General features: G+C 46.5%; 3 protein-coding genes across 6 annotated transcripts; 2 read left to right on the forward strand and 1 right to left on the reverse strand.

Moving 5' to 3' along the window:
- The first annotated feature begins 8,905 nt into the window (after positions 1-8,905).
- On the forward strand, positions 8,906-56,586 carry LOC309343526 (sterol O-acyltransferase 1-like). 3 transcript variants are annotated; one of them, XR_014157322.1, is made up of 17 exons: positions 8,906-9,206; positions 12,527-12,664; positions 21,925-21,983; positions 24,679-24,824; positions 24,900-24,959; positions 36,619-36,726; positions 37,306-37,588; positions 38,152-38,230; positions 38,788-38,869; positions 40,040-40,085; positions 41,212-41,341; positions 44,205-44,302; positions 51,610-51,708; positions 52,287-52,422; positions 53,422-53,567; positions 54,463-54,769; positions 56,052-56,586. XR_014157322.1 is itself a non-coding variant. In XM_081865162.1 (16 exons), exons 2-16 carry the CDS (start codon positions 12,544-12,546, stop codon positions 54,517-54,519), a joined length of 1,650 nt encoding a protein of 549 aa, XP_081721288.1. In that variant the 5' UTR covers positions 8,906-9,206; positions 12,527-12,543; the 3' UTR covers positions 54,520-55,436. The 3 variants fall into 3 exon arrangements, 2 of the variants coding, with proteins under 2 accessions (XP_081721288.1, XP_081721289.1); XM_081865162.1 differs by lacking the exon at positions 56,052-56,586 and having other exon boundaries at positions 54,463-55,436; XM_081865163.1 differs by lacking the exons at positions 8,906-9,206; positions 56,052-56,586 and adding an exon at positions 9,369-9,392 and having other exon boundaries at positions 54,463-55,436.
- A 10,161-nt stretch (positions 56,587-66,747) lies between these two features.
- Positions 66,748-93,223, forward strand: LOC309344260 (axonemal dynein light chain domain-containing protein 1-like; the record flags this gene model as incomplete). The annotated part of the gene is made up of 13 exons (XM_081866510.1): positions 66,748-66,869; positions 67,962-68,102; positions 68,195-68,299; positions 68,390-68,510; positions 71,883-72,049; positions 73,172-73,250; positions 74,224-74,458; positions 75,447-75,635; positions 78,410-78,471; positions 89,197-89,307; positions 89,419-89,568; positions 92,467-92,606; positions 93,220-93,223. 13 exons carry the CDS (start codon positions 66,748-66,750, stop codon positions 93,221-93,223), a joined length of 1,626 nt encoding a protein of 541 aa, XP_081722636.1.
- LOC309345355 (podocin-like) lies at positions 93,199-102,833 on the reverse strand. 2 transcript variants are annotated; one of them, XM_081868366.1, is made up of 6 exons: positions 102,210-102,833; positions 100,017-100,467; positions 98,000-98,203; positions 97,048-97,103; positions 94,992-95,070; positions 93,199-93,632 (listed from the first exon to the last, which is right to left on the reverse strand). In XM_081868366.1, the coding sequence occupies exons 3-6, from the start codon at positions 98,186-98,188 to the stop codon at positions 93,360-93,362; spliced, it is 597 nt and encodes a 198-aa protein (XP_081724492.1). In that variant the 5' UTR covers positions 98,189-98,203; positions 100,017-100,467; positions 102,210-102,833; the 3' UTR covers positions 93,199-93,359. The 2 variants fall into 2 exon arrangements, with proteins under 2 accessions (XP_081724492.1, XP_081724491.1); XM_081868365.1 differs by lacking the exon at positions 102,210-102,833 and having other exon boundaries at positions 100,017-100,486.
- Positions 102,834-143,059: the final 40,226 nt, after the last annotated feature.

Here is a 143,059-nt window from a genome sequence, read left to right on the forward strand (position 1 = left end):
AAGGGCCATCGAGTCCAACCCCCTGCCAAGCAGGAAACACCATCAGAGCACTCCTGATATATGGTTGTCAAGCCTCTGCTTAAAGACCTCCAAAGAAGGAGACTCCACCACACTCCTTGGCAGCAAATTCCACTGTCAAACAGCTCTTACTGTCAGGAAGTTCTTCCTAATGTTTAGGCGGAATCTTTTTTCTTGTAGTTTGGAACCATTGCTCCGTGTCCGCTTCTCTGGAGCAGCAGAAAACAACCTTTCTCCCTCCTCTATGTGACATCCTTTTATATATTTGAACATGGCTATCGTATCACCCCTTAACCTCCTCTTCTCCAGGCTAAACATGCCCAGCTCCCTTAGCTGTTCCTCATAAGGCATCGTTTCCAGGCCTTTGACCATTTTGGTTGCCCTCCTCTGGACACGTTCCAGTTTGTCAGTGTCCTTCTTGAATTGTGGTGCCCAGAACTGGACACAGTACTCCAGGTGAGGTCTGACCAGAGCAGAATACAGTGGCACTATTACTTCCCTTGATCTAGATGCTATACTCCTATTGATGCAGCCCAGAATTGCATTGGCTTTTTTAGCTTCCACGTCACACTGTTGGCTTGAGTGGGGGTACATCCCATTTCGCCCCGTGGGATACTCACCACCCCTTAGCCACCTGCCTTTGGCGCTGCAGCAGTGATGGCTTTGGTCCCTGAAAAAAACCATGCAAGATCTCTCCCAAATCTCAATACATATTGTGCTCTCCTAGACATCTTGCAAGACTTCAATGAGATCTCACAAGATCTTGCAGGAAATCTCCAATCTGTTTACCTGCAAGCACGCACCTTTAATTTTTTTTTTCTTATTTAATACAAATTTCTCAATCTAACAGATTTGCACATAGGATTCTGTATCACATGAAATGGCACATCTTGTTTTGTTCTATTGTTACATTACTTGTGGCCTTCTAACTCTTTAGGAGAAGGCTTCTCTCCCTTTTCCCTTTAAAAAGAAGGGGCTATGCTTTGCAGAGACATCACCTTGCCAACAAAGGTCTGTATAGTTAAAGCTATGGTTTTCCCATTAGTGATGTATGGAATTGAGAGCTGGACCATAAAGAAGGCTGATCGCCAAAGAGTGGATGCTTTTGAATTATGGTGCTGGAGGAGACTCTTGAGAGTCCCATGGACTGCAAGAAGATCAAGCCTATCCATTCTCAAGCCCTAAATGCTGGAAGGACAGATCCTGAAGCTGAGGCTCCAATACTTTGGCCACCTCATGAGAAGAGAAGACTCCCTGGAAAAGACCCTGATGTTGGGAAAGATGGAGGGCACAAGGAGAAGGGGACAACAGAAGACGAGATGGTGGGACAGTGTTCTCGAAGCTACCAGCATGAGTTTGACCAAACTGCGGTAGGCAGTGGAAGACAGGAGTGCCTGGCGTGCTCTGGTCCATGGGGTCATGAAGACTTGGACACGACTAAATGACTAAACAACAACAACATGCTTTGCACTCAGCAGGAAGTTCCATTTAAAAGGAAACATGTAGTTGTTTTGCTGCTGCCTTTTTGTGTTCTCAGGTGTCCAAGTTAGCCTCCTGGCCCTCCTCCTCCAGTATACCACAGCAACATCCCGCACTAGGAAACCCTGCTTGGGCTTCCATTGGCCATAAGCAATATCCCATCGAGCCAGGTGGAGAGAAATGCCCCATCTTGCCCGTCTTTGGGGTTTCAAGGGGTATAGCCTCTGTGCATGTACAGAGTTCATGATTCAGCAAATCTATTAGACCATTGAAAGGGTTGCATCCTCTGATTAAATTATGAAAGGAAGAAGGCTTTTCTCACTAGGGACACAAGGAAGGGGAAGGTGTACGTTTAAGAAATCAAATTCCCCAAGGGCTGAATCTTTGTCCAGCCAATTAAAAACCCAAATTCTCTCAGTAGAGTGCTTCGTATCTGGCAGGCAGGGCTTGTGTGCTTTGCTCATGATCCAGATGTCTTGAGGCCTTTGTGCAGCAGCCGTAAGTATTGGGGCTCTGGGAGTGAGACATTGTCCTCAGAAGGCAAAGAGTAGTCTTCTGGGTCAGCGCGAATGGCTAATGGCGGATTCCCTCCGAGCTCCGGAGGGAATCGGCTCCGCTGAAGACGGGTCTTGCCGTGCCGGCAACACGGGGACCCTCAGAAACCGCAGGCACGGAAGCCTGCGGACTTGGTGACTCGGTGGGCACCTTAAGCGCCCTCCCCGACCCACGGAGAGCCTTTTAAAAGGCTACGGAGAGGGTACGGAGAGTGGCGTGGTGCTGAGAGTAGACCGCTACTTCAGTGGAGCGAAGCCACGAGCCATGGCCGGAGAGCGCTGACTTTCTTCCCAAAATTCGGACTGGATAACAAATAACCCGTGAGTAGTGGAATCTGGACTTTAAAAAATTTTACCTTTTGAATTCGACACGATCGGGGGATGTGCTAAAGGGAAGTCCGCACCCCCTCTACTTACAGACGATTTAAAGCAAGGAACAGAGAATTAAGGCGGAAAGATTACTATTTTTATGACTTAAAAGTTTTCATAAATTTGATAGAAGAAGTTTTTGTGCTGGAGAGAAAGGGAGGAACTTTGGAACTTTGTGTGTAATCCCCCCAAAAAAACCCGGGAGTGTCCTGTTTGTGTGCCGGAGGAAAAAGTGAAAGGAGTTTGACAGCTGTCAAAGGAGCTGTCAAACGGGTGGACAAAGTTAAGAATCTTGTTATTTAATAACTCTCTGAATTAAAGGTGATACATTTGAACTGAGGTGGTTGGAAATAAAGCAGTGATAACAACAAAGTAACAGATTGTTGGAAAAGGACTACCAAGTAACTGAAAGCCCCCTAGGGGGAATTAGTGACATTACAATGGCTGCAGAGGGAAAATTACTGGCGGAGATAGAAAAAATGTTCTTTCTCGTGGGAATCCTGCAAGAGCAGAGTATGGCTATGAACAAAGCACTTACGACCTTGAATTCTAAAACAAACAACTCTGCTGAATGTATAAAGGATATGACTGATAAAAAACCTGCAGCTGAGCAGGAAGAGATGCTCTTGGAATTGACAGAGAGGAAAGAAGGAGTGCAGACACTACAAGTGGAAAACACCAATCAGGAGTCCACACTGCTAGAGTATGAGCAAGAAGACCTTTGGATTACAAATCTGCGAAAGATGAGAAAGAAGAAGAGGGAAGTCCCTGGAGTACTTGGAACATTAAAACCAAAAAGAATAAAGCAACACGATTGGGACTTCCCTCTTGAGTATGGAAAAGTAGCCGACCTTTCGCAGCAACCACTTTCAAACATTCTGGATGGAAGATTTTTTGATGTGACTCTGACTGAACTCCTTCGGGGTCCCAGGATCAACAAAAAGGACTACCAATATAATTGGCAGAGAGGGACTAACAGAGAATTAAAGGCCTCGGACGTGAGGAATCCGGACTAAGAACTATTTTTTGTTTGTTTTTTGGACATTTGTTTGGGAAGGGACAGAAACCGGGGCAGGGAGGGGGGAGAGAATAGAATTCTAAAATGTTACGATTTGCTTATTTGGTTAATGTGACCTATAATCAATATAATAAAGGGAAAAATTTGTGGAAGGGAAGTTAGATCGACCTTAAAAAAAAAAAAGAAATTAATGATTATAAGAGAATTGGATAAGTTGAATATAGACAAACAAAAAGAATTAAGTTTTCAAAGTAATATTAATATGTTTAAGAGGTTAGGTAAGAACTTGCTGAATTAATTATTGGAATTGGGATGTAAGAAGAGGGGGTGGGGGGAAGTCAATGAAAGAGGGTAAAGAAAATTAGGGTATGAAATTGTATTTGTTGGTTTTTGTCTTTTTATGTGTGTTTGTTGTTATAAAATGTAAAAACCTAATAAAAATTATTTAAAAAAAAAAAACAGAAGGCAAAGAGTAACTGAGGTTCCCTTTTCTCTCCCTTGGAGACCCTGAACAAGGATCTGGCCAGTTCAGGGCCTCCATGGGAGAGAAAAGGGGGGCCAGCACTTGTGCTAAAATGAGCTTTCATATGCGGTCAACCTGCCCCACACTCACATTCCAAAATATCTGCATGCTCACCTATCCAAGAGGTGGTTGGTGTTGGGCTGGGGGGGGGGCGGGTCCCAGAAGGCAGAATAAGTTGAGAAGCAAAGCCCAAGAAGTTTGAGGCATCCACTTCGCATCCACCCAAACCCAATCTGAACAGCTTTGCTCCAGAACCAGCTCCCCCCTTCAGTTCTGTTCAGTTAAGAATGTCAGTTAAGAGGGACCAACTGTATTTTCTTGATTCTTGCCTGATGTTATAATGAGCATGCACACTGGTATCTGTTTACCTGTAAGCACACATCTTTACTTTATCTTTTTTAAAGTAAAAATTAAATACAAGCCATTTTGTGATCCATGGCAATGAAAACCCCACGTTTTATGCCCCCCCCCAAAAAAAATGAGGCTTCAGTGCACTAACAATTTCTCCAAAGGTCCAGTGTCATCTGATTCACTCCAAAGCAGCAACAAACACCCAGAGAATGCCCCCTGCAACATTGGGGGGGGTGAAAACACTACATTTCCGAGCACCCCACAAAATGAGCCCTCAGGGTTCTAACATGCTGGGTTAAGATATCGCCAATAAATTCAAGGTCAGCCAAATCATTACAAAGGTGCTAAGCTGCGGGGGAAAGCCTCTGCAACGTTTGTCGAGAAAACACTATGTTATTATGTTATTATTGGGGGGGGGGGTAAAACACATGCCTAAAACTTTAAATCTCCTGCCAACCTAGCAGTTCGAAAGCACGTCCAAGTGCAAGTAGATAAATAGTAGATTCTCATTGCGAGAATCAAAGCTACAGGGAACCAGGCAGAGGGCCTTCTCGGTAGTGGCGCCCACCCTGTGGAACGCCCTCCCATCAGATAAACAACTACCTGACATTCAGGGAAGTTTTTTTACTTCCGGGTTGGCACCATCGCCGAATGGCGGACTCCCTCCGAGCTCCGGAGGGAGCCTGCTCGGCAGGGGTTGGGTTCTACCGCGCCGGCGACGCGGGGACCCTCAAAAACCATGGGCGCTGAAACCCATGGGCATGGTGACTCGGCGGGCACCGTTTGCGCCCCCCGACCACGCGAAGGAGCCTTTTTAAAGGCTACGGAGCGGGTGACAGGGGGGGGTGCTGTGAGTCCTCCGCTTCCCCTGCCGAGCGAAGCCGCATGCCATTTGGCGGAGAGCGCTGACTTCTTCCATTGAAAATTTGGACTTAAAAGAATAACCCGTGAGTAATTGGAACTTGGATTAAAAAGGGGGGGAAAACTTTTTTTAAATTCGGAGCGAGCGGGGGAGGTGCAAAAAGGAAGTCAGCCTCCCCCCTGTTGTAGAGGAGCTAAAGCAAAGGATTTGACAACTAAGATCGAGTGCAACCTTTTTTTTTTTTTTTGGATAAAGTTATTAATTTCGCGATGGAAAATTATAAGCTGGGCTGGAGGAGAAAAGTGGAATTTGAATTAAAATGCAACCCCCCCCCCCCCGGAAACCCCGGGAGCGATCCGTGAGAGCGCCGGGAGAGGAGAAATAGAGGTTTTGACAGCTGTCAAAGGAGCTGTCAAAGCGGAAGAACAAAAAGAGAACTTTGTTACGAGGACTTTGCTGGTTACATTTGTTATAAATTGGATATAAACTGTTTAAAACAAGGAATAATAAGTTACTTTGACTGTTGGGTGTGATCGGGAAGGAAACTGTGTTACTATAAATCCCTCTAGAGGAGCTGTGTGACACTACAAGTACTGCTGGCATGGAATTTGAATAGGATTTTTTATCTCCTGGGAAACTGCAGAAATGGAACACTATTTTGTCTACAGAGGTCTATACACTAAAGGAGACAATAGATTTATCTATTGAAGAATGGAAGGGACTTGACGTAATGTTTTGTTCCTGAATAACAAAGCCTCTGCAGAGGAATTAGAAGCTTTTTGGAATTAGAACATTTGTGCAGGAGAGCAGGGGGAAAAAAAGAGGAGGAGAGAGAACAACAAGAACAACAAGAATAACAAGAACTGGACAAAGTTGGAAGATAGACTCCTTCCAAGATTGGACATTCGAAACCAAAGATGATCAAAAGACGGCAAAGGCTATTAAAAAGACGGCAAAGCGGACTGGTGAAGGACTATGGCTTAGATGTGGGAGCTCCAGGATGACAGTAGACATTGACGGACATTGGGAACGCAACCGGGAAAGGGGGGAGGGAAATTTGGAATCCAAAGGGTGTTAAATTACATTTTATTCTTTTTTCTATTTTTTTTTTATGTTAATCTGTATTGCATACTAAAGAGGGGAACTCGTGGAAGGGAACAGGTCGATTTTAGGGGATGGGAAAATATTTTTTAAATTGGGTTAATGATAATAATTTTAAAACTTGGGGTAAGAATTTGCTGAATCTATTTGAAAGAATTGGAATACAAGAGGGGGAGGGGAGGGGAAGTCCTGGAAAGATGCCAATGAAAATAAGGTTTTAAATTTGGATGTTTTTCTTTTTCTGTTGTATTTGAAAATCTTTAATAAATATTATTTTTAAAAAAAAGACATTCAGGGAAGTTTTTAATGTGTGACACCTTAGTGTATTTTTGGTCTTCGTGGAAGCCGCCCAGAGTGGGCGGGGTACAAATAAATAATTATTATTATTATTATTATTATTATTATTATTATTATTATTGAGTGAGGTGAGTGCCACAACCCCAGAGTCCTTGGCGACTGGACCTAATGGTCAGGGGTACCTTTACCTTTACCTAATCCACCTGCACTTATGTTTCAGTCAAATACTGCCACCTAATGGCACCTTGCAGAAAACTTTATGTATACTTGAGAGATAATGATACATGTGGCCAATGAGCAACCAGTGCAGATGTTTTAACAGAGGTGTCCTAGGCTGTTGGCTACCTAGCTGCAGGCTTTGTTGCTCTAAATGTAGTGGTAGTAGGTTCAGTTTTTGCTCAAATAGTGGAAAAGAATGCAAAAGCAGTGCAAGGAGATTGGGGCAAGAATGCCCTAGTTCAGATGTTTTCATCTATGGCAACAGATGGCAAGCCAATATATCAGGGTTTCCCCGCACTAAACCCCCTTTGTTTCTGCCGCTCTGTGTAGAGGCCAAATGCTTTGGGAAGGCAAATTAGTAGTGGCAGTCTGAGATCATTTGGCCTAGGGTGGAGGCAAGCTTTGCGAAAGAGCTACACTGCCCCCTTCTTGAGATATGTAGGGTTGCCATCTCCTTGTTCTTTTCTTTCCCTTTTTTACTGCAATGATTCCTCTTGCTACCAACCAATCATGCAATTGCAGAGCAATGTGGAAAGCTTCTTATGCTTAATTCCTACATGCCATGTTCCAGTTAAAGGAATAGGAACCAAAACAGGGGGGGGGTGTCAACCTGTGGGTCTACCAAAGACTCTGTGATGGCAAGGTACAAAACAAGCCTGGAAAATTGTGTTTTGCTTTAAGGAGACACAATATGTGCAGGCATACACTGTATATGCAAAATGTCTTGTGCTTGGCCTGTCATGATGGGCACAAATCTGGACTTATTCTGTGGTTTATTTCTGTAGACTGGCATCATTAGAGTTGGCATAAGTTTCAATATAAGGCATAAGGCTTTAAATTTCAGCTCTCTTCTACTGAGTATTATGCAAGATTTTCCTCATCCTGATGCCACCCATTTTTGGCTGAAGCAGGGTTCACTCTGCAGCTTGCTTCCTATATGTGGGTTGTATATGCGGGATGCGGGTGGCGCTGTGGGTTAAACCACAGAGCCTAGGACTTGCTGATCAGAAGGTCAGCGGATCAAATCCCCGCGACGGGGTGAGCTCCCGTTGCTCGGTCCCTGCTCCTGCCAACCTAGCAGTTCGAAAGCACGTCAAAGTGGAAGTAGATAAATAGGTACCGCTCCGGCAGGAAGGTAAACGGCGTTTCCGTGCGCTGCTCTAGTTTGCCAGAAGTGACTTAGTCATGCTGGCCACATGACCCGGAAGCTGTACACCGGCTCCCTCGGCCAATAAAGCGAGATGAGTGTCGCAACCCCAGAGTCGGTCACAACTGGACCTAATGGTCAGGGGTCCCTTTACCTTTATACTTCCTGAAGGAAGGCAATGTGGAGTTTCATGGTGTTTACAAAGTTAGCATAACTTGATATGTAATGTATTCCCCAATGAACTCTCTTGACCCTGGTGCTAGTCTTTATCTTAAATGTGACCTGGAAGGCATGCATGACATTCCTGACTTCTTAAGACCTAAAGCACAGGGCTTTTGTGTTACCAGCAAACTTTAATTATCACCTCCTGTAAAAAGAATGGCTTCCATGTATGCAATAGCATATTCCACGGAAGGCAGGATTCAGGAGACATACAAGATAACCAGTTAAGTCATTTCCCACATATGGTGTGTGTGGAGCCTGTATTTACTATTTAAAACACTTCATCCAGTAGATTCCAGGGTGGTTTACAATAAGCATATTTCTTAATCAAAAATAGAAAGAAAAACAGCTTGCACAAATTAATGCCCTTGTGCCCATGTTACAGACTAGCAATGGGTCTGCTGTTTTCTACCATTAAAACTGCCCTCTTTGGCTGCCCCGTGTGACAAGGTGCGTGCCATATCCTGGTTCCAAAATGGGGTTGCCATATTCTAATTCCACAAAAAATCTCATGAGGCTGGCTGCCATACTACGAACACTTCCCTTGGCACAAGCTGTATTAAACGCCGTGGGAGAGTTTCCTGCGTCAGCTTGCCTTGAATCATTACCGTTATCTCCCAACTGTATAGTTTTCTGCAAGGTGCCTTTAGGTGGCACTGTTCGACTGAAACATAAGCACTGCTGGATTAGCTAACTAGCCCAGGTGTGCTGAACCATTGTCCCTCCAGATGTTGCTGAACAACCTCCCATCCTCAAAGCTCCCAACCTCCCATCAGCTCTAGCAAGCATAGCCAATGTCCAAGGATGCTGGGAGTTGTCCTTTGGCAACATCTGGAGGACCAAAGGTCCCTCCTGCGTGATTTAGTCCACCATTCTGTTTCCAAAGGGGGCAGCGACGTATCTTGTTCCCATCTCCTCCTCCGACTTCGCCTCCTCTTTCGCCTACATGCCCTGACGAAGGCAGAGGAGGAGCCAAGCCATATAGTGCTCCGCTCCGCTTGCGGAGCTGCAAAAGACGCAAGGGGGAGAGAGACACGGAGACTCAGGTGGGCGCTCCGGGGACGGTGGTGATGGGACTCGGACTGGGGCGAGGGGCGGCGAAGGGCCGGGAGAGGGGGCGCAGGTACCCCTCCTGAATCTCCCCGGTCGCCGTCGAGAGGGAGCGATGGTGTGTGGGGAGAGGAGATGGAGCGAAGGAAGCCTGTCCGTCCCCTCTTCCTCCTCTCCTTTCCGTGCGTAAAGGCTGAGCCCACCGGGTTCCAAGCTGGGAAGTGGGAAGCATAGTTTTCTAACTTGGATGAAATGGAAAACTTTGGTTATTTGTACGATTTCTGGTTTAATTAGAGCTTGGGGAAAGGGCTGTGTAGTTGGGCAAAAGGTTTGTTAAGGATCACCAGAACTGGCGGCAAAAAAGTGCTGTGTATGTGTGATTTATCCCACCAAACTGAGATGTCACCTTAAACACAAGGGCTGCAAATGGCGAAATCTTATCCTTATGGAAGATTTTAAAGGAACAAAGATAACATTTCCTGCCATTTTAACTTCCATTAATAACACTGGGCAACAATTTTTTACTTTTTGAATGTTGTCTAGATTTCTACAACTGATTTAAGGTATTTTTGCACTGCTGAATCAGGAAATGGCATCCGTTTCTCTCCATCAGGTCAGGTTTTCTGTAAACTGAATGGTGGGCATTGATAAAGGTAAATTGCATGTTGCTTCACCATTTTTCAAACTTCGGGGCTTGAACTTCTGTTTCTTGGAACTCCTGGAATGCTCAGCAGCACGGAGGTCTCTCTTCAGAGTCCAACAGTAGTCAGTCATCATGACTGGATCCTAGCGACCCTGATACCTGGTCTCCATCTCTTTCATGTCCTGATGGAATCTCTCCCCCTGCTTGTCACTCATTGAACCCAGGTTCTCAGGAAACTGGTCCATATGTGAAAATAGGCAGTGCATCTTTTTTTTTAAAAAAAAAGATGTTTATTAAATTTTCCAACAAGAAAAAAATTACAAAAATAGTAAAAAAAAAACTACAGAAAGTACAAGATAAAAATAGCAAAGAAAAGTAAAAGTAGTTAAAACTAAATCCCTCTTTCTATTATCTTACCACTCATTTACTTATTTTCATGACTTCCTCACACCTCCCTTTTTTGTATTCCATTTAATAATTAGTTCAGCAAATCCATACCCTCTTAATTTACCCTTAATTTCCTATCTTCACATATTATAACTTTGAATTTTCATCTAATATCAATCCATTTTTACATATTCCTTTGCCTTATTGCTAAAACCTCTTCATTTCATTTCAACACCATTAACATTCAATAATTTTATAGTGTTTCTGTAAATAGTCTTTAAATTTCTTCCAGTCTTCTTCCACCAACTCCTCTCCCTGGTCTCGGATTCTGCCAGAAAAATAGGTAGTGCATCTTGATGCTCATGTTGCAGCCCAGGTTTCTGAAAGCAGTCAGCATGTTGTTGACAAGTTCTACGTAGTTTCTGGCCTTATTGTTGCCAAGAAAGTTCTTCACTACCAGAACAAATGCCTTCCACGCTTCCAGTTCCACTTCGATCATTGAGTTTCCGAACTCTGGATCTCTGATGAGCTGGCAGATCTGAGGACCGTCAAAGATGCCAGCTTTCAACTTCTCCATGGTCAATCCTGGAAAAGCCTGGCACAAGTAAGTGAAGCAGTCACTATCCTTGTCCAGAGCCTTGGTGAACTGCTTGATTAAGCCGAGCTTGATGTGCAGTGGTGGAAAGAGTATTCTGTCTCTGTCCACCAGAGGGTCATTGATGATGTTCCTTTCTTTGCAAGGCACCAATTCCTCCTGCACAGGCCAGTCCTTCTTCGTGTAATGCTGAGCACAGTCCCTACTATCCCACATGCACAGAAAACATGGGTACTTGGTGAAGCCAGACTGTTGTCCCAACAAAAAGTTCACCATCTTCAGGTCAACACAAATAAACCACTTATGCTGATCATAACCAATTTTCTCCAGCACATACTTCACCGCTTCATAGTTCTCCTTCAGTGTACTCGAGTGAACCAGGGGTATAGAGGCAAACTGGTTGACGTTGTGTAGCAGAACACATTTCAGTGATCGCTTGCTGCTGTCAATGAACAGTCTCCAATCTTTGGGTTCGTACTGTGGCACTCCAAGCTTGAGCAGAAGCTGCACAATATCTGCACAGTACACCAAGTCCTTCTCTTCCGAGAAAAAACGGAGGTACTCTTGATGCCTGTTGCACAAGAAGCTGATGTGAGCACTGTCAGAGAGGAGGTTTTTTTCCTTCAATCTGGATGCCAACAGTTCGGCAGAGTCCTTTGACAAGCTGAGGTCGCGAACTAGATCATTCAACTCCTTTTGGGAAAATGGATGTGGAGCATCATCTTCAAGAACCACTTCTTCTTCTTCATGTCCTTCAACACTGGAGGCATCTTCGTCACTAATGTCAGGAAGTTCTCTGAAGATAGGCACTGGAATTTCATCACAATGAGCTACAGGACAACGTGCTGATTGAAGATCAGGATACTTCGTGGGGCGGCTGCCCCATTAACTTAGTTTTGATCCCCCAACTTTATGCTTTGCTGGACCAATTTATGGAAGATTTCGAGGTTTTATGACTTCGAACTGATCCCTTTTCGACATAATCACCCAGAACTATCAGACCTGAATACTTCTTGTCATTAAAATAATCATTTCCAATCAAAACAATTATTTGACAAGGCATTTTACCCCCACCAACTTCTTCTAAAATGCTCCACACAAGTGTACATGTGAACAAAAACGTAAAAAAGACATGTGGCCATAGCTCAAAAACTTGACCTGATTGAGCAGAACCAATGTGATTTTTGGATTCAGCGCATCAGATTCATCCCAAATCAGCTGAAAAAATGCAGACAACAAATTTGTTGTTGACCAGTGTAATCAACCAAAACAAATCTTTTGAAAGATACAAGTTTAAGGCAGCTTTTTAACCATACATCCTGAGATGTATACAAGTCCCATCATTCCTAGCTAGGAAGACCTGTGGTCAAAGATGATGGGAATTGTAGTTCAACAACATCTGGGGACCCAACCAAGATTGAAAGAGGCTGATTCAGAGAGTGAAGGGAATAGTTTGTGGTTTTGAACAAACCCTATACTCTACTTTCACAACTTTCATCAGTCTGAAGTGGTGTATTTAGAAATGTTTTCTGGCAGCCAGGATGCCTAGGGACTTGTTTTGTAAAAGAAAGATTGAGAGAGCACTGAAGTTCTTAGAATGATTGTAATTATACATCATATAATAAAGAATGATAAATGCATGGTCATAAAAAGCTGAGGTACTTCATAAGAGTAAGTTTTCTCCTCTACAGTGTGTTAGCCTGACACCATGGTGGGTGAAGAAAATATCTCCGTAAGGAATCGCCGATCAACTTATGAGACTGCAGAAGAGAAAGAAGACTTGTCAAAGAGGCATGAAGCAGACTGGTCTTTCCCACAATCAAGCAATGGTGAGATTTCTTCATCAGTAACCACAGAGATCTTACCTGATTTAGCAGATGAAATGATAAGCAGTGAAATGATTTTAAATCTGCATGTGAACAAAAGATCTGAAGTAAATATGAATCCAATTGTTTCCAGTGTTCACCATGTTCAGTGGGTTTATTCTGAATAAAACCTTGTTGACTACAACCCAGTGCATGTATTTTTGGTGGTGTAGTTCAACGTGGTACTCAGCCAGTTCTGAGCGTGTTTGCCTTGTGCTAATAACTTGACCTTAGCACTGTATTTGTTCCCTGACTAATTTTCTTTTAGCTGTGTGCCAAATTTGTGAAGCCAGCGGAGGGGATTCTTCTAGAGAACTAGTATGACCTGACTAGGAAAAGTATCTATACCTAAATTATCCGTGTTGTAGTTTTTGTTTCAACAGCTACCAGATATTTGCCTAAAAATATGAATACTGGCATTCATTGCTAAGCTTGTTTACTCAAATTCAAGCTGGGTGTGAAACTGCCTTCTACTGAGTTGGACCAGCAGTTCATCTGACCCAGTACGGCTTACTCTGACAGACACTTGCTCTTCAGGCCACGTTATTGTGGTCGGGTGGGATTCCACCAAGTCTTTGTGTGCGCAGAATGAGGTGCACTTGCCCAACCAGCCTTTCCCTGCCCGCGGGCCTTAGGTTGCCAATCCCTGGTGTAGATGCATTTATGAGATTTCTTTATCAGTAACTGCAGAAATCTTATCTGAATAAATATAAGAATCTTTTTGGACCTGTTGGCACATCTGTAAAGTGGATTAATTGTTGTGTTGCTACACACACCCTACGACAAAGCACATCTTGTAAACTATCGTGCACTTAGGGTTGTCATATCGATGACCACTGGATTCTAACCATAGCTTAGAACTCAAATGACAAATTGAGTTATGATGAATTTGCATAGCTGGCAAATTGTGTTTTCAAGCTGCTCCTGTTTTCTATCCTCACAGCACTCAACATTGTAAGTTCAGTCCTGTTTGAAAGCTCAGACCCTGTCTCCAGGGAACAGGACCTTTGGGAGGCTGAGCAATGACCCTAATTGTGGTCTGTCAATTTGAAAATAAAACACATTTAAAAGGGGTATAGGATGTTGATTCTCATCCCAGGCTTCCCCAGCTGACTCCTCTGCATCTCCATACTTCATTTTCTGGACTGCTTTTGCTCCTACAAATTTCTGTGCTGCATGTGAAGCCTGCGCAGGGTCCTACTTCTGGTGGGCTATGTGTACAGATGTGCATTGTTGCACTATGACAGCCTTCACTAACCTTGTGCCTTCCAGGTGCTTGGATGGGGGGTTGTGGTCCAAAACTTGTCATGACACCAGGTTGGCAAAGGCTGTAGCATCAGAAGGAAATGTTGCCAGCGATGGGATGCTGAAACCACAGGAGGAAGAAACATGTGCCTACTCCACAATTTAACCAGTGTCCTATATACATCTCACACAGTTCATTCCCATCTTCAATCACAGATATGATTTCTTACATCTTTTATCATCTCCCCAGCATCATGTTCCACCAACTTTGTGTCAGAGACTGGTCAGAGGAGGATGTTGGAGACCGCCTCCCTAGCTTGACCCTTCCAGGGAGGAGGAAGAGGAAGACAGTATAGATTTACAACAGGGGTTTGGTCACAGCTCAGAGGCAGATGAGGGGGAAAGCTGGGAAATAATGGGAGAGACAGAACAACACCCAGCTGACAGGTTGTTATTAGAAAGCATCCCAGACCTTCCATCTCCCAGAACCTGGTGAGCCTTAAAAGTAGGAGAGCAAAGAGCTCAAAGACAGAGGGCACATAGCAGCACCTGTGGGAGAGACGATGAGAATGGCGAATGAGGAAGTGGGAGAGACGGGGGGGAGGGGGGAGATTCACTCGGGACAATGCCATTATCCAAGAGGCCGGGTTCTATAGCCTCTCTCTGTAAATACTGAATAAAAAGCGGACAGTAAGAAACATTCCCTTGTCTTTATACATTCCTGGGCAAGCAGCCGAAAGTCGCTGGTAGCCGCTTGACACCTTGCTCAGAAAATTGATATCATTCCTCATAGACTTTTCTCTTAAGTCCTCCTTTCTTTCCAGCACTTGCCAGTTACAGCTCTGACTTCACTCATTGGCTAAAATCACTAAAATGTAGGAGCAGGCTCAAATCTCCCAAAACTGTTTCTTTGAATGGTGTCTGTGTGCTTTGCTTTAAAGCTTTCATTCTACAAGGGCTAAAGGGCTTGCAGAGTGTGTTTGTGTGTGTGTGCTGATGTCTCTGCATGATACCTTCCAACTGGGCAATTAGCTGTTGGAGAGGGGAAGCCCTTGCTGGCAATGCCTGCCCAAAGGTTCTTGCCAAGGTATGTGACTTTTTAGATCCTTCTGTCACAGAAGGATGACGTGTAGTTCCTCCCATCTTGTTTGTATGGATTAAAATCACTGCAGAGGGCTCCGAGGGTGAGAGGCATAGCTGGCAGGGATGCAGAACCACTTGTCCTCATATTGCTGGACTCCCAACTCCCAGGATGGCTAGTGGTCAGGGAGCTATAGTCCAGCAACAACTGGAGGTCCACACGATCTCCATCCCTGATACTGGATCTGCATTGGAGTCTCAGTCATACACTGGAACATGGTTGATAGGTCTGTATAGTTAAAGCTATGGTTTTCCCAGTAGTAGTAATAATAATAATAATAATAATAATAATAATAATAAATAATAATTTTATTTATATCCCGCCCTCCCCAGCCGAAGCCGGGCTCAGGGCAGCTAACAACAATCAAACAATCAAACAATCAGATATTCACACATTCTAAAAATATTTCATTATAAAAATCAATTAAAATCAAATTAATGGCAACTAATTAAGCAAGATTCTGTGCAGGTTGCCAGAGGAGGGAGTCAGGCTGCGCCCTGACCAAAGGCCTGGTGGAACAACTCTGTCTTGCAGGCCCTGCGGAAGGATGTCAGGTCCCGCAGGGCCCTAGTCTCTTGTGACAGAGCATTCCACCAGATTGGAGCCGCAGCCGAGAAGGCCCTGGCTCTAGTTGAGGCCAGCCTAACCTCTCTGAGGTCTGGGACCTTGAGGATGTTATTATTTGCAGACCGTAGGTTTCTCTGTGGGGCATACCAGGAGAGGCGGTCCCGTAGGTACGAGGGTCCTAGGCCGTATAGGGCTTTAAAGGTTAAAACCAGCACCTTAAACCTGATCCTGTACTCCACCGGGAGCCAGTGCAGCTGGTATAGTACCGGCTGAATGTGATCTCGCAGCGAAGCCCCATAAGGAGTCTCGCCGCGGCATTCTGCACCCGCTGGAGTTTCTGGGTCAGTCTCAAGGGCAGCCCCACGTAGAGCGAGTTACAATAATCCAGTCTGGAGGTGACCGTCGCATGGATCACAGTGGCTAGGTCAGGGCGAGAGAGATAAGGGACCAACTGCTTAGCTTGGCGGAGATGAAAAAATGCCGCCTTTGTTATAGCTGTAATCTGCGCCTCCATAGAGAGGGAGGTATCGAAGATTACACCCAAACTCTTAACGGACGGTGCTGGCACTAATTGCACCCCCGCAAGAGATGGGAGTTGCCCCCTCAATCCCATATCGTCCGGCCCCAGCCAGAGGACCTCTGTCTTTGAAGGATTTAACTTCAACCGGCTCCCACGTAACCATCCAGCCACAGTAGTGATGTATGGAAGTGAGAACTGGATGCTGATCGCCGAAGAATTGATGCTTTTGAATTCTGGTGCTGGAGGAGACTCTTGAGAGTCCCGTGGACTGCAAGAAGATCAAACCTCTCCATTCTGAAGGAAATCAGCCCTGAGTGCTCACTGGAAGGACAGATCGTGAAGCTGAGGCTCCAGTGCTTTGGCCACCTCATGAGAAGAGAAGACTCCCTGGAAAAGACCCGGATGTTGGGAAAGATTAAGGGCACAAGGAGAAGGGGACGACAGAGGACGAGATGATTGGACAGTGTTCTCGAAGCTACCAGCATGAGTTTGACCAAACTGCAGGAGGCAGTGGAAGACAGGAGTGCCTGGCGTGCTCTGGTCCAGGGGGTCACAAAGAGTCGGACACGACTAAATGACTAAACAACAACAACAAGGGGTAGGATCACTCGCTGGATCATCACCTTGTTGGTGGGCTTGCATGTTCCTATGAAACCTTGAGAGTGAAGCTGTCAGGAGTCTTGTACTCCCAGCAAGGACACCCAAGGCAGTAAGATCAAAGGGGAGGAACTAGACAAAGAATGATTCAAGAAATCCTCAATGGCAGAGCAGATGGAAGCTAACAAGTGGCATGTTACAACAGCTGTGTAGGTGGATGAAAGCTGCAGCAGATAAGAATCTACTGGTTGTTGGTATAGTGGGTGAAGAGATACCAAAGGGAGATCAAAAACTGTTTATGTATGCAACAACTGCAGCAAGAATCCTTTTAGCCCCAAAATGGAAAGAACAAGAAATACTAACGAAAGAAGAGTGGCAGGTGAAGATGATGGAGCTTGTGGAATTGGCGAAGCTGACCGGAAAAATCCGAAACCAACGTGATCAAGCTTTCCAAAAAGACTGGAGTAAATTTATACAATACTTGAAGGACCGTTGTAAACAACTAACAACACTAGCAGGGTTGTAAGAAGACTTGTAACAATAATTGTCACTACCCTTTTATAGTTATTTAAAAATTGTGATATTCTGAATGAGTGAAAGGAAAAATGTATAAATGCTATGATATACAAATAATTTTTGAAAACTATGAGTCGGGAGGGAGGGAAGTCGACAGGCTCATATGAGCAAAAGAGGTAAAGTGGATAATGAAGATGTGTTTAAATATTATAAAACGGAATATTAATAAAAAATATTATACAAAAAGAATCTACCGGTTGTCATTATACTCATGCCATCGGAATAGAGCCTTGCTGTGAAGTCTGTGCGTTGGTCAGGGTGCACTGGTCTACACACATAAAACAAATTCAAGCACAGGCGTCTTCCAAAAACCCACCCCAATCCCAAACCCAAAAAGTCCCATAGTGATTGGCAAATGGCAACAGGGGCAGGACCGTGAAATCTGGAAGCCCCTAGTCATGATGGTGGATACAGATTCACTTGTTTCGACTCAAGGAATGAGGCAGTTGAGCAGCTCGGCAGCTGTATCCATGACTGAGCAGCCCTGTTTAGGATCCACTCTGCTCACTCTGAAAAGGGGAAGGGGCTAGAAAAGGTACCCTAAACATAGTCTGCCTCCCCTTTTCCCTGCCTGGATTACCATGCCCAGTGGGGTCACCACCCAGCGGCTGTAAAATAGAATTGAACTTTGGAACATGGAATATACGGACTTTGTGGGATAACACAGATAATGAGCATCCCGAATGCAGAACTGTCATCATTGCAAGAGAGTTGCAACGTTTCAGCATTGAAATTGTAGGGGTTCAAGTAACTCAAAGAGCAGGAGAGGAACAACTGAAGGAAGAAAAAGGAGGCTACACATTCTTTTGGAAAGGTCTACCTGAACAAGAACGTCAAATACCTGGAGTAGGCTTTGCTATCAAAAACGATCTTGTGAAGCTTTTGTCAGAAGTACCTACTGGCATTAATGAGCAACTTTCAACACTTCGAATAAAACTCGCCAAAAACTAACTGGCTACTATTCTAAGCCCTCATCCACCAACACTGGATGCTGATGAAGAATTAAAAGAATTTTTTTACTCTCAGTTGGATACCATCTTAACAGAGATGCCTAAGAAAGATAAAATCATCCTCCTGGGTGATTTTAATGCAAGAGTTGGGTGAGATTTTGATCTGTGGTCTGGAAATATTGGGAAAGAAGGAATTGGCAACAGCAACCAGAACGGAATCCTATTTTTAACACTTAAGACCGTATTCATGGAAGACGCCTCTCAAAAGTAAGTGATGATACAAAAAGATATCTAGGTACAGTGGTACCTCTGGTTACGAACTTAATTTGTTCTGGAGGTCCGTTCTGAACTTGAAACCGTTCTTAACCTGAGGTACCACTTTTACTAATGGGGCCTCCTGCTGCTGCTGCTGCACTGCTGCCGTGCGATTTCTGTTCTCATCCTGGGGCAAAGTTCTTAACCCGAGGTACTACTTCCAGGTTAGCAGAGTCTGTAACCCGAAGTGTTTGTAACCTGTATTCCATGCCTACAGCAAGGAGAAATTGCACTTGCATCATTGTTCCAGGTGAGTGTCCCTGATGCAGCCCTCTTGAGCTTGGAGATAAAGAGGGATATGTAGAAATGAGCTTTCATAGGCGTATGGTGCTTGGAGTGTGTATGCACAGTGCAACATAAATAAGCAGCCTCTTTCCTTCTGCCTCTTGGAACTATGCCTATCAGAAACTACTGAAGAGGGAGGCATCATGTGCGCACATTTCTGGCACATCTTCCCTGTTACAAGTGTGTTAACAGTGGCTACCCATCCTGTTTGCACATGTCTGCAGAGCTTGTTGCAACAATTAATTAATATTTGTTGCAGTAATTAAGACCTACCTTTGGCAATGTATGTGATGTAGCAATAAATGATGTTCAAAGATGTTTGTCACAGTGCCAATGATACAGTACGTTTTGTGGAGTCTCAAAGTGGCTAACATTCTCCTTTCCCTTCCTCCCCCACAACAAACACTCTGTGAGGTGAGTGGGGCTGAGAGACTTCAGAGAAGTGTGACTGGCCCAAAGTCACCCAGCAGCTGCGTGTGGAGGAGCGGGGAAGCGAACCTGGTTCACCAGATTACGAGACTACCGCTCTTAACCACTAAAGAGGAACATGAGGAAAGAACAGCAAAGAAAACTAAAATTGAGATTTACACTCTTATATAAAACCGCACAAAAAACAAGTGCTAAACTTGGTGCTATTTTACCTATCACTCTGTATAAAGAAAAGTATAATTCAAATGCTTTTTACCAACTAAAGTTTTTAATTTTAGGTGGGGAAAAACACCTTTTGCCTTACAGGGTATGTGGGGGTGGTGAACCTCCAGCCTGTGGAATAACAATAGCATGTGTGTGTGTGTGTGTGTGTGTGTATAGAATTTCAGTATAACAATTTATCAAAGACATATCATCCTAATTTCCCCCCTAATTTCCCTTCCCCCCTCCCCAGGAAAAACCCACCCTCCCACCCACCCCTGCCCGGACTTTCCTCAGCTCCTCTCTCTGGTTTTTCAGCACATGTTATTCTCTGGATATTATAAAATTGTAAAGATCTTTAACTTATCTGTCTATAAGTTACCAATAATAAATTTGTGTTTGTTTATTCAAAACCTGCCAAGGAGTCCAGTTCATTTTGTTGTTTCTTTAAGTACTTTGTAAAAGGTTCCCATTCTTCTTTAAAGTCACAGTTGTCCTTATCATGCAGTTTGTGCGGCAATTCCGCCAGTTCCACATAGTCTATCAATTTCCCTTGCCACAGTTCTTTTGTCAGGATTTCTTCATTCTTCCGTCCTTGTGTTATTAAGACTCTTGCTGCCACTGTCGCATACATGAATATGTTCTTCAATTTCCTTGGCAGGTCTTTTCCTACAGTCCCTAACAAAAATGCTTCAGGCTTTTTTACAAATGTTAATTGGAACATTCTCTTCAGTTCATTGTATATCATTTCCCAATTTTTTTAAAAAAATCGCTACAATTCTACCACATATGATAAAAAGTCCCTTCTTTTTTCTTACATTTCCAACATATATTTGAGCCAGTTTTGTACATTCTTGCTATCTGTACCGGTGTTATATACCATCTATACATCATTTTCATATACAGTGGTATCTCGGGTTAAGTACTTAATTCGTTCCGGAGGACTGTTCTTAACTTGAAACTGTTCTTAACCTGAAGCACCACTTTAGCTAATGGGGCCTCCTGCTGCTGCCGCGCCGTCGGAGCACAATTTCTGTTCTCATCCTGAAGCAAAGTTCTTAACCTGAGGTACTATTTCTGGGTTAGCGGAGTCTGCAACCTGAAGCGTATGTAACCTGAAGTGTATGTAATCCGAGGTACCACTGTAGCTTTCTTTCAGTAAAGAACAGTCTGTAAATTTTAAATCAAATTTCCACAATCTTTCCCAATCTTCAAACATTATGTTATGGCCTATATCTTGTGCCCATTAATCATGACTGATTTCACCTCCTCATCTCTTGTTTCCCATTCTAGCAGAATCCTATATGTGCCTTTCAGCAACTTTACTTTCCCTTCCACAACTTCCTTCTGAAATCTAGATGTCGTATAACTGAATCCTTTCTTGTTATCTTCTCTGTATATCTCGTGTACTTGCCAATAATGTAACCAACTCTGAAAATGATCTCTTAATTTCCATTTTCCTTCTTGACCCTTTAACAAGTCAGCATACGTAAGCCACTTTCCTTTCTTTCCAAGTGGTTTAAGCTGCAAAGCTCGATGTGGTGAAAGCCACCAAGGAGTCTTCTGTTCTAATAAATCTTTATATCTCTCCCATACTCTCATTAGTGATTTCCTAATTATTTGCTTATAAAAACTTTTATGTACTTTCCCTTTCCCATACCAAAGATATGCATGCCAACCAAATCTATTGTCATGTCCTTCCAGTTCTAATGCTTCTTCCTTTTCCAACTTCATCCAGTCCCTAATCCATACCAAACATGCAGCTTCATAATATAATTTAAAGTCTGGGAGGGCAAAGCCGCCTCTATCTTTTCAGCCTGTAGAATAAGATTTGCCCATTAGGAGTCCAATGTGGCTTGCAAGGCCATTTCTGGATTCAGGAAAGGCTTTGCATGAAAACTCCCTGCTTTGTTTTAGCAAGGGATTCCAATGCAAACCCCTTCCTGATTTAGGAGATGGTTGGCATTGGATGGTTGGCATTGGAACCTTACTGAAAGGAAGGGCATTCAAACAACTCAGTGCTACCCTTTGAACCTCCAAAATCTGGAAGTTTTTGAAAGAAATGAAACAGTTTTCAAACAGTTTTCAATTAACTATGGTTTTAATGCACTCTAGGAAGTGAAGCCTTGGATATTGGAATAGGTTGTTTTTCCTTTTGGTCAGTAGTGGACAACTAATACAGGTACCTCTGGGTAGGGGAATAAGTGAAATTTTGAGGGCTAGTAACATTTGTGGACTTATTTGCAGCACTGATATTAAAATACTTTAAATTTCCAGTTTGCATGCTTTTCCTGTTTTGCCTTTCATACTTGCGGACAACTTATATTTATTTATTTATTTATTTATTTATTGTATTTATCATTGAAAATACAGCAACAGTTTGTTTTTTCCCTCTTAGGTCATGTTGACGTTGACCATTTGGTCACTCGAAAGATGCAGCTTTTGGTGGAGGCTGAGGTAAACTTACCTGAATTGTAGTTAATATGAGTTGACAAGGAGGAATCCCTAGACAGCAAAAGAAACCTCCCATTTGTGACAGATCTATGCATAGAATGGGCCTGTTAGAAATCCTAAATCCTGTAAATTGGGAGTCACTGAAACTGGGGCTGCTGAAAGATTTCCTCAAATGCAAAAATTATAAACAATGCTGTGAGCTCTTATAAACTGGAGAACTATCTAATCATGCTTCCTCAGAAAATCAAAACTAGGGCTTCTGACATTTTATTTTATTTGAACCATTGCAGTCCTTTGTACTTTTATTATCCCCAACCCTTCAAATGTTCATGCTTTTCTTTGATGCCGTAGAAACCTTCAGCTGCTGTTGTAGGGCACAGGTGGTGGCTAGGCTGTTTTCCTCCTCTAGTCTGTTACCAAGTGGGATGCTTAAGGAATTCATTCTTTGTGAATTCCAGTATGAATAACCTGATTTGGTTTGATCCCCGGAGGCACACTCCATTGTCTCTTGAGACAGATGGATGCCAACAATAACAACCTGATCTGCACCTCCTGGCCAGATTGAAACTTAAACCATTCACCCACTTCCACCTTTCTCAAATATTCCAGCTCTTCGCTAAGAAAGCATATCAAAATGCATTTAGAAATCTTGTGAAATGTGTGTTTAAATGCATTAAAAGAAAAAGCAGGACAAAAGAGAATTGTGAGTGCATGAGAAAGCAGATAAGTTCTCAGATATTTGCTGTTGTATGTGAAAAATAAAAGTCTTTTATTTTAAGAAGAAGAAAGTCTCACAGACTGGCTATCCATCACTAGCCAAAGCATTGCTGCTCATATTTAGTGCAGCTAGAGCCACAAGAGCTGCATATCCATGTTTTGGTCAACTGGGACTGGAAGACTGTGGGGTTAGGCTGTTCCGGCATGCTACTGCTTTGGACTGTAGGGAGAATTCACATGTGGCTCTGGAACTATTGCTGGGTACCCTTTTGAGTCTTTGAACTTAGCAGGAATTAAATAGTGGGAAGATGGTGGAGAAGCTTCCCTGGGAATTGGCTTATCCACCTACCGACTTTTTCCTGGTAGTGAGCAGATAGAGGAGAGCAGGATACATCTTCCTAGTTTCGGGTGGGGCAGCAGTGAAGCCCAACAGGTCTTGCCAGCATGTCAACTGCCTCAGGGAAAAGGAGCCGCAAAGTGCACACAGTCCTTTCTTTTTGGGGCTGTGTCTGCAATATGTGAATGGATAACAGCAGGTGACCTCATTCCCCAGGCAAATTCCCAGGGCTACATGGAAAGCAAGAACTCTGTGCTGTTTGCCCTGTGCAGCAGAAACCCTGTAGCTTGCTTTCCCTTCTCTTGGTTCTTTCTCTTTGTTTATTTTTCACTCTCTCTTGGCATCATTCTTTGTTGACTGTGTGGAGCTTGGCAATGGCAGATCAATCAGCCCTTTAATTTGTAAACAAACAAACAAAACACCCTCTGCTTTGTGAATACCCTGCGCTAAGCAAAGCAGCCCGAAAACTTCCTATCACACTTGTTTGCTCCTCTTGCTTAATGTCAGCCATCACAGCTTCTGTTTTTTTAATAACTCTGGAAGTACAAGAGTATTCCTCTCTGCTGTTGCTGCCCTTGCCCCTGCCGCCCAAATAAAATACCACATCAAAGCAATCTTAGTGCCAAACTTCTAAAAATGCGTGGGAAATCCTAAGTGAAATGTGTTTCCCTGTTTAATTTCTTTAGACATTCTTCCCTCCAATGGGAATAGTTGCGGGAGACCTTTTTCTTGGGTTCTGCTGGCCAGGGCGCCACCTCGGAAGCAACTTCATTAAACTGTTAGCTGTTCCTTTTAAAAGAATATTTGTGTGTATGGTGGGGAGTTAACCAGAACTGAGCATTTTGTGGGTGATCATGGTGGCTTCTTATATCCTGTTCTTGGACTTCTCAGCTTTCCTTAAATTTAATAGACTAATAGAATGTGTTTTGCATATGGTTGGTATTTGACTAGTATAACAAAAACAAAACAAAAAGCCCCTGCAGAACAAGTCAGTTTTCTGGTCAGATTTCTGTCAGATATGTTGAGTGTAAGCCAGATGGGAGGCAGCTGGGCTAACTATGATTTTCTTAGAAAGGCCCTGCAGTTGGCTACTTTACTTCCTCATTCATGGGGAGCTGCTGATAGGTGGCTTAAACCAGGAATGGGGAACCAGATGTTGCTGGACTGGGAAGTCCTATCAGCGCTGACCATTGTCCCCACTGGCCGTGACTTTGACTGGGGTCCAAGAATATATCGTCAGTTGTCAGGAAATGAGACATGTTCATGATTTGTTGTTAGCATGGTGTTAGGAAGTCAGCCTTGCATTTGAAGGTAAAGAGTAACATGCCATTTTAGCAGGCAAATTCCAGGCAATACTTATCAATTACAGTGGTACCTCAGGTTAAGTACTTAATTCATTCCGGAGGTCTGTTCTTAACCTGAAACTGTTCTTAACCCGAGGCACCACTTTAGCTAATGGGGCCTCCTGCTGCTGCTGTGCCGCTGGAGCCCGATTTCTGTTCTTATCCTGAAGCAAAGTTCTTAGCCTGAAGCACTATTTCTGGGTTAGCGGAGTGTGTAACCTGAAGCGTATGTAACCCGAGGTACCACTGTATACTTAAGGTGTTCTCTTTTTTATTCCTTCCTCCCTCCAAATTTTATCAGCAAATGAAGCCAGCTTTCATGCAGCGGATCGACAGCCACTTTACAGAATTCGTGAATGGCTTGATTGCAAAGTCTGTGCAGCTTGAGACTTCGCCCCCTGCCTTCTCAGCCGTGTGCTCAGAGAAAGACGGTGGCTTCAAAAGCAAGTATGTTGGTTCTTGGCTGAGCCTGAAGCAGAGTTGATATGTTGATTTGTTGCTGAATATTTGTTCTTTTCACAGGGAATTAAGAGCACCTCCAGAAGACGGAAAAGTTTTTGTTGCTAGAAAGTCTGTCTTGGAGTGAGTATATTAATTAGATTTTAAATTTTACTAGAGCCCTTGCTAAAGTTAAAGTTGCCTTGATCCGGTGGGTGGCTTATCTGCACATCTCGCTTCTCCCACCCAGTAGATCCCATTCATTTTTATACTGTGTAGACTGAAAGTAGGTATTCCTAACCTTTATAAGTATGCTTCCTCAACCTCAGCCCTTCAGGTGTTTTTGGCCTACAACTCCCATGATCCCTAGCTAGCAGGACCAGTGGTCAGGGATGATGGGAATTGTAGTCTCAAAAACATCAGGAGGACCGAGGTTGAGGAAGCCTGTTCTAGCCAATTGGCTATTGCACATCCCAAATTCAAACTTGGATGTGGCTGGATTCTGGATTCACAGAGGCTGTTCTGTTCTGTAGAAACTGGTCAACAGAATAGAATAGGCATCCCCAAACTCAGCTCTCCAACTGTTTGGGGACTACAACTCCCATCATCCCTTAGCTAACAGGACCAGTGGTCAGGGATGATGGGAATTGTAGTCCCAAAACATCTGGAGGGCCGAGTTTGGGGATGCCTGGAATAGAATGTCTATTGCTGGGTAATCCAAACTCCTCATGGGTGGTCTGGTTCTCCAATAAAGTTTGTCCCTAACTTCTTTTATATACTGCCTAGGAGAACCCATAACGGAATGGTACCTTGGCCCATGTAGGTTCAGACTTGGATATGATACAGTCCTGTGTTCTCCAGGGCTCCTTTGGAGGCCAGGTGGGATTATCAATTTAATAATAAATGAATAATAAGCACTCTAAGCCTGTGAGACCCAAATATTTACATAGCATGGAGTGGGGATTACAAAAGGCTTCAGCTGGTGCAAAATGGGAGCGTGTCCAAGTGAAATGTGGTCTAAGGCAGCTCTGTGGAGTTTCTGGCCTGTTCTGGCATCCTAATTTGACCCGTGTTATGTACTGAGTCAAATAGGATTCAGAATGCAGCAGTCTGATTGGTCCTAGAACAATGCAGCAGTATGATTGATTGGCAGGAACCACCCAATCATGCTCCAGATAGAAGTGAATCCACAACCTGATTGGCTTACAGTAGAATTCCGGAATTAGCCAATCATGTGCAGCCCATTGTGTAAATAATGTATATAAAGCAGATACTTTGACGGGACTTTCATTCATTCCTCCTCACCACTATGAGCTGAATAAAGAGCATGAAATCACTTTGCGACTCTGAGTATATTTCAACCCGCAAGGCCACCTTCCTCAAACTGGGTACACCTGTGGGACAGGTGAAGATGCAGTTCCCTACTGAAAGCAGGTTTGCTGGCACCACCAGTCAGCTGATTGGCACTGCCTACGAAGCCCTGTGCCTTTGCTTACGTGGTTTGATTACAAACCATGCAGGCACAGGAAACTGGGTTTGCTGGCACAGTTGCCCATTGGTGCCTGCAAAGTCTTGTTCCAGTTTTGATTTCAAACTTCATGGGCAAAGGACTTGCCCTGATGTCATTATTACAGCAATAAGGGTTGCTCAGGCTAGCATGAAAATTAGGAATCAGGGGTCTGGGTTAAGTTGAGGCACGTCACTAAGGGAAGCAGATTTCCCTCTCTAGCTTAAAAGGCTAGTGCTGTAAATTAGCTTCTTAGTGATGAGGAGATTGTTATTTTAGATCATGCTTCGAAGTATTTGAGGGGTGTTGATTCTACTACAATAGGTAGAAAGATGTGGTTTGATCTGCAAATTTCTGAACATTGGCCATAAAATAGGCCCGGGTGAGATGTAATTAAGGTTGTTTTGATTTAATTGACCTGGGACTGCATCTGTTTTAATGCCGAGTGCTAGAATTGCCCATGAGTGCAGGGTATCTTCTGCTGAGATTAAAACTCAGATGGGGGATTCTCTTGGGACTACAACTCGATGATCAACTTCTAGTAGGCGGAAATTTCCGGGATGTAGGTCGCATATTGGGACTATGTAGGAGTCAAACAGCAGATTTTCATAGTCTGTATAGTCGTAGCTTCAGTATCACTGGTGGCCAATAGCTTTAATAGTTAAAAGAGGGTTGTTAATTTCATCTATTAAATAAAGGATTTGGAGGGAGGGGAGTGCAATTAGGATTAAAATGATTGCGGGGAGGATAATTCAGATTATTTCCACTTCTTGGGCATCTATAGTATTAGTGTGAGTTTTGTTGATAATATAAGACTAATAATACTATATAGTATATAGTACTAAGGCACTGATTAAAAAAATGCATGGTCATGGAAGTGAAGAAGTTCTTATATAATGGGGGAGGCTGCATTTTGGAAGCTTAGTTGTGCTGGGTGTGCCACATAGGCTTGATTGACCTATAATTTAGCGCTGACAGAGCTATGTAATTTATTTACTAGGATCTCATAAGGAGAGAAACTTAAGAGGCCGTGTGACTGGCTTGAAAGTGGTTAGAGGTGGTTCAAGTCCCCCCTCCCTTGAGGTTTGTACATAGGTTGATTCTTTGTAGGTATGATATGGGGGCGGGCAGCCGAGAAGTCATTCCAAGTTTGTGTTTGTTAATTCGAGGGTAAGTACTTAATGTTTAGCTCCCAGAGCTTCTCAGATAATAAATATTATTATAATTACTGCTGTCAGTGAAATTAAGGAGCCAACTGATGAAGTAATATCACAGAAGGTGTATGCCTCTGGATAGTCGGAGTAACGTTGGGGCATGCCCTCTAATCCGAGGAAATGTTGTGGAAAGAATGTTATGTTGACTTCGGTAAATATTACGCCAAATTGAATTTTTGTTCATGAGGAAGGCAAAGTATAACTTGTAAAGAGCAGAAATGAGTGGACAAATCCACCTATAATTGCAAATGCAGCTCCTATTGATAGGACATAATGGAAATGGGCAACTACATAGTAGGCATCATGAAGAATAACATCTAATGAGGAGTTGGCTAAAATAATACCTGTAAGGCCGCCTACCATAAATAAAAAAAAATGAATGCCAGGGCCCAAAATATAGCAGCATCCCATTTAATTGTTCCGCCATGAAGGGTTACGAGTCAACTAAAAACTTTTACTCCAGTGGGAATGGCAATAATTATTGTGGCTGAGGTAAAATAGGCTCGGGTGTCAATGTCCATACCTACGGTAAATATGTGGTGGGCCCATACAATGAAGCCTAGAAAGCCAATTGATATTGTCAGGGAACTGACATCAGAGCGAGAGGCGGAGGCAGGGCTCCAGAGTGATGCCGGAGAGGGGACCAGCAGGGGGGAAGGAATTCAGCGTAACACCAGTAGAGAAGGTTACAGATAGGTAGCCGTGTTGGTCTGCCATAGTCAAAACAAAACAAATTCCTTCCAGTAGCACCTTAAAGACCAACTAAGTCAGTTCTTGGTATGAGCTTTCGTGTGCATGCACACTTCTTCTCCCGGTAGAGAAGGGAGGGAGATGGAGGATTCGGAGAGAGGTCTCCAAGACCCTTCACCCGAGACTAGTGGGGAGAGCGTGGACACGCCTCTGCCTTCCCCTTACTTGCGCAGACGAGTTCCGCGCAGGGAAAGTAGGAGACTTGGTGTCAAACAGCTCTTATGCTGGAAGAGGTTCAAGAAACGCCCACTGACGGATTCTGCGAGTGACTGACCGGCCACGGAGTGTGAGCTGTCAGCCAAAGCATGGTTGGCCGGGCAATCTAACTAAAACTGAAGGCAACTTATGCACAAGTAACCCCCTTACAACCATTACAGATATTATGGCTCACACTATACCTATGTAGCCGAATGGTTCTTTTTTTCCTGCATAGTAAGTGGCGATATGGGAAATTATCCCAAAGCCAGGGAGAATGAGGATGTATACAAAATGATGGATGACCAAAAAATCAAAATAGGTGTTGGTAGAGAATTGGGTATCCTCCTCCTGCTGGGTCAAAAAATGATGTGTTTAGGTTTCGATCTGTTAGTAGCATTGTAATTCCTGCGGCCAAGATGGGAAGCTTAATATAAGTTAAGCGCATGTAAAATATCAGGCTTAGTAAAGTGGTTAAGGCGAGGGCAGTTGCTAGTGGGATGAGGTGGTTGGTAGTTAATTCTTCAAGAATTAATCATTTAGGTAAGAAGCCAGTTAATGGGGGGAGTCCCCCTAATGCTATAAGGGTAATTATTGTGATGGTGGAGAGTGCTGGAGAGATTACTCATATTGTTCCTAAATCTTTGGCAGTTTTTGCAGTTGAAGTGATGAAAATTAGGAACATGGAGGTAGTTATTAATGGATAAATTATTAAGGTTAGAAGAAGAAGTTTCTGGCAGATAGGGGAAATGGCAGCTATTCATTTTTTTTTTTATAAATATTTATTAAAGTTTTTAGATATAAATGCACAAATAATAAACAATCTTACTTCTATCACAGACATAATTTCATCACTTCTTTGGACTCCCTCGCGTCTCCCGCTCCCATTTACATCGTTAAAAGTTTTTTCAAAACAAATTATCAACTTGTTTACAATCTCATGTCCACTCATTCAAATATAATCTAGCACTTCTTCCAAAAAATTTTATATTTTCTTTAGTCTCACTTATCATCAAATTTAAATCTAATTTAGTGGTGGCCAATTTTTTATAATCTAGCATCCTTCTTAACATTCAACCAAATTACAATGTTTTTGTAGATACATCTTGAATTTCTCCCAGTCTTCCTCCATCTTCTCTTCTCCCAGATCACGGATTCTGCCAGTCATCTCGGCCAGTTGCATATAGTCCATCAGCTGCATCTGCCACTCTTCCAGTGTGGGTAGATCTTGAGTTTTCCAGTTTTTTGCGATGAGTATCCTTGCTGCCGTTGTTGCATACATAAGAAATGGCAGCTATTCAGCCTAGGTGTCCAGTTGACGAAAATGCTATGATTTTTCGTAGTTGGGTTTGATTTAGTGCACATCATCCTCCAGTTAAGGTAGAGAAAATAGCTAGTAGTAATAAAATTGTTGTTGTGAGTTGATTAGAAGTTATATATAGTAGAGATATTGGTGCTAATTTTTGTCATGTTGCAATAATTAGAGCAGTTATTATGCCTTGTATGAGTTCTGGGAGTCAGAAGTGTATGGGAACCAGTCCCAATTTTATGGCTATGGCAATTGTTAGTATACTGGGGGTTGGTTGCATGGTGAGTTGAGTAATGTCTCAAATTCCAGTGTGTTGCATTAAGAATGCTTGAAAATAAAATGATGGATGCGGCCATTGCTTGAATGATAAAATATTTTGTTGCAACTTCAGTGGCTCGTGGATGATGTTGTTTGGCCAGGATTGGGATAATGGCTAGGGTGTTTAATTCTAGTCCAATTCAGGCTAGAAATCAATGGTAGCTCCAAGAGCCAAGCTGGAAATTAAAATGGATAAGATGTAGGGGCTCATTAGTAAAGGAAGGGTTTAACCAACATTTTTGGGGTATGGGCCCAAAAGCTTTATTAGCTGACTTTACTAGAAGGTAGTATAGTGGGAGCAGAGGGTTTTGGAGTCTCAGGTGTGGGTTTGAATCCCATTCTTCTAGACGAGGTGAGGGATTATAAATCCCTGTGATTTACTCTATCAAAGTAATCCTTGATTTCTCAGGCACACATCTTGGTAATAGTTATTAATTTAGTGACGGGAACCCTGATAGTGAGATTGGATGTGAGATATACCACAAGTACAGTGCTAGTGTGGCAGGGAGAAATTGTTTTCATAGGAGGTGTATTAATTGATCATAACGAAATTGTGGGTAAGAGGCTCGAGCCCATAAGAATCCAGTGGTAGTTTTCGCTGTTAGGTTAATTGTAAATAATTCTGTTTGTGTGGTTATGGTAGGGCTAAAGAATAAAATACATGAGAGTGTGTTTATCATCAAAATGTTTATGTATTCGGCTAGGAAGAACAGTGCCAACGGTCCTGCTGCATATTTGACATTAAACTCTGAGACAAGTTCAGATTCCCCCTCAGTTAAATCAAATGGTGCACGATTGGTTTCTGCTAGGGTTGATACGAATCATATTATTGTGAGGGGTCATGTGGGTAGGATTAGTCAAATGTGTTCTTGTGTAATGATAAGGGTGTGTAGTGTGAAGGTGCCAGTCAGTCTAGTAATTGAAAGTGGAATAATGCCCAGGGTAACTTCATATGAGATTGTTTGTGCAATGGCTCGTTGGGCCCCTATTGGGGCGTATTTTGAGTTAGATGCTCATCTGGACCATAAGATTGTGTAGACTATTATGCTTAAGAGGGCAAGAAGAAATAGAAGGCCTAAGTTTATGTCTGCTAGGGGGTGTGGTATTGGTATTGGAGTTCATGTTATGAGGGCTAGTAAAAGGGCTAAAGTTGGTGCCAGGATAAATAATATAGGGGATGTGTATGTTGGGCGAATGGGCTCTTTAATAAATAGTTTTACTCCATCAGCAATTGGTTGTAAAATGCGAAAGGCCTACTATGTTTGGACCTTTTCAGAGTTGTATATAGCCTAAAATTTTGCATTCAAGTAGCATTAGAAATGCTACGGCAATGAGAATGGGAATGATGTATGTAACAGGATTAATAATATAGGATATAAATTTATGCATTATTAAGAAGGGAATTTGCTTCCCTGTAGAAAGATTTTAGGTCTTTTGCATTACTTGACTCTGCCACCTTTGTTGTTGTTTAGTCGTTTAGTCGTGTCCGACTCTTCATGACCCCATGGACCAGAGCACGCCAGGCACTCCTGTCTTCCACTGCCTCCCGCCAGTGGCGTAGCGTGGGGGGTGCCAGGGGTGCCGGCCGCACCGGGCGCAACTTGGGCAGGGGCGCACTCGCACTAGCAGCTCTCTGCCCCTACTAAAATCCACTGGTTAGGGAGCCCGCGCTCGCTCGGCTTGGCGAGGAGGTCGCAGAAGGGGGAGAGCAAAGCCTTCTGCCGCTGGCAAAAAAAGGAGAGGAAGCCGGGCGGGCGGGCGGGCTGGCTGGCTCGCGGGGGTCTGGCTGCGCCTGCTGCTGCCGTTGCCGCTGCTGCCGGGCTTTGACAGCTTGGCGAAGCGGAGGGAGAGGTAATTGCGTCTCTCTTTCCACTGGCCGCCTGGGTAGTGAGCCGAGCGGAGCAGGGAGTCTGGCGAGGGGGCGGGAAGAGACTTTCCCCCCTTTTTCCCACCTCGCCTGGTCAAAAAGGAGAGCGGAGTCTCCTCAGGGTGCCCTCAGGCAGGGCAGGGCAAGGCAAGCAGAGCGAGGAGGAGAGAGAGGGGAAGGGGGGGGAGCAGCCAGGAAACGACGCGGTGTGGAGGGGGAATCAATTAAGGAGAGAAGCCTCGCTGCTGCTGCTGCTTGGGAGAGTAAATTACTGTACTTGCCTTGCCCCAGGTTAGGGGGCGCAAATTATTTGCCTTGCCCCGGGTTGGGGGGCGCAAATTACTTGCCTTGCCCCGGGTGCTGATAACCCACGCTACGCCGCTGCCTCCCGCAGTTTGGTCAAACTCATGCTGGTAGCTTTGACAACACTGTCCAACCATCTCGTCCTCTGTAGTCCCCTTCTCCTTGTGCCCTCCATCTTTCCCAACATCAGGGTCTTTTCTAGGGAGTCTTCTCTTCTCATGAGGTGGCCAAAGTATTTGAGCCTCAGCTTCACGATCTGTCCTTCAGGGCTGATTTCCTTCAGAATGGATACGTTTGATCTTCTTGCAGTCCATGGGACTCTCAAGAGTCTCCTCCAGCATCTGCCACCTTAATAAACCCTAATTATGGGGTGCAGTGGTGGCATGTATATTACTTAAGCGGTGGTCAGTAGTTTTAATTGGGACGTCCTTTTGGTATAGGTCCTACTATCTCGGTCCTTTTGTACTGAGGACAGTGCCGCATAGACAGAAACCGATTTCTCCAGTCTGAACTCAGATCATGTATGACTTTAATCGTTGAACAAACAAACCTTTTATGGCGGCTGCACTATTGGGGTGTCCTGATCCAACATCGAGGTCGTAAACCCCCTTGTCGATATGGACTCTAGAAGGGGATGGCGCTGTTATCCCTGGGGTAACTTGGTTCATTGATCAGACAATAGGCGGGTTATTGCTGGATCTTATGGTTATTTTTGGTGTGTTAATCTTGATGAAATGGGTTTCATATTTTGGAGGTTTTTTAATGCTCCGAAGTCGCTCCAACTAAAAACCTAAGGAAGCATGATTTAATGGTCTTGGTTTTGAAGCTCCACAGGGTCTTCTCCTCTTATGGGTTTATTCCAGCTTTTGTATTGGAGGATCAATTTCTTTGGCTAGCCTGTAAGAGACTGATTAGTCTTCATTTAGCCATTCATTCCAGTCCATTTTAAGGGACAAGTGATTATGCTACCTTTGCATGGTTCGGATACCTTGGCCGTTTAAAGAGTCACTGGGCAGGCAGGACTGGAATGAATGGCCCTATAGGATAATGTATATTTAATTTTTCATGGGGTAAATCAGTTAATGCACTATATACATAATAGTAAATAGATAATCACATGTAGTAAGTACAAGTAAAGCGGCAGGTGTAGAAGGAGGCAAAAAGGCTGCATAAAGCAGCATGATGGCGGATAATTTTATAGAGGTTAGCATAGTAGTTGGAGTTGGTTTTGTTGGTAAAATAGTGGCTATGAGGATTAGGCCTGTTAGAAGGCTTCCAATGGCAAGACGAATAAGGGGGTTAGTAAGGGTCGGGGGTATTTCATTTATAATGGATGTTGTTGTTCGTGGTGTATTTAATTGGATGTAAAAAGTTATTCGTAAGGTGTAGGTTGTGGTTAGTATTGTTGCAAAAAGTGAAAGTATAAGGGCTCAGGCGTTTAGGTGGGAGTTATTTATGGTTTCAATAATCGTATCTTTTGAATAGAAGCCCAAGAAAAAGGGAGTTCCTGTAAGGGCAAGATTTCCGATGGTTAAACAGGTAGCTGTCATTGGTAATATTTTTTGTACGCCCCCCTATTTTTCAGATGTCTTTAAGTTGTGAATAATTGTGCTGGAGCATAAGAATAGTACAGCCTTGAAGAAGGCATGGGTTGAGATGTGAAGGAAGGTGCGTTGAGGTTGGTTTAGGCCAATAGTTACCATTATCAGGCCTAGTTGGCTAGAGGTTGAAAAAGCAATAATTTTTTGTTGTTGTTTTGTGTTAGGGCACATAGGGCTGTGAATAGTATGGTGAGTGCTCCTAGGCAGAGGCAAATAGTTAAGGCTGTCTTGTTGTTTTGTAAGATTGGGTGAAGTCGGATTAAAAGGAACACGGCAGCTACAACCATAGTAAAGGTAAAGGGACCCCTGATCATTAGGTCCAGTCGTGACCGACTCTGGAGTTGCAGGGCTCATCTCGCTTTATTGGCCGAGGGCGCCAGAGTACAGCTTCCGGGTCATGTGGCCAGCATGACTAAGCCGCTTCTGGCGAACCAGAGCAGCGCACGGAAACACCGTTTACCTCCCCACCGGAGCGGTACCTACTTATCTGCTTGCACTTTGATGTGCTTTCAACCTGCTAGGTTGGCGGGAACAACCATAGTGCTGGAGTGCAATAGAGCTGAAATGGGTGTTGGGCCTTCCATTGCTGCTGGGAGTCATGGGTGTAGTCCGAATTGGGCAGATTTGCCAGCGGAGGCGAGAATTAGGCCAAAGAGGGGTAGGAGAGGCGGGTTTTTTGTTTGAATGGTTATTTCTTGCATATTTCAAGTTGCTAGGTGTGTTGCAAGTCAGGCAAGGGCTAATATAAGTCCAATATCTCCTACGTGGTTGAAGATAATAGCCTAAAGAGCTGCTGTATTAGCATCAGGGCGGGCAAATCATAATTCCCACACTTTCTCAACCAACAAATAGTTGAAATATATTATTGGCTGTGACAAGCGTTGATATGGCTAGTAAAAATACTAAGAGGTATTTGAAGAATCGGGATATGTGGGGGTCTGGTGATATATATCAGCGAATTCAAGGATAGATCATGTAACAAATAAACTAATTGGGATAAATGTGAGGGAGTACATGTCTAAGACAAGGTTAATATTAATATCTCTATCGGCAATGTTAGTTCATGTAAAATTGGTCGTTGAGGCTTCTGTGCCATAGTTTATGAAAATAGCTAGGAGGATTAGGCTGACTTTGAATGCCAATTGCGTAAAGCATGCCTCATCCTATTATGAAAGGAACTGGGTTTATAGTTGTGAGAACAAAGTGTGTTAGTATGAATAGAACTGTTAGCATGGTTGAGTGTAGAAGGAGGTCGTGCATTTTTACTTGGAGTTGCACCAAGATTTTTGGTACCTAAAACCAATGGATTACTACTTTCCTATAGAAGTAAGAGGTCTAAGGATTTCATCCTTAGTTATATGAGTTAGCAGTTCTAATTGTTTATACAGCTCTTGGTAAACAAGAAGGTAGAACCTTCTATCTCAGTCACAGTCTAGTGTTTTTGGTAAGCTATATTTACAAGTGAATAATCCTGAAATTAGGGTGGGTTTTAGAATTAGAATTCCCAGGGGTAGCAAATGTAGGATAAGGATAAGATGTTCTTGAGCATGGGTGGGAGGGAGAAGGTGAAATTGATTTGAAATGGCTCCTCGTTGGGTTATTAAGAATATGTATCGGGAATAAGTGGCAGTAATGAGGGTTTCAACCCCGGTGATGATGATGGTGGGGGGTGATCAGTTAAATAGGGCAGTAATAATTCATAACTCACCAAGTAGGTTGATTGAGGGGGGCATGGCTGTATTGGTTAAGCTAATGAATAATCATCAAGTTGATATTAATGGGAAGGCAAGTTGTAGACCTCGTACAAGAAGTAAAGTTTGGGTGTGCGCACGCTCATAATTAGTGTTTGCTAGAGCAAAGAGGGCTGAGGAAGTTAGGCCATGTGCAAATATTAGGGTTATGGCTCCGGTCCAGCCTCCTGGTGTTTGTATAATAATAGCAGAGGTTACTAGGCCCATATGACTTAGGGATGAGTAGGCGATGAGAGCCTTCAGGTCTGCTTGTCGTAGGCAAATTGAGCTAGTTATTACAACACCTCATAGGGCTAAAATTATGATCGGGAATATGAGGGTAGGTGGGTACGGGTTTAATATGGATGAAATACGAATCAGGCCATATCCTCCTAATTTTAATAAAATTGCGGCTAATACTATTGAACCAGCGATTGGGGCTTTTGGAAGTCAAAGATGTAAGCCATACACAGGTAATTTGACTAAAAGGCAGAGCGATCCCGATGGGGTGCCATCGCAGCTGCGCCCCCACAAACGGTGTGCCATGCCCCCAGGAAATGCACCACGCCCCTGCGGGCAGCGCATCACACCCCTGGGATGCGTGACACGCCAGCTACGCCCCCACCTGCTCTCCACCCCACCCCCCCTGGTGCTGGAGCATGAAGCTCCGCCACTGCCTGCTGGTTGGAAACAGTTCAGGAATCTCTTTCTCTTGTAGAGCGGCACTTCTTTCCATACTAACCCCTCTAAAAAGTGGTGAAGGTCTTATATTTGTTGACAGATGAATTTTGCAGAACATATGCAGAGAAATTGCACTGAAAAAGAGTGATCGCATGTTACATTTGAAGGGGGAAAAGCAAATGGCCCAGGGAAGCCATGGCCATATCCTCCGAATCTTCTGACCATATTCCTGTTGCTTTCAGCTCTTAAGTTTAATCACTGGAAGTCCTGGAGTTTGTCCCCACCCCCCGAAATGTTCTAATGTACTTCTTATAATTATTTTCCTCAGTGAGTTATTTGAAGTGAAAGACATCCGGACCATACATCATGTGTTCATTGCTTTCTTCATCATGATCATTCTCAGCACCCTCATAGTAGACTCCATTGATGAAGGAAGGTAGGAAAATATTGAAGGGATCAGCTGGAGGTTTGTTTCTTTTTGTTTTGTTTTAGTGTTGGACTTGAGGCATTTCATACCTGAACCAATGAAAATGTATCTGCATGCAAAGTCTTGGAAGATGTGGAGCCCTCCCAGTACTAACTTGAAGGGCTGCTGGCTATGCCACAATAACTACAAGTGTTCCCACATGCGTGTGCTTATCCAAGGGGCCCTGGATCTCTGTAGGGGTTGTATCTGTCTGTATCTCTGTGTTTGCTTTCTTGCTTTAGAGTGTTCTGTGCAGTATAAAACCTTAGGGTGTATACATAAGTTCAGTATTTGTTTCATAAGATTTATACACTGCCTGATTCTAGAAGGAACCTCTAAGCAGTTTACAAAAGATAAAACAAGAAAATCATGAATAAAATCACAACCATACTCTAAAACATACAAAACTTAGAATACTAAAAAAGATTAAAAGTACCTCAACTTTCATTATAGAATTCCTTAGCTGTTACTGATTTAATCTGATGGAATATATATTTTAACCCAGGTATATGATTTTAACTTGCTGTGTTGTTTGAATCTCTTTTGAAGGTTGGTGCTGAAGTTTGATCTCCTGGTCTTCGTTTTTGGCAAATCTTCTGTCGTTTTTTCCACTTGGCTTTACATGTTCCTGTCCACCCTGACTGTGCCCTATGGGCTCTTCCTGCTGTGGGCCCAGGGCTACCATGGTTCCTCCCACAAGACAATCCGCTCCGCTTTCTTTGGGGGTCTCCTCATGATCTTCCAAATATTTGCGCTTGGAGTGGTTCCAACTTACATTGTCATTGCCTACCGTTTACCGCCAGTTTCTGCTGCCATAGTGATCTTTGAGCAGGTGAGTTTCATGTGGAGAGCTAGTTTCTTCTGGATGTAGCTAAAGGTCATTTCACACAGCTTGAATTAGCAAAATGCTGCTTTATGCCAGGATAGGAGTCCTTAGCTAACCTGTAATTTTGTGTACACATTCTACTTTTGCTTCTGCCTGACTTGGGGAAATATTAATGGTGACAAGTTTTCATTTTTTCCAAGAGATTGAGCCTGAGGGTGTTAGAAATGGTCAGATGCAAAAAGAAACTCACCGTAATTCTTAAGGTCTAGTAGGTACTTCTGTTTTCGGATACGCTGATGGTTTAAACCACTAATACCTTGCTGCAAACACCCTCTTTTTGAGCACGATGAAGGAGAGAGAATGGAAGCCTTCTTGGAGGATACTGATTCTCTCGACCTCTTGCATTCTGGGTGCAGACCTGGCTTGAGACTGAATCTGCTTTGCTCTCACCTTCATCAAAAGAGGGGCAGAGGAGCTTTTGATGCTATTGACCATGGTATCCTTCTGGACCATCTCTCGCTTAATTGCAAGATGTCAAATACATTTTATCTGTTATTCCATTCCTTTAGGTGCGCCTGCTGATGAAAGGCTACTCTTTCATTAGGGAGAATACTTCTCAAATACTTTCCTTTACGCCACAGAAGACAAGTGAGTGACTGTTTCCTACAATAATTGTACAGCTGTGGTGATGAAGGCACCCTCCCTTCTTCCTGTTCTGAGAGTTGGGTTCTGTGACATGGAGACAATTCAAAGACCTGTTCTAGTTCAGAAGAATGTGTGTATGGGCCTCCCCATGTTTTGCAAGATTACCAATACCATGCAGCTTGTCAGTCTTCTAATGCTTATTGGAATAGGAGTACACATCTTGCAAAGGAAATAAGAGAATCCTGGGTTTAGTGGAACAGGGGAAAGTGCTCTGACAATGGGGGGCTTATTTGGAGTGGTAGGGCATTAAACCTGGGGTGGACTAGAGATGAGGGGCTTGTCACAGACTTGCCTTACTCATTGTAAAAAAAAAAAAAGAATAATAATGGCATACAAACCATCTCCTTGGACTGAGAAATTGTATAAATTTATTACTGCTAAACTCAAGCATTAATGAACAGTTTGAGACCCATAGAAAATAGGATGGAACCCTGTGGGTTTATTTTTTACTGTGTGGCATTATCTGGTACTAAACGACACTCTCCATTCTGCTTTTTCAGACACCGTCCAAGTTCCTAAAGTTTCCCAGTACCTGTATTTCCTCTTTGCTCCCACCCTTATTTACAGAGATGCCTATCTCCGGTAATGTCTATGTAGTTGCTCCATTGTGACTTGGCAATTCTTATAGCAATTGTGATTGCGAGGTTGGACTGGATGCATGCTTCATAACTGAGGGCATAACATACGGGTTGGGGACCTCAGGCCCAGGGGGCAGGGGCAGTCCTCTGCAGTGGCCTAGCATGGTGGGGTCACAGGCACAGTTGCCCTGGGCGCAAAATTGTTATGGATGCAAAAGTTTAACACTTGGGGCAGCCTCAATATAACTGCACATTCTGTCGCTGGGATCCATTGAAAACAGCTTCTCCATGCGAACCAGGAGAGACCTCTCCAGACCATAGAACGACTCTTCTTATGTCTCCTGGGCGATGCAGATAGTATTAGGCAGTTGAATGTGTTTCCCTCCCTCCCACCCAACCCCTCCTCATGGCCCCAGGCAACCCACGCTACACCACTGGCCTCTGAGCCTCTCTATCTATTGCACTATCCACTTTTGCCTCTGACCCTACCCACTGCTGGGTCTCTAACTTAACTCATGGTCCTGAATTTCAGTGGGTCTTCTCTAAGTAAAGGTTAGTTGAAGACAATCATTTGTTTCTCTGAATTTTCCCAGAGCAGGCCTAGTAGGATCCAAAATGCATTGGTTCAATGCATATCTCTTTTGAGCACACCAGAGCTTTTTGCTTCTGGTTCCAATAACAGGTGCTGAGTCTGACCATTTTGGCTTTAAGACATTCTACACGTCATGGGTTTTGATGGGTTTTTTATATATAAGGTTCTAGAGTTCCTTTGTAGAAGTTGCTGTATTATACAGGGTTGTCTTTCTCTTTTCCATGGTATTCCACATTCTTCAATCTGTATATCCTACTGCCCTCAACTACTCCTTTCCTTCTTTATGCAAAATAACGAACTGATTTAAAAAATAGTAGTGCAGCTGCACATTTAGTAAAACATGCCATTTGAGCAAAATCATAACTAGCAAACAGACTTTCTTACATTAAATATTTGCTGTTCTGGAATAGAAATTGGATTGTGTTTACTGCAGACTACATCAGCTCTGCACTTATTAGTTGCTTTTATCATGGAAAGTAATTCAAAGTAATTCAAAATTCTCGCAAATTGGGTTTCAGTTGATGCCAAGCAAGTTCTTATCTTGATTTAGGTGTAATGACTGTGATTTCCTTTTCTTTTCAGAAATCCTACAATAAGATGGAGCTATGTAGCTACCATGTTTGCAGAGGTTAGATATTTCTGTTCCTTTGGGGATTTCTGTGTTTCTGCAGATAATTATACAGCCTTGAAAGCTGATAAGAGTTACTGGTTCATAAAAATATGTACAAGCCTACCGGAGTGCACAAGCCTGTATTACTTATTTTTATTTTGGCATTTAAAAAATAGACACAATGCTTTCTGAAGCTTCCATGCCTGTTCACCTGGAATTGCATCCTATTCCCTTAGATTTGGATCACTGAATGAATAATTACCCCTAAACTAATGACAAACACACCTTCCCATTGTAAGATAAATTAAACAGTTTCACTTCTCTGAAGACAGGATAAAATAGTACTATATGACAAGCCTTCCTAAACCGACTTTTCACCGATGCCTGTGTGCTAGTCCTCTTATCATCTGTAAACATTTTCCACAGTTTAGGAAATTATGAACAGTGCAGCAATCTGTATAGTGTATTTTTATTTTGCGGAGTGGAGCAGATCAGCTAATTTCAAGCACGGTCGTATTTCTCAAATGGAGACGTAGTCCTTCCCTGGGCTGGGCTAGCTGTGCAGTGTCACAGATTCTAAAAGTTCAAAGGACAGTCTTGGATAAAAATATAGTCTGTTAATCAGTCTCTGCTCGTGGGACCTGCTCCTTGCAGGACAATGAAACCGCTCCCACGGCAGCTGCTGTCGGTAAAGCAGGTGTTCCACCTGGGCCCCTCCACATATACACATGCCAGCAGCGCACCTACCCAGGCCTCCCAACTGCTGGCATAGTAACTCTGCACATGGTGGAGCCCACGTGGAATGCCATTTATCTGAAAGAAGCACGGACTATCGTAGTGGCACTGAAACCTTTGGTCAGCTGTTGCCTACGGCTGCATACACACCGGACATTCAAAGCACCTGGCTCCTCCCACAAAGAATCTTGGGAACTGCAGTTTATTAAGGGTGCTGGGAATTAGAGCTCGGGGGTGCATGTTAAAGTGCATGTTTAAGGATTCTTTGGGGAATGTCATGTGCGTTAAATGTATGATCTTTACTCAGCTTAGATCTGTGCATATTGGTAACTGGGATCAGCTTTCTCTCTTACAGATTCCTCCTGTGCTACTTTTATAATCAGGGGCTTTTGTTTTTACTCCTGTCTAGGTCCTTGCGTCACTCTTCTATTTGCACTATATAAGTGAACTATACATCCTTCCTGCATTTCGGAAATATGGCCGAGAGCCCTTTACTGTACGAGGGCTGGCCCTTTGCATCTTGCACACCATGCTTCCAAGTGAGTGCTTTTGGGTATCACCCTGGCCCCTTTTAATTCTGGAATTTCCTAAGCAACAAATAAATAACCAGATACAGTGGTGATATTGGCAACAACTGGCAGTGTATGGCCTGTTGGACATATGATCTTAGCTTTGTGGTTCCCTGACTTGTAGGGTTCCTGAAAACCTGTTACTAGGGCAACAGCTGAAGCTGAGCGTCAATCTCACTGTTCTGAGAGAGAACATGGGAAGTTGCCTTACACCGATCAGACCACTGGCCCATCTAGCTCAGGGTCGTCCACACTGACCAGGAGTGGATCTCCAGGGTTTCCAGACAGGGAACTTTTCCTGGCTCTACCTGGAGAGGCTGCAGATTGACCTTTTCAATACGCTCACTACCACTGAGCTACTGCTCTTCTCTCTGAACAGCTTTTGCAGTATGTTCCTTAGTAACATCAGTCCTGGTAGACTGGAGAAGGTGCGATCCTGCTTCATCCAACTCTGCTTTTTAGTCTTGTGCTGGGGATGCAAGCAGTTGATAGTTTCTGGACTCAGTTCAAAGTGCTGGTTTTGACCTATAAATCCTCATGCGGCTCAGGACCCCAACACCAGAAGGGCTTCCTCTCTGCTGCTGAACCAGCCTGGTCACTGCATAAATATCTTAGGGATAGGTGGCTCCCTGCTTGTAGAATGCGGTCCCCAGGGAAGAGTGCCTGGCTCCATCATTGTCTGTTTTAGATGCCAGTCAAAAACAGACAATGGTTCCTAATGGGAGGGTAATCAGTAATTTACATGGTCATTGTCAAGGGAGGGGCCAAAATCACTCCCCAGCTTCGTCCCAGGTAGGGCATTCAATAAGAAATTCAACCAAGGATTCCAGCAAGACAGTACCCTTTTATTAACTTTACTGCAGTCAAGGACAGTCCCCTAAAATGGCGGGTACTGTACTGATCACAGGTTTCAATACACTTTTATATTCTTTCACATACAGTTTACATCATGCTAAATATATACAGTGGTGCCCCGCAAGACGAACGCCTCGCAAGACGGAAAACCCGCTAGACGAAAGGGTTTTCCGTTTTGGAGGCGCTTCGCAAAACAAATTTCTCTATGGGCTTCCTGTGGGTTTTTCCCCCTTTTCCTAAGCCGCTAAGCCGCTTATCAGCTGATCCGCTGATAAGCTGCTTATCAGCTGATCTGCTAAAAGCCGCTAAACCGCTAATAGCGCTAATCCGCTAAGCTGTCAATGGGCTTGCTTCGCAAGACGAAAAAACCGCTATACAAAGAGCCTCACGGAACGGATTAATTTCGTCTTGCGAGGCACCACTGTAACGAGTTCTACATTGACCATTATGCATTAGCGATGACATGACATTCCTCATGCTCTGGTCATGACCTCCATGCTCTGGTCAAGACCCCCTTACAAGTCATCACTTAGTACAGTGGTGCCTCACAAGACGAAATTAATTCATTCCGCGAGTCTCTTCGTCTTGCGGTTTTTTTGTCTTGCGAAGCACAGCTATTAGCGGCTTAGCAGATTAGCGCTATTAGCGGCTTAGCGGCTATTAGCGGTTTAGCGGCTCTTAGCGGCTTAGCGGCTTAGAAAAAGGGGGGAAAAGGGAAAAAACTCGCAAGAACTCGCAAGACGTTTTGTCTTGCAAAGCAAGCCCATAGGGAAATTCGTCTTGCGAAGCACCTCAAAAACGGAAAACTCTTTCATCTAGCGAGTTTTTCGTCTTGCAAGGCATTCGTCTTGCGGGGCACCACTGTACAGCAAACTAACCTCAGACCAGAACAGCCAAGTCAAACAATAAACAGATGACACAAAAGTAAATCTTTAACTCAAACAGCAGATTCTTTATCCTTGGTTCTAGTCTATATAGTCTGATATTGGCAAAGGACTTTATATACCTTCTATTTATATATGCAGGTATATAAAGGTTCAAGCTAACTAATACTTTACCAAGTATGACTAAAGCAACAGAATTATCTAAAACATTAACAATTTTTAAAATAATACTTTTATTAAATTTCTGAACATTTTACACATAACATTCCAATGCATTTTAAAAAAGGGATCTCTTTTCTGTTATTGACTTCTCAACCCATTTTCTGTGATGTTTTCCTTATCCCCCTCCCTTTGCTGCAGCCTATTGTCACTCATTTATCATAATCATAGCACAATAGTCTCTAATTTTTTCTGTTGCTCTTAGCTGAAAACCTAGCTGTAGTTACATACATAAACAACTTAACCATCCTCTTTTGGAATTTCTAACCATATAATCCCCGACAGAAAGGCTCCAGTGTTTGTTTGCTTTTTTGTTTTTGGTAAACTCCTTTTTTATCTTTTTAATTCCTCATGGAGTCCCCCCTCCCCCCCCCGAGAGAAGGGAAAGTCTGCTTGCTCAGTTCGTGGCCTGAAAAGAGAAGCACAACATTATACGTCTTCTATTTATATATATAAAGGTTCAAGCTAACTAATACGTTAGCAAATATGACTAAAGCAACTAAAATACATAGCTTTACATTTACACATTAACAATCTTTAATGATCTTTATTGCTAGGCCCATTTCTTATCCTTGCTAGCTTATTTGCTGCCATTTGCCCCTCACAGAGCTTTTGCAGTACAGTATATGTGGCATAAGATCAACAAACCTTTGCCCAACACTGTATTAGCAAATGGCCAAGAGCAAACACCCTCAGATATTGTCCTAAGCAAGGTCAATCAATACTTTCATTGCTTCTATTTCAAGTGTTTGCTATTCTAGAGCCTTTATGGAAACTTGGGGAGCAATACAGAGGGGGGGAGGGCAAGCCATTTCCCCCTCCACATGAATGAAATCAATTAGCCTGAAATACATGTTTTCTTCATTGCTCCACAGATGTATTGTTGACATTAATCTTATATTATTTAGTCCTTCACTGCTGGCTGAATGCTTTTGCTGAGATGCTGCGCTTTGCTGACAGAATGTTCTACAAGGTAACTGATGTGCAAGGCTCACGATATCTCTCTCTCACACACACACACACATGCACAAAACACAACACGCACAGAAGTATTTGCTATCAGTTTTAGAGTGTACCTTGGTTCATGGAACCCACCATTTGCTAGAAATGGAGAGAGAGAGAGAGAGAGAGAGAGGGAGAGAGAGAGTCATTTTGCCAGATCACTTCCTGGTGCAACTGGACTTCTCTGCGACCCATCCCCTCTGCAGGGAGGTGGGACCAATTTGGATGGTCCACCCCCGCCACTTAATGGATCCAAATGGTTTCCAGAGAGTGGTAGTGGATGCTTTATCCCATGTTGATGGCCTTTCAGCCGATTCCCTGGTGGCCTGCTGGAATGTGGAGTTAACCAGGGCTATTGACTGTTTGGCTCCGAAGCGCCCTCTCCGATTGCATGGAGCCCAGACAGTCCCGTGGTTTTCCACGGATCTGAGGGCAATGAAACAATCGTTGAGATGGCTAGAGCGCCAGTGGTGGATAACTCATTCCGAATCTGACCGGATACAGGTTAGAGCTCAACAGGTTAGAGCTCAACAGGTTAGAGCTCAACAGGTTAGAGCTCCCGCCCTTGAACGGTAGCCCTTGGGTGGACAACCACACCCGGTCCCCCACCCTTATAGTTTCACCCTCCCTCCTATTTCTGTCTGCTTGCTTCTTATATTCTTCCTTGGCTTGCTTACCAAGTGGCGATAGCGACGGCGAAGAAGAATTTCTTCACCGCCTCTATTGCATCTGCAGAAAACAGCAGCAGGAGACTTTTTCAGATGGTTCACAATTTAGTGGAACCACCTGCAACATCGGGGCCCAGTACAGGCCACATATTCTCCTGCAATGATTTTGCAAAGTTTTTTGCAGATAAAATCGCTCAGATTCGGGAAGAAGTAGACTCCGCCGTGGGAGCAGGGCCGGGGCGGGAGAGTGCTAGAGTTCTGTCTAGTCAAGTTGGGTGGGATCAATTCCAATCTGTTACCCCTCCGAAGATGTGGACAGGCTGCTTGGATGAGTGAAGCCAACCACCTGTCTCCTGGATCCTTGCCCATCCTGGCTTATAAAAGCTAGCCGGGAAGGACTGGGCGATGGGCTTCGTGGGGTGGTGAATGCTTCCCTCCGTGAGGGAGCCTTCCCAGACCCGCTGAAAGAGGCGGTTATTAAACCGCTTCTTAAAAAACCATATTTAGATGCGGCCACGATGGCCAACTATCGCCCAGTCTCAAATCTTCCATTCTTGGGCAAGGTGATTGAGCGAGCGGTGGCCGAACAACTCCAGGCACACCTGGAAGAAGCGGACCATTTGGATCCCATCCAGTCGGGATTCAGGCCTCATCATGGGATTGAAACTGCCTTGGTCACACTGGTTGATGATCTTCGGCAGGCTAGGGACAAAGGTGAGAGCTGTTTCCTAGTTCTGCTGGATCTCTCAGCGGCGTTTGATACCATCGACCATAACATCCTTCTGGACCGTCTTGAGGGGCTGGGAGCTGGGGGCACTGTCATACAGTGGTTCCGCTCCTTCCTCCTGGGCCGTGTTCAGAAAGTGGTGGTGGGGGATGAGTGTTCAGACCCCTGGGCTCTCACTTGTGGGGTGCCTCAGGGTTCTGTCCTCTCCCCCATGCTTTTCAACATTTACATGCAGCCGCTGGGAGAGATCATCAGGAGGTTTGGGCTGGGTGTTCATCAGTATGCGGATGATACCCAGCTCTACCTCTCTTTTAAATCAGAACCAGTGAAGGTGGTGAAGGTCCTGTGTGAGTGTCTGGAGGCGGTTGGAGGATGGATGGCGGCTAACAGATTGAGGTTGAATCCTGACAAGACAGAAGTACTGTTTTTGGGGGACAGGAGGCGGGCTGGTGTGGAGGACTCCCTGGTCCTGAATGTGGTAACTGTGCCCCTGAAGGTCCAGGTGCGCAGCCTGGGAGTCATTTTGGACTCACAGCTGTCCATGGAGGCACAGGTCAAATCTGTGTCCAGGGCAGCTGTTTACCAGCTCCATCTGGTACATAGGCTGAGACCCTATCTGCCTGCGGACTGTCTCACCAGAGTGGTGCATGCTCTGGTTATCTCCCGCTTGGACTACTGCAATGCATTCTACGTGGGGCTACCTTTGAAGGTGACTCGGAAACTACAACTAATCCAGAATGCGGCAGCTAGACTGGTGACTGGGGGCGGCCGCCGAGACCATATAACACCGGTCCTGAAAGACCTACATTGGCTCCCAGTACGTTTCCGAGCACAATTCAAAGTGTTGGTGCTGACCTTTAAAGCCCTAAACGGCCTCTGTCCAGTATACCTGAAGGAGCATCTCCACCCCCATCATTCTGCCCGGACGCTGAGGTCCAGCGCCGAGGGCCTTCTGGTGGTTCCCTCATTGTGAGAAGCAAAGCTCAGGGAACCAGGCAGAGGGCCTTCTCGGTAGTGGCGCCCGCCCTGTGGAACGTCCTTCCAGCAGATGTCAAAGTGATAAACAACTACCTGACATTCAGAAGACATCTTAAGGCAGCCCTGTTCAGGGAAGTTTTTAATGTGTGATATTTTACTGTATTTTTGCTTTCTATGGAAGCCGCCCAGAGTGGCTGGGGAGGCTCAGCCAGATGGGCGGGGTATAAATAATAAATTATTATTATTATTATTATTATTATTATTATTATTATTAATGAAGTTCCTCCTGCCTAGAGAGGCCGATCAGATACCATCAGTTTTCTGGACAACCTGTTAATACATTCCTTTACCTCTGGTTAAAAAGGGAGCCTGTGCCTTTTTTCTGTTGACATTCCTGATTCAAAAGCATTTGTTGCTATGTGTTGTGTTACTGGGCTTTTTGGATAGAATTTTAACCTTGCTGTGACTTTTAAACAAATGTAAATAGTTTTGGGTATGGCGTCATAGAAAAAAAGTATGTCCACCCTATAAATTATTTAGCAGAACTCACCTGCAGCCTTCTTTTAGTGTTGGCATATACTGGCGCCTTTATTTTATTTTATTTTATAAAAAAATTATTGATTTTCACAAAATTATAAACAAAACAAATAAACAAATAAACATGGATCATAATCTTATTAAAATTACACTTATTAACATTGTTAATTGTTTTAAAATTAAACATATTGATTCATCACTTAACTTATATGAAATCCTAAGCCAATTAAATATCTGCAAGCTATTTCTAATGAATTTAATTTTACATATTTAACTAAATAATCATTAAATTTTGTCCATTCTTCCTGATACACCTCCTCCTTCTGGTCACAGACTCTTCCAGTTAGGTCGGCTAGCTCCGAAAACTCCTCATCTGCCATTCTTCCACCGTAGGTAATTCTTGTGCTTTCACTTTTTTACTAATAAAATTCGAGTGGCAGTTGTGGCATACAAAAATAATTTAACATCTTTCTTGGGCAATTCCAAACCTGTTATTCCAAGAAGAAAGGCCTCTGGTTTCTTTAGAAATGTATATTTCAACATTTTTTCCAATTCATTATAAATCTTTTCCCAGAAGTCTTTCACCTTGGGGCAGGTCCACCACATGTGATAAAAAGTTCCTTCTTTTTCTTTACATTTCCAACATAAATTATCACAATTATGATATATCTTTGCTAATTCAACAGGGGTCAAATACCATCTACACATCATTTTCATTATATTCTCCTTTAACATTGTACATGCAGTGAACTTAACCCCTTTCTTCCACAATCTTTCCCAATCCTCAAACATTATGTTATGTCCTACATCTCTTGCACAATCTATCATTACTGATTTAACTTGTTCATCCTTTGTATGCCACTCCAACAGTAACTTATACATTTTACACAGATTTTTTTTCAGATAAATTTTTATTATTTTCTTCATATAATATTTTCCCAACAATTCTAATTATCACAGTATAGTACCTTTGACAAAGTGGTAAGGACCTAACAGAAGCAGAAGACATCAAGAAGAGGTGGCAAGAATACACAGGAATTATACCAGAAAGATATGGATGTCTCGTACACCCCAGGTAGTGTGGTTGCTGACCTTGAGCCAGACATCCTGGAGAGCGAAGTCAAATGGGCCTTAGAAAGCACTGCAAATAACAAGGCCAGTGGAAGTGATGGTATTTGATGGTATTCCAGCTGAACTATTTAAATTTTTAACAGATGATGCTGTTAAGGTGCTACACTCAATATGCCAGCAAGTTTGGAAAACTCAGCAGTGGCCAGAGGATTGGAGAAGATCAGTCTACATCCGAATCCCAAAGAAGGGCAGTGCCAAAGAATGCTCCAACTACCGCACAATTGCACTCATTTACCACGCTAGCAAGGTTATGCTTAAAATTCTACAAGGAAGGCTCAAGCAGTATGTGGACCGAGAACTCCCAGAAGTTCAAGCTGGATTTAGAAGAGGCAGAGGAACCAGAGACCAAATTGTAAACATGTGCTGGATTATGGAGAAAGCCAGAGTATTCCAGAAAGACATCTACTTCTGCTTCATTGACTATGCAAAAGCCTTTGACTGTGTCGACCACAGCAAACTATGGTAAGTTCTTAAAGAAATGGAAGTGCCTGATCACCTCATCTGTCTCCTGAGAAATCTCTATGTGGGACAAGAAGCTACAGTTAGAACTGGATATGGAACAACTGATTGGTTCAAAATTGGGAAGGAGTACAGCAAGGCTGTATATTGTCCCCCTGCTTATTTAACTTATATGCAGAATTCATCATGTGAAAGGCTGGGCTGGATGAATCCCAAGTCGGAATTAAGATCGCCGGAAGAAATATCAACAACCTCAGATATGCAGATGACACAACCTTGATGGCAGAAAGTGAGGAGGAATTAAAGAGCCTTTTAATGAGGGTGAAAGAGGAGAGCATATGGTCTGAAGCTCAGCATCAAAAAAACGAAAATCATGGCCACTGGTCCCATCAACTCCTGGCAAATAGAAGGGGAAGAAATGGAGGCAGTGAGAGATTTTATTTTCTTGGGTTCCATGATCACTGCAGATGGTGACAGCAGCCGCGAAATTAAAAGACGCCTGTTTCTTGGGAGAAAAGCAATGACAAACATAGACAGCATCTTAAAAAGTAGAGACGTCACCTTGCCAACAAAGCTCCGTATAGTAAAAGCTATGGTTTTCCCAGTAGTGATGTATGGAAGTGAAAGCTGGACCATAAAGAAGGCTAATTGCCGAAGAATTCATGCTTTTGAATTATGGCACTGGAGGAGACTCTTGAGAGTCCCATGGACTGCAAGAAGATCAACCCTCTCCATTCTGAAGGAAATCAGCCCTGAGTGCTCACTGGAAGGACAGATCGTGAAGCTGAGGCTCCAATACTTTGGCCACCTCATGAGAAGAGAAGACTCCCTGGAAAAGACCCGGATGTTGGGAAAGGTGGAGGGTACAAGGAGAAGGGGACGACAGAGGATGAGATAGTTGGATAGTGTTATTGAAGCTACCAGCATGAGTTTGACTGAACTGCGGGAGGCAGTGGAAGACAGAAGTGCCTGGCGTGCTCTGGTCCATGGGGTCACGATGAGTCGGACACGACTAAACGACTAAACAACAAAGTCCCTTTGACTCCTCCGAGTCTTGACTTCCCTCTCTCCTGGTAGCTGGTATATACATCACATTCTTATCGCGTATATTATTCTCGTATCTCTGCTATTTTACATTGAAGGTATTATTCCAGCATTTTAGACAGATTTTTAACTTTAGATTCCAGCAACTCCATCTCCAACTTGGATTTTTCAGAAGCAAAACCATTTTTCTTATCTAGTTTATACAATTTCTTTTCCACAGAAGACTGAAGGGTTTATAAATCCAGAAGCTCACACATCCACTGGAAAAGAGGTTTAAGCTAAAAGCCTTAGGGCCTGTAAGCAATTACTTGGGAGTAGAAGTAAGGAAGATGATGGAAGCTTTCTATTGAGCCAGAAAGAGAAAATTCTTCATTTGATAGAGCAGTTTGGCATGGAAAACTGCAAGCCAGTTCAGACTCCCATGACACCAGATTTCCCAAAGACAGTGTGTGATGATGAATTTGATCAGCCTGAGTTGTATCACTCAAAAATAGGATCACTGTTGTATTTAAGCCAGTGGTCAAGGCCAGACATTGCCTGTGCTACAAATGTTCTGAGCCAACATGTATCTAAACCCAGTACTGCCGATTGGTGTGTTTTGAAAAGGCTTATCAGACGTCTAAAGGGGACATTAAATGTATGTTTGAAGATATCTAGTACACAAGACAAAAACTAGAAGTATCTGTTGATGCGGAATGGGGAAGCTGTGTAGCTATTAGAAAATCTACAAGTGGAATGGTTATGATGTTTGCCAATTCCATAATTGGATGGAGGTCAAAGAAACAAGGACTTGTTGCGACCTCATCCTGTGAGGCAGAATATGGGAGCCTGTCGCTAGCATGCAGTGAAATCATGTGGTTTATACAGATACTAAAAGATCTAGATTGTAAATCTAGATTGTAAAGTGTATGAATATAGCCAATCGTGCATTGCATTAGTGGGCTCAGAAATAATGAAATCCACATCAAAACATATTGCTATCCGTCATGGAAATGTTAGAGATTGTGTACAGAATGAGTTAATCAAACTGAAGTATTGTCAATCACAACATAATATTGCTGATTTATTTACCAAGCCTTTGCCAGCAACATGTCATAATGAATTGATGACAAAACTGGGTTTATGTATATAATGTATGTATTGTTTCTGCTGGGGTTTTTTGCATTTAAGAAACAGAAGGGGTGTCACGGCTAAAAAGTGGCTGCTGTTTCTTTAATGCTTAAAAAAGCTGGGTCAGCATGAGTCAGTGGCCTGCACCGAGTTGTATATAGAGAGTGAGAAATGTTAGTTTGGTGTTGGGTTGGTTGGTTGGTTAGTTAGTTAGTTAGTTAGTTAGTTAGTTAGTTAGTTAGTAGTGTTACTAGTTAGTAGTGTTGGTTAGTTAGTAGTGAAAGCTGGTAGTGTTGATGTGGTCAGTCGCTTTTGCAGAAAGACTTTTAAGAATAAAAGCAGAAAGTACTCTGCAAGGATACTTTTCTCGTAGACTCTTTTAAGAATAAAAGCAGAAAGTACTCTGCAAGGATACTTTTCTCGTAGACTCTTTTATGCCGACAGGGGTCCAAGGACCAGGCTGAGGCAACAAAGGGAGGTCAGAACCTTTTTTTGCTTTTTACAAACACTGACATGCTCTAAAACACTTGAATAGCAGGAATGCACTTGGCACATTGATCCTGCAGTTTTAAACACTGTCTCTAAGGTCTCTGCTCTTTTTACTTCCCTGACCCTCTCTTGTAGGACTGGTGGAATTCTACATCTTATGCAAGGTATTTCCGAACCTGGAATGTGGTGGTGCATGACTGGCTGTATTACTATGCATACAGAGATGTCCTTTGGGTAAGCAACCATCTTTTAATGCACCCCCTTGCTTCAGCTCTAAAAGAAAGCCATTTCTTAAATGGAATGGCAGAGATCTTTACACTTCCCCCACAAAATGATTTTATTAAAGTTCTAATGTAAAGGTGAATTACACAACATGTAAAATACCTAGTCACTTTACCCATACAGAGATCTGACAGAAGGTGGAAAGAGAGACGCTTGAACTTATACAGTCTGGTTTGTATCCAGTATTTGGGAAGTCACTTTTTTTTTTACCAGTCTACCACCAATTTCACCCCTCTATGCCATATCCCACACTGTTCCAGCTCTCACGTTAAGTGTTTGTGGGGCTCCATTGAGTAGGAGGGATCAGCAAAAATGAGCTGCCCTGCCTTGTGCAAGGAGAAGTCCTTTTGACAGAGCAAGGCCACCACTGGAGACAACCCTCCCTGTGCAATAAATGTGAATGGGCAATTTAAGGGTGGTTATCACAAGCTGTTCACTGTTGTTTTTGAAAATTGGATCTCCTCTGATACATTCACCTATCAGAGAGTCACCCTTCTCCTTGTTTGTCTGTGTCTCTCTCTCACCACCAGTTATTTGGGAAGAAATTCAAAGCAGTCGCTATGCTGTCAGTCTTCACTTTTTCTGCTGTTGTGCATGAATACATCCTGGCGATGAGCTTTGGTTTCTTCTATCCAGTATTGTTCTTCTTCTACATGGGTTTTGGAAGTAAGTACCAAATATAACAGGGGATGCGGGTGGCGCTGTGGTCTAAATCACACAGCCTAGGGCTTGCTGATCAGAAGGTCGTCAGTTCGAATCCCCACAATGGGGTGAGCTCCCATTGCTCGGTCCCTGCTCCTGCCAACCTAGCCGTTCGAAAGCACATCAAAGTGCAAGTAGATAAATAGGTACCGCTCTGGCGGGAAGGTAAACAGAGTTTCTGTGCGCTGCTCTGGTTCGCCAGAAGCGGCTTAGTCAAGCTGGCCACATGACCTGGAAGCTGTATGCCGGCTCCCTCAGCCTATAGAGCAGGATGAGCGCGCAACCCCAGAGTCGTCCGTGACTGGACCTAACGGTCAGGGGTCCCTTTAGTTTACCTTACCAAATATACCTTCCGGCAAGCAGCAGTTTCTGTAAATTCTGAGGATTAGCTTTTAGTTGCCATCTGTACTTAATGTTCTAAGATGCAAGGGGCTTGTGTTGCAGCCTGCCTTACCATTTGCTCCCTCTAAACCTAGAAGCCTCTCCTGACCCTAGTTAAATCTCCATTCTTTGAGACTGATCATGGCCAGAGTAGGAGGGAGGACTTCCTTGGCTTGGCTGAGGAATAAGTTCTGATAATGCTCCAAACTGTAATATGCGGCTTTCTCAAAGACTTGGGAGATGATCCTTGCTTTGGAGGTCTTCAGCTTGCAACCTGAAAAGAGGTGCCCTTTCCCCCTGCTTGACACTGGCAGTATCAACCATCTGTCATGGCGGGCAAGTATTTCTCCTATCATAGAGCCAACTTTGTTTCATATGAGTAGGTGGCCCACTGATTTTTCTGTGTGATTTAAAGGGAAAGCCCTGTCTCTTTTCCACTGTAACTCCAAAAAACTGTTGAGAGCCATTTATTTCTATGGAAAGAGGTAAATGTGTCATACTGATCATACTGGGGATCAAGGAAAGAATGCTGCTGGTGTCCTTAACATGAATTTTGAGTGCATTTTAATTTTCTTCCATCAGCGTTTTTCAACTTCATTCTCAGCGACCGTCGGAAAGGCTCCATTTGGACGGTGATCCTGTGGCTTACGCTTGGGCTTGGTATAACTATGATATATTTCCTCTACAGCCTGGAATGGAATGCCCATAAGCACTGCCCTTTGAAAAATGTGAGTATCCCACTTGTCATTGGAAATGAGAGGAACAGAGCTGAGCTGCTATTCTGGACTATTCATTCAAGCCCTAAGATATGAAAGTAAAATTCGAAAACCAGATTTTTAGAAGGTTGCATTCTGCCCAGAATAGCTACTGTAGAGGTTTCTTTCTAACAAGAATAACAAGCAGCAGGGTCAGAAAAAAAAAACCTTTGAAACTTCCTCCATGTCTTTTTATATGAATACTGTAAATTTCTGAGCTAGTTTCTGCCCTTCTGGAGAGGTGAAAGCCAAAGGTTCTCAGAGGATGAAAGGGGGCAGTAAAGAAGGGAGGGAGAGGAAGGTAATGGAAAAGAGTGAGAGGCCTTAGTGGAGCACAGTGGTTTCTTTATTCTACTTGCTGTGTTCTCTGATTCAACTGCCACCTTTGGATCTGCAGGGTTCAAACAGAGAGAATTCTCTACATCTTTGCCGCATTTAATATTTAGTGCCAGATCAGCCCACATGCATATGCATAACCCCCTGGGGCTGGTTCTTGGACTGTTGAGGCCTCATAGAAGCTGGAGCCAAGGAGGATTTTAGTTTCAGAATTGCAGACAGCTTAGCAATTCTGCTTGACCTGGAAGACCTGCCATTCAGAGAGTTAAAGCGTCTGGGTGAAGCTGCCCCAAAGAAAAGCCAATTTGGGGGTCTTACAGGGAAAGGCAAGCCTTTTCCCACCCCCACCCCACTTCTAATTGCCTAGATTGGCTGTTGCAAGTTGGGTGGCCGCCCAGGCTTGAGAGACAGCAAAGGAAAACACTTGGGTTTCATCACTGGCATTTGTTCACATGGCTAACGGATAGCTCTACAGAAGTGAAAGTGCCCAGCATTTCCTGACTAACATTACTGTTCCTCTTGTGTTTTATAGCCCACTTTCCTTGACTATGTGAAACCGCGTTCCTGGACTTGCCATCTTAAGGTCTGACACCCTTTGGGATATCCCTCCGCTTCAAGGCCAGAAGATGCTTGTCTTTTAAACAATGACAACAAGTTGGGCTAGTGTGTTAAAATGACTGCAAACTTTTTAAAGGGAAACTGTCTTTAGCTATGGCAAAAGTGGGTGGTGTCTGCTACTAAGGGCTGCATCATTCCCATTTTAACCAGAACCAGTGTCTTCAGGGGTTCCTGCTCTCTAGCTAAGGACCCAAGCGGACCTGATGCTGTTTATGCAATTAGTTCTTTTGAAAATAAATAGCATCTGTCGAGCCCCAATGTGGATTGGAATTGAGGCATAGGGCTGAGGAGCTTTAACAATAGGCTGCCAGTTTTGATCAGGGGGAGCCCCACAGTGCTATGTGGATTAAATTTTTATAAGCAGCGAAATGGTGGCCTTTGCTACATGTCCAGTTTTAGGTTTCTTGCATTTCTCACTGATGATTACTGTTGCGATTTGGAGGGCAAATGCAGTTTGTGTTGAAGAACCTAGAGAGTGTGTTGGCTTGAAATGATCATGCTGCTCCACTTAAAACGCTGGTTTACTTTGTGAGACAGCCTTGGGTGGGTGGTGTGCTTAGAGCTACAGAAGGAGGGACTGTCATTGTGAAAAACAATACCCCTATATTGCTGACTGCTCACTGTGTAGTCTATAATCTGGAGCTTTTCTCTCAGCCGCCCTAAAGTGCATTTCTGACATGTTCTAAGAGTGTAAAGGAGGGGGGGGGCTATACACTAGCGTAGGCACATAGGGGAAATGCAAGTTTTTTTGTGTTCTTGAGCTGCTGTCCTTTGTATTGTCCTAAATTTGGTGCCCTAGTAAATTCTAGGTGCTGGCAGCTTTTCTCATGTCATCTAACTGCAGCAAAAAATAAAAAGAAACTTAATTCTGATTTATACTGCAGAAAACAGCTTAATCAGTATTTTGATATGACCCAAGTGTATTGCCATTTAGCTAAGCCATGTGTTCCATGTTTATTTGACTAAGGTGGGTGTGTCATTGATAATTTTTGTGGATTTTGGGGGAAGTGCCACCTGGACTGAATATTATGAACAGTAGTTTCAAGATGTCAAACGTCAAGTACAATATTTAATCTAGTTCAAAACTTTAAAAATTCACTGAAACAGTATCCACTTTTGGAGAAAGATGAGGAAATATGAGCATCTGAATTTGGATCAACACCCTGTGTAAGCTCTGAAGGAGTCTGATAAGTACCCTTAACACACACAGTTTTTAGAGGCTACTCACTTGCAGGTTCTAGATAGAGGTGTGAGGGAGATTTCTGTTCCTAGAACATTACAAACTATATGTGCAGATTGTAGTATCGCTAAATCAGTGTTAACATGGTAGACTCATCCATTCCAAAAAGCTTTTTGCTTTTGTTTTTAAATTGTCTATGATGGCACTGTAATTGTCATTATAAGATGGCCAGGATCCACCCAAATAATTTTCATCACATTGTGTCCTTTTCTGCTGCTTGTTTAAAGAGAACCCCCCCCCCAAAAAAAAACCTCCATCTTCAGAATCTAATTTGAGAATTTTATCAAATAAATCCTGTTGTCTTTGGGAAATACGTGTACTTTTTTCTAAGGGGGACGTGTGGGAAGATCAGTATACTAATTGTAATCAACCTCATGCTTTGGGACTGAATCTGTGAACGTAAACTGGATGGGCACAACATGGTTGCAAATCTCTTGCAAATGATCTACACAACTGATTGTAAGGAGGCATCCTGTTAACCTGGAAGGTGCTGGATTGCAAGGCTGTAGTTTTCCTCTTTCTCAGAGTGAGCAATGGAAAAATTTTCTTGCACAGATGGTGGTGAGAAGAGGACAAACTGTACCTGACACTGGAATGGTCTTACCAAGCCTCACTTGCATCTCTTGTAATATGGAGAACATTGTAGGTCAGGGAAGGTTGTTGATGGTGGGATATAGAATTGTTAACCGATTCCAAAATGTATCGAACTGTCTGTTGTGACCTATTCTGTTACTTGCAAGGGATTATGTGATCTATACTGTACTACAGAAATTGAAATATATTTTGCTATCCATGAAACTTGTCTGCCAACATTCATTCCAGCCTTGATGTACTGCACCTAGACAACGAACTGGTTGAAAATGTGGTACAGTGGTACCTCGGGTTACATACGCTTCAGGTTACAGACTCCGCTGACCCAGAAATAGTACCTTGGGTTAAGAACTTTTGCTTCAGGATGAGAACGGAAATTGCGTGGCGATGGCGCGGCAGCAGTGGGAGGCCCCATTAGCTAAAGTGGTGTCAGGTTAAGAACAGTATCAGCTTAAGAATGGACCTCTGGAACGAATTAAGTACATAACCAGAGGTACCACTGTATTCTCCATTCTATGTTTTTGTTTTATGGTGTATTTTGTATTCTCATTTTGTATTTTTCTGCTGTGAACCGCCCTGGGATTTTGGGATGAAGGGTCAGCTACAAATCTAAATCATCATCATCATGATCATCTATGCGCATCTGTGGTGTGCATTGAGACGTGGAGTGTGTCTTTTCAGTGTGCTAGTCCAACAGGGCTTCAGCCATTATCATTTAGTTTCCCCTTCGATTTTCTCTTTCTCTGCTCCCCTCCCCAGACGCTCAGCATTCTATGCCCACCAGGGTGCTGCCTTGAATAAAATATGGGGGGGGGGTGTTGTAAATAAAAATATGCCCTTTTCCCTTATGGGGTATCCAAGAGCCCATATAGAGTCCTTACATAGGTTCCCTATTGGTAGGAGAAAATAACAGAGGCCAACCAGAGAATATTGAGAAGCAAAGCAGTTAGTAAGCTTGATCTTTATTGATCTGTTGCAACAGGGTGCTCCCCTCACACACAGGAGAGGAAGAGGACCCCCCAAAATGCTGTGCAAGGGCTTATAAAGACTTTTGAAATTCCCATCCTCTAGATCAAGACCACCCCCAGAAACATTATGCATTCATCACAGAAGGGGTGTAACCTAAGACCACCCCTCAGATACATCCCACCTACATCACAGAAATTTAAATGTTGTTTTTCTCTTGTCCTTGTTTATCTCCTGTCTGGCAGGTTACTTGATTGGATTTCCTGGGGAGCCTGGCCATTCTTTTGTAGTGGTAAAATACTTATTTCCTGGGCCAGGTCACAGGCTCACACCTTTATTCAAACACAGATTAAGACAGGATTTGTGAAGGAAGAGACAATGGGGAGGCTTTTCCATTTTGACCATGCAGAGAAACATTTGCTCAGTTTAGGAATCAAAATGGTTCCAGGTTGGCTTTCCTGTGCTGATCTATGTACGTGTGGTTGTGAACGTTGCCATATATCTAAGACCATAAAATTCCTATCACAGGGGCAGGTAAGCCCCATGCTTCAAAACTGATCACATGATATGGTGTATGCACACTATTTGAATGCCCATCAACTGGGGGGGGGGTGTGGCCACCTCAAATACTGGGGGTAGTGAAGGGACCTTTGCCCTTAGGCGTAGGCTCCTATGATGCCCACTGAACAGGCTGAGTTTGCCCTACGATGATTCCCCTTTTCCAGGCAGAAGTGGTAGATGCTTTTATATGTAACCCATCTAAGGGGCCATCTGGATTCATAGCAGAACCTGGCAAGAAGAGTAGGCCTTTATAAACCAGTCACCTATTATCCCTAAATGGGAGGTTGGGGGGTGGGCTGTGGTGAAAAGGGTTAAAGATAACCCTTTGATAATTTTTGCAGGTTTCAAGGGTGAGGTGAATAGCAGTTGAGGGAGCAGGGCAAAACCCTGGCATGTCCTCCGGTGTTGCTATCCCTACACTGCAGTTTGGGGGACAGGGTGGGGCAGAGCCCTGGAGGACCCAGCAATACCCTGTGTTTTATCCCTATTGTGCTTGGAGGGCAGGAGGGGCCCACAAGCAACCCAGGTCATGCTCTCTGCCTTGTCAAATGCAGGGAAGGGGCAAGATCAGGACTTTTTCCTGCTGGAACTCCCCGGAACTCAGTTCTGGCACCTCTCCAAGGCATAGCTGTCAACTTTTCCCTTTTCTTGCGAGGAATCCTATGCGGAATAAGGGAATTTCCCTTAAAAAACGGGAAACGTTGGCAGCTATGCTCCAAGGGGCACCATGGCCAATTCTAAGGGAACGAAGGACTGACCCTCTGGCAGCCCTGAGGCTGCGAACCTTCTGCGGAGGTGAGAGCGAAGAATTGGGATCAGGACCGGATCCAGAGCACCTCTGAAGGCAGCAGACCAGCTGAAGTGGCCCGCCTGGGTCGGGAGTGCAGAAGAGTGATGTACTTTCAGGGTGTGTTTGCGTGTGATGGTTTAACTAAAACCATGATTGCGTGTGAACTAGGAGCCAGTGGTTACTAGCTAAACAAGCCAACCTTGTGTGAATTAATATCTGTGCTATGGATTTGCTGTTATTGTTCTGTCTCTGCATGTAGATCCATCGTTTCACAAAGACTTGGATGGGTTGTAAGTTACAGGCACACACAGAGAAGATTGGTCAACAAAGAGAGAGGAGTAATGGGAAGAGCAGGTGGTGCTCAAAATAAATTAAAAAATCCCCATTTGCTTCCATCATTCTTGCTCTCTGCTTCCCTGTCAACCTCTCACCCATCCTTCTCCCGTTTAGCTAGGAGTCAGTGTGCCTTCTGAGCCAGGGCAGTTACACCTGCTGCCATGTTGGTTTCCGCAGTTTCCTCAGAATTTCTTCTGTGGAAACCAAGAGGGCAGCGGGCAGCCCTGGCATTTGCTCCACCATTCCCTGCCAGCTTATCAGGCAGCATTGGGAAGCGTGCCTTTCTTCTTATCTAAAAAGCACAGACAGTTTGGCAGCAGGTGTGCTGCTGAGCCTGCATGCTTGGCTGGAGCCAGTTTGGGTGATGCTTAGCTGAACAGAGAATCTATTGCTGCACAACATTTTGAAATGGGGAAAATAAACAAAAAGGAATCATTTCCTCAGAACATCTGGCAACTTGTGGTGGCGTTGGGAGAGTGCAGAATGATGACAGTGGCAAAGAAGAGGGGACAGTTGTGCACTGCCAATGGAGCACGGGCAGCTTTTTGCCCGGGTCCTCTCAGTCCTGCCACATGGCTCTTTTCAGTGCATAGATGTTGCAGTTTGATCAAAGAACAGAAATTAAAAGCATATCACAATGTATCTCTCATGTGAGTCTTTGAGTGCTCCAAGCACCTTTTAAAAATTCTGAGTATCGTGTACCTGTAAAGCAGAGCTTTCCAAACTTTTCATGTTGGCGACACATTTTTCTAGACGTGCACCATTTCACGTCACAGTAATTCAGAGCAAACCAGAGGTTAAACTGACCCCTTTCGAGCCCCGGGACTGCTCACATGACACACTACAACTGACACACTAACGTGTTGCGACACACAGTTTGGGAAGCTCTGCGGTAAAGTAAGAACTCTGCGAATGTAACATGGGCGTAGCCAGGATTTATTTTAGGGTGGCAGTCTTTATGTAGAGCTGAGAACTTTAGGTAGAACTGAGTTATCTGTAATGCCATTGATCAGTTAGTTAAGTATATTTATTTATTTATTTACTTGATTTGGGGGGGGGCAGTTGCTCTCCCCTGCACCCCCTGGCTACGCCCATGGTATGTAAGTGGATATTTTTCTCTGTTACTGCTGCTTCTTTCCTCCTTTAGCAATGCTCCTACTAAACAGTTACAGCAGGGGCTTCTGTAACTTTACTCGAAGGCCAGTTTATATTAGGGATTAGTACGGATTTTAAATGTTATTCTTGAGCAGTTCAAAAGCACGTCAAAGTGCAAGTAGATAAATAGGTACCGCTCCAGTGGGAAGGTAAACAGCGTTTCCGTGCGCTGCTCTGGTTTCGCCAGAAGTGGCTTAGTCATGCTGGACACATGAACCGGAAAAACTGCGGACAAACGTCGGCTCCCTCGGCCAGTAAAGTGAGATGAGCGCCGCAACCCCAGAGTCGTTCACGATTGGACTTAACTGTCAGGGGTCCGTTACCCTTTACCTTTAGCTTTTTAAGGTGTCAAGAAATAGTAGCCACTAATGCATTGGGTGCTCAGGTCCTGAGGATCCTGATACTATCCATTCTTTTCAGTAACTGATATCTTAACACTATTGCTCATCTTGCTCTTCCTGGTTTAAAGCTTTCTGTGTCACTGAAGCGGTCTTGTGTTTCACTGGCCTTGTCCTGGATTCATGTACTATGACACAATATTGCTGTGGAGTTTGTGCATAGTTCTTTCCTGACTTACCAGGTGCTTTGTTGCCATTAAGAGGCTTGTTGTTGTGTTGTCAAACTGAAAGAATAAGTGGGAGTAATCTTAGATTATCTGATGGAGAGAATTAATATACTGGAGTACAACATGCAATCTAGTATTTAGGGCAAAGGCAGACATAGCATTTTAAGAATGGCAGGGGAGGTTTGTTAGCACTTTCACTGCTTTGTGAATTCTTTAATAATATAGTATTTAAGATAAGGGACAAACATATATGCAAGCAAACACATTTGTGATTTAAAAATATTATCCACCTGATAAATTAAGAACATGACTGAAGCATTTAACTGGCTGGCATTCATTTGTTAATTTAAATAATGTATATGCCTCCTTTCCATAAAAATACTTTCAAGGTTGCCTAGAAATAAAAGCAATAAAAACCCCCAATGATGACTGTCAGGGAACTGCCATCGGAGAGACAGGTGGTGGACAGGCTCCAGGAGAATAGGAGAGAATCTGCAGCAGAAGAGGGAACCAGCAGGGGGAGTGCAGGAGTCACAGCGGAGGGGAGGCTCTGGGATGCTTCCAGTGAGAGTAGTGGAGAGGTAACGGGACCCCCGTTGGGAACTCCCACCCTTCGCCGGAAACTGTCACGCAGAGAGTCACGAAGGCGCATGTCCGTCAAACAGCTTTTATGTTGGCGTAAATTCCGTAGACGCCCACTGTCAGATTCTACCAGCGACTGACGGAGTCACGCTTTGGGGGCTCCGTTAGTGCATCGGTTTGGATGACCAGCCAAACCCCAGAGGGATCAAGCTTTACGCACAAGCAGCTCATTATCCCATCACAGCAATCTGACAGTCTTTGAAAGCAGCTTGTGCAAGCAGAAGGCATCATGAGCGAACCAGCCGGAACCGGAGGAGCAGGAGCTGGAGCTGGAGCAGGTCCAAGCCTGGAAGACAGGTACAGGGCGTTGGAGGTCCAGCTGGCGCTGCAAACGGCGAGGCTCGAGGAGAGGAGGGCTCAAGATGCGGATAAGGGGAAGACCACCCCACTTGCCAGACGGGTGCCTGGATTGGTGCAGAAATTTGGGGGGGATCCCCGGAGCTATCAAGCCTTTAGGACAGAGATGCAATATGCTCTCAATCTACTGTTTGATGACTTCCCCGACGAGAACTCTAGAGTGGCGTACGTGATTGGCCATCTAGAGGGAGGGGCGAGGGACTGGGTTCGGCCCCTGATGGCAGCCAATAATGAAATCTTAAAGGACACAATGAAGTTTTTTCGCGCCATGGACTTGATGTTTTCCAGCGAGATCGAGCAGGGAGTGGTGCGCAGGCAGTTAATGGCGTGTAAACAGGGGAACCGATCTGTACGTGAGTACTGGACTGAGTTCACCATGCTGATTCATAGACTTGGGTGGGACCTTGCTAGTGAACCTATTCAAATGCTGTTTGAAGAAGGTCTCTCTCCGGCAGTGAAAGATGAACTTTCCCGGGCGCCAAGGGCGGAGTCTATGGATCAGCTGACTAAATCAGCGCTGTCCATAGGGGCACGCCAGGAAGCTAGAGCTATGGAAAAGCGGGAAGGAAAGGGGGAACGTTGGAAGGACTTCCGCATTTCAGAGATTCCGGAGCAGCCTTTCCCGCCAGCAGAGCCGATAGAACTTGGAACAGCGCGCGCGCGCACAGTTTCAAACACCAGTGAAGGGCGGAAGAAGGAGGGAAAGAGCGGCAAAAGATGCTATCTCTGCCAACAGCCAGGTCACTTTGCCAGAGTCTGTCCGCAAAGGAAGGAATGGCAAGGGATGGTGGGAACTGTTGGGGGGAAGGAGGAAGAAGAAATCACGGAGCAAGTAAAAGCCAACGCCTGGTTGCCAACATCAGGGCACAGCAGCCAGGCCAGGGAGTAATGAATGTGCCCACGCCGGAACCTCCAAGACCAGCGCTTGTGATAGAGGTGTTGCTGGAACTGGCAAACGGACACCCACTGAAGATAAAAGCGCTATTGGATTCAGGTAGCTCATGTAATTTCATGAGCAAGGAGTTTGCAGCTGAACACCAGATACAGACTATCCCATTGAGTAAGCCTTTGCAGGTTACCACGATTGATGGGAGGGAGCTGTTGGGAGGAGAAGTGAGCCAACAGACTGTACCAATGATAATGAGGGTGGCACGACACACCGAACTGATAGCGTTTAACGTAGCCACCTTGGGAGGAGCTCCTATTATCTTGGGTATGAGCTGGCTGGCGCTACACGATCCGCTAGTAGGCTGGCATCAGAGAGTGGTTTCCTTTGGATCAGCACATTGCCTAGAACACTGCAAGGAGGGAGAGGCTCAGGCAGGCGCCAGGGCCACTCTAGCAGGGATGGAAGTGATGGACAAAGGGAGGGTGCCACCACAATACGCTGACTTGATTGACGTATTTAGCGAAAAAGAAGCAGATAAACTGCCCCCGCACAGACCCTTTGATTGTCAAATTACCTTACTCCCAGGAGCACAATTGCCAGTGGGCAAGCTGTATGCAATGTCAGACAGTGAGATGCAGGAGTTAAGGGAGTTCATTGACAAGAATCTCAAGCGAGGTTTCATCAGAGAGTCACGAGCGGTGGGGGGCAGCCCAGTGTTCTTTGTGGACAAAAAAAACACGGGCAAGCCCAGGCTTGTATGTGATTTCAGGGCCCTAAATGCAGTGTCAGAACCAGTGACTTTCCCTATGCCTAGAATTGATGACATTCTAACACGGGTGAGAAAAGGGAAAATTTTTACCAAGCTGGACCTTAGGGGGGCATATAACTTGATACGTGTGAGAAAGGGGGATGAGTGGAAGACCACTATGTTCACCCCCTTGGGGGCTTTTGAGTACCTCGTTATGCCTTTCGGATTACAAGCGGGCTCCGCCTGCTTTCAATCATTCATGAATCACGTCCTGGGGCCACTGCTCTACAAGAACTGCGTAGCGTTCTTAGATGACGTCCTGGTGTACTCAGACAATGAGGAGCAGCATGTGCGAGATGTAAGAGAGGTACTGAGCAAGCTGCGAGAAAACCGGCTGTGGGTGAAACTGGAGAAGTGTCAGTTTCATACCAAGGAGGTGGAATTCCTGGGGTACCGGTTGTCTGACAAGGGATTGGCCATGGATCCCAGCAAGGTTCAAGCGGTACTGGAATGGAAAACACCAAAGACCAAGAAGGACGTGTAAAGGTTCCTGGGCTTCGGAAACTTCTATAGGAAGTTCATCAAAAACTTTGCCCATTTAACAGCGCCCATCACGGATTGTCTTAGTAGCAAAAAGAAATTTGTTTGGACGGGAGAAGCGCAGCAAGCGTTCGAACGCTTAAAGCAGGCGTTTGCGTCGGAAGAGCAACTTTTGCACGTGGATCTACAACAACCAATGAGAGTGGAGACTGACGCGTCAGACCGAGTGGTGGGGGCAGTTCTTCGCCAGCCGGGAAAAGATACACCTGAATGGAGACCGTGTGCATTCTTCTCGCGGAAGTTGAACAAATCAGAGAGGAACTACACAGTGTACGACCGAGAACTGCTCGCCATTCATGAAGCATTCCGGAAATGGCGGCACTTGCTGATTGGGGCGCAGCACAAGGTTCAAGTCCGAACTGACCACAAAAATCTGGAATACTGGAGAACAGCCCGAGTGCTGAACCAGAGACAAGTGAGATGGGCCCAGGAGTTCTCCAAATTCCACTTTGAGATTCGTTACGTGCCCGGCTCCGAGAACGTGAGGGCGGACGCTCTTTCCAGGAAACCTGAGTACTTAGAGGGGGAGGGAGCGCCTGAGGCAAGGCATGTAATCCCTGAAGACCGCTGGGTGTGTGGGGCGGCATTGGTGGGGCAGAGGGAACTGATAGAGGGTACGGAGAACGATGAATACGCCCAAGAGAAACTCAGAGAGCTCCGGAGGACAGAGGAGAACACAGGGGGGTTCGAAGAAAAGAACGGGGCGTTGTATTACAAAGGGGCACTGTACATACCCAACGGGGAACTGAGGGGCAGAGTACTCAAGCAGTTGCATGACAGCCCCACAGCGGGACATTTTGGACAGCACAAAACCATGTGGTTGGTTACCAGGGAGTTTTGGTGGCCCAAGGTGAGGGAGGACGTACGGGAATATGTCAGGGGTTGCGACAGGTGCCAGCGAGCGAAAGGAGAGAGGGTGGCGCCAGCGGGGCTATTACAACCCTTACCCACGCCCGAAAGGCCATGGGAGGCAGTATCCATAGATTTTATGACGGACCTGCCAAAATCCAAAGGCAAAACAGCTGTCATGGTGGTGGTAGATCAATTAACCAAGATGTGTCATTTTATAGCTTGTTCACATGCAGTCACAGCGGAGGAAACCGCCAAGTTGTTTGTAGAACATATTTTCAAGTTGCATGGCGCCCCCTTGAGGGTTTTGAGCGACAGAGGGAAACAATTTACTTCCAGGTTCTGGAGGAAACTTATGAGCTTACTGCACGTAGAACTCAATTTCTCAACTGCCCGGCACCCAGAAACCAATGGGCAAGCGGAAAGGGCAAATGGGATTTTACAACAATACCTGAGGTGTTATGTAAAAGACAGAGAAAATGATTGGGTGGATAAGTTACCTCTAGCAGAATTTGCCTACAACAACGCGGAGAACGTGTCCACAGGGATGAGTCCCTTTCTGGCAAATTATGGGTGTCACCCCCGGGCATTCCCAGGAGAGGGAGGGGAAAGGTGGAGCGTGCCAGCGGCGGAATATTTTTTTGAAGAGATGGAGGCGATCCACCGTCAGCTTCAACTTAACTTAGAGAAAGCCAAGGAAGAATATAAGAAGCAAGCAGACAGAAATAGGAGGGAAGGTGAAACTATAAGGGTGGGGGACCGGGTGTGGTTGTCCACCCAAGGGCTACCGTTCAAGGGCGGGAGTAAGAAATTGAGGCCCAAAAGATTGGGACCCTTTGAGGTCATACAGCAGGTCAACCCAGTGGCATTCAAACTCAGGCTGCCCAGTCACATGAAATTACACCCAGTATTTCACAGGTCATTACTGTCGCCGTACCGAGAGGGACGTGAGTGGGGGGAGCGTGAGAGAGAGGCCACCCAAACGCCCGTGATAGAAGAGAGAGAGCGCGACATGAACGTGGCAGGAATCATTGATTCCAGGTGGAAGGGGAATCAGGTGGAATATCTGGTAGAATGGGAGGGGGAAGTAGAGTCGGAAAACACTTGGGTACCAGCAGAGGTAGTCAATGACGACGTTTTAATAGAAACATTTCATCAGCGTTTCCCAAGAAAACCGCAACCCGTGGCACGATTTAGAAGGGAACACTTGGGGACCACCGATGAGGAAGGAGAGTTTGAAGGGTTCCCAGAGTCAGGGGTGGGTGAAGAAGCCGACTCCGACGAAGAAGAGGAAGACGGGGAGAGAGACGGTACGCCGTGGCTAGAAGTGTTAGAATCCTCGGACGACGAGGAGAGTTCCTTCAGGGGCTTTCCGCCCTCACCGCCAGTGGGAGAGGAGGCGGGAGGGGGTGAAGGGGGCCCTGGGGGGGAGGTGGATGTCAGGGAACTGCCATCGGAGAGACAGGTGGTGGACAGGCTCCAGGAGAATAGGAGAGAATCTGCAGCAGAAGAGGGAACCAGCAGGGGGAGTGCAGGAGTCACAGCGGAGGGGAGGCTCTGGGATGCTTCCAGTGAGAGTAGTGGAGAGGTAACGGGACCCCCGTTGGGAACTCCCACCCTTCGCCGGAAACTGTCACGCAGAGAGTCACGAAGGCGCATGTCCGTCAAACAGCTTTTATGTTGGCGTAAATTCCGTAGACGCCCACTGTCAGATTCTACCAGTGACTGACGGAGTCACGCTTTGGGGGCTCCGTTAGTGCATCGGTTTGGATGACCAGCCAAACCCCAGAGGGATCAAGCTTTACGCACAAGCAGCTCATTATCCCATCACAATGACAATAAAGGCAGTATCAAACAGCTCATGCTTAGCTCTACAAAAATCACGACTTCTTTCTTGCCTCTTTCCCAAGATGCGCAATGTCCTGGAGGTGCTTAAGGTGGAACAGAACATCTACAACATAGTGTTTCATGAAATCACCCGGCAAGTCAGTGTGGACTGCGCAGAACGGGGAGAGCTCCTTTCCAAGCTCAGGTCAGCGATCTAAGGAGCTCAACACCTTAAAATTAGTCCTGCAAGAAGAGGAGTAGGTGACTATTTTGGCCTGTACTTCAGGGCTGAGTGTCTGTGCAATTATATACAAGTGCAGAAAAAACACAGCTTGTGGTACTGCACTAGACACAGAAGTCAGCTTTCTGGGAATGTTGCCTTTGATTTGTTTTGTTTTTTTAACTACTTGCTAGCCCATGTGATGTCACATCCCACATTCTTTATTTCCTCTTTCAAGATGTGCTTGCAAGTGTGTGGGAAATGCCTGGTGAAATGTGAGAGAGCAGAGGTGTCTGAATATGATTCCAGGGGTCAGGAGGCCTGACATCATTGCCCTGCATGCCATCTCCATGGATAGCAGAAGAAGAATTATGAAGCTGCAGCATTTTGCAGCACTGCAAAGTCAGCTATCTTTGTCATCTTTCTTTGACACCTTTTAAGTATAAAAACCTTCCACCTTGCGCAGAGAGATTTGACTCAAGTTGTCTCTCATGCTCCTCAATAAATGCATTAATAATCTATTAATTTACCAAAGAGCAAGCAAGCCCAAACATTAGCAAAGTATGAAACGAAACCCTAACACATATCTCAGGGATTATTACATTTTAATAATGCTGCATGAGGATTCCAATCCACACAATGACAAAGATAGCTGACTTCTGCACTAGGGCTCTTTTGCAGTGCTGAAGCATGCAGTCTGCTGGAAATGGAATTTAAATGTTGGTTTTGCATGGGTTCAACTAGTGCTATTTTCCCCATAAGGACATATGGAGGGCATTACGTTGGCTACCCCTCTCATACACCAATATATTTCCTGAGGTTATAATATTGATGGGTGTCAGGACAGATAAGGCAGTTTTGCTGTGTAGTATCAACTTGTTTTCAGCATTCTGAGCATATTGAGAGTTTAAACTACTTGTGTGCAAAAAGCTTTATTCTATATTTATTGTTCCCCAGCTATTTTCAGAAAGGATTCTCTCTTTAAATGATTGCTTAGCAAATATGCCTGAGTGAAACAGGGCTATTCCACCGCCCCTGCCCCCCGCCTCACTTTTTCTGACGTCGTCCCTCCTACAGACAAAGGTATGTTGAGCTGCTAGAACAAATTCCAAGACAGATGAGAAATCTCTACAGAGAAATGATGGCACAGAGAGTAATGGACAAACACATTACAGATGAATTATTCCATTTCAAGGAAGCTATAGGAAAACTGACAAGGTGATGATATTGACTGGTGTTTGCATTCAACTCTGCGAATAAAAGTTGTGATTGTACAAGGCAGCTGAGGGTATTGCTCTGTTCAACTGCAGGGAGCTTAATACCATCCGAGAACATGACCGTAGAGTCACTGTTGAAGCAGAGAAAGCCTATGAGGAGCTGGTAAAGGCGGTACAGGATTCCGAGATGAATGCAAAGTGAGTTCCAGATAAGATTGGAAGCAAGGGTTGCCGTAGGAGAATAGTAGAAGGCCTTTATATTTATATCTCGTGTCATTACCCTTTCAGCCTTTTGGATGAATATCGTGAACTGTATGAATTGCAGAGAAGAAGACTTGAGGCCCAGATCCACCAGTTAACTCAAGAAAAAGAGCTGTGGAGCAATGCTACGTATGAGTTGGCTCTCAAGGTAGCTGGCCAAAGAGGCATTGCGTGCTTCTGCAAAAAATGCTATTCTCTCTCTGTTATGTCTGGTGCTTCTGCTAGAAGATCCTTTAGATCAGAGGTTGGCAACCTTAATCGGAAGATGGACCAGTGGACGCTTTGTCCGTCGGAGGATGGGCCGGAGTGTCTGTGCACACACGCTCTTCTGGGTCAGAGGAGCGCCGGTGTGTGTGTGTGCATACGCTATTTCCAGCACTCCTCCGACCTGGAAGTGTGCCAGAAATGGTGTGTGCGCATGCGCACAAGCGCTTCTCCATCCCGCACGCGTGCGCACACGCTATTTCCAGCACACATCCGGGTCGGAGGAGCACCCGTGCACATGCGCACAGCCGCCATCAACCCAGAAGTCGGTAAGAGGAGGTGGCAGGGGTAGCAGCGTGGCGGCAGGGGGCGGTTGGGCAAGCCTCGTGGGCCACTACCGGCCCAGGGGCCTTAGGTTGCCGACCCCTGCTTTGGATTGTTTTGGCTGTTTCTGTTGCTTTGTCATTTATTAAACTAAAAGTAACTAAAAGTATCTCCTTTAAAACAAATTATTTCCACTTTATAGAGGGCAACAAGGAATAGGCACATTGCATTTCATTCTCTGCTAGCTGTATAGTTTTTAAAAAATATAGCTCTACAGCGGCAAGTTAAGTCAGGGATCGCCAACATGGTGTCTGCGGGTACCACTGTGCCCACTGCCTCCTATGGAGCCTGCAAAAGGTCTAAGTAAATATATTTTCAAAAATGCACAAGAGTCTGTTTGCTCTTTCAGCTCAGTTCCTGCTTGAACTGATTCAGCCTCTTCTACAACAGACAACTCCCCAAACGTGCCCTCTTTTCGTTGGAGGCCAGGATTGGACACCCACCGTCCCATTTTGAACAGAGGGGTGAAAGGCATGAAGAACATTAATATCTGTGACATCAGTTTCCTGGTAGAGCTGTCACACAATTAAAAAGTCTGGTTGAGCAATCTTGTGGGCCTTCCAGCCAATGACCCACTTACGCTGGCATAAGTTAGTTGCCATCCTATGTACTCCCAGTACAAAAAATGAGGAGAAAAGACAAGCATTACAAAACACAAAGCAGCCACTCACCCAGTGACCTTCGCAACAGTGGCAGTGTTATGACTGAATACCATTTCTTTGGTTTGAATTGTGTGACTTTGGAGTAGGGGCCAAGAACAACATCTGAAGGAGTTTCAGAGTTTGACATAGTCCCACTCCTTCTGAGACATGCCACTGTCCCATTTTGGCAGAATGTGGGCATAGCTCAACATACGCTAGTATAGGGGCCTTCCATCAAATTCTGAAAAACTCAAGAATTAAGGGATTGTGCCTTAATGTTGTTTGTTTGTATTAATTTTAATTGATGGGAAGATTTCCATATGAATGTAACACAGCAGTTGCTGTTGTTGTTGTTTTAGAGCACTAACCAGCCATTATTCTCCTTAAAAACATAAATATTGTGTTGAAATAGTTACTGTATTTTTCGCCCCATAGGGCACACCTAGTTTTTGGGGGGGGAAATCAAGAAAAAAAATTTCCCCCACAGCCATCCCCAAGCTAAAAGAGGGAGACGGAGCGCTCCGTCTCCCTCTTCTGCCTTCAGGGAAAGCCTCCCTAGCCTCCGTGGGGCAGCGGCTTGCCCCGCTGTCCCCCGAGCTTGTGGGGCTGGCGGTGGGGAGAAGCAAGCTTGCTTCTCCCCACCGCCAGCCTCCAAACCAGGTCGGGGAATAGCGGGATGGTGGCGCTCCGCCTCCCCGCTGTCCCCCGAGCTTGTGGGGCAGCGGCTTGCCCCGCTGTCCCCCGAGCTTGTGGGGCTGGCGGTGGGGAGAAGCAAGCTTGCTTCTCCCCACCGCCAGCCTCCAAACCAGGTCGGGGAATAGCTGGATAGCTGTTCCCCTGTCTAGACAAGGATAGCCTATGCTCTTTCACCTGTGCTTTGTCAACCTCAAGGTTAGATTACTGCAATGTGTAATCTAAACTCTGAAGACAGTTCAGGGACCTCAGCTGGTGCAAAATTTAGCAGCCAGGTTGCTCACCGGGGCAAGATGGTTTGAGCATACTATACCAATCCTGGCATGACTGCACTGGCTGCCCATTAGTTTCTGGGCCCAATTCAGAGTGCTTGTTTTGACCTATAAAGCCTTAAATCAGGGGTCAGCAAACTTGCCGTGCCTCGGGCCAGTGTCTCTCCAGCGCCGATCGCGTGGCGGGCCGGAGGGCGGGGGAGCACATGCCCATACGCGTGTGCACACGCTATTTCCGGCGCACTTCCAGGTTGGAGGAGCACTGGAAATAGCTTGTGCGCATGTGCACAGGCCTCCTCCGACCCGGATGTGCACCAGAAATAACGCTTGCGCATGCGCGAATAACGCTTGGGCATGTGCACAAGCTATTTCTGACCCGGAAGTGGGCAGCCGCTCAGCGCAGCACCGGTAAGAGCGGGTGATGGCAGTGGGGGTCGCCCCAAGCCCGATAAACGAGTCCCTTGGGCCTTAGTTTGGGGCCCTAAATGGTCAGGACCACAATACCTCACAGACTGCCTCTTCCCATATGAGCTGGCCTGGACCCTCTGATCATAATCTGAGGCCCTTCTTCATGTGGCTCCTCCATGAGAGGCTTGGAGCGTGGCAATATGAGAACAGGCCTTCTCTGTGGTGGCTCCCCATTTGTGGAATGCTCTCCCCAGGGAGGCACCAGCTGAAAATGCTTCTCCGTAACCAGGCTTTTGGCTGATTAAACATTTTATGGCCCTTAAAATGTGTTTGTGGGAGGGGGGATTATTGATTTGCTTTTGTTTTCCAATGTGGTTTGTGTTCTCGTGTTGTATTTTTCTGTTGTGAACTGCCCTGTGATCTTTGAATGAAGGGCGGCATACAAATACAACAACGGCAACAATATTGATTCTGGGCATATGTGTCTCCATTACACAGTCTATTTCTCTGGATTACATCTCTGCTCAAGTACTCATAGAGAAGTGGGGCAGGGAGCTGGGGACGACTGTATATTTAGAACAGTTTTATAACACTCCATGTTAGTTTAGCTGGCAAAATGGCTAAAACGCTGGTAGTGTTGACTGGCAGCAGTGCGTCTAGTGCTTCATATGATTAAAAGCCTATGTCCCAGTCTAAATATGTCCAGCGATGCATGTTTGAATGTCAGTGTTGCACTTGTAAGATTTTAGCTGTGTGTACTGTGGAAATATGCATAGTATTATTTGCTTAGCAATTTAGATGTCTGCTGTAGGCAGGCTTTTATGATTATTTTGATCTTTATGGCGTTTTTGAAATCTATTTTTCTTATGGATTCTTTCTCTATCCCCCAATCCCATTTTTCTCTTGTGATTCATTCAGGATGCGACTGATCTTTCCACTCTGCAGGAGCTGACACAGGAGTTTCGGGAACGCGTGAGCCAAATTGGCACAGAAGTGGAACAAATCGAAGAAACCAGTAGGGACAGGGCTAGGAGTATTCAGAATGGGTTGGCTGGTTGGCTCAGTTACTTCCAGAATCACGTTCTGTGAGTCTCAAGGAATGGTCCTTTATTATTGGGGGGGGGGGCTCTGTGCTGCCTTCCACATTCACTGGAGCAGTACATGGTCAAAGATCATTTTTTTATTTTTTTAAATCATTTTTATTGATTGTCCAATAAAAAACATCCATTTAATATATCCAATCATAGTACTCCAATTAAAATAAAAAACTAAAATAAAAAAGACCAAATTATAGTCCAAATTATATGTATTAATTTTTCAGAACTCCCCGTGGTCTGGATCTCTGAAGCATGTCTCCACATCTTGCTTCTCCTCGTTATTTCCATATTTTCCACATCTCGATTTTAACACGTCATAATTCTTTGTCCCTGAGTCCACGATTCTCAAAACATAATGTACTTTCATCCGTCGAATATAGCTTTGTTAATATATATTTTTCCAACTGTCTTTTTATCAGCTCAGCTTCCTCTGATTCCTTAAAAAAAAAGGAGGTTAATTTTTTAAGGTGCCAACATGTGTACTTGATTTAAACATCAGGTTGCCATCAGCACTGAGCTAACACTAGTTTCACATACAGCTGACCTGTCTCGTCAATCCTGAAATTTGTGCAAGGTTTACTCCTTAACTATCTTTGAAATACCTGGTTTATTTACAGTTATAGAAGCAGAACATATTAGAAGCAAACAGATAACCGTGCAACAGGCAGCGAATCCACCAAACCTGCCTGTATTTCTCAGAGACTATATTCACACAAGTTGCTTCATAGTCAAGTTGCTTCTCCCTAAATTCAAACTGGAAAGCTCTCTCTGAACTATTTCTTGTGCTCCCCTAATTGCTGATAGGTGCTGCATTGCAAAGGCCATCAATGAATATTAAAGTTCATTTGTCAGATCCTTAGACTGACCAAGCGATGCATTAAGCTAGGGATGGTGACCCCTTTGTGGCATCCATGAATTAAGCAAAGCCACAGTGATAAACCCATTCAGAGTAAGTTCCAAACAATAGGCCCTTGAAAGTGCTTCAGTTTCTTTCTTTGTGTCTCAAGCAAGGTATGCACACAGCAGGAGTTTATTCCGATTTTAGACACCCTGGACAAGAGTGTGTATTCTTTGCTATATAATTCCCACCTCCTCTCTTTGACTTCCCAGTGGAAAAGGAACTTACACTTTTGCAAAAGGAGCCTCTTTATTGGATCAAATCCTTGTGGATCTGAAGGTCTGGGAAAAGGTAAGGGGTTTCCAGTACCAATCACAACGAACACGGTATTAAATATTATTATGTATTGGGTATTTAGATGTCTTCCCCGCAGGTAATATGCTTGTTTGTAGGCAGCCGATCATGCATCACTTTATTTATTGCCCTTAAATGTTTTTCTGCCTTAGGAAGCTAAAAGTGGCTTGTGCAGCCATTCAGTCCCTAATTAGGACTGCTTCTGCTAATGTTTATCAATGCATTCATTGACTCATATTATCACTGCAGCCAGTAAAGGGCAAGCTTGATATGGCATAGGAAGAGTGTGAAATTCCTTTGCTTACTTCAGCTGTAGGGCAGGGCTCTGAATTCAAGGAAAGCAGCAGTCTTCATGTTGAATTTCATGCTTCTCCTCGGATTTGTTTATGTGTGTGTGTGTTTTCACCAAAACTACCTCTGCTGCTTCACTCCTCTCCAGTTTGTGTGAAAGGACACAAGTTATGTGTTATCTTTTTTCTTCTGTGTGGAGAAAAGCAGCATAGGGGAGGGCAGAGCAAGTCTTACCAGGCAAATTGCTCACGGGGAAAAGCTTGAGTATCCCCACATCACTCATTACTTCAGTCAAATTTGGAGCCTCCAGAAGGAGCAAGGGTTGACTTTCTGTAAGTTATAAATAAATAAACTGTGGTACCCTTCCAGTGTCCACGATTTCACATCTCGTTTGGTCCTAAAATCGTTAGGCTTTCCGGGTCATGTGGCCAACATGACTAAACGGCTTCTGGCGCAGTGGAACACTGTGACGAGTGCCAGAGCGCACAGAAATGCCATTTAGCTTCCTGCCGCAGTGGTACCTATTTATCTACTTGCACTGGTGTGCTTTCAGACTGCTAGGTTGGCAAGAGCTGGGAAAGAGCAATAGGAGCTCACCTTGTTGCGTGGACTTGAACTGAGCATACAGTCCCCGAGAAAGCTTTCAGGAAATTATGGCATTTGTCCCTTCTCCTGCTAGATGTTGAATGAGGAGTTGGCGCAGTTTGGTGGAGAAATCCTCCTTCTGAGACAAGAGCCCCTCATGGTGACTACTAATCTACAGAAGCAATGGGTGGACCTGGGACTTGTTGTGCATGGGCGTCACAAGACTCTCAAGGGAAGGATGCCTGTTGAGTTGAAAATGCTGGAGAGAATCAACAAGCAGTCCACTCTTCTCTGTGAGCAGTACCGTATAAGGATTTGTGGAGATAACGGTGAGAAACAGCTGGATTTTTCCAAAAAGATTTTCTTGAGCACCTGTGGCATAGGAAATTGAGAACCTTTTCCTGATGCGATTCATAAGAACATAAGAAGAGCCTGCTGGATCAGGCCAGTCGCCCAGTTAGTACAGCATCCTGCTCTCACGGTGGCCAACCAGATGCCCATGGGAAACAAGCAGAACATGAGCACAAGGGCACCTCTCCCGTTCTGTGGTTCCCAGCAACTGGTATTTGGAAGAATTGCTGCCTCCAACTTGGAGGTAGAGCATAGTCTTCACGGCTGGCAGCCACTGGCAGCCCTCCATCACCGCCTCCTAGGGAGCAAGTTCCATAGTTTGTGCACTGTGTGAATAAGTCCTTTCCTTTGCCTGTCCCAAATCTTCCAACGTTCAGTTTCATTGAATGGCCACAAGTTCTAAAGTTACAAGAGAGAGAGGGAGAAAAAACTTCCTCTCTCCATTTTCTCGATGCCACGCATCGTTTTATAAACTTCTATCATGTTGACTCTCACTCGGCGTTTCTCTAAACCAGACACCCTCAAACTCGACACTCCAGTAGTTTTGGAATTACAGTTCCCATCATCCCTGACCACTGGTCCTGTTAGCTAGGGATGATGGGAGTTGTAGCCCCAAAACATCTGGAGGGCCACGGTTTGGGGGTGCCTACTCTAAACTAAAAGGTTCCAAAGGCTGCAGCTTTTCTTCGTAGGGCAGTCATTCCAACCCTTTGCTCATTTTGCCCACCTTTTTCTGATCCTTTTCCTTTTTAAGATGAGCCGACCAGAACTGTAAACTGTACTCCAGCTGTGGTTGCACTGTAGATTTGTATAACAGCATCGTTCTGTTGGGCAAGCAGAAACGCTTGCTTACACTGGCAAAACCATTGCCTTAGCATGGTGTTTCCACCTCTTAGGTTTGTGTTTAACTCGAATTGCCTTCCTACATCATTTCTTGTTATTTTACATTTTTTTTGTTCTCTTCAGGATCTGCTAGAATTTTAACGTCTTTGATCAATAGCTTGGAAGACTGGAGCTTTAAGCTGCTTGCCAACAAGCAAAAGGGTTCTATGCATGAAACGGAGTGGATAATTTTTTCCCAGACAGTTTCTGAATGGATAGCCCAGATAGACGATCTCTTGAGCTTCATTGGTTCTGGCGACACTGTAGAGCAGTGTTTCCCAAACTTGGGCCTCCAGCTGTTTTTGGACTACAATTCCCATCATCCCTTGCCACTGGTCTTGCTAGTCAGGGATGATGGGAGTTGTAGTCCAAAAACAGCTGGAGGCCCAAGGTTGGGAAACACTGCTGTAGAGGACTGAAGGCTTAGAGCATTTCATAGCTTGTAAGATAAGATGATTTTCAAAGCTGTTTGCTTTGCTTCTGTAGAGCACTTGTATCTGGACAGATAACAATCTTTTGATAGAAACTTTCAGATGACAGAGCCCTTCACTTCTGAGTCATCAGTTGAGATCAGATGGTTGGGTGGAGACACATTTGAATAACTGTTAACTAATAATTTTAACAGAATGTTGAATTCAGCAAGAGTTTAAAGTGCAGCAATATTGGCACCCACCACTGACCTCTTCCTGCCCCAATCAAAAAGCTGGCAGGGGCTCTTTAACCCCTCCCTCTGCCATGAACAGCGAGAGGGGGATAGACGGAGCTCTCCCTTTCCTTGCAGCTCTGCTGGTAATCTGAAGGAGCCTTTGCTGCTGGTCACACTGAGGCTTGGACTAAAGAGCCCTTTGGCTCAGTAGTGGATCAGTATGGGTCAGCTGTGTGGAGCCCCCCTCCTGATGCCATTGCTACACCTTACCTGGAGGGGAATTGGTCCAGCTGCTCAGCCCTGCCCTCACTGCCGTTCTGCCCTACTCTGCCACAGCTCTGCCCCAACACACCCTCCTGCTTTGGCTGTGTCACGAGTCTGGTGGACACATGCAAGAACCTCTGTCCCCGACACCTTTGCTTTCTGTTTGCAAGAGGATTCGTTTTTATGCAGTGTCAAATTTCTACTAGGCTCAGATGGAAATGTCTGCTCCATTGCTCAGCTCTCCACAACCTCATTCCCACCTCATTCTCTTGCATATGTCAAGGGCCCGAGAGCAGTCAATAGGACAAATAAACAGCAAAAACCTATGTTACGCCATGCAATTTTAAAAGTCCTTTGTCCATGTCTTGGCTTGTACGGGAGAGAGCAACAAGGCATCTTTGGATTGCTGGGGTCCAGCAAAAAAATTGTCATCAATCCCCATAATATTGAACCATGGAAGTCAGACAGATGGCAACTGGTGAAGACAAGTATTGCCATTGCCAAAAATGATTTCCCCTGTAATCTTGGCTCATCTCTTGTTTTCTTACCATGAAAGAAAAGATAGAAGAGCTCCATGTCTTTTCTCTCATGAATGCAATAAAGTCTGGAAGATGTGATTCTGAGAAGACCGTTATGAGGAAGAGAGTTCAGCAACCCTTGCCAAATCAGTGTTGCATCTTTTGAAATGGAAATTATACTTTCAGCTTGACCAGTGTGTGGAATTTTATTCTCAGCTCAGAATTTGGGGGTTCTTTGAGCCCATTTTAATAATTATTTTGGAAGTTAAGAGTCTAAGGTAGCATCTGGCGTCAAAGAACTTCTTTGCTGGAAGAAGTTCAAGAAACGCCCACTGACGGATTCTGCCAGCGATTGAGACAGCCACGGATGAGTGGCTGTCCAGACAGAAAGGGTTCACCCAGGTAACCCAGCCAAGCGTGGCGCCGATTTACGCACAAGCAACCCCTAGAACCATTACAGCAATCCGTCAGTGGGCGTTTCTTGAACTTCTTCCAGCAAAGAAGGTCTTTGACGCCTAGTCTCCTCCTACTCTCCCTGCGCGGAAGCCTTCTGCGCAGGGAGGGTGTGGGCAGCAGAGGACCCGTGCTCTCCCCGCTGGTCTCTGGCGAGGAGTCATGGAGCCCCTTCGCCGATTCCCCCATCTGCCCTCCTTCTCCACTGGTGCTACACTGATTTCCTTCCCCAGCAGATGAGCTGCCTCTCTCCCTCCTGGGACGCTCTCCGGCATCCCTCTGGAGCCCTCCCTCCTCCTCTGGCTCCGATGGCAGTTCCCTGACATCAATGAAATGATTATCACTATATTTATAATTATACTGAGCATATAATGATGTCAATAAGAATGGCACTGGGCACTTCAGACAGAGTGCTCCATGCATACATTCTCTCAGTAATCCTGATCAATGCTGTTAGTTAGGATTAGTGTTATCATTCTCATATTTCAGAAGGCAGAATGGGGACGGAGGCTGAGATAATGGGTTGACATTTTTCAGGGCTTCCTAGAGAATTCACAGAGATAAGATTTGAAACAAGTAATTCCTGGCTTTCAAATAGTAGCCCCCCCCCTTGCCTACAGTTAGTTGCCTCACTTTTCTCATTTGTAAACTTCAAATGTAAATGGTCCTCATGACAGAAGGAACGTGACGAAACTGGCTTTCTCATATTATTAAAGTGGCATTGCTGTGCCGTAACCTATTGCTGTGGGTACAGTGACATCATGTATTTCCTCAGCTGTTGCAAGGAGATGGTAGCGACGATAACACGCCAGAAGATGGTACAGTGGTGCCCCACAAGACGAACGCCTCGCAAGACGGAAAACCCGCTAGACGAAAGGGTTTTCCGTTTTGGAGGCGCTTCGCAAAACGAATTTCCCTATGGGCTTGCTTTGCAAGACAAAATGTCTTGCGAGTTCCTGCGGGTTTTTTCCCCTCCCCCCCCTTTTCCTAAGCCGCTAAGCCGCTTATCAGCTGATCCGCTGATAAGCCGCTTATCAGCTGATCCGCTAAAAGCCGCTAAACCGCTAATAGCGCTAATCCGCTAAGCTGTCAATGGGCTTGCTTCGCAAGACGAAAAAACCGCTATACGAAGAGCCTCACGGAACGGATTAATTTCGTCTTGCGAGGCACCACTGTAAATCTTCAACCAGATGCAGAACATGAATTGCAACAGTTAGAGAGGATCGAGGTAAGCGAGACCAAATGTGGTCTCTTGCCTTTTGTGCATCACTATCCAAATCCATCCTACTGTTTTTGGTTTTGAAGTTGGTCATTGAATAAGTGAAATAGTTCCTCGATTGGGTCACTCTACTTGTTCTAATGACCTCACGTCATTCTTTACTGTCCCAACCCACCAGGCAAATCGGGCCCACTTCAAGACAGGTGCACTGTGGTTTAACCATAATTGCAAACAAGCCAAACAACATTTTTGTGCTATTTATAATGATTACAAATCCTCAGGGGCGACTATGCTTCCCAAGGAGTACTATCAGGCAAAATCAGCTTACAAATATGTGCAAAAAAAAGGCCAAACAGGAATGGCAACTGAACCGCTGGCACACACTTATAGCTGCCTCAAATACCCGTAATTCCCGAAAATTCTGGATGCTGGTTAACAGAAAATCTAAAAGATACCCCCTATCAGTTATTCCTGCCCCAGTTTGGGAATCCTTTTTAAGGAACTATTTTGCCTTACCAGACCTTAATATTAATACAATCGATGGATTCTATGAGCAGCTCCCTCTTTGGCCACCCACCGACCCGGAAGAAATCCACGGACTCATTTCTAATCTCAAAGTTGGAAAAGCCCCCGGTCCTGACCTAGTCCCGGCGGAAGCTATAAAACTTCATGCAGACTGGTGGGCGAAAATCCTGGCCGTTACTTTTGATGCCGTAAACAACAGTGGGAAGGTTCCAAGAATATGGAAGGATGCGATTATTATTCCAATTCATAAAAAGGGCTCGACAGATGACCCGAGAAATTACAGGAATATTAGTTTATTGTCAATAATTGGGAAAATATATGCACGGTTCTTGTTAACTAAGCTTACTAAGTGGGCCGAAGAGAACAACCTGACTGGGCCTGAACAGGCTGGTTTTAGACCGAATCAGTCAGCGGTTGATCATGTCTTAGTTTTATACCACCTTGCCCGGAAATATTCCACCCCAAATAGAGGCCAACTTTGTGCGGCCTTTATTGATTTAAAGGCCGCTTTTGACAGCATCCCCAGAGGATTACTTTGGGGGAAATTAGCACGATGGGGAATAGACAAAAGACTTTTGTGGCTAATAACTAAATTGCATGACGGCTCGGCCGCCAGGGTGAGAATCACTCCGGCCGGCGACCTCTCAAATTCAGTAACCATCAATAGAGGTGTTCGTCAAGGATGTATCCTTGCGCCGACCCTTTTTAATCTTTTTTTTGTAAGTGATATGAGGGCGCCTCTGATAGATTCTCAAGAAACGATCCACGCCCCCCGTCTTGCCCAATATCGTTGCCCCCTTCTACTTTACGCAGACGACACAGTGATCCTATCTTTCTCAAGAGTAGGCCTTAGGAGGGCACTGAAAATTTTTGATGCTTACTGCAAATCAAATTTTCTTACAATTAATCATGCCAAGTCCAAAGTCCTAATTTTCACCAAGAGTCGAAAAACCTATAATTGGAGAATAGACGGAAAAGCCATTGACCAAGTCTTTAAATTTCAATACTTGGGAGTCCTTCTCCAGCACAACATGGGCTGGAAGGTCCATCTGGCATATGTATTAAATAGAACTAAAGCCCTTTCCTTTGCGCTACTGCGTTTTTTTCTTTTCAGATGGGGCTTTCCATATTCCATCAGTGTTAAAAGTTTTCAAGGCAAAGGTGATTGCAACAATAGCATATACAATTCCAATATGGGGGTCTTTTGTTAATCTAACCCAATTGGAGGTAATCCAAAACCAGCTTCTAAGAAGGTTGCTAAAATTACCCAGGTGTGTAAGCAATACTGCTATACGACTCGAACTAAATGTTACATCTCTAGAAACCACATTATGGAAATGCATCCTCTGTTACTGGTTGGCATTATGGCATAAACTTCCAAATCTCCACTTGATACAGTGTCTCTGGAGAGATGACTTCCCTAGCCCTTGGGCAAAAATAATACATGGGAAACTTGTGTCCTTAGGATTATCTCCATCTGAACTACTAAAATTGGATTTAATCTCTGCCAAGAGAATTATAACTCACAAATTAGAGGAGATGGATTTACAATTTAATATTGCGACAGGTGGTGGCACCTGTTCGCCGATAAACCTTGGCTTAACACCTCCAACGAAACTTCCATCTTATTTAACTACCTTATCTGTGGTGATGCACAGGTACGCCTTTATAAAGGCTAGATTCAATGTTTTCCCATCAAATGTGTTGGGTAACAGACTCTCCAACGGACAGATCTCACTCCTCTGTGACTGTAAAAGTGGATCTATAGAATCGTTATATCATATAATCTTCTGTTGTCCATTACATTCGGCTTCACGGTCCAAGTTTCTGGCCCCATATTTATCGAGAATGGCTGACAGACCTCAGGAAGCCCAAATAATATACTTATTAAACGACGAAGACACAAGTAGATCCCTTGCAGTCGCTAGATACCTGATTAATGTCTTATTTCAAAAGAGGAGAAATGGATCACTGTATGACTCTGACAGCTTAGCTAAACTTAAGAACCATCAATAAGTGCCAGAACTAAGACGCATATCTCCCAAAATCCAAGGGATTTGAATTTCGGTTTACATAGAGGGAGCTTATTGTGTATAGTGTTTACTTAATTGAAGTAAAATTGGTTTTTATATGGGTGTTTTAACTTGGATTTTAAAATGTTTAAATTGTATTGTTTATGGATAAATTTTGATGTATTGTTTTCGATATGGGCCAATGGCCGTAATAAATCTAACTAACTAACTAACTAACTAACTTGTTCTAAAGCAGTGTTTCCCAACCTTTTTTGGGCAAAGGCACACTTGTTTCATGAAAAAAATCTCGAGGCACACCACCATTAGAAAATGTTTAAAAAATTAACTCTGTGCCTATATTGACTATATATAAAGTAACTCTCTTTAATAGGCATCAAATAAACACAAATAAAGTATTTTATAATTATTTTATTATGAAATAGAAAGTACCGTATTTTTCGTCCCATAGGACGCTCCATCCCATAGGATGCACCTACTTTTTTGGGGGGGGGAATAAAGGAAAAAAAATATTCCTTTATTCCCCCCCCCAAAACCAGGTCGGGGAACAGTGGGATGGCGGTGCTGCGCCTCCCCGCTGTCCCCCGAGCTTGTGGGGCTGGCCCATGTCTGCCTGGCGCGAGGGGCGCTCTGCTTCAGGGCGCCCCGCGCGTCGGGCGGCAGGCTACAGTCCGCAGCATGGGGAACCCTCTGTTTCAGGGCGCCCCACGCGCCCCCCGGGTGCGCAAGGCTTGCCAACACGAGCGCGGAGCACGGGGCGTCCTCCGAAGGGCGCCCCGTGCTCCGCGCTGCCAGCTGCCGCCTGCAAGCCTTGCGCTCCCGGGGGGAGATCCCCCGGTGCGCAAGACTTGCCAACACCAGCGCGGAGCACCGAATGGCCTCCGAAGGGCGCCCCGTGCTCCGCGCTGCCAGCTGCCGCCCGCAAGCCTTGCGCTCCCGGGGGGAGATCCCCGGGTGCGCAAGGCTGGCCAACACCAGTGCGGAGCACGGGGCGTTCTCCGAAGGGCGCCCCGTGCTCCGCGCTGCCAGCTGCCGCCCGCAAGCCTTGCGTTCCGGGGGGAGATCCCCCAGTGCGCAAGACTTGCCAACACCAGCGCGGAGCACGGAATGGCCTCCGAAGGGCGCCCCGTGCTCCGCGCTGCCAGCTGCCGCCCGCAAGCCTTGCGCTCCCGGGGGGAGATCCCCGGGTGCGCAAGGCTGGCCAACACCAGCGCGGAGCACGGGGCGTCCTCCAAAGGGCGCCCCGTGCTCCGCGCTGCCAGCTGCTGCCCGCAAGCCTTGCGCTCCCGGGGGGAGATCCCCGGGTGCGCAAGGCTGGCCAACACCAGCGCGGAGCACGGGGCGGCCTCCGAAGGGCGCCCCGTGCTCCGCGCTGCCAGCTGCCGCCCGCAAGCCTTGCGCTCTCGGGGGGAGATCCCCCGGGTGCGCAAGGCTGGCCAACACCAGCGCGGAGCACGGGGCGTCCTCCGAAGGGCGCCCCGTGCTCCGCGCTGCCAGCTGCCGCCCGCAAGCCTTGCGCTCCCGGGGGGAGATCCCCCGGGTGCGCAAGGCTGGCCAACACCAGCGCGGAGCACGGGGCGGCCTCCAAAGGGCGCCCCGTGCTCCGCGCTGCCAGCTGCCGCCCGCAAGCCTTGCGCTCTCAGGGGGAGATCCCCCGGGTGCGCAAGGCTGGCCAACACCAGCGCGGAGCACGGAATGGCCTCCGAAGGGCGCCCCGTGCTCCGCGCTGCCAGCTGCCGCTCGCAAGCCTTGCGCTCCCGGGGGAAGATCCCCCGGGTGCGCAAGGCTGGCCAACACCAGCGCGGAGCACGGGGCGGCCTCCGAAGGGCGCCCCGTGCTCCGCGCTGCCAGCTGCCGCTCGCAAGCCTTGCGCTCTCGGGGGGAGATCCCCCGGGTGCGCAAGGCTGGCCAACACCAGTGCGGAGCACGGGGCGTTCTCCGAAGGGCGCCCCGTGCTCCGCGCTGCCAGCTGCCGCCCGCAAGCCTTGCGTTCCGGGGGGAGATCCCCCAGTGCGCAAGACTTGCCAACACCAGCGCGGAGCACGGAATGGCCTCCGAAGGGCACCCCGTGCTCCGCGCTGCCAGCTGCCGCTCGCAAGCCTTGCGCTCTCGGGGGGAGATCCCCCGGGTGCGCAAGGCTGGCCAACACCAGCGCAGAGCACCGAATGGCCTCCGAAGGGGGCCCCGTGCTCCGCGCTGCCAGCTGCCGCTCGCAAGCCTTGCGCTCCCGGGGGGAGATCCCCCGGGTGCGCAAGGCTGGCCAACACCAGCGCGGAGCACGGGGCGGCCTCCGAAGGGCGCCCCGTGCTCCGCGCTGCCAGCTGCCGCCCGCAAGCCTTGCGCCCTGGGGGGAGATCCCCCGGGTGCGCAAGGCTGGCCAACACCAGCGCGGAGCACGGGGCGTCCTCCTAAGGGCGCCCCGTGCTCCGCGCTGCCAGCTGCCGCCCGCAAGCCTTGCGCTCCCGGGGGGAGATCCCCCGGGTGCGCAAGGCTGGCCAACACCAGCGCGGAGCACAGGGCGGCCTCCGAAGGGCGCCCCGTGCTCCGCGCTGCCAGCTGCCGCCCGCAAGCCTTGCGCTCCCGGGGGGAGATCCCCCGGGTGCGCAAGGCTGGCCAACACCAGTGCGGAGCACGGGGCGTTCTCCGAAGGGCGCCCCGTGCTCCGCGCTGCCAGCTGCCGCCCGCAAGCCTTGCATTCCGGGGGGAGATCCCCCGGTGCGCAAGACTTGCCAACACCAGCGCGGAGCACGGAATGGCCTCCGAAGGGCGCCCCGTGCTCCGCGCTGCCAGCTGCCGCTCGCAAGCCTTGTGCTCCCGGGGGGAGATCCCCCGGGTGCGCAAGGCTGGCCAACACCAGCGCGGAGCACGGGGCGGCCTCCGAAGGGCGCCCCGTGCTCCGCGCTGCCAGCTGCCGCCCGCAAGCCTTGCGCTCTCGGGGGGAGATCCCCCGGGTGCGCAAGGCTGGCCAACACCAGCGCGGAGCACGGGGCGTCCTCCAAAGGGCGCCCCGTGCTCCGCGCTGCCAGCTGCTGCCCGCAAGCCTTGCGCTCCCGGGGGGAGATCCCCCGGGTGCGCAAGGCTGGCCAACACCAGCGCGGAGCACGGGGCGGCCTCCGAAGGGCGCCCCGTGCTCCGCGCTGCCAGCTGCCGCCCGCAAGCCTTGCGCTCTCGGGGGGAGATCCCCCGGGTGCGCAAGGCTGGCCAACACCAGCGCGGAGCACGGGGCGTCCTCCGAAGGGCGCCCCGTGCTCCGCGCTGCCAGCTGCCGCCCGCAAGCCTTGCGCTCCCGGGGGGAGATCCCCCGGGTGCGCAAGGCTGGCCAACACCAGCGCGGAGCACGGGGCGGCCTCCAAAGGGCGCCCCGTGCTCCGCGCTGCCAGCTGCCGCCCGCAAGCCTTGCGCTCTCAGGGGGAGATCCCCCGGGTGCGCAAGGCTGGCCAACACCAGCGCGGAGCACGGAATGGCCTCCGAAGGGCGCCCCGTGCTCCGCGCTGCCAGCTGCCGCTCGCAAGCCTTGCGCTCCCGGGGGAAGATCCCCCGGGTGCGCAAGGCTGGCCAACACCAGCGCGGAGCACGGGGCGGCCTCCGAAGGGCGCCCCGTGCTCCGCGCTGCCAGCTGCCGCTCGCAAGCCTTGCGCTCTCGGGGGGAGATCCCCCGGGTGCGCAAGGCTGGCCAACACCAGTGCGGAGCACGGGGCGTTCTCCGAAGGGCGCCCCGTGCTCCGCGCTGCCAGCTGCCGCCCGCAAGCCTTGCGTTCCGGGGGGAGATCCCCCAGTGCGCAAGACTTGCCAACACCAGCGCGGAGCACGGAATGGCCTCCGAAGGGCACCCCGTGCTCCGCGCTGCCAGCTGCCGCTCGCAAGCCTTGCGCTCTCGGGGGGAGATCCCCCGGGTGCGCAAGGCTGGCCAACACCAGCGCAGAGCACCGAATGGCCTCCGAAGGGGGCCCCGTGCTCCGCGCTGCCAGCTGCCGCTCGCAAGCCTTGCGCTCCCGGGGGGAGATCCCCCGGGTGCGCAAGGCTGGCCAACACCAGCGCGGAGCACGGGGCGGCCTCCGAAGGGCGCCCCGTGCTCCGCGCTGCCAGCTGCCGCCCGCAAGCCTTGCGCCCTGGGGGGAGATCCCCCGGGTGCGCAAGGCTGGCCAACACCAGCGCGGAGCACGGGGCGTCCTCCTAAGGGCGCCCCGTGCTCCGCGCTGCCAGCTGCCGCCCGCAAGCCTTGCGCTCCCGGGGGGAGATCCCCCGGGTGCGCAAGGCTGGCCAACACCAGCGCGGAGCACAGGGCGGCCTCCGAAGGGCGCCCCGTGCTCCGCGCTGCCAGCTGCCGCCCGCAAGCCTTGCGCTCCCGGGGGGAGATCCCCCGGGTGCGCAAGGCTGGCCAACACCAGTGCGGAGCACGGGGCGTTCTCCGAAGGGCGCCCCGTGCTCCGCGCTGCCAGCTGCCGCCCGCAAGCCTTGCATTCCGGGGGGAGATCCCCCGGTGCGCAAGACTTGCCAACACCAGCGCGGAGCACGGAATGGCCTCCGAAGGGCGCCCCGTGCTCCGCGCTGCCAGCTGCCGCTCGCAAGCCTTGTGCTCCCGGGGGGAGATCCCCCGGGTGCGCAAGGCTGGCCAACACCAGCGCGGAGCACGGGGCGGCCTCCGAAGGGCGCCCCGTGCTCCGCGCTGCCAGCTGCCGCCCGCAAGCCTTGCGCTCTCGGGGGGAGATCCCCCGGGTGCGCAAGGCTGGCCAACACCAGCGCGGAGCACAGGGCGTCCTCCAAAGGGTGCCCCGTGCTCCGCGCTGCCAGCTGCCGCCCGCAAGCCTTGCGCTCCCGGGGGGAGATCCCCCGGGTGCGCAAGGCTGGCCAACACCAGCGCGGAGCACGGGGCGGCCTCCGAAGGGCGCCCCGTGCTCCGCGCTGCCAGCTGCCGCCCGCAAGCCTTGCGCTCTTGGGGGGAGATCCCCCGGGTGCGCAAGGCTGGCCAACACCAGCGCGGAGCACGGGGCGGCCGGCCGAAGCGAGTGGCGATGGGATGTGGGAGGGAGCTCGCTCGCCGCCCCGCGTGTGCTCGCCGCCGCCGCCCCGCCTCTCGCCACCCGACTCGCCCGCCTCCCTCCCACGGCACACCAGGCAACGTCTCGCGGCACACTAGTGTGCCGCGGAACACCGGTTGGGAAACACTGTTCTAAAGCCTTCACAATATTTCAAACCCTGAGATGGTCTTTGTTGCTGTTCCCGCTGCTGCTATATTGATTTTGGTGATGGTGATGATGTGAATTTATCAGCTGCTGTTCAAAATTAAGTATTTTTTCCATAACACTGCCATATTTATTACCCTGGAATGCCTTCAAGCCTCAACACAATGCGCAAAGGCTCTCTGGAGCAAGGGAGATGACTCAGCTGCTGGGCACTTCTCAGTGTTGGGGCTTAAGGCTGTCCTTCATTCTCAGCCTCTGGTGAGCTTTCTAGGTCAGATGGGGATGTCGGATGGCAGCCAGTCCAGCAATGAGAAGAGAGTTGCTGTGTGATATGGCTTCAGCCGCCATCATTTTTATTCTCCCAGAATACCCTTGGGCACGACATCAGAACCCCGAGGCATTCTGGGGTGATAAAGATGTCAGTGTCTCTCTCAGCAGCTTCAGCTTCTTTGCTGAGCACTGGACCAAAAAGGAAACATTAAGCAAACAGAAAAGAGAGGATCAGCCACTTTGATGGGCCTTCTCGAGCCCATGGCCCCCTGTGCCAAATGCTGCTTCTGGGCCTGGGTCCTTGCACACATAGTTCTGCGGTCCCCATGTCTGCATGTAAGCAGTGGGAAACATTTTTCACATTCTCTTGTGGGCAGCTTTCCAGGGGCCACATGCCAGGGGTAGATGGGGCCGCAGGCAAAAGTGGGCAAGTGGGATTCTTGGTACATTGTGTACCTCTTGCCTACTTTTAAAGATGGCTTGCTCACAGTTGCCCACGGGCAAAGCCGTGCGTACTTTTTAAAGCCCAGCCAGTTTTCAGTTAAGTGGTTTTTCTTACACAATGTGAAATTTGAACTCTGTTAACACTGCCGATCCGGGCTGTGGTGACCCTTGTTCAGGAAGTTCCAATATCCAGCCTGGGCCGGTGCTGTTAAGGGGGTACCTAGTTGGAGAGGAGGAGAAAAAGTCTGCAGTTGAGCCCAGTAGTGTCACAGAAATCATGACGGCGCATGGAAGGTACCCCCAATATTTCATGTTCCTCCCTAGGCAGGAGGAAGAAAAGGCTGAAAATTTGTGGTAGTGTCAATTATGGCAGCCACCAGCAAGGGAGGATAGGAGTCTCATGTTTCTGTGAGCCATTTTTGTGAAATAGATTGGAAAAGAGAAGTGTGGGCTGTTTGAAGGCATGCAGGAAGGTCTGGGCCGCTTCAGGCTGAGTGGGAAGGTAGGCTGAGGCTGGGTTGTCTGGAAAGTTTCAAGTTGGGTTGGGAGAATCGTGTCTCTCTTTGGCCCATGTCGCTTTTGCGACATCACTAGGGATGTTGGAGGATTCCGATGGAAACGGAAACAGGTGCAAAAATTGTTGCTCTTCACATCTTCTTTCATTTTCAGGACCAGGTTCACTTTGTGTGAATGAAAGCAGCATTGACTGACACCACTGTTTGTTTGTTCCAAAGCTGTGAGCGTAACGTAATAACATTACAGAAACTTGATTGCGTTCCTCGTGTGCAACTTCCTTTGAACCCAGTGGAATTTGCTTTTGTATAAACATGCCTCAGATTACCCTGTAAATCTCTGAGAGACAATTGCAACTTCGCTTCCGCAAGGCACCTGCTGTTTCTTAATGAAACAGTTCCCATAACCTGGAGTTTCTCCAAGCCTTTTAATCCCTGCCAGTCATGTCTTCTGCAGTGTGCAAACTTTTTTGCGCAATATTGTGTGTTTATACAATCTGCTGCTACTACTGCATGCTGGGAATTGAAGTGTGCCCACAATTAGAAGCCTAACAGAGCAGGCCTAATCCTGTCTTATCAGAAGTAAGTCCTATTGAGTTCAATGAGGCTTGCTCTCAGGCAAGGGGGTTCTAGATGGGATTATTTATTTATTGAATTTATATCCTGCCCTTCCTCCCAAAGGAGTTCAGGGCAGCAAATTCATAAGCCCTGTGATATGAGAAATAGCTGGTTCCAAACAAAAAGGAAGTTGGAATGAGTCTTAGGAGCACAGGCTAAACTCCTAACTATGTCTACTCAGAGGTAAGTCGCATTGAACTCTATTGTGTGAAAGCCAGCCTCATTTGGTGGAAAGGCAGGAAACAAATATAACAAAGAAATAGGTTCTAGTAATCAAATCAGTCTGATAGATGTGGATCAGTGCAGTTCATGTCAGAATTCACAAAGACTGAATTCCCGGGTGAGATACTGGAATTTTGGAATGCTGGGGCTCTCTGGAGGAGATGTTGCATAGTGATAGCGATAAGGGCAGGGCATTGGCCCAATGGGACTTCAGGTTTTAGCAGGCTTTTAATAGTCATCCCTCTTAATCTTCATTTATGACAACAGTACCACTGAGAATGTAAGAAATAGTGTTTTTCATTGGTGGGTGTTACACAAACACAAGCAACCACAGCGCACCTGCAATTAGGGCAAGGTTTTTCCAACCCAAAGGCTGTTACTCCCTAGGCAGCAAATACATGGACCTATCGATGATAGTACAGCCGTGAATGACAGGTCACAGTATGCATTTGCAGGGAAGATAATGGCTGGGATTAATGGTGGACCTCTCAAAAATCCTTGGCCCCCTACAAAGTCCAGCTCCACCTACTGCCCATTTGGGTTGGGAAGCTGAAATGGAGAGCCATATGCTAAGCAAAACACTGTACAACTTCCTCTAAGCATAGTTCAACATAAGCAGCTTTGTTTGAGCCCTCTGGAAGAGCACCACAGGGCAATTGTTTTTACAGTGGTACCTCGGGTTAAGAACTTAATTCGTTCTGGAGATCCGTTCTTAAGCTGAAACTCTTCTTAACCTGAGGTACCACTTTAGCTAATGGGGCCTCCTGCCCCCGCCACACAATTTCTGTTCTCATCCCGAAGCAAAGTTCTTAGCCCGAGGTACTATTTCTGGGTTAGCGGAGTCTGTAACCTGAAGCGTCTGTAACCTGAGGTACCACTGCATTTCCCTTTTTGGTGATTGGTTGCTTCTTTCGCTCTCTCTTTTTCCAGACAGAGTGCTTGGATTGGATTGAAACCTGCAACCTCCTTCTGTCTGGGATGAAGAGCACTCCCACCACTTTAATCAGCCAAGAAGACCTGGTTGGCCTGTTTGGGTTAGAGGTACTGGCAGAAATAACCTTTGGTGTGACTGGTGGTGGTGGCGGCGCAGGGCTCTCTTCTGGCGCAGGGCGATAGCTCAGAAGGAGAATTTCACTAGCAGCCTTTTTGCAGGTGCTTCAGCTGAAACGACGTCCGGAGCAGAGAGTGGAGAGCTCATCCACTACCGAGGTACCTGTGGAGGAAGAGAAGAAAGACAAAGAAGCTGTGGATGTTCTAAAAGATCAGGAGGCAGCAGAACAGAAGCAAGTGTTAGAAGCAGAGGTGAGCATCTCCATTAGGAAATGTAGAAACCTGTCCCTCTTCTTTCTTTTTCGCTGGGGCTCATGGCCGTGTGTTTATTGCTATCTGGTGGAAGTTTTGACATCATGAAAAGGGAAGCCTGCAGTTTACAAACAGAAGAAATATATATCTATCCCTCATGACTATGGAGAAGAGATTGGAGACATATGGTAGATGCTACCTGGGAAAGCTACTTCCAGTAGGCCACACAGAAGTTGTTAATGGTGTCAGGAGTGGCATCACTGCTGGGCCCCTGGGTTGGCAGTGTGGAGGAAGCAGATTGCATGGATGGGGCTGTCAACGTGGCTGTTTTTCTTACAACTACGTCCCGCGTGATAAGCTTCCTTTACATATTATCAGGAGCAATGGGATATTCGTTGGCTGCATCACATTGCTGGATATGTATGAACTGCCCATTTAATGCTTTGCGTTCTCCCCTTCTGTGACTTAAATTCCTTGCTGTTCTGATCATACACCCAACACCTCCCTCTTTGATCATTTCCTGAAAAATTGAAAAAGCTTTGAAAAACCAGAGGAATTGGAATGTGATACCAGTAAATATTGGTCACTGAACTGAGAATTCCTTGCTACAGATTCTGGATTCTGGTTTCTTCTGGCACAGAACATAGGCAGGACTGTGGGCAATGCAGCACAAAGGAAAGGCACCCCCTTTCTCCAGCTGTTGGTCATAAAGTGTCTGCCTGAGTCAGAAACTTTATGCTACAAAGTTGTTTACCACTTTATCTTTCTTAGCTTTTTCGCAAAGCATCCTGGGTGGTTGAGCATGTTTAAATATGGAAAGTGGATAAGCCAAGAGTGTATACACTTCCGATTCTCCAGCAGCAGAGAATCAGCCCCAGAATTCATGCATGGTCTGTGAAGCAGGGGCATAGGAAGGGGGCGGAAGGGGCGGGTGACAAGATGGCCCCTGCCTCCCCCCAGCTGTAGAGTGGCCAAGGGCGTGCGCAGTCCATATGGGCGCCGCTTGCACGGTGTCCATACGGGCTGCCACTCTCATGCGCCATTTGTACGGGTGTCCGTATAGGCTGCCGCGCGTGCACACTCCGTATGGCAGCCTGTACGGTCGCCGTGCAAGCAGCAGCCCATATGGACGCTGTGTGCAAGTGGCAGCCCGTACAGACTGCGCATGTGCGGCATCCCGTATGGTCACCACACATGCGCAATCTGTACAGGATGCCGCTTGCATGGCGTCCGTACGGGCTACCACACATGCACACTCCGGGATGCCACTTGTGCAGCAACCCATACGGTCGCCGTGTAAGTGGCAGCCCATACGGAGTGTGCATGTGCGGCATTCTGTATGGAGTGCATGCCATCTCCACAGGGACATAACCGTTTTTCCAGTGGAATTTTTTGAAATCGACCCTCGGGTACAGCCAAAGGCAGTATATTCAATCTTGCGAAAGTGAAAGTGCGTCTGTATTTTGGAATTGTTACATTTTGCAAATTGGGTGCCAAAGTGACTACAGTGGTGATTCGCAAGACGAAAAGAATCCGTTCCGCGAGTCTCTTTGTCTTGCGGTTTTTTCGTCTTGCGAAGCAAGCCCATTAGCGGTTTAGCCATCAGCTAGCAGGACCAACCGTTAGGGATGATGGGACTTGTAGTCCCTATTATGAAGCAAGAGACCCCCTCACAACTTCCAAGTTCTCTGTGAGAGGGAGGGTCATGGCTGCTGTCCTTTTTCACAAGTCATCAGGAAGAGATTGGTGGTTGGTAATGGCACTTGTGAAACCCTGATCCTTTGTGAATGGAAGGTGACTTACCAAATATTTTAGACTGATCTGGTATCAGTACTTTTTCTGTCCCAACACTGCATCCGTTCTACAGCTTTTCCTGAAGAAATGTGTCTTCATAGGGGAACATATTTTGCCCCTTCGTTGAACCGTCTTCTGCCTCATTGCCACCCCATTCTTCCTTCAGGGGGAAATAAGAGCTAGCATGGTATTTTGAACAGGAAAGCAGAGTAAGCCAAAGTTTGGCTGCGTACACCTGTTCATGGCATTGTAAAATCATGCCCAAAAGACGCCATCTAGCAGAAATGAGCAGAAATGCAGCATGCTTTATTTAAGTACCGTATTTTTCGCCCCATAGGACGCACCGCCCTATAGGACGCACCTAGTTTTTTTGGGGGGGGGATAAAGAAAAAAAATTATTTCCCCCCCAGGCACGGGGCTGGCGTGGGGGAAGCCCGAGCTTCCCCCAATCCCAGCCCCCAGAAGAGCCTGCTATCCGCAAGCCTAGGGAGCCGCACCGGTCTCCCCAGGCTTGCGGACAGCTGTGCGAAGCCCAGGCGCACTGAGGCTTCCTAATGCAGGCAGCTCTGCGCAACCCTCCGGAGCCCGGCGTGGCTTATTATTACTATAAAAAATATAATAGGCTGCTTTTCAGCCCAGAGTCTCCAAGGGTGATGTTAACAAAGTTCACATAATATCAGAGCACGTAAAAACCACAAAAATACTAAAACAAGTAGCAGTGAGGCTGACAATAAGAACAGCAGACAAAATTTACCATTCTAAAAGCTCTTAGCAAGAGCTGATCAAGTAAGAAGGTTCCACCTGGCGCTGAATATACCTCGGATTTAGCACATATTAGATGAATTTGTTGAATAGCTTGAGTTTATTCTTTTGCAGAATTTGCCATTTTGTGTTCAAAGTTTTTCTTTCGTTTTGATGGGAACAACAGAACAGAACAAGGGCTAAGCTCAAGTTGTGTTTGTGAGGAAGCCCCACTCCGGTCCTCCTGTGTTTTCCTTGCGCTCGAAAGAAACCACCCATTTGGTTTTTTGCTCCTTCCACTAAATCATCTCTACTGGAGGCTTAGAAAATGAGTCTGAGACTCTTGGGCTGCTGATGGCACAGCCAGCCTGCATTGTCCAGGCCCAGTCCAATCCTTGTCCCTCTGCTGAAAGAGACACAGATGGTGTCACACCTCTGTTGGCTTTAAGGGGCCGCATTCCAGTAGTGAATGGGGCCCAGGGCAAATGCGGGCAGAGCAACAGGTACGAATTTTACCTTCATTCAGCAGGCAGTTCCTACACAGACTAACATCCCCTCTCTTTTTTTTAAAAAAAAAATATGTTTATTACTTTTAAACACTACAAAAAAAGAAAGAAAAAAGACAAACAAAAAACCCACAATGCAATACAATATAAAAACATTACACAGCACTAACACCATAAACTAAACAAAACAAAACAAAAACACTTTAACCCACATCATACAATTTCAATGTCATATCTTTCATTTACTTGTTTCAGCGACCTCCTCACACCTCCCTTTTGGTATTCCACTTCTGTTGATTGTTTCAGCAATTCCTTTCCATCTTCCTCTGTTTTCTATCCTATAATTATCTTAACATATTCTAACCTTATTTTCCCCTAATACTCTAATAATCTATTTATCCTTAATTCCTTATAACATTTCTACTAAAGCCATATAACTTCATTCCAACATTTTCCTAACATTCATTAATTTTACAGTATTTCTATAAATAGTCTTTAAACTTTTTCCAGTCTTCTTCCACCGACTCTTCTCCCTGGTCTCGGATTCTGCCAGTCATTTCCGCCAGTTTCATACAGTCCATTGACATCCCCTCTCTCACCCTCCTTCCAGGTGAGTTCAAGGGCACATTTCAGCCAGGCAAAAACACTTCAGGAGGGTGCAAAGCAGGTGGGTACGAATTATGGACTAGGCAATGGGTTACGGCCTGAGGAGCTAGACAGAGAGGCCTAGATGCTGCACCTGATTTAGTCCTACAACATTGGGGAATCCTTCGCCTTTGGAGCCTCTGGGTTGCTGGCGATATCTGAAGAGCGGTTGCAGCCTGTGGATTTCATGTTGTCTCCTGATGAAGGATTCATGAGGTCAAGGGGGAAAGGAAGAATAAAGGTGGACGGCTTCTCGGCAGACAGGCTTTGCAGCATGTGGAGGTAGCGGAGCTGGAGGGCGGCTGGTGTGTGGGAAAGCACCTCTGCTGCCACCTTCAGCGATTCGGAAGCAGCCTTTTCTCCTTCAGCAGCTATGACCTAGAACACAAGGTATTTAGATGATCTTCTTTTGGGGCAGGAGGCAATGAAGTTTTACTCAGAGTAGACCCCTTGATATCAATGGGACTAACTTTGATGTGTTTAAGAATCTCAATGGGTCTGCCCTGAGTAAAACTTTGTTGACTACCGCCCGTGGTTCCTTCCATAATGGTGCCCTTCAGTGTTGTAGAAGCAACGCTGTTCGTCAGCTAATGAAAACAGGTTCTGCACAGCACTTAAAATAGTGCTACGTTGAATGCTCACCCTCAAGGCCAAAAACCACCTCTAATGTTTCCTCAGAAGCAAGTTCAACTGAGTAAAAGCCCTCCAGTGTTAATTAGATACTACTTATGTGCAGGTTCTGGGCGTTTGTTTCTTCCTGAAGTAATTTCCTTTTATTAGTCAGCATTTGTTCCTATACGGAGGAGGGCAGGGATAAGTGATTTATTTCCTTGCATTTTTTCCCTTTTTTAGTAAAATAGCACTGTTTTCCTATAAAAAATAATAAAATGGGGGGGGTATTGAAAAGAAACTTGTAATTAATTCCTACCACAGGGGAACAACTGGCTTATAAGGGGCAGCACCCAGACAATATCTTATTCAAGTGGCCGCCCATACTCCCCTGTCAATGGATTTGGATTTTCCCAATCTCTGGATAATCCATTAAAGGAAGAAAAGTCAATATAAAGTCACTTACTACCTGACTTTATATTGGATGTTTTGAAGTGTGTTATATGTGGTGATATTTTCCTGGGTGCCACATCGCTTCAATTTCCATTTTGTTTCCGACAGCTCAAAGCAAAGCATGCAGGGTTAGCGTGGAATAAATTTATTTCATTCTTGTGCTGCGTAGAATTGAAACAGTCTGGAACTTCCGTTTCCCAGTGCAGCTCCCAAGCAGCCTTCATGTTGTACCTCCTCCATCTCTTAGGTTTCCAGCCAAAGGAAATGGATTTACATTAAGTACCTATAAATTCGTGCAAACAAGAAGGGCTCATTGCTTTAGATCAGGCATCCCCAAACTCGGCCCTCCAGATATTTTGGGACTACAGTTCCCATCATCCCTGACCACTGGCTCTGTTAGCTAGGGATGATGGGAGTTGTAGTCCCAAAACATCTGGAGGGCTGAGTTTGGGGGTGCCTGCTTTAGATTAACAAAAGCTGGATAACCAACAGAATTAGTTTTGACCGGTGACCCACTCCCATGTGCTGTGAGATGCAGGCAGAACCATGGCCAACGCTTGTCTGACTAGACCTGAAGAGAAGCAAGCTTGGGAGGACAGCATCTCTCTCCCATAGCTCCCTCCTGCCCGTAGCTTCCAGTAATAAAAAACATACCGTGTCAGTGTATTGCCTTACCCTCACTTTGGCCTGTCTCTGGGCTTCGGCTTGTGCAGCCAGTGACTCCTGAAGCTCCGTTGGCAACCGCACATCTTTACTGAAATTAATGAAATTAATGAAATCTGGGACTGCAGACCTAAATTGCAGACCTCATGTTACGTTTGCTTCATGATACGTTTTTTCAGGGTGTGTCCTGCGGCGACCCGGAAGGGGTTACTTCCGGGTTTCACCACTCGCTCATGCACAGAAGCGCTAAATTGCACTTTGCACATGTGCACAAACACCAAATCGCGCTGCACACCTGCGCAGATACGGTGCTTCAGGTTGCGGGCTTTTCATGTTGCGAATGGGCCTCTGGAACGGATCCTGTTCGCAACCAGAGGTACCACTGTAAATGATTTTCTGTTTAAGAGCACAAGAAGAGCCTGGCTGCTGGATCAGACCAATGGCCTATCTAGTCCAGCCCCCTGTTCTCACAGGGCCAACCAGATGCCTGTGGGAAGCAGGACCTGAGCATGGCAGCACTCTGCCCACCTGTGATTGCCAGCAGCTGGTATGCAGAGGGTGGAGGGGGAACATAGCCACTGTGGTTGGTACAACCACTTAGCTCAGGAAGGAAACTTTGTACTACACCGGGGGGGGGGGGTGCTAGCTGTAGCTGGCCAGCTAGTTACCAGATTAAATGGGACCTTTGTCTTGGGTGCCAGCTGAAAAGCCAGTCACTAGTAGAAAAAGACAGTCACGGAACCGAGAAATTGCACAAAACAAATGAAATAAAGGTTTTAAAAAGTTTAAGGTAAAAATTAGAAAAACCTAGAATTGAACAAAGCCTTAATAAGGCTTTGTTCAAGTCTAGGTTTTTCTAATTTTTACCTTAAGCTATTTGATTTTTATTATTTAGTTTATTTCTTTAAGATAATATTTCTAATTGATTACTTCTCGTTTCAGGGATTTTCACGGTATTTCATTTGTTTTGTGAAAAGCCAGTCATTGGCTGAATATCCCTCTCATTGCCACTCCTGAGTGGGCCTACTCACTTGTTAGCAACTCTAGTGACATTTACATTGGCAGTGGGATGTATCCCTGTGTCAGATTCGTTCTCATTTGTTCTGTTCGGAAGGGGGACATTTGCCATTGCTGTGGGAATGCCCTGAAGAAGTTTTAAATGGTCCTAGGATGTCCTCCATGGCTGCATATATGCACAGACACTTCTCATAGCTCTGGAATCGGGAACCTGTTGCCCTCCCACTTTTGCTGAGCTCTGGCTCCCACCAACCCAATAAAAAAAACCTCAGCTTTTTTCATCCTGTTCCACTTCCCCGGCAGGATTGCAGAAGCAGCAGAAAACTGACAGACCAGGAAGGCTGAGCGATACATCTGGTTCACAGCTGCCTTTTCTGGATGGCGCCAAACTGATTCAGTGCTGGGATCAGGACAGGAGGCAATCCTTATTCTGCCCTCACTGTGATCAGTGAGAAGACATCCAAGGCTGCCTTGCTGCCAGAAGGGGTGGGAGTAATTGGCCAGAGCCCTCCCTTCCCCGCTCTTGGTGGGGCTGTGGAGCCAATTGCCACCTGGCAAGGAGAACGCCTCTCAGACACCCTTGCCTTGAGGATATCATAGCAAAATGGGAGCCACTCAAAAATTTAGTCCAAGGTGACTCTAAACAAATGGAGAGCTGGTCAGCTGTAGCCTTTCTGGCCATATGTAGATCCATAAAACTGCAGGAACAGGGTAACTTTTGGTGCGCTCAGCTGCCAGTTTCTAAGCAGCTCCTCTTACATGACTGGTCATTGAAATCAACCCCTTTCACCCACAGTCATGTCAAAACAGATGGGCAAAATGCTAGCTGTGCCTCTGCGAGAGACAGCAGCAGAAGGATCAAGGAGGAGGCCCACAAAATGGTGGCATGTACCAGGGTGACCCCTATGCCCAGGGTTTGTTCAAGGGGAGAAATAACAAAAACTGATTACACTCGTAGGAGCAGCATTAACAATGGTGAAACGTCTCAGAGACTCCTCTCCTGATATTTTGTCACCTGATTATTTCTGCAGATCTCCCATTTCATACCTACATTTCTGTCCTTTCCACCTTGATCCCCCACTGGCAGGTGATGGCGTCCACAGCCACCTGCAAAAAAAAAGGTCTTCTTATTTGGCAGCAGCTTTATATGATGGATGAGCAACTTAAAAATGCAAAAACAGCAGTGTCCTAACATTTCCAGTGAGAAGTGCTCTAGTTGTGATGGCTGTCTCCTTGATGCAAACCAAGGAGTAAAGCTACCCTGAGTTAGGTGAGCACAGAGCTGTTCAGTAAAGGGTTACAGCTTTTTCAAACAGGTTCCCTTTTCTCCCACCTTGGCTACTAGCTGATTATAGGTCAATCCTTAATTTGTCAGATTCCTTTCTAAAGTTACCTAAAGTGGAGCAAAGTCTATTACCTTTTGTCTGCCTCAAACCTAACTGCCAATCATTTACTGGGCCACTTAAAGGTCTACTATGATAGGGAGAAAAAGGCCTCTCTAGCCACTCGCTTCACTAAAAGGGCATGCAGCTAATCTTATATTTATACAATTGTCTCTCCCTATCAACCAGAATAGACTAAGACAATGTGCAGTTCACAAAATATTACATTTATCACCATGGTATTCAAAGCATCACTTTCTAGTTTCTGCAAGCCAAGCCGTTCTTAAAGGTGCAGGAGACCACGGTAATCTGGTTCACCTGGTCAGTTGGCAACCCTATGTTTGGAGGCAGTATAGTGCCTGGTTGTTGCTGCTGTTGTTGTTTGAAAGGAAATGCTGCCCTGGGTGGATCTTGCAAGGCAGTTCTGAGTTTACGTACTGTAAAGCCACTTTCAGGAAGGAGAAGGTGCCCAATAGCAGGGCAGAAGCATTTCCCTCGTGTCCTTTCATTGGTTACCACACCATTTCCCCAGTTCGGCTTGTAGCAGCCAATGGGCAAGCCTCCCACCCTGAGTGATGGACTTCCCCACCATGTCCTCTGTACAGCCTACAGCCAACCCACCTTGATCTCCTGGCTGATGCTCTTCCTCTCCATCAGGATGTCTGTGAGCGACCGCTGTGCCAGGAAGCGCTTTGCGATGGTCGGCACAAGCAGCTGGATTGCCTTCGAGTGGTTGGCGAGAGTGGTCGTGACGAGCGTGGCATTCTCCATCCGATAGTAACAGATGGTATCTATTTCTAGACTTGCCATGTCCTTGGTTATGGTCTAGGGCAAGCAGAAGGCATTGTGTGACCATCCAATAGAACAGGGGTCGGCAACCTAAGGCCCATGGGCCACAAGCAGCCCACGGGGGTTGTTTAACCAACGAGTCCCGGTGTGCTGCACTAAATGGGTGCAGTGCAGCGCGGGGATGGCACCAGAAATCACATCTGCGCATGCGCCGGAAATCGTGTCTGTGCAGACGCCAGAAATTGCAGGCGTGCGTACTTGCGTGCGCAATCTAGCCCATCTCTGCTGGAGTGAACCAGCCCAGGTGAGGTAAACCTTGCTGACCCCTGCAATAGAATGTTATGAAAGCTGGGTGCCTGCCCCCCTGTCTGGCAAGTGGTGGCAAGAGCCCATGGGGTCCCAGGCACTCACCCAGGGTCTGTGTTCCTTTGGAGAATTGAAGACGCAGCAGAGACTGTTGTGGTTTTAAGAAATATGGTTTATTCACCTATTCACACCTTCAGTCTGCCTGGAGGGAGTCCAGGTCTTCCTGCACAGTCATTTCAAGAGGGGTTTGTACCCCACAGCAGTGTGGCCCTATAGCCCAAGGCATCTCTGCAGCCAGCCTCCTCCAAGGATGGATCTCAGCTCTTCTTCCTGCTTTTTCCTTCCCATCAACCCTTGCTCAAAAATCCCTTTTTCTGTCGCCTCAAACACCCCATCACTTTGGTAACATCTCATTCTCCAGTGGCCCAACAACACCTTTTGTTCTTCACTAAGCCAAGCCAGGCTGCTTTGTAGAAGCCAGCCCAGGGATTCCCTGTCTGGCACAGCTCTGCAGCTTGTACTTTAATCCATATCCCAATTAATCAAAATCCTAGCATTTATTCATTCCTAGGGTTGTTGTTTTTCGGAGGGTCCCCCCAAATCCGTAACAATAAAGTACAGTTTTGTCAATGGAAAAATAGCGGGAAATCTGATTCCAGCCCTGGGCTGGACTGAGCTGTTTCTACATACCGTATTGGCCTAAATATAAGCCTCACTCCCCCCCCCAAATTCCAGCTGTGAAAAGTTGAAAGTGCGGCTTAAATTTGTAACCTTACAAAAATGGACTTTTACGATACTGCTGCTTAAACAGACAGGTGTGAGTGCCTACGGAATTTTAAGGGAGTGGCTTATATTCGGGTATTGTCTTTTTTTCTCCCCCCCCCCCGAATTTAAAGGTGCGGCTTATATTCGGGTGTGACTTATATGTGGGCCAATACGGTACAGTGGTACCTGGATTTAAGAACAGTCTGGTTTAAGAACAATTTGGCTTACAAACGCCGCAAAACCGGAAATAGTGTCTTGGTTTGAGAACTTTACCTCGGTCTAAGAACTGAATCCGAACGGTGGAAGGGCACCGTCGACGGGAGGCCTCATTATGGAAAGCGCGCCTTGGTTTAAGAACGGTTTTGGTTTCAAAATGGACTCCTGGAAGGGATTAAGTTCGTAAACCGAGGTACCACTGTAATAACAAATAAACATCAGACTGTGTAGATTCCTAACCTTCGCTGGAGATGTCAGGGAATGAACCTGGGATGTTCCACATGCAAAGCAGATGTTCTGTCACTGATCTACAGCCTTCCTTTACGTTGAGTAATCCTACAACTGTCCCTTTAGGTAGATCAGTATAATTATTGTGGGGCTGGGAGTGAGGCTGAGTCAAAATGGCATGCCGAAAAGCAATGTAGTTAGTTCATAGCCAAGGTGAGATTTGAACCCGGGGCTTCCTAATTAATTGGAATGGTGAACCTAAGTAAACGTCTACTGCATTTGCCTCCTGCAAACAAGCTCAAAGAGCAGAAGGGGCAGACTGTGTCTCTCTTACCTCATAGAAAGGGATCTCTAAGGTTTTGAGGCGAAGGTCTATTTTGTGGTAGGTGTCCAAACACGGCAGGAAAAGGAATAATCCTGTTAGGAGAAAGAGAACAGCAGCACTTGCAAGCTGGATGGTGTAAATAAAGAAGAAAACTCACATTTCTTAATGCAAAAGGTAATAGGCCTGGACTGAATAGGCAGAGAATCCAGCCTTTTTTAGTTAGGCAGCAGTGCTTTTTTGGAATCCGAAGATGTAGAACAGAGGTGTGTGTTGTTGTAAGAATTCTAAGGTCTCAAATAGGGAATAAATATTCATAAATGCACACGTATCTAAATATATATATAAATCATGTAGCTGAAATAGCATGGAGAGAGCAATCCTGAAGCCCTTTTGTCTCTCCCAATGACCTCAAATATTCCTCTGCAGTAAGGGAGGCAAATGGGGAAAGCCTTCCCAATGTCTTTTTGCTTATGCATCCTGTCTTATTTTTTTTTTTTTTTTAAATAATTTTTATTAAGGTTTTCCAAATTAAAACAAATTAAATCCAATTTATAAACTTTTTCCAGTAACTAGGACTTCCCCTCCCCACCCCCTCATGTATTCCAAATCTTCCAAATAAACAATTAGGTTCAACAAATTCTTATCCCCAAATTGCAATCATCCTCCATTACCCAGTTTAGCGTAATTCCCATCCCCCTAAGATCGATCTATTCCCTTCCCCGAGTTTCCCCCTTTCAAACATAATACAAAAAAAAAAACAACAACATAGAATTAAATAATAATTTTACAACCTTTGGATTCCAACTTTCCCTCCCCTTTTTCCCTGTTACGTTCCTCCTAGCCCTCCATCTCTAATATCTTCCTGGAGTTCCCACATTGCGTTAAACCCACATCCCTCTGATTTTTTGCCAGTCTTATTAATTGCGAATGTCCAATCATTAAATTACGAATGTCCAATCCTAAAAGAAGTCTAACGAGAAGAGGGTCCATTTCTTCTATCCAGATTTTTATATCCAGGAGTAGAAACTCCAATTTTAAATCCATAAGCTTGTCAAATCTGGATATCCCAAATATCCCCTTTCCCATTTCTGTCCAGTTCTTGTTATTTCCTTATTCTTGTCGGCCATTCTCCTCCTTTTTGTTTCTCTGTTCTCCCACAGAAATGTTCTTTCTCCAAAAGTTTCTAATATCCCTGCAGAGGCTTGTTGTTCAGGAACAAAACATTACATCATGATCCTTTCATTTTCCAACAGATAATTCCATTGTTTCCTGTAGTGTGTAGACCTCTGTAGACAAAATAGTGTTCCATTTCTGCAGTTTCCCAGGAGATTAAAAGTTCTATTCAACTGCACAAGTTTCCTGTCAAAAACACATGCAATATCCCTCAGCTCCTCTAGATGGATTCCCGTAACAAAGTTCCCTTCCAAAGCCCATCCACCAGTCCAAATAGCTTGTTTATCCTTATTTGAACAATTTGAAACAATTTATACCCAACTTATATCAAATGTAACCGGCAAAGTCCATAACCAAGTCTCTGTTACATTCTTCCGTTTTGACAGCTCCTTGACAGCTGTCAAAACCTGTCAAAACCTCCGTTACTCTTCTCCAGGCATTTTCACGAATCGCTCCAGGGATTCCGGGGGGGGGGGGTGTTGCTTTTTAATACAAATTCCACTTTTCTCCTCCGGCTCAATCTTATAAATTTCCCTCGCGAAGTTGCTAATTCGGTGAAATAAGGTTACTCTCGATCTTAGTTATCCATTCCTTTGTTTTGGCTCTTCTACAATTTCGGGGGGGGGGCTGACTTCCTTTTTTCCACCTCCCCCGTTCGCTCCAAATTTTAAAAATTTGTCCCCTTTTTTTAGTCCATATTCCAATTACTCACGGGTTCTTCTTTTAGATCCAAATTTTCAATAGAAGAAGTCAGCGCTCTCCGCCGGATGGCATGCGGCTGCGCTCGGCAGGGATAGCAGAGAACTCAAGCACCACGCTTCTCCCCGGCACCCGATCCGGAGCCTTTAAAAAGGCTCCTTCACGAGTCGGGAGGGCGCTAACGGTGCCAGCCGAGTCTCCATGTCCACGGCCTCCTCTGGCCGTGGTTTTTAAGGGTCCCCGCATCGCCGGTGCGGTAGGACCCAGCCCCTGCCGAGCAGACTCCCTCCGGAGCTCGGAGGGAGTCCGCCATTCGGCGATGGCGCCAACCCGGAAGTCTATGCATCCTGTCTTAAGGGCGTATTTGTGTCTGAATAGGGTTAGCCAGTGACCTGGATTCAAGAACTAAAGTATTAACCATCACAAAAGAATGGCCAGAGTGCCCAGGTAATGCAATCAGTGACCATTATCAGGTATCCTGGCAGACAGAATTTCTGCTGTAGACCACCTCCTTCTGTGATGTATGTATGCTGATTTTGGGGTGCTCTTTGGCTAAGGGGGTTGGGAAATGTCAAAAGGACTTACAGGTTCCTGCACATTTTTGTTCAGGGTCTCTTCCTCCTTGGTAGGAAGGGAGGGAACTTTGTTGTAACAGAAAAATAAATATCTGTCTTGCTTTCCACTGGATCCTGCCTCCATCCATTCTTCTCTGACCGATCATGGACTTAGGGGACTTGGGCAGCAAAAGCCAATCCCCATTTTTTACATCAGTGTGTGTGAGAGAGAGATTGATCATGCATGTATAAACAGACACAGACACAAAATTTTTAGTTCTGCTGCTGTTTCTGTTCAAACAGGTTTCTGAAGTGCTGCAAATCTGAACAGGAACAATGGGGAGATGTTCTGACAGACTTTCTGGCCTCCAGTTTCAGACTTGTTCAAAGGAACCTAAAGCTGTTTATTTTTCCAGCCCGTGGGGTAAATGCTGATAACTTTGATCTCCTTGCTGATAACCTTGATCTCAATTGTGTCTTTAATTGAGTTTAATTGACCCAACGGTGCTGGATCATTCAGAAAAATTCTCTTTCTCATTCATCTGTCTAACAATCCTGAGTCAGGATTGTCCTATTTCTTATAATGAGTGTTATTTGCCCTGAAGAAACTAGTGGTTTCATGGGCCCCATAATGGGCTCACAGTAGTGCCAGGGCATCGTCTGTCCTGCCTGGTCTCTTCATCCAAGCACTCTCCCTAAACTGTGCTTGGAGAAGGCCCCATGTGACATTTGGCAGTGAAAAAACTACGTTTCACAGCACCCCACAATATGAGCCCTCAACACCCTTACCTGCAGGGTAAAGATTTCGCCAAAAATATAACATTATCCAATTAACTCCAAAGCAGTGCCAAACTCCAGGAAGAGCCTGTGGTTAGGGCACAGAGAGTCCACTCGTATTGCCCCTTTGTCAGGTTCCACATGTGCTGGGTGTATAATTCGAAAGGATTATAAAGGTACATTTGGCCTCAGCGATGGGAGTCCAGCAATGAATCATTTAGCCAGTGCAATGGAGGAGGAAGAGGTTGAAAATGCGAGACTTACTGGCACCTGGAACAGCAGCAGCAGCAGCAGCAGCTGGAGCGTGGCCTGCAGTGCCACCTGGTGGCCTACCTCGGAACTTCCATGCCCATCACAGATGTAAAGCTTTAGGCATGTGTTACGGAAACCCAACTGTTTCGCCTGGTGATGGCGACAGTTCCAAAAAGAAGCATTTGGCAGAAGTGTCTGTGCTCTGGGCAGCCGTGCTGTTCTAACCACAACTCCCTGCAGTTACTGACTGGCTACCAGCTGAGCCAAGCTGCCAATCGCAGAATCTGGGAGAGCAATCCGGGTTGGAGTTGACCAGGAGTCAGCAAACCTTTTCAGCAAGGGGCAAGTCCACTGTCCTTCAGACCTTGGGCGGGCGGACTATTATTATTATTTTTTGGGGGGGGGGATGAACGAATTCCTATGCCCCGCAAATAACCCAGAGATGCATTTTAAATAAAAGCACACTTTTCTACTCATGCAAAAACACCAGGCAAAACAATTAACCCAGAGATGCATTTTAGATAAAAGGACACAGAACTGTTAGAACCCAATGCTAAGATACTACCAAGAATGTACAATTTGCTGTTGAAATGGAACACTGAGGAAGAAACGGTACTATCTGCTATGGTAAAATGGGCACAAGATATAGGACATAATATTATGTTTGCTGACTGGGAGCAGTTGTGGACCACTGGGGTTAAAGCATTGGAAGACACAAGACCTACCCACCCTGGAAGAATGGCAGATGCAAGTAATGGATTACATGGAAATGGCGGAAATGACTGGCAGAATTCGAGACCAGGGAGAAGAGTTGGTGGAAGAAGATTGGATGAAATTCAAAATCTATTTACAGAAACATTGTAAAATTTTTGAATGTTGATGACATTGAAATGAAATGAAGGGGTTCTAATAATAAGGTAAAAGATTATGTAAAGTGGATTGATATTAGATGAAAGTTCGAAGTTAATGAATTTGCTGAACCAATTTTTAAGTGGAATACAAAAAAGGGAGGCGTGAGGAAGTCAGGAAAATAAGTCAACTAGAGAAATTTAATTAAAAGAGGGGATTTATGGGTTTTTTTATGTCAATTGTCTGTATTTTTGTATTTTTTCTTGTGTTTTTATATCATTTTTTTAAAAAAGGACACATTCTACTCATGTAAAAACACACTGATTCCTGGACCGTCAGATTTAGAAGGCAATTGGGCCAGATCCAGCCCCCTGGGCCTTAGTTTGCCTACCCGTGAACAGTGGACGCTTGAGTTGCGAATGTGATTCGTGTGGGATGCACGTTCGCAACCTGCAGCATTCGCAACCCGCAGTGGCGCGTCTGCACATGCGCAGGTTGCGATTAGGCACTTCCGTGCATGCGTGACCCCAAAAAGCCGGAAGCGACTCGTTCCGGTACTTCTTTTTTTAAAAGAAAATAATATTTATTGACATTTTAAAAACTACAAAGAAAAAAAAGAGTTAAACAATACAATACAATACAAAAACAAAAACACTACATAACACTAACACTAAAATATTAAATTAACAAAACACAACAAACACAATTTAAAACACATCCAATACTTTTGGTATCTTGTCTCTCATTCACTTGTTTCAGCAACCTCCTCACACCTCCCTTTTTGCATTCCACTTTGATTAACTGTTTCAGCAATTCCTTTCCATCTTCCTCTGTTTTCTGTCCTGTAATTTATCTTAACATATTCTAACCTTATTTTTTTCCCTTTAATACATTAATAATCTATCTATCCTTAATTCCTTATAACATTTCTACTAAAGCCATATAACTTCATTCCAACATTTCCCTAGCATTCATTAATTTTACAATATTTCCGTAAATAGTCTTTAAACTTTTTCCAGTCTTCTTCCACCGATCGTTCCGGTACTTCTGTGTTTCGGCTGGTCCGTAACCTGAAAAAACACAACCTTACGCATCTGTAACCCGAGGTATGATTGCATTTGACTCTTTACTGCAAGAGTCAAAGGCACGACAAGGGAGACAAGCGATGCCAAAGGACGTCAGAAGACCTGGAGGTAGCTGGTAGCATGGCAAAGGGCATTCCCCACCTCAGGAGGGGCTGGCATGGCATCCTATGGGGCCACGTGCAAAAATGTGCTAGCACTCTTACATCTAACAATTTATTTATATGTCACCCATCTGACTGGGTTGCCCCAGCCATTCTAGGATCTGAACACGGGGGGGAGGGGGGGAGGGGGGACGCTATAAATAAGTCAGAAATTAGATCGTTTTAACAACAGGAAAAATCCCAAGGGAGCAGAAAAGTCTATACAGCCTAGGACCCTCGTACCTACGGGACCGCCTCTCCTGGTATGTCCCACAGAGAAACTTACGGTCTTCAAATAAAAACATCTTGAAGGTCCCAGGCCACAGAGAGGTTAGGCTGGCCTCAACTAGAGCCAGGGCTTTTTCGGCTGTGGCCCCGATCTGGTGGAACGCTCTGCCACAAGAGACTAGGGCCCTGCGGGACTTGACATCTTTCCGCAGGGCCTGCAAAACAGAGCTGTTCCACCAGGCCTTTGGCCAAGGCACAGTCTGATCCCCTCCTTCTGTAAACCTCATAGAACTCTATCCAATGGTTGCCATTAATTTGATTCTGAATTAATTTTATAATGAATGTTTTTAGAGTGTTGTGTTGTGTTGTACTGTTGTAATGTTTTATTGTTGTTAGCCGCCCTGAGCCCGGCTTCGGCTGGGGAGAGCAGAATATAAATAAAAAAATTTATTACTACTACTACTACTACTACTATTATTATTATTATTATTATTATTATTGACATACATGACCATGGCTGTGCAGTTATTATTGGCCCAGAGATGGAAAGAAGATAAAGTTGCCACCAGAGAAAAATGGCAGATCAAGCTGATGGAATAGGCCGAAATGGCAAAAATGACCGGAAGAATCAGAAATCAGGAAAACCAAAATTTTTATAAGGAATGGGGAAAATTTATAATCCATTATAAACAGTTAAAATCATTAGTGGGGTTGGAATAACACTTGTAGTTTAATGGTGAACTTTGGATATACAGTGGTACCTCAGGTTACATACGCTTCAGGTTACAGACTCCGCTAATCCAGAAATAGTGCTTCAGGTTAAGAACTTTGCTTCAGGATGAGAACAGAAATCGTACTCCAGCTGGGCGGCAGCAGCAGGAGGCCCCATTAGCTAAAGTGGTGCTTCAGGTTAAGAACAGTTTCAGGTTAAGTACGGACCTCTGGAATGAATTAAGTACTTAACCCGAGGTACCACTGTACAGTAATGAAGATGGAAAAGATCTGGATTATTATAAAAGATGCAGCAGGAAAGGACTAGCAATAGGACCCACAAAGGGGAGAAGATTCTGTGGAATCTTGTTTCTATTCGAGAAGCCGCCATCTAAAGAGCAAACATTTCTGAGTGGGGTTGAGGGGCATGCAAAGCATCTCAAGGAGACAGGAGGCAATTAACTCCAATGGGAAGAAGGCCAGGGAGCTGTGGTTGCTTGCAAGAGAATTATTTCTGTAAGGCCACCATTAAACAGCTCCTGAAAACGAAACACAAATAATCCCTTAGACTCGTTCAGTCATTGCTCAAGGAAACTTTAAGTACAGTTTGCTATTTATATGGCACCTCAAGGAGTCGCGGAGGTCTTAACAGCAGGCAGAGTAGAAGCCATGCCTGAGAGATCCCGTGAAAATCCCTGAAACAAGAAGTAATCGACTAGAAATATTGTCTTATAGAATTAAACTACCGTATTTTTCGCTCTATAGGGCACACTGGACCATAGGGTGCACCTAGGGGTTTTTTTGGGGGGGGGGATAAAGAAAAAAAAATTATTTCCCCCACCCAGCCCCAAAAAGCAAAGAAGCCAAGACAGCAAACAGGATCCATCCCGCTGGCTGTCTTGGCTTCCTCTTTAACCACGCACAATCTCTCCAGCCGGGAGAGGCTGCGCACGGCTTTGGCAGAAGCCAAGACAGCGAACGGGATGGATCCCGCTCACTGTCTTGACTTCCTTTTTAGCCACGGGGCTGGGGCGGGGTAAGCCTGAGCTTCCTCCGACCCCAGCCCTCAGAACGAGTCCGGGAGCGGGGGCAGCGCCGCGCTCCCCAGACTTTGGGCTGCAGGCTGCTATCCACAAGTCTTCGGAGCCTGGTGGGCACTCCCGCCGGGCTTGCAAGGCTTGCGGATAGCTTCCTGAAGCCTGCATTTGCTCCATAGGACGCACACACATTTCCACTTCATTTTTGGAGGGGGAAAAGTGCGTCCTATAGAGTGGAAAATATGGTAAATAACAAAATTTAAAAGTTTAAGGAAAAAATTAGAAAAACCTAGAATTGAACAAAGCCTTAATGGGATGCCGGCTACAAACCTCGTTTCACTGAACTGTTCAGTTTCCTCAGAAGGAAATAGAGAAATCATGAACCTTAAATGATTTTTGTAAAAACTCAAGAATAGGGCTGAAACGCTCCCCTGAGTTTACAAAAAAAATAAATGGCAAGTTTGTCTCCGCGCCCAGGTTTTTTGTCCCACCCTCCTCAAACAAAAGGAACCGTTCTATGGCAACTGTTGCTGTGGCTACTTCATTCTCTGGCGCAGTACCACATGTGCCCAAGAGAGGGCGATGTTCCACCAGTTAAAAACAACCCACCACTAGCGTGTCAAATTGTTCAACTTTCAAATTCAGTAAATGAGGGGTGTTATAAAATTGTCACATGATCTGGAAATTCAAAAGTTATTTTGGTTAAATCACTATAATTTTGTTTTGCCTGGTAAGTAATATGCGTGTAAATTACATAAAGGTAAAGGTAAAGGGTTTGATCTTCTCAGTGCTCACTGGAAGGACAGATCCTGAAGCTGAGGCTCCAATACTTTGACCACCTCATGAGAAGAGAAGACTCCCTGGAGAAGGCCCTGATGTTGGGAAAGATGGAGGGCACAAGGAGAAGGGGACAACAGAGGACGAGATGGTTGGACAGTGTTCTCGAAGCTACCAGCATGAGTTTCACCAAACTGCAGGAGGCAGTGGAAGACAGAAGTGCCTGGCGTGCTCTGGTCCATGGGGTCACGAAGAGTCGGACACAACTAAACGACTAAACAACAACAACAAAAGGTAAAGGGGGACGTGGGTGGCGCTGTGGGTTAAACCACAGAGCCTAGGACTTGCCGATCAGTAGGTCGGCGGTTCGAATCCCCGCGACGGGGTGAGCTCCCGTTGCTTGGTCCCTGCTCCTGCCAACCTAGCAGACACCCATGGGCAGTGATGTGGCATTCCTGACTTAGTCATATACTAGCCACTGGGTGGAAAATAATCAAACATTTATCTGCATCATGTCCCAGAAAGTATTTTTGCAACACCATACCCCAAACAAATGTATTAGCGATATTACACTTAACACCTTTTGATTGCTCTTTCAAAGTATAATCACGAATCATCATCATTGAATATTGTTCGAATATTCCAGGTTAGAGTTCATATAACTGACAAGGCCACATATTTCCTCTAGACATATGTAAAGGTAAAAGTAAAGGTACTCCTGACCATTAGGTCCAGTCGCGGATGACTCTGGGGTTGCAGCGCTCATCTCGCTTTATTGGCCAAGGGAGCCGGTGTACAGGTCATGTGGCCAGCATGACTAAGCCGCTTCTGGCGAACCAGAGCAGCGCATGGAAACACCGTTTACCTTCCTGCTGGAGTGGTACCTATTTATCTACTTGCACTTTGATGTGCTTTCGAACTGCTAGGTTGGCAGGAGCAGGGATAGAGCAACGGGAGCTCACCCCGTCGCGGGGATTCGAACCACTGACCTTCTGGCCGGCAAGCCCTAGGCTCTGTGGTTTAACCCACAGCGCCACCCACGTCCCTGTAAATTACATAAAATTCATTAAAATGATTGCCAACTACTTGCAGTTATATTATATATTAATCTTATTGTTGTTGTTACTTAGCAGTACCTGACATTTCCAAAAACATATAATTTAAGTTATTTGGTTTTCTGAAAACAGTCAAAAGTCAAATTTTGAAATGTTAAATTCATTGTAAAACTTATCAAATGTATAAACTTGAAAAGTATAAATAAAATCTTTTTTTTAAAAAAAATCTTGAATTCCTTCCCCCTCTTTCTTTTTAATATTTTCAGCATATCCAAATTAACTTAATTCGCTCATTTATTCATCTGCTTTAAATATGTAATGTTATAAAACTGCAGGTTATTACAATAATCCTGCCAATGTCCTTATCTGTTTACAGTTTGTTTATAAATATTCAATGAACCATTTCCATTCCTTTATTAAAAGGATTTCTTATTTTTCCAGAAGGTTCCACCATTTCTGCATATTCCCTATGTTTTTGTATCCATTCTTCTTTTGCTGAGACGACTTCTTTCCATTTTTGGACAAGTAACATTCTTGCCGCTGCAGTCACATACATAAATAAATTTCTATACAATTTGGCTAGTGGTATCTGAAGAAGTGTGCATGCACACGAAAGCTCATACCTAGAACTAACTCAGTTGGTCTTTAAGGTGCTACTGGAAGGAATTTTTTTATTTTGTTTTGACCATGGCAGACCAACACGGCTACCTATCTGTAACTCAAATTTCTATACAATTTGGCTAGTTTTGTCCCTATCGTCTTGTGTTGCTCTTTTACATGAATTAGTCTGCCTTGTGCCTAGAAAGCATGGCTCGGGGTGGTTTACCCCTTGCCCTGCTCCTTTTCCCAGGGAAAAAAAACCTGTGTGTTAGCTTTAAAATTGGAACAAATGGGGAAACTGGTAACTGTTTGCACGTCAAATGTGAAAACCAGGTCCAAGTTAAATATGGCTCTTGGTCCACAAGGAGCAGCAGAGGGCACCAGAGGGCTCATGTATCTCAAAGATAAAAAGGTTGTTATCTATACCAGTGATGGCTAGACTTAGCCCTCCAGCTGTTTTGGGACTACACTTCCCATCATCCCTGACCACTGGTCCTGTTAGCTAGGGATGATGGGAGTTGTAGTCCCAATACAGCTGGAGGGCCAAGTTTGGCCATCACTGATCTATACTAAACAAGCCTTCTCTAACCTAATGCCCACCAGATGTTTTAGACTGCAGCTCACTTGTGCCCCTGCTGATGGGGGCTGTCATCCTGAAAAGAACCAACCCTGAGCCAGGGGGAATCCTGTTAGGTTTCTGTTTGTGCCACTGTGCAGTGCTTGGAGTCACAAGACTCTGTTTACATTCCAGAGATTCCAGACTGTTGAAAGTCTCACGGGAGATGGGAGACGGATGTTGATATTACTGGTTTCCTGTTCCTTTGTTCCGGTTGCCTCTCTGCTTTCACAGAGAGAGAATGTCTATTCTTTTCTGTCTGCGTAGTTAGAAATAAAACTCAGCAATGTAGCTCATATTTCTCGTCCTTCTGCTGCTGCTTGTACACTCTGCGTAATGGGAACGTGCCTGCAGCCTCATCAAAGGCTTAGGTCGTTAATCAACGTTGGAGGAGATTCCGGTGGACTCGACCGGAGAAGCAGCTTGGTCGTATGGAATTCCGACCAATCCTGGGTGAGCAGAGCTGGGCAGGCTGGTGGGAGATGTAGCCCAAAACATCTTGTAGGTGTCAGGTTGCAGAAGACCACTTTAAATTCTAGACGGGAAAGCAGAGTGTTCCTCAGCTTCCTTCAGGTTTCAGTGTTGCTGAGAAAATACTGCAGCTCCCAGGATCTGTCCATAAACTGATAGAAAACCCCAGACGTCTTCTGTGGGAAAGGAGAAGAAAAGCTATCACTGTAGGGTTTAAACAAAACGCAGCCAACAAGGAAGGAAAGTTGCGTGAAGATGTGACCTGTCCTCTTCTCAAGGGCATCCTCTCAGCTCAGCCATTCCTGTGCTGCGCTTCCTTCTATAACATGGTAAAAGGGGAAGGATCCCTGGACGGTTAAGTCCAGCCAAAGGCAACTATGGGGTTGTGGCGCTCATCTCACTTTCAGGCCGAGGGAACCAGTGTTTGTCCGCAGACAGCTTTCCGGGTGGTGTGGCCAGCAGGACTAAACTTCTGGTGCAATGGAACACAATGATGGAAAGCAGAGCACACAGAAACGCAGTTTACCTTCCTGCCAGAGTGGTACCTATTTATCTACTTGCACTGGTGTGCTTTCAAACTGCTAGTTGGCAGGAGCTGGGACAGAGCAACAGGAGCTCACCCCGTTGTGGGGAATCAAACCACTGACCTTCTGACTGGCAAGCCCAAGAGGCTCATTGGTTTAGACCACAGCACCACCTGCGTCCGCCCTTGACTCCTCCCTTAAGTTTAGAGTGAACTTTGTGTCTCCGAGAGCCTCATAATTTGCATTTTTCTGCTGAGAACTTCCCTTTCTCCCAAGCGTTGCCAGGGATCCGAGAATATCACCTGCCACGCATGGTTTAAAGAGGTGTGAGAGCTGCCCCCCCCCTTCTCTCCTCACATTTCCCTCCTGCTCTTTGTCAAAAACAAAGACAGAAAAGAAGTAGCTCTTCAGTTTGTTCCTTCTCTTCCACTTTTCTTGGCTCCATTGCCTGCAATCCTAGCTGACAAACCAAAAAATGTAAGCATTCTCAGAAGGGCGACTCTTTCTGTCTGACCTTAAAGTGTCTATTCCTGAACAAAGGAACTTCAAAAGGAGACTCTGCTAAATTACACCTTTCAGCTCCATCACCTGTGGCCTGAACAGAGAGGGTCTGCTGTGCTAATCCTACGGCAGGTGTTAATTAGTTGATCAGTGTCATTATGTCGGTGTTATCATTAACACTGCTTTGCAAATGGTCGATGTAAGCTTTTAAGCTGTAATGCAATTATCACCGTTTTTATTTGTCTTTTTTTGCATTTCATTTTTCTCTGACCTCACTTTGTACACCTCTCTCTCTGAACCCATGTGTTGGTATACGTGCCAACTTAGCATTAATACAGTGGTACCTTGGTACTTGAATGGCTTGACTCCCGAATGCCTCAAACCCAGAAGTAAGTGTTCTGGTTTGCAACGTGGCTTTTGCTTGAGTGCAGGAAGCCCCTGCAGCCAATCGGAAGCCGCGCCTTGGTTTTTTTTTATAATATTTTTTATTAAGTTTTAAAAATAACAACAAACAAGAAAAGAAAAACAAATACACAAAAATACAAAGTTATAAAATACATAAAAAAGAAAAATAGTTTCAAAATAGAAAAGAAAAAACACATTTAAAAAGAAGAAAAAACACAAAAATCCCTCTTTTTACTTCTCATCTTTGATTCACTTATTTTCTTGACTTCCTCACATCTCCCTTTTTTGTATCCCTGTTAAAAATTAATTCAGCACAATTCATGTCCAATTAATTTATCTAATTATCCATCTAATCTTATTTTTAACCTCGTTGCTAGAACCCCTTCAATTCATTTCAATGCCATTAGCATTCAAAAATTTTACAATATTTCTGTAAATAAATTTTAAATTTCTTCCAATCTTCTTCCATCAACTCTTCTCCCTGGTCTCGGATTCTGCCACGCCTTGGTTTTTGAACGGTTTCGGGAGTCGAACGGATTCCCGGAATGGATTAAGTTTGAGAAGCAAGGCACCACTGTATTGCATGGAAGGTAAAAGGTAAAGGACCCCTGGACAGTTAAGTCCAGTTAAAGGCAACTAATGGGGTTGTGGTGCTCATCTCGCTTTCAGGCCGAGGGAGCTGGCATTTGTCTGCAGACAGCTTTCTGGGTCATGTGGCCAGCAGGACTAAACTGCTTCTGGTGCAATGGAACACCATTATGGAAACCAGAGCAAACGGAAACACTGTTTACCTTCCCGCCGCAGCTGTACCTATTTATCTACTTGCACTGGTGTGCTTTCAAACTGCTAGGTTGGCAGGAGCTGGGAGAGAACAACGGGAGCTCACTCCATTGTGTTGATTCGAACAGCCAACCTTCTGATTAGCAAGCCCAAGAGGCTCAGTGTTTTAGAGCACAGAGCCACCCGCATCCCATTACCTTTAACTTCATGCATCTGATGATGGGGGCAGTACGATGATGATGATGATGATATTTATTAAAACAGTCCAGTGAAAGCTCGGTAGCTTTTAAGGAAGGAAGAGGAGGAAGAAGACTCTCCCCTAAGTAGGTGCTATAGGAGCTGTTGGAGGAGGGAGCTGGAGGGGGGGATACATAGCCAAACCCTTCCTTTTCCTCCTGGATCAACAACAGTAGTTAAGCATCTTTTAAAAAAATAAAATAAAGGCCCCATCCTCCAGGATTTGCTCCCATTTTGCTCTTTCTACGGACTGGTTGGCCAGACTAGGAACTGTTTCCATGAAAAACAATTGACAAACTTGTGCATGTCATTTTCCTTTCACCCCATCTTCAGTTCATTGCATTTCCACCTCAATTTGATTCCCACCCAAGTCATCAGTCCTAGCATCGTAAGGTCCCAGAGCAGATGAAAGTTGTAGGTCAAAACACCTGAAGTTCACCAGGTTGGCAAATGGTTCAATGCAAGCAGGTTAAAAGGAGTAAAGTCTACCAGTAGCCCTCCTCCTCTCCTCCAGCTCCCAACCAGCTTTGGTCCTAACATGCTGCTTATTCACTCTTGTGTCCTATCCAGATCTGGTCCCTTTGCAGTCTTCTTTAAAGGTAAAGGTAAAGGTAAAGGGACCCCTGACCATTAGGTCCAGTCATGACCGACTCTGGGGTTGCGGCGCTCATCTCGCTTTATTGTCCGAGGGAGCCCACGTACAGCTTCCGGGTCATGTGGCCAGCATGACTAAGCCGCTTCTGGCGAACCAGAGCAGCGCACGGAAATGCCGTTTACCTTCTCTCCAGAGCAGTATCTATTTATCTACTTGCACTTTGATGTGCTTTCAAACTGCTAGGTTGGCAGGAGCAGGGACCGAGCAACAGGAGCTCACCCCGTCACGGGGATTCGAACCGCTGACCTTCTGATCGGCAAGTCCTAGGTTTGGTGGTTTAACCCACAGTGCCATCCGCGTCCCTGCAGTCTTCTTTAGGTGAGCCCTAATAGAGGTGATGGTACCTTTAGGGTGAGGCTGGAGAACTCGTGAGCTTCCAGGTGTTGATGGGTTCCACCTCACCTCATCCCAAGTGAACCAGGTCAGTCAACAGTCAGGGATGATAGGAGTAGAAGCCTAAGAACATCTAGGGCAGGGGCAAAGGAAGGGGGGTGCAGTGGGTGCAGGCCACCCCAGGTGTCAGGACTGAGGAGGGGGACAAAATGCCAGGAGGCACTCACCGCGGGGCCTGGGAGAGACGCGGTAGCTTGGGCGCATGCAGGCTCTGTGCTGCCCAAACAATCCACCCACTGCTCCCTGCCTCCCAGCTGTAGGGCGGCTGAGTCGGAGGAGGTAGGCAGACTTCGAAGCCCCTGCGGTGTGCCCCGCCCCTATGGGCAGCTCGCCCCAATCCTGGGCGCACCGCCCTAGGCACTCGTGCAGCTTCTTCTGCCCCTGATCTGGGGGTCCACAGGCACCCTGCTTCAAAAGTAGAAGAAGGGTCATATCTCAGTGGTGGTGTCCATGCTTTAGCAAATATACAGTGCCAAGTTGAAAGCACAGTTATCTCCGTTTGCATTGCAATCCTAAACACACTCAGTAAGACATAAACCCCGTTGATCACAGAGGTTTTTTTAAAAAAAGATGGTAGTGATAACCATCATGCATATGATCCTGCTATTAAAGGTAAAGGGACCCCTGACCATTAGGTCCAGTCGTAGCTGACTCTGGGGTTGTGGCGCTCATCTCACTTTATTGGCCAAGAGAGCCAGCGTACAGCTTCTGGGTCATGTGGCCAGCATGACTAAGCCGCTTCTGGAGAACCAGAGCAGCACACAGAAACGCCGTTTACCTTCCCTCCAGAGCAGTATCTATTTATCTACTTGCACTTGATGTGCTTTCGAACTGCTAGATTGGCAGGAGCAGGGACCGAGCAACGGGAGCTCACCCCGTCACGGGGATTCGAACCGCCGACCTTCTGACCGGCAAGTCCTAGGTTCTGTGGTTTAACCCACAGCACCACCCGCGTCCCGCTATTAAAGGACCTCAATTCATAAAACTTGGAAAGTCCTCTGCCATTGAGATCAAGGGTCCAACACAGCATAAGGGAGATCATTGCCCGTGAGCTGCACCGCTTGCGAGATGTCGCGCTGAGACGTGTGGAACGCACTTTGCTCGGTGCGTCGGAAAATGTATCACAACAGACTTGTGCATTGCCAAGCCCGTTGGGGGATTCTGGGTCTGCCATGCCTGAGTGTGATGACCAGTCCCATACTACAATACACTTTCCCATAAATACAGACACAAAACTAAGAGCCAGTGGGGAGTTGGACTCCTTTTCTCTCTCTCTCTGTCTCTCTCTGTGTGTGTGTGTGTGTGTGTGTGTGTGTACGCTCTCTCGCTCTCTCGCTCTCACACACACAGAGTGATATCTGATTTAGCTCTACCACTGCCGAAGGTTGTGGGAGTTTATAGATTCTGTAACTGTGCCATTCCATAAATGTCTGCTAAGCATAGTTGTCTTGGACTACTTCCAGGTCAGGCAGAGGGAGTTAATCTGGCAATAAACCAGGTCAGTCGCAGCCAGAAGAAACGTCCTGGTCAGGGCAGTGTCAGACAGCAACTCGGGGTGCCATGATTTGGCCAGGATTTTATTTTATACTTAAATGGAGCAGACTTTGAGATGGAAAAGATTCCACTACAATTTAGCTCGTTCTGTTACACCACCCCGTGAGTCAAGATACCTTTCCACACCTAAAGCACCTATAACAAAGAAACAAAGATCAACCTACCACTCCCCCCACAGTGAGAATTTGATTGTAAGTTCTTTGGAGCAGGGACCTACCAAAATCGATTCCGTTTCAGGCACATTGATTACACTGGGATCCAATATAATGATCCAGAAGCCAAAGAGATGCATCAGGCAACAATGAGAACAAGCAGAAAAGATCTATACATTCTACAAACACTCACTTATTCTTTCATGGGAGAACCGAAAAGCACAGAATTTGGTAGAACTGGATGCAGAATTCAGCTTCCTGTTCCGGTTTTCTTTTCTTTTTTAATTACACTTATACTGTAGTACTTATGGTTTCTAGCCTCTAATGAATCAGCTTCCTGCAGGACAGAAATTCTCAGACCAAACTTTCATGAAACAAGACACACAGAAGATTGTCAAATGTCACACGAAACCGCAGTTTGGCATGACAGCAATGAGCCTCATGCTCATGCAATCCCTCGTCTCCTCTCGCTCGCAAAACCAAGGCTAGAAACTTATCTGAACCCCGGGCAAGCTATGACCTGCACAAACCCAGATTCCAAACCATGTGCAAAATATGTCCAGATTGTCTCACAGAGACAGAGAGATTCAAAACAATCAGCAAAGTACATGGCTGATCAGATAGGCAGGTGGGGGAGTTCATGTGCCCAGAAGGAGAGTAATGCAAATCGTAGTTCCAAACTGATCCACATTCATACCTTGGCAGGAAGCCCTTGCTATGCCATGTGACTCCATTTGCTTCATTTCCTGGGTCCCAGCCTGTGCTGACCTTGTTGTTGTTGTTTAGTCATTTAGTCATGTCCGACTCTTCATGACCCCATGGACAAGAGCACGCCAGGCACTCCTGTCTTCCACTGCCTCCCGCAGTTTTGTCAGACTCATGCTGGTAGCTTCGAGAACACTGTCCCACCATCTCGTCCTCTGTCGTCCCCTTCTCCTTGTGCCCTCCATCTTTCCCAACATCAGGGTCTTTTCCAGGGAGTCTTCTCTTCTCATGTGGGGGCCAAAGTATTGGTGCCTCAGCTTCAGGATCTGTCCTTCCAGTGAGCACTCAGGGCTGATTTCCTTCAGAATCGATAGGTTTGATCTTCTGGCAGTCCATGGGACTCTCAAGAGTCTCCTCCAGCAACATAATTCAAAAGCATCAATTCTTCGGCGATCAACCTTCTTGATGGTCCAGCTCTCACTTCCATACATCACTACTGGGAAAACCAGAGCTTGAACTATACAGACCTTTGTCAGCAAGGTGATGTCTCTGCTGTGCTGGCCTTAGTATTTCATTAATACAGCAAAAAATGATCCACATTTTTGGTCCCCATGCCACAGTCTTCCTTGCTTCCTTCATAACTTGCAGTAACGTTTTTATTTATTCATTAAAAAATGTTTATACGCCACCTCTCATTTAAATCAGTATCATTTCTTTCTTTCTTTCTTTACTTACCTGATTACTTATTTCATGAAATGTATAAACCACTTGGCTGTCAAACAAGAGCAAAAGCTCAACGCGGTTCGTAACAATGCCAAGGTGGTGTGCAATCGAAAGGTTCAAGACATAACAAGAATTCAAGATACTGTTGCACAACCCCAATCTCTGAGCAGCAAGAGATTCCCTGTGCTTACCTAAAGTTCATTTTTCCGGGAATGACAACAGAGACAGTGGTATGTTTAGGACATTAAGTTTTATTTACACATATATACAATCTGAACATAGGAGGGCTCCCAGCATTAACACTTCAACAGATTTTGTTTCCCCATTATGTTTCTTGAGGGTAGGGGGGGTCCCCAAAGCCACAGCCTCGGTTTCAGGGAAGTTTGTAATGTGTGACATTTTAATGTATTTTTAATGTTTGTTGGAAGCCGCCCAGAGTGGCTGGGGAAACCCAGCCAGATGGGCGGGGTACAAATAATAAATTATTATTATTATTTCAACACAGAATGAAGCAAGTCTCTGTGACTTTTCAGCTCCTGGCATCAGCTACCCTCACCCACCAGCTCTGCTATTGTTTTCCTAACTACAAGAAGATGTTTCTTCCAGTCAGGGGAAGTAGGAGGAGGCCCACCCATTTGTCTCTATGGCAACATCGCCCACTCTTTAAGTCATGCAAACAGAGGCCCCCATTTTGTAGATACAAAATGGTTGGCACCAACCCCTCAATTCCATAACGATATACTAACACTTCAAGGGAGCAAAACTGATCATAATTATAGTAACCAGGAATTGGTCAACTGGTATCAGAGGCCAAGAAAAGCTTGAGGAACCAGATGTTTCTAACAACTGGTGGAAGTCACCTCAGCACGTGCCAGAGAGACACATGTGGAAGAGAGGTTCCTACTCTCCAGTAGCAGAGTTAAGTACAATGACAATTGCTCCAAGCACATTAAAACTAGGCTAGATTTGCATCTGCCTTCACCGACCTTTAAACAAATGTTGCCCACAAAAATACTTAGGCTAGAATAAATCTTAGCTTTGCAAATAAAGGAACGTTTTACTCACAGTTTCCAGAAGTTGCATCAAACAAGTCTCCATCTGCTGGCAATAAAGCAAAGAGGTAAAAAGGTTCTAAATGCGAGGGGCCATTGTCGAGAAGGTCCTCCTAGTTGCCACGAGAGGGACCTCTGCAGGCTACAGCTTAAGTAACAGGGCCTCCATCAAAGATCTCAGTTAATGTGCAGGTATTCCTGGGAGAAGGTGTGCTTTCATACCTGGCCCTAGTGCATGACGTGATACCATTCCTCGCCCCCACCAGGCAATGACGTGGAACTGAGGGCAGGGAAACCACAATGACGTCAAGTCACGGTGCTGTAAGTGCTAATGTGCAATTTTAGAGGGCAGTTGGGATTCCCTGGGTTGAGTCTGCCCCTCTCCAGCACAATGTGCTGGGCCCGGGGGTAACCCAGGTAACGCGGTCCAGGACTGGTCCAGAATCCGAAGGTTCCACTGGAAGTCAGTCTGGCAGGACCAAGGCAGGACAAGAGGCAGGAAACCAGCCTAGGACAGGCACAGGATCTCAGGCAGGATCTGGCATACAGCAATGTTGCTCCCGCAACCTGGGGCGGGCTCTGGCAGCCTTTTATCTCTGTCGGGGTAACGGCCGGTCCTGATCCCCCAGTGACTCACCTCCCTGTCTCGCCCGAAGGCGAGCACTCCTCCTGCGAGTACTCAGGTCTCTCCATCTCTCAGACCTTAGTCTCTGCAGCTCAGGAGATGTCGGTGGGTTACTAGACCCAGAGGCCGCCTCAGCCTCTCCTGACCCAACTGGTAGTGGAGCAGCTGTAAGTGATGGCCCAGCTGGAGGCAACAAGGTCATCCCTGCATCTGGAGCCAGAGCAGGCTCAGGCCCCTGACTCAGCCCAGCTGGTGCTTGTTGCAGGGGAACCTGTGCAGACTGGGACTCTTCAGGATCAGGCCCCAGACTCGGTTCAGATGCCGCCTGAGACAGAGGATCCGGTGCGGACTGAGACTCCTCTGGTTCCGAGTCCGAGCCCAAGTCCCAGGCCATCACACACAAGCCCAGGGGCAAAGAGCCTCAACAGCCTGTCTGCTTCCCCTTGTTGGCGACTGGTTTGACCCTTGCAAACAGCTCTGGGGATTTCTTCACCGTAAGACCAATCGAGGTTTATAACAGCAGACCAGGATGGTGAAGAGAAAGGCTCCAGGCATTATGTATTAGGAAAACATTTGTTTCCTCCATGGGGACCCTAACAGTGCACATTTTCCCCACTTCCATTTTATCCTCACAGTAACCCTGGGACGCAGCTGGCGCTGTGGGTTAAACCACAGAGCTTAGGGCTTGCCGATCAGTAGGTCGTGGCAGGAAGGTAAACAGCGTTTCCGTGCGCTGCTCTGGTTCGCCAGAAGCGGCTTAGTCATGCTGGCCACATGACCCGGAAGCTGTATGCCGGCTCCCTCGGCCAATAAAGCGAGATGAGCGCCGCAACCCCAGAGTTGGTCATGACTGGACCTAATGGTCAGGGTCCCTTTACCTTTACCTTTAACCCTGTAAAATAGGTTAGAGATGCAATGGACTGGTGCAATTTGAGGCAGCTTCCTATATTCCTGGCTGCAGCACTGCAAAATGCCACCTATTTTAGGGGGGGTACCAACATGGAAGTCTGTCCAAAGCTTTCGGGATTTGGGGGGGCAGCCTTTGTCTGTATAAGATGGCGGGGCCTTTGTGCTTTCCCAAGCCCACGGGAGGCAGAGGGTTCTAAAACTAAGCTTAGGGTGTTCAGTTGGGTTCACCCCCCTCGCTAGTCCTCCTCCTGCATTTACAAGGTGCAAGGGAGGGAATCTACAGAAGTGAGTAAATCAATGCTATTGCCTCTCCATCAGGGAAAGTGCAGTAAAAGGACTGGCACCGGGGAATAAAAAACGAGTCTCTTGTTTCTAAGACCACTGAGCCCCAGCTGGAGACATTAACCTCAGGATTTTACTGCCTCACATTTACTAGCTAGAGAATGGCGAGGAGCAATTAGGCAGCCCAGTGTCCCCATACCTTTTAGCGGGTGACCTTTTCACCTCATTACCTATTGGTGCTATTTATTTTTACAGCATTCCCTCCTGGGGACGATCAGGTTCCGTCTTTCTACATCCCACCCCCACCCCCAAAGACACGCGTCTGGGGGTGGAACGTCCAGCAACGTCTCGGCCCCCTCTCCTGCACTAATCCAGCATTAATCTCCCTTTTCGCCATCCTCGCTTGGCAAACCAAGGCCAGGCGTCAATCAATCTTGGAGAATCCATCTGAAAGTTAAAAAAAACAAAACCAAAAAGAGGAACAAAAGATGCTTTAGATGAGATCACATTATATGGAAAGGTGTGCTGTGGGAAGGGTTTGAGAACTTTTCTTGTTTGCTGATCTTGATCCTTCGGAATTTTGAACAGTATTGTTATGTACTGAGTTCACCAAGGCCAACTATCCAGGCTGGTCCTACGTGGGCCAGAAAAAAAGCCAGGGAAGTCCTCAAATAGGAGTTCCATCACAGAAGGAGAAAGGAGAAAGGAAAGAGGGGGAAAGGGATCAAGTTGATTCCAAGCCAAAGGCCAGGCGGAACAACTCTGTCTTACAGGCCCTGCAGAAAGAAATCAGATCCTGCAGGGCTCTGGTCTCATGAGACAGAGTGTTCCACCAGGCCAGAGGCAGTGTTGAAAAGGCCCTGGCTCTGGTTGAGGCTAATCTGACTTCCTTAGGGCCCGGGACCTCTAGGGTGTTGCTATTTATGGACCTTAAGGTCCTCCATGGGGCATAGCGGGAGAGGCGGTCCCGTAGGTAGGTTCACCGTAGGTTCATCCCATAAATGAACCATCTGAAGGTAGGCGATGGGTCTCAAACCCTCAGTGAGTTATGGACTTGCCCAGCATACAAAGACAGACTCTGGTGGATTGAACGAACGAGACCAATAGAAGGTTCAGCAGTCAAGAAGGTGTTTTCTGCACATGCTGTAGAGCAGCCTTTCTCAACCTCTGGGTCCCCAGATGTTGTTGGACTACAACTCCCATCACCCCTAGCTGGCAAGGCCAGAGCTCAGGGATGATGGGATTTGTAGTCCAACAACATCTGGGGACCCACAGGTTGAGAACCGCTGCTGCAGAGTGAAGTGAGGGACAGATGGGGCTCATCAACCTGGGAAGGTAGCCCATCTAGGAGAAAGAAAACTCTGGTCCAAAACCTCTACTGCCTTGCAAGACATCTTGGGGAGAAGAAAAGGCTAAGGAGTAAACGCTACACAAATCCAGAGTGAAGTCCCTAAGATGGTTGGGTGATGCCTTGTAGACCTCTTTCTGGCAACTCCTGCAGCCAAGCTGGTGCCAAACATATTGCTCTGCTTTCCTTTGGACTACATCAGAGAGGCCGAGAGGGGGGTCTTGTCACCTGGGCAATCAAGAACGTACCAGACACACTGCCCAGTCTTGCACCCCGGGGAGGTCACTTGGGTCCTGCTAATGCAGTAGTTCACCCCCAGAGGCGGACTCTATTATCTCTCGAGACAGACAGATGTCAACAATTGCAGGGACTGTTAAACCAGGCAGGGAACACACGAAGGAAATGCAGAAATGAAGTCACTATGAGCGTCATTAACTGCAAAGCGCAGTATTTTGGATTTTGGGGTTTGCAATGAATAAAGCTGCAGCCGTACAATGGTGTAGAGTGAAAAGGAGGAATCTGGGGGGCTGAAACACACACTCTCTCTCTCTCTCTCTCTCTCTCTCTCTCTCCTTGGAGGTGTAGCTTTGCTGCCCTAAGGTGATGTTGTCTTGGGAACAGGAATGTGCAAATAGGAGAGAATGAGGGGGAGACAGTCTCCTGGAAATACGATCTGAAGAGCAAAGCCCTTGGGATCGGCATCAGGGGTTGCTGCTGCTGTGACAATATAATTTCACTCAGGGGGACCATTAAGACAGTTATATGCTTAGAGGAGTGATGCGATCCTGCCCCCAGCCTCCACCTCCTCAATTTGGCAACATAAAATGGTCAAAGGGAGTTTCTGTACGAAAGAGGCAAAGCCCAAGCAGAGCACACAATATATTTTTCAACGCCCTACGTTAATTTAACGCCATTTGCCATGGGCATGAGAACTGTGTGGCCAACTTTTGAGGTCTTTCCAACTGCAGTCCTTTTTCTGGCTCCATTTCAGGAAATGGAGGGAAGGCAATGTTGTTGGAGGTGTGGTAAGGATAATGCTGCTTTAAAACACATGTTTTTACAATGCCCTACATTTATTAAGTTTTGGGAGAAAGTAGTGCATTATATAAAAATGACAGTGCAGATTTTTTAAAAAAAAATTTCAAAGGAAAATATTCTTTTGAACTACATTTCTACCAGATGGAATAAGACAACTGGACAATGTAAATGGATTGTGTGTGCCCTTATTTTAAAGACTGATACTTATGCCCTGGAAAGATAAGGGTACGGCTCTATTTAATCAATGAATTGAAGATATGACCACACTTGCAACTTATGGATTGCTTATAGATAATGTAGACTTTGCATGGACAAGTATAATTGTCAGAGTCACCCGTGGTCCCAGCTCACAAGAGACCAAAGTCCACTCCAGCTTATGTACAAAAGCTTTTATTCAAGAACATCAGTAGCTTTAGATCCGAGGTCCGTGACCCTACGTCTGTTACCCTTAGACCGCTGAAGTCCCCTCTGACTCGCTCCCCCCTCGACACCAGTTTAAGAGGCTTGTACTGGTCCACCTCTTTCTCTCTTTCCTTTTCCGCAGGGTCTTTCTGCCCCCCTGTGTTCTCTCCCTTCGGGACTCTCCCGAGGCTGAATCCTCTGCCGCCTCCTCCCCCCTCCTTCGGGCTTTGGGACCAGGCTCCTCCCCAGGACTCTCTTCATTTCCGCGCGCCTCCCATTTTGAACTTGGCGCGCTTACGTTGCTCTTGACCTTCCTTTCGACAGTTACATTGCCCTCAATACTACTTTCCTCCCCTTCCGGCAGCACGTTTTGCCCTGATCTCCTTCCCCTCTCTGCTTCCTGTTCTGCTCCTTCTGACACACTGGTCACTCCTCCCCCCTCACTCCGTTCCAGCGGAGCAGCCGGTCTCGCTCTCCAACTCCCACTGGGGGTTCCCCCTTCCTTTCCCTGCTCCTGACTGCTTCCCCCTCTAGCTCCCCTTGGCTTGACCAGAGGGGCTCCCTTTTGGGAGTCCTCCGATTCACTGGACGGACTCATGGACAATCTTGGGTCATTGTCATCCTCTTCCTCATCAGTCTGGAATCCTTCCCCCTCACTCTGCGTCTCTCTCCCTGAACCCCTGACATCCATCCCCCCCTCGAAGCCCCCCCTTCCCCCCTCCCGGCCCTCGGAGGCAGGTCGTGGGAGCCGCATCTCCTCGGAGGTAGATGCAGGATACAGTTCGTTTGCTTCAATGTCCTCTGCTAGCAGCTCGGTGTATGTGTGTTCGAATGCGGGTTCTTCACCCAAGGTGTTCTCGGCTCCCTCTTCCATTGCTACTTCGTCTGGTGCTGCCTGCCAAGGCCCCGTCAGCCATTTCTTGCGCCAGTCGTCCTCTGGTTGCTCGTCCCACCAGTAAGAGGGTTCTGTGTCTACCCCCGAACTCGATCCCCTGGGCGGGCTTGATTCTGGCGTTCTCTCCTCGGCGGAAGAAAAGCCCCTGAAAGTACTGTCTGAAAGTGTGGGCGTAAAGAGCCAGTCATCAAAATATTCGGCTGGCATGGGTCTATGCGGGAAAAGTGCATGGAACTCGTCTTTCAGAAGAGGTTCGTCTAAAGCGTAGTCCGGCACCCAAATATTGGCACTGGCCGGGGTACCCTCTCTGGCTAGAAAGTATTCTACTCCCTCTACCCCCCATCTCGAGTCCAGGATCTCAGTGACCTCGTTGAGTGGTTCGGCCCTGGGCGCCCCCTCCCTCTCGGGTGACTGAGTGCGTGCGTGCGGTACTGTGTCAGACTCCTGAAACCTGTGCGGGGTCTTGTAGAGAGTGAGCACCGACCTATGAAAGACCGGGTGCACTCTGGAACCTTCGGGGAGGGCCAGTCGAAAAGCTACAGGGTTAATCCTAGCCTCCACCTGGTATGGCCCTAGCTGCCTGTGTCCCAGCTTCTTCTTAGCCAACGACCTGGCTGGCATCGCTTGGGCCGCTAACCATACCCAGTCCCCCACCTGGATGTCCTCTCCCACTCTCCTGTTTTTGTCTGCCTGCACCTTATATGCTTGTTTGGCTAGCTCCAAATGTCTCCGCAGCTCCTCGTGCACCTTGCTGTCAGAGTCACCCGTGGTCCCAGCTCACAAGAGACCAAAGTCCACTCCAGCTTATGTACAAAAGCTTTTATTCAAGAACATCAGTAGCTTTAGATCCGAGGTCCGTGACCCTACGTCTGTTACCCTTAGACCGCTGAAGTCCCCTCTGACTCGCTCCCCCCTCGACACCAGTTTAAGAGGCTTGTACTGGTCCACCTCTTTCTCTCTTTCCTTTTCCGCAGGGTCTTTCTGCCCCCCTGTGTTCTCTCCCTTCGGGACTCTCCCGAGGCTGAATCCTCTGCCGCCTCCTCCCCCCTCCTTCGGGCTTTGGGACCAGGCTCCTCCCCAGGACTCTCTTCATTTCCGCGCGCCTCCCATTTTGAACTTGGCGCGCTTACGTTGCTCTTGACCTTCCTTTCGACAGTTACATTGCCCTCAATACTACTTTCCTCCCCTTCCGGCAGCACGTTTTGCCCTGATCTCCTTCCCCTCTCTGCTTCCTGTTCTGCTCCTTCTGACACACTGGTCACTCCTCCCCCCTCACTCCGTTCCAGCGGAGCAGCCGGTCTCGCTCTCCAACTCCCACTGGGGGTTCCCCCTTCCTTTCCCTGCTCCTGACTGCTTCCCCCTCTAGCTCCCCTTGGCTTGACCAGAGGGGCTCCCTTTTGGGAGTCCTCCGATTCACTGGACGGACTCATGGACAATCTTGGGTCATTGTCATCCTCTTCCTCGTCAGTCTGGAATCCTTCCCCCTCACTCTGCGTCTCTCTCCCTGAACCCCTGACAATAATGATATCCGGAATGTATTTATTCAAAATACAATAGATGAAAAATAAACATACAGTAGTACCTTGTTTTGCAACTGTTTTGCAACCGTTCCAGAGCCCCGGTTGCTGGCCGAAAAGGACTCTGGACAAAGTGCCACGTCTGCGCACGTGCGCGGAGCGGTTTGTGCTTCTGCACATGCACGAAGCACAACTTAGCGCTTCTGCACATGCGCAAGCGGTGAACCCAGAAGTAACCCATTCCGGTACTTCCGGGTTTGCCGCGGACGTTCAACAGAACGGGTGCTCGATGAGGGCACAAGATGGAAGACTCAGGCAATTGGCATCTAAAGGTTGAAGAAAGTATGGGGCTGTTGCCTGGAGGTTTTTCAGAAAGCTGACCTAGGGGCAGGTGGAAATGTGTTTGGGTTGCTGCCCACCCCCCGGCCCCTAAGCAGCCCAGGCTGTTATGCCCAGGGGTCAGCAACTTTTTTCAGCCATGGGCCGGTCCACTGTCCCTCAGGCCATGTAGTGGGACAGGCTATATTTAGGGAGAGGGGGGAATGAATGAATTCCTATGCCCCACAAATAACCCAGAGACGCATTTTAAATAAATGCACACATTCTACTCATGTAAAAACACACTGATTCCCGGACTGTCCACGGGCCGGATTGAGAAGATGATTGGGCCGCATCCGGCCCGCGGGCCTTTGGTTGCCTACCCCTGGTTTTGACAAAAGCCTAAAAGTCACAGTGAAAGATGAAGACCAATTCCAGCAGCTCCTGCAAATGTTTTTTCGGTTTGAAAAGGAGGGAAGTGGCTGGTCACAGACAAAAGGAAGAACTAGTGAATGAACTAGGGGAGGGGCGGGGAAAAACTCAGACAGAAAGAAAGAAGGGGAGTTCATACTACTGTATTTCAACTTTGTCCTCTTACAGGCTAATGCGCATCCAGGGAAACAAATGAGCTGTGTTTTCAGGGGCTCTTGCTAGAAACTGCCAGTTCAAGCCTTATGCTAACAATTCTTACATTATGGGAGTAGGGAATTTCTGCTCTCTCCCTTCTGCCCAATGTCTCCAGCCTATGGTCCTCTGGCACTGAATTACCTTGCACTAGTGAAGAAATCCTGTAGCTGAGTACCACCCTTATTTTGCAGAATGGGCCAATAATGATTAAAAGGGTAAAGGGATCTTGACTATTAGGTCCAGTCGTGACTGACTCTGGGGTTGCAGCACTCATCTCGCTTTGTTGGCCGAGGGAGCCGGTGTACAGCTTCCAGATCATGTGGCCAGCATGACTAAGCCGCTTCTGGCAAACCAGAGCAGCGCACGGAAATGCTGTTTACCTTCCCGCTGGAGTGCTAGGTTGGCAGGAGCAGGGACTGAACAACGGGAGCTCACCCTGTCGCAGGGATTCGAACTGCCGACCTTCTGATCGGCAAGTCCTAGGCTCTGTGGTTTAACCCACAGCACCACCCTTCTCGATAATGATTAATAATAAAAAGAATGATTTAAGAGAGAGGGCCTTTGCACCCATTTTACAGCGGCAAACCCAGATTCGCTCAGCCAGTCTGGTCAATATGGAGCTGCTGCCAAGCTTAGCTCTCTAACTAACGTGCTTGCTTCTGCTTATTCCCACATTATATTTCCCACTGTGTGTGTGTTTCTACAACCTAAAAGAAACCTAATGTGTGAACTGGCACCCTGCAAAAAAACCACGCCAGTTTGGAAATGTGTGTACTGGATTCTGCAGGTACACTTCTCAGAGAGCCAAGACTGCTGGCAATTCCCTGCTGAGTGAACATCAACGGCAAACCCAGCGCAAGATGCCACAGCAGTGCAGGGTTCCGGGGGCCAACCAGGCACTTACGAAGCGTCCACGTTTCCATTGGAAATGAGGCACAGCAGAGATTGTGGCGTCTTTATGATATGTGGTTTAGGTAGGTAGGCAGACAGACAAACAGACAGACACACTGAGCCTGTGATGGAGGGGTGCATCACCTAACACTCAAAGAGGGCTCTGTTTTTCCCATTTCTGCCACCTTGGATTCAAACTGCTATCCCACTTTGCTCTGACACTTCCCCCCCTTTCTCCAGCTTGACGTCCTTGCAAACTGTTGCCGCACAACTACTATCCTTCCACCTCCAAAACTCTACTTCAAAAACCTTTTCTTTCTAACTAATTCTGAGTTGGGGGCCCTCCCATTTGCCGTCTGGCGGAACCACTCCCTTTGTCAAAGCAAATGGTCCATCATTAGCGAGCCTGCGCCTGGGCTTGTGTTTTGACATGCTAAATTCAATGTCTAAAGGTAAAGGGACCCCTGACCATTAGGTCCAGTCGCAGACGACTCTGGGGTTGCGGCGCTCATCTCACTTTATTGGCCGAGGGAGCCGGCGTACAGCTTCCGGGTCATGTGGCCAGCATGACTAAGCCGCTTCTGGCGAACCAGAGCAGCGCACAGAAACGCTGTTTACCTTCCTGCCGGAGCGGTACCTGTTTATCTACTTGCACTTTGACGTGCTTTCGAACTGCTAGGTGGGCAGGAGCAGGGACCGAGCAACGGGAGCTCACCCAGTCACAGGGATTCAAACTGCCGTGCTTCCGATCGGCAAGCCCTAGGCTCTATGGTTTAGACCACAGATTCAATGTCTAGCACCCCAGAATTAGAAGGGGAGGCCAGGCAAACCCACAGACATATAACACCAGGTACACTGCATTGTGACGCTCTGAAAAAGCAGCAAAACAGCAAGAATTGTCCCAAAACAAGCTTGTGCAAAGAAGCCCCTTCCAAGGCAGTGAAGGAGAGTTTGGGTGGGCATTCAAGCTGCCCCGAAGGTGTGTTTTTCGCTCCAGCTGCTGATTTGGCAAGATGTCGTGTTTACATGCCTCTTCCTTGCCTCAGATTAATGTGTTGGACGTGGGCCATGATTGGCGCATCTCCCAGCGCTGTGCTGACCTCCCTGTGGCAACACCGGGGAGACAAAACAGCAGCTCCTCGTTCCTCCCAGACTCACACAGCCAGCCTGGCAGGCCAGACGTGGGCTCCTCCTTCTTTGCATGCTTTGACCTGCTGTGATCTGCTCCAGGAATCTGGCTCCCAAGTTTCCCTGGTAACAGGTTGTCAGCAGAGGAGGGGAGCTGGAAATGGAAACGAGGACAGGCCAAAAGGCAGGAGGGAAAGGAAGGGCCAAGACGAGGTGCCACATGGGACAGGGACAGGAAATTCTCCTCCCCAGCTAACCAGCCAGCAGGCAAGCCCTGGCGCCCAGCTCCAGAGAGCAAAAGGGGGAAGTAGGGAGACCGCTGCAATAATATTTTTCCTTCCACCGCCAGCTGCTCCTCATCCTTCCTCTCCAGCCAGCATGAAAACGGAAGGCCAAGAGGAGCTGCAGCCAAGGGTGTCTAAGGCCATCTGAGGCCACCTATGATCACACCCATGGATTCCCAACTAACACTTTCCTATCACTGTCAGCTGAGCGCACACTCCCATTTACTCTGTGCACGGAGCGTTCCTGCTACTGGTTTTGGAAGCTGTGTACGCAAGACTTTAGCCACAGTCCGTATCTAGTCTGTTGTTCCTTATGAAATAAAGGTAAAGGGACCCCTGACCATTAGGTCCAGTCGTGACCGACTCTGGTGTTGCGGCGCTCATCTCGCTTTATTGGCCGAGGGAGCTGGCGTACAGCTTCCGGGTCATGTGGCCAGCATGACTAAACCGCTTCTGGCGAACCAGGGCAGTTTTTCTTGCCACAGAAATGGAGCGTCATCTCCACGCATCATTTTTTCTCTCTCTCTAGATAGGATATCTCTAGATAGATATCTATCTCTAGATAGATAGGATATTTATACAGAAACAGTCCAGGCCTTTAAAGCTGAGAGAAATTAACACACAGCATTCAGGCTTGGTCAAAAAATTCCCATGCCCACCATACTGTGAACTGCCCCAAGACCTTTGTTTGAAGAGCAGTATACAAAATTGATTGATTGATTGATTGATTGGCAAGGGATTAATACAAGCAGTGTGCGGCTGCTAATAAGCATGGAGGACTGGAATAATGAGACGCCACAACTTCCCCGTTCCTCCAGAGTCCTAGGAAGAAGCAAACTTATCCTAACAGAGGAGACTTCAGAGTTTGGTATCTTCCAGAGTCTCATTTAGGGCAAGTCATCTGCTGCAGCCCAGCCTTGGGAACCGGGGGGGGGGGGGGGAGGGATGAGGCCAGCACACCTCTGCACAGCCATGCAAGGAGAGCCTGGAAAATTAATTTCCCTGGTGGAAATTAAATGGGGATTTTGGCTGCAGGCTCCAGGCCAGGAAAACAAAACAAAACCCCTGCCAAGACAAAAACCTAGCTTTCCCCATGGAGAGTGACAAAAGGCAAAGACACCTCTGATCAGCTGGCAAAGAACAGGAAGATAAACAAACAAGCAATTAGGAAAGGGAGAGGAAGGAGAGGGGAGACTCACAAGACAGAGCAGCAAAAGGATTTGTTGGTTGTTTCCATGCCACCGCATGTCTCCCCTTCATCTCACCCTTGTCACCCTTTCGAAAAACAAATTTTCACACGGCGGCCAACTTTGGAGAAAGGCTGGAATCAGTGTTTGACCTCTGCAGCTCCATCTTAGCCCTGCTTAGGTTGCAATTTCCATAGGGCAGAGACCGACCTCCTTCTCATATGTAAGGTAAAGGTAAAGGGACCCCTGACCATTAGGTCCAGTCGTGGCCGACTCTGGGGTTGCAGCACTCATCTCGCTTTATTGGCCGAGGGAGCCGGCGTACAGATTCCAGATCATGTGACCAGCAGGACTAAGCCGCTTCTGGCGAACCAGAGCAGCACACGGAAACGCCGTTTACCTTCCCGCTGGAGTGGTACCTATTTATCTACTTGCACTTGGACATGCTTTCGAAAAGCTAGGTTGGCAGGAGCAGGAACCGAGCAACGGGAGCTCACCCGTTGCGGGGATTCGAACCGCCAACCTTCTGATCGGCAAGTCCTAGGCTCTGTGGTTTAACCCACAGCGCCACCCGCGTCTCATATGTATGTGCATGTATATATCAACACACTCTCGCATGCTTGGGCACTAAATGCCACGTCCATGAGCAGTGCCTCGGAAATAAATGAGGCACCTCTGTGTGGCTTTGGCCAGAGCAACATTGAATCAGCAGCCGTGGGTTCCCAAAGCACAAGCGGCCAGGGGAGGGAAAGTTGGTGGGCAGAATGGGAAGGCTGTGCAGCTCAGTTGCAGAGCATCAACCATGCATGCAGAACATCTAAGGTTCAATCTTCAGCCACACCAGGTGAAACTGGGAGAAATGAGCCACTGCTAATCAATACAGGCAATACTAGTTCAGATCCACGATGGTCTGGCGCATACTGTTTCCACCAGGGCATTCATACATATGGGGTTCGCTGCTTCCATATGCATGCTTGTGTGTCTTCATCCACACTTGAGTGTCTTCAATCTTCTGCCTTCAAAATCTATCCAGGTGTTTCCCCAGCCGCCACCCTAAGTTCCAGAAACCCAAGGTGTGTTATGAACATGTCTTTAACCTGTGCACTAACACCTTTTACTTTTTCGTTTTCGAAAGAAAGGTTTTCCAGTGTTCCAGATTTACGCAAAACTGACAATAAATGTGTCGCTCCAAATCAGGCAGCAATTTGGAGTCGCTCGCGGGAAAGACTGTCACTTCTATTTCCTCCTCTTTTCCTTCCTTGCCTCCTGGCACCTGCAAGGACATGCGTTATTTTTGGCACAGCTGTTTTGTGCAAAATTTTTCTGTACAAAGGAACTGTTTCTAATATGGGGGGGGGGGGAATACCTAGAACCTGCGTTCTTACCCGAGTGTGGTGATGGCTGGCACCAAACCACACCAGAACCAGCTGACACGTTGTGCTCCTACAATGCATCCACAATCAGGTTACGTTGAATTTACTTACCCTTTTCAGATTTTTCTTGGATTTGGGGAAATCTGTGTTTACTGTTTCAAAAACTGCAGACTGCTAGGTGGCTGAGGAGAATGTCAAGCGGACAATGAAGCCCTTCCAAATCAAATCCACATTAAATTCCTGGGTGGACGAGCCCAAACTATAATGCAGGTTCCTGCGCACCTTGTTGTTGTTTAGTCATTTAGTCGTGTCCGACTCTTCGTGACCCCATGGACCAGAGCACGCCAGGCACTCCTGCCTTCCACTGCCTCCCGCAGTTTGGTCAAACTCATGCTGGTAGCTTCAAGAACGCTGTCCAACCATCTCGTCCTCTGCCGTCCCCTTCTCCTTGTGCCCTCCATCTTTCCCAACATCAGGGAGTCTTCTCTTCTCATGAGGTGGCCAAAGTATTGAAGCCTCAGCTTCAGGATCTGTCCTTCTAGTGAGCACTCAGGGCTGATTTCCTTCAGAATGGAGAGGTTTGATCTTCTAGCAGTCCATGGGACTCTCAAGAGTCTCCTCCAGCACCATAATTCAAAAGCATCCATTCTTCGGCGATCAGCCTTCTTTATGGTCCAGCTCTCACTTCCATACATCACTACCTGTGCACCTTATAAAACCTGCTAGATGGCGCAGGCCAGGCTGGATGAGAGACAAAGGAAAAAGGGAACTCCTGAAGGCCTGGAGGGTATACATTAAGGCTGGCAACATCAACTCTGGCCTGTGGGAATTCCTTGCAGACGACTGGAGACATGTACCCACACCAGCAACCAGGGGAGGACTGACCACTGGGAGAAACGCAGAGAGGTGCATTTGCAGCAGCACAACCTGTGAGATGTAATCCATTGGAGCAGTCAAATACAACATTCCTTGTTTGCCTAGAGTGGACACAGACAGGGGGATGTTGATCCAGCTAGTTGAACTTCCTGTCACACCTGGTCTGGAGCTTCCTCCCCCTGCGTGTGACCAGGGAGACCCCATAAAAGGGGCTGGTCACGCAGCCATCTCTCTCTTTTGATTCTTCTTCCTCTTGATTGCATGCTCTCTTGATACAGTCAAACCTCGTTCTGCACTTGCGTCCGCTTCGGCGAATGTCCGCGGCAAACCCGGAAGTACCGGAACGAGTTACTTCCGGGTTCGCAGCTCGCGCATGCGCAGAAGCACTAAATCACGCTGTGCATGTGCACAGACGTGGTGCTTCAACGTGCATCATTTTCGGCTTGCGGGTGGGCCTCCGGAACGGATCCCATCTGCAAAATGAGGTTTGACTGTACTGATGTATTTTGCTGTCTGCTGGCTCTCAGCCACCAGGACATGGGCTCATTCCCATATGGGATGACCTCAAACCCTCTTCTGTAACTCTAAGCTAAAGCCTTCCTTCAGGGATCCAACTGTGAACTGAATGTGAGTAAACTTCTTATTAGTTTTAAAAGAAGCTTCTTGTCTCTTTATTCTTTTTAGGAGATATAAAAGGAGACTTACCAGGAACACAATCCAATCTGAACAAAGCCAGATTGGATTGCTTAAGAGATTCAAATGAATCTACCAACTGCTATATATTGGGGAATACACTCTGCTGCTGACTCACAAGCGTGAGTTAGGAAGGATACTATTAAACCAATATATCCTCTCCTACTATCTACAACATTCACACACAACCAGACGCCTCCATCCGCAACAAAACTTGTCTGTCCCGTATCGGTCTCAACAGCCACAGCAGGCACTGTAACTCTCCAACAGTTTGACTGCACTGTCTCCCAAGACAGACAGATGCCAACTTCAGATCAGGCCAATCCACAAGCTTCCAGCTTCTGCACAACTTGGCTCCCTTCTGCGCATGAAGAGGGTTCAGAGGCTCAAACTTTGCAGGCTCAGCTCTCTGCTCCTTACAGGGATGTCTGTAGTTTAAGCCCTGGTGCCCCCGACACAAGGATTTAATTTCAAACAGGGCTCAACCACAGAGAGAGCGGATGGAAAATTCACAAGGGGGTGGGGGATGGGCAATGCATGAACACTCAAAGTTGCAGCAGGATAAAATGGACAAAAGCATCCTATTGAAGCATGAGCCACACAGAGAACCTAAATATAGATAGATAAAACTTTATTCGCATTAGCCAATGGCGATAGCAACAGTAAAACATTACAGTATACAGTGGTACCTCGGGTTAAGTACTTAATTCATTCCGGAGGTCCGTTCTTAACCTGAAACTGTTCTTAACCTGAAGCACCACTTTAGCTAATGGAGCCTCCCGTTGCTGCTGCGCTGCGGGAGCACGATTTCTGTTCTCATCCTGAAGCAAAGTTCTTAACCTGAAGCACTATTTCTGGGATAGCGAAGTCTGTAACCAGAAGCGTATGTAACCTGAGGTACCACTGTATGCAGAAAAGGAAGTTTGATATAAGAGCACAATTTAAATCAGCCGTCCGTTAGTGGCCCTTATTCTGATTGCCCCTGCTATGAACCTAGCAACCTTTGCTGTTAGCTGCTCATTTTGATCTGATAGAAGAAAGGAGATCGTGGCAGTGGTTGAGCGCCCTGGGATGGTTAGTACGAGTGGGGTGATGATTTCGTTCCTCAGGCAGTCAAGCTTGCAAAAATATATCATTTGCCCGAGAACAAATGTTGGAAATGTAAAGAGAATGAAGGTACATTCTTTCACCTTTGGTGGACGTGCCCAAAGATTAAGGCTTTCTGGGAGATTGATTTATAATGAAATGAAAAAGGTATTTAAGTATACCTTCTTGAAGAAACCAGAGGCCTTTCTCCTGGGCATGGCCGGCCAATTGGTGTCAAAGAAGGATAGAACTTTCTTTATGTATGCAACAACGGCAGCAAGAATACTTATTGCAAAGTATTGGAAGACACAAGATTTACCCACCGTGGAAGAGTGGCAGATGAAGGTGATGGACTATATGGAACTAGCAGAAATGACTGGCAGAATCCGAGACCTGGGAGAAGAGTTGGTGGAAGAAGATTGGAAGAAATTTAAAGATTACTTGCAGAAACACTGTAAAATTAATGAATGTTAAAATGATGTTGGATTGAAAATAAGTGGCATTAGCAACAAAGTTAAAAAGAGCATGCAAAAATGAATTAAAAATTGGTGAAATTATAGAGTTATAACATGTTAAGATTCAGAGCTAAGATAAATGGAAGAGGGTAAGGATTTGCTGATTTGAATACTCTAATGGGAATACAAAAAGGGGAGGTGTGAGGAAGTCAAAGAAATAAGCTAATGAGTTTAAAGTTATAAAAAATGGATTTGTTTTTAACTTTCTTTTTTCTATTTTTCTATCTCTCTTGTTTATTGTATCTTGTATTTTTGTTTGAGAGCTTTCTCCTTTTTTTTGTTTTACTATGTATTTTTGTACTTATGATTTTGTAAAATCTTAATAAATACTCTTTAAAAAAAAAAAAGATGATTTCGTTCCTCAGGCCTTTGTAGAGAGTGCAAGACAGGAGGATGTGTGCCGCTGTTTCGGTGCTACCATCTCCACAGGGGCAAAGACGTTTCTCAGGCGGGATCTTTTGGAATCGACCCTCAAGTACTGCAGATGGCAAAACATCCAGTCTTGCAAGTGTAAAAGCACATCTGTACAGTCATACCTCAGATTAAAGTCACTTCAGGTTGAGCGTTTTCAGGTTGAGTTCCGCAGCGACCCGGAAGTAATGGACTGGTTTCACTTCCAGGTTTCACCGCTCGCACATGCGCAGACACTCAAAATGACCTCATGCACAGAAGCGGCAAATCACGACCCGCACAGACACAGGTTGCGTTCTGCTCAGGATGCGAACGGGGCTCCGGAACGGATCCCGTTCGCATCCAGAGGTACCACTGTCTTTTGGGAACCTAAATGTAGTCACAGAACTGGTTTCCCCATGTTCCACATGGCATGTTGGGTTGCTGGCTGTACCCCACACTTCCACCGTGGAGCTGTGCGATCTTGTTTTAGTATTGAGCGTTTACAAAAGAAGCAGCTGACATTTTCCAGGATTGAGGAAATTTGTCATTTGCACGGTGTGTCTTCAGGGTTCAAAGCCTTCCCCGTGTCCTGTCGCAACGACCCTTACGAAATCTAAGGCAAGCCGTAAACCACCGTCTCCATATTGCAGGTAAGAGATGGCAGAGACGGAGGGTGAAAAGAGAGGGGCTTGCCCTCCGAGTCAAACTGAATGGGGCAGCAGCAGATGCACATCCTGAAGCCCAGGTCTAGAGCAGTAATTTAGAAAGCAGCCCCCCAAATTAAACCGCAAAGAGGATCCATGGGCCCATGATGCTAAACTGCCCCCCTTCCATGATGCTAAACTCCCCACAGCCTCTCTTCCCAGGTGCTTTTCTTGGCAACAAAGATCCAGAATTCTTCTTGGCTGAGAGAAAAATGAGGTATTATGTGGGTGAATTATATCCTCTATTCTGTACAGTGGTACCTGGGTTACAGACGCTTCAGGTTACAGACTCCGCTAACCCAGAAATATTACCTCGGGTTAAGAAATTTACCTCAGGATGAGAACAGAAATCACGCAGCAATGGCGCGGCGGCAACGGGAGTCCCCATTAGCTAAAGTGGTGCTTCAGGTTAAGAACAGTTTCAGGTTAAGAACGGACCTCCGGAACGAATTAAGTACTTAACCCGAGGTACCACTGTATTCCTCTTTTGCTCATAAAAGCAGCAAATCTGTCTCGTTCTCTTTCTCTGGGATTAGGGCATATCTGAGATTGAGTCTAGTCTGAGTCTTAGGCTACCTTCCAAACTGCTGGCCAAGGCTAGATTTCCACCAGCAACTCCCTAAATCTCCGCCTGTGCCCTTAGTCACAACGCCTCATTCCCCATATTCCTTTATTGACAGCCTGAGTAAATTGCTCCATTGTCCTTTCTCCCCTGCCAGTCCTTCCTCTGCATTAGACATGTCCAAACCTGTCCTTAGGCTCAAGATTAATCCCATACGAAACCAAAGATGACAGCTGAGGTCGCACATTGTTGGCAGAGAGAGAGAGAGGGAGGAGGGGAAAGAGAGGAGGTGGTGGAGGAGGAGAAAAACTCGCAAGCTTCCCCAAACTGGATGCAGAGAGCAGATGGCTGGGTGGGTTTTTCCGCGGCTGCATTAATAACTGTTGGCAAGAGAGCTGAAACCTTGCTCAGCCCTGGCACTGAGCTGCACGAAGGCGGAGGGAAGCACACGCTGTCTGTGACATGCAACCAGAATAACCTTCCCTGTGGGGAAACTCCCATCAGCTCGGCTGAAGAATTAAAAGGAAGAAAGGAGCGCTTAGGAGACTGCTATTCTCTTTGGCATCTAGAGGTCACTTTGAAAGCCAGGAAGGGAGTTTGCAAGGCTGGTCCCCGGCTGGCGTTACTCAAGGGTGGAAACCTTCATTGCTGCAACAGCCAACAAGGTTGCCGAGGTGGATTTAGCAGCATCTCAGGGTCACTTCTGTCTGACAGAAGAAATGGAAAGAAATGGCTGGGGAAGGAAGGGGGAGAGAGTTGCTTCTCTCTGCCAAAGACAGAAGCTGCTTACATGCAAGGCCTGCTTTTCTTCCAACCATGCCAGACGAGTTTGCATGCACAGAATTTCCACATGGCTTATAAGGAAGCAAATAAGGATGCCTGAGGATCTTGGGTTCCATTTTGCAAAAAGGAAAACAGCAAGTTTCTAGAACTCTTTGAGGCTGCACTATTCCCTTTCAGCTCTTCTGAGCAGGCATTTGGTTGGCGGGGTTTAACTGGAGTTAGAGCATAGCATCTTAAAAAGCAGAGACATCACCTTGCCAACAAAGGTCTGTATAGTAAAAGCTATGGTTTTCCCAGTAGTGATGTATGGAAGTGAGAGCTGGACCATAAAGAAGGCTGATCGCCGAAGAATTGATGCTTTTGAATTATGGTCTGGAGGAGACTCTTGAGAGTCCCATGGACTGCAAGAATATCAAACCTCTCCATTCTGAAGGAAATCAGCCCTGAGTGCTCACTAGAAGGACAGATTGTGAAGCTGAGGCTCCAATACTTTGGCCACCTCATGAGAAGAGAAGACTCCCTGGAAAAGACCCTGATGTTGGGAAAGATGGAGGGCACAAGGAGAAGGGGGCGACAGAGGACGAGATGGTGGGACAGTGTTCTCAAAGCTACCAGCATGAGTTTGACCAAACTACGGGAGGCAGTGGAAGACAGGAGTGCCTGGCGTGTTCTGGTCCACGGGGTCACGAAGAGTCGGACATGACTAAACAACTAAACAACAACAACAAGAGCATAACACAACCTGCTGCTGTTCCCCCTTGGCTTTTTTATGGCAACGGGGTTGCACTTGCAAAATGTGTAAAGGAAAAAAATTAAAAACTAAGTGCTTCATCACTGTGAGTGCAAGGGCAAACTACATGTTTATGTGGGATATTGTTGATTAGGACTCCTGGTGCTTTTAAAAACAAAAGCTGAAATGCAGTCTGGGGCTCTGTATGTTTGTGTGATGTTTAACTCTCACTTCCCACACTGTTTTTCCATCAGAAGCACTCCCTGAAGGCCAGTTTGTTGAGTATTTTCCTCCCTTGCAACTGGGGAGAGAGTCAGCTCAAGAAAAGGGGAAGGGAGGGATAAACACCCCTCCCCTAGTGTGGCCGTAGGAAGCCTTGGTTTGCAGGGCTGCAGTGCTCAGGTACATAGCCTTCTAGTCACATGACGCTCTGCAACAGCCTTCACCAACCTCAGTGTTGTTGGACTACAACTCCCATCAGTCTCTGACAGCACACAGGCAAAGGCTGCTCTACACACATGGACACATGCCTGTGCATGTGCGCACAACTTTCATTGACCAATGTCTTTTTTCAAAAGCTGTTCCCTTTCCCTTTCCCACACCACCCACCCAAATTTAGCAATTCTGCACCTTTCAGAAAGATTGCATTCGGAGCCAAATGTGCAAATCAAGGAGGTCCATGCCTGAAATTTCAAAACTGCCTCTCTCCATAAATTCCTTAGCAACTCTCGTTGCCAAATCCAATCTCTCCATGGCAAACTGGCTTTCAAAGGCCAGGCAGGATAATGTGTTGTTACACATTGCAGACCGGGCTCCCCTTGCCCATGGGCAAACAACCAGGCTGTGCCAGGACTCCCCCTCTTACATTACTATAAGGACAACCAACATTGGTAAAATGTACCATGTAAAATGATGTACTGCTGTCCTCAAGAGCTACAGCATCCCTAATGGAGGCTGAGAGTAACCAATAGATTATCTACTTCTCTACTGGTCAGGTTTGCCCCATCTCTGGCACACCAGTTGTGGTTGGACTACGACTCTCTTAATGCCCAACTAGTGTCCATGCTGGTTGGGGCTTTGGGGAACTGTTGTTTGGAGCTGACTGCTATAGCTGTTCTACATTTGCTAGATGAAACTGCTATTTAGGACCTCTGTATACAGCTGAGACTAGTGACACGGGTGGCACTGTGGTCTAAACCACAGAGCCTAGGACTTGCGGATCAGAAGGTCGGCGGCTCGAATCCCCATGACGGGGTGAGCTCCTGTTGCTTGGTCCCTGCTCCTGCCAAGCTAGCAGTTCGAAAGCACATCAAAGTGCAAGTAGATAAATAGGTACCACTCCGGCGGGAAGGTAAACAGTGTTTCCATGCGCTGCTTTGGTTCACCAGAAGCGGCTTCGTCATGCTGGCCACATGACCCAGAAGCTGTACACCGGCTCCCTCGGCCAATAAAGCGAGATGAGCGCCACAACCCTAGAGTCGGCCACAACTGGACCTAATGGTCAGGGGTCCCTTTACCTTTTTATACAGCTGAGAACTGACTGAACTTCTGTTTTGGTGGGAAAATGTCCCGCTGAATGCAAAAGCTTGCACTGTTGCCCCCCGAAGTTTGGTTTTGAGAGTCTCAGGCTGAAGTTTGGAATGAAGCCAGTAGATTTTCCAACCAACACACCCACTGGTAAAGGTAATCCAATCCAAATTTATCACTACCCTCCTTGGTGCAGAAATGCGATGACAATTGCAGGCATCTGACATTAGGGGAGGACTCAGATGTCCAAGGTTTTAGCAAAGACACCCTGTGCGTTCCCATTACAGAGAAGCTTGGTTCAATTTTCTCTTATAAAGTTCCTCCTTTTCCCCCCATCTCAGATCGCAGCTGTTTTCAGGCTGAAATCTGGCACACTCACTCACTAAGAGAGGAGGAGTAACTCTGGGATCCCAGACAAGCAGTGCTCTAATATTTCAAAAAAATGTCTCCCCCTCCTTCCTCTCCCCCTCAAGAGTTAACCCCATGTGGTTCAAAGAAAGATCCACAAAATGAGATGAACCAGAATCGAGAGAGGCAATTGCTAACAAAACCAGGGTAGTAAATCCACTCTGGATTTCGTCCTTTGCACATTTATTCTCAGTGTCTTGTAAACCTTCAGTGAATGAGCTACCTGCTGTCTTCAGTTCCATGACTTACTTTCTTCTCTGGTTCGCAGGACAAACATTTTCTCTGTTTGCTCCCATTCCAGGTTGTCATTGTTTTGTAGCTTCCAATCCTATGCCCACTTACATCACCAGTGCATTCAAAGTTGTCATTTTATCTATTGGTATTTTAGGTATTCCACTGTCTAGATATTTTTGCATTTCATCTAAATTACCCCATTTCGCTTGATATAATTCTGTATAAAAACTGATGAATTGATCTCTTATTTCTTTAGGACAACTCTAGGGCACAGGACAACTCTAACTCCTATGTTAATTTTGTTTCTACAGGATTTCTCTTGCCTTTTTTTAATTTGCCATGCTAATAATTTCCCTGGTTGGAGCAAGCTAATGCCTGCTCAAATTGTTTCTGTTTTAAATGTTTATTTTTTCACTCTACTTCTTGATTTATCATCACTGAAAACTGTGTTTGCAATTATTTTAATATCCTGTTTTAATATCTCTTTTCGAGGGGAATTTATCATTCTTTTTCTTTCCTTTTCATTTCTTGTAGAATTGCTTGCTTTTTCAACTTTTTGGTATGCACTTTACTGAATAAAAAGGGCCCACATCACTGCTCTGCTCGCATCCCATACTACTTTCACATTTGTCTCCTGATTCAAATTAATTTCAAAATAATCTTTTAATATTTTTTCCGCTTCCAATCCTATGACCACTTTATGGAGGGACAAGGAATATGTGACCTTATGCTTAAGGGGTTTATGGAGGCAGGGGGAAGCCCTGGATTTCCCTCTTCCAGAGCCGTCATTAGCCACTGGAACCAAGGAAAACAGTCAAACTGTTGAATTTTGGCGTTTATTTGAAATTGATACATAGCATCTGCTTATTGCTACCATTTTACAGACTGCTTTTCTGAGCCTCTTTGCTGTTGTGTATGTATGGTGCCTGTGTCATCAGTCATTGTCCTGGCCTTAGTTCAAAGCTACGGTGGGGACTTGGGGTTTTGGGGGTCATTTAACTGCCCAATTCCTGGTTTTAACAATGTGTGTGCTTTCTTACTGCCCTCCTAGAACTGCCTTCCCTCCTGAGAGTCTTGATAAGCACTGCAATGGTCTTGTGTCGTGTCAGACCAGCTGGAGCCATAGCTGTCAACCGTCCCTTATTTGGCGGGAAACTCCCTTACCCCAGCGCCGTGTCCCGCTGCTGTCTCTTATTGATGATGTCCCTTAAACTTCCCAGGTTTCATGCTCGCCCGGCTTGGGGGGGGGAAGCAGCAGCTTGGGGCCCTCCGCCGTGACAGAGAACACGCGCTGGTGCCATCATCCTGGCGCGAGGAGTTCCATCGGCCCTTCCCCGCCCAAGGGGGGGAGGGAAAGAGACTCTCACCCATGCCGCCCGCGAGCCCGGAGGCGGCAGCTGAGGAGGTGGCCTGAGGGAGGAGGAAGAGGAGGGGATGGGGAGGGACGCAGAAAGGCGGCACTTCAGGGGCCGCTGCGGCGCTGCAACTGCCTCATGCCGGATTGACAGCATCTGTCAATCCTACCAATGTATGTTTACAATAGCAAAATCCCTTATTTTGGCTGCTGATCCCTTATTTTCGAGGCTGCTGGTCCCTTATTTTCAAATCTGTAAGTTGACAGCTATGGCTGGTGCCCTGAGCAGGAATGTTCTTGCTAGGTGCTAAGGATATTCAACATTTCATTGTGGGTACCTACCTGTGTCCTTTAATTCTTTCGCTGCTCTGAAATGTATCCACAAAGTTAAGCCAAGTACTGCCTTGCGAAATGCATGCCAATTGACTTGCCACTCCTCATTCTGAAAATGGCTCGGGCTTTAGATCTTGATAGGGGTTCCAGATTTATCTTTCCTACTACCCCCAGTCCAGCTTTATGGTGGTTCCAATTTCCCTAAAGTGGTCAGCCAGCTGTTTCTCTGCAAGCTAAGGAGGGGCTGCATGAGGAATGCGGACCCCCGGAAGTGTCCTTCTCCCTCCTGGAAGTTGACAGAATTCCAGACTGATGAGACAAGCCACAAACCCTGAATAGACAGAGTTATATTTCACAGGACAATGCAGGCCGATCGGGGAGGTCATCTCAGGTCGTATTTTCCCCACGTGGTCATAAAGGGACAGAAAGACTGTTCCGTTCCGTGGCTGCCGACTGGATTCATTGCAAACATGGTTCGCCATTCCTTGAAAGCAACTGTGGGCAACGTTTCCTCCTCCCCCAAGAGCAACAAGTGGGTGAACAAGTCGGGCTTTGTGGCAGTGGGCATGGCTGAAGCCCTTGGTGAGAACTGCCTGGGCTCATTTGCTAGCACACACACACATTGGAATCATACTCCCCCAAAGTTTGCCAAATTCCCAGAATTCCCTGGGGAAAGGGATTGTTAAAACACTCTGGGAACTGTAGCTTTGTGAGAACAAGGACCTCCTAACAGCTCTCAGCAACCTTAAACTACAGTTCCCATGATCCTTTGGTGGAAGCAGTGGCTGTTTAAAGTAGTCTGTAAAGGTAAAGGGACCCCTGACCATTAGGTCCAGTCGTGGCCGACTCTGGGGTTGCGGCGCTCATCTCGCTTTATTGGCCGAGGGAGCTGGTGTACAGCTTCTAGGTCATGTGGCCAGCATGACTAAGCCGCTTTTGCCGAACCAGAGCAGCGCACAAAAACGCCATTTACCTTCCCGCTGGAACGGTACCTATTAATCTACTTGCACTTTGACATGCTTTCGAACTGCTAGGTTGGCAGGAGCAGGGACCGAGCAATGGGAGCTCACCCCGTCGCGGGGATTCGAACCGCCAACCTTCTGATCGGCAAGTCCTAGGCTCTGTGGTTTAACCCACAGGTCTGATAATGCTTTAAATGAATAGTGCAGATGGAGCTGCTGCTTCTCCAGGATTGTAATAGCATTGTAGACTAGGAATAGCCAAACTCAATAGACTAAGAAGAGACCCCACTCCGAGCCAGGCACTCAACCTTGGAACTGTCACGGTCAGGCTCTGCAATAAGTTGGCCTCATCTAGCAGAAATG

The sequence above is a fragment of the Podarcis erhardii genome, assembly GCF_964252035.2.
Source record: "Podarcis erhardii genome assembly, chromosome: 6".
Lineage (NCBI taxonomy): Eukaryota > Metazoa > Chordata > Lepidosauria > Squamata > Lacertidae > Podarcis > Podarcis erhardii.

Coding starts and splice junctions, on each gene's coding strand:
- LOC309343526 (XM_081865162.1), top strand. CDS start 12,544: ATGGTGGGTGAAGAAAATATCTCCGTAAGGAATCGCCGATCAACTTAT. Junction 12,665..21,924: donor TTTCCCACAATCAAGCAATG/GTGAGATTTCTT, acceptor TTTCCCTCTTAG/GTCATGTTGACGTTGACCAT. Junction 36,727..37,305: donor GACTCCATTGATGAAGGAAG/GTAGGAAAATAT, acceptor TCTCTTTTGAAG/GTTGGTGCTGAAGTTTGATC.
- LOC309345355 (XM_081868366.1), bottom strand. CDS start 98,188: ATGGCAAGTCTAGAAATAGATACCATCTGTTACTATCGGATGGAGAAT. Junction 97,104..97,999: donor GCATCAGCCAGGAGATCAAG/GTGGGTTGGCTG, acceptor TTTTTTTTGCAG/GTGGCTGTGGACGCCATCAC. Junction 93,633..94,991: donor AGAGACAGGCCAAAGTGAGG/GTAAGGCAATAC, acceptor CTTGTGTTCTAG/GTCATAGCTGCTGAAGGAGA.